This window comes from Rhinatrema bivittatum, chromosome 5, assembly GCF_901001135.1.
Source record: "Rhinatrema bivittatum chromosome 5, aRhiBiv1.1, whole genome shotgun sequence".
Classification (NCBI taxonomy): Eukaryota; Metazoa; Chordata; class Amphibia; order Gymnophiona; family Rhinatrematidae; genus Rhinatrema; species Rhinatrema bivittatum.
Genome location: NC_042619.1, coordinates 343,623,103 through 343,767,281, shown reverse-complemented (window position 1 = coordinate 343,767,281; position 144,179 = coordinate 343,623,103). Strand labels below are relative to the sequence as shown.

At 42.9% G+C, this 144,179-nt stretch overlaps 2 protein-coding genes across 6 annotated transcripts in view; both read left to right on the top strand.

The window, feature by feature from the left end:
- The window catches only part of DOCK9 (dedicator of cytokinesis 9), a 491,864-nt gene extending 485,942 nt beyond the window's left edge, over positions 1–5,922 (top strand). For all 5 annotated transcript variants that reach the window (XM_029604490.1, XM_029604488.1, XM_029604486.1 and 2 more), the window contains one exon: positions 4,645–5,922. In XM_029604490.1, the coding sequence (XP_029460350.1) occupies positions 4,645–4,767 (123 nt within the window). In that variant the 3' untranslated portion in view covers positions 4,768–5,922. The remainder of the gene's footprint in view (positions 1–4,644) is intronic.
- Positions 5,923–62,361: 56,439 nt separating this feature from the next.
- Positions 62,362–142,753, top strand: SLC15A1 (solute carrier family 15 member 1). The gene is made up of 22 exons (XM_029604484.1): positions 62,362–62,566; positions 68,810–68,894; positions 68,984–69,125; positions 71,267–71,386; positions 79,484–79,583; positions 80,499–80,589; positions 82,921–83,004; positions 86,081–86,163; positions 88,271–88,357; positions 93,408–93,497; positions 102,980–103,024; positions 103,117–103,149; positions 103,242–103,330; positions 110,142–110,223; positions 118,978–119,100; positions 119,841–119,981; positions 122,804–122,850; positions 123,612–123,719; positions 123,935–124,031; positions 132,098–132,244; positions 137,139–137,246; positions 141,886–142,753. Exons 2-22 carry the CDS (start codon positions 68,888–68,890, stop codon positions 142,084–142,086), a joined length of 2,025 nt encoding a protein of 674 aa, XP_029460344.1. The 5' UTR covers positions 62,362–62,566; positions 68,810–68,887; the 3' UTR covers positions 142,087–142,753.
- The last annotated feature ends 1,426 nt before the right edge of the window (positions 142,754–144,179 follow it).

Genomic DNA, 144,179 nt, shown 5'->3' with positions numbered 1-144,179 from the left:
CTTTCTAAGTAATTTGCAACAGCCATTGTGCATCATGTATGAAACTTTAAAACATTTTACCTCAATTATTTCAAGCACTTACCAGCATTAAAAATGCCTTATTAATCTGAATTAATTTATATTTATTACAGTTTATAAATGCACAAGTATATCATATAAAAAACAGATCCAATCAATCATGTAACAAAACAAAAATCAATGTATTCTTTCATGTATCCTCTTTGCAGAAAGCCAAAAATCATCATAACTACAATAAAATAGCATCATCAGAATAGGTGCAGAGCAGAGCTAGGACAATTCACATTACAACCAACATGAAGAAAAATATTCAAATTCTGGTGCCACCTCAGCAAAAAATATCCCTCCATTGCTAAACATTTTGGGGCGGATTTTCAGAGCCCTGCTCGCGTAAATCCGCCCAAAACCGGGCGGATTTACGCGAGCAGGGCCCTGCGCGCCGGGAAGCCTATTTTACATAGGCCTCCCGGCGCGCGCAGAGCCCCGGGACTCGCGTAAGTCCCGGGGTTCTCGGAGGGGGGCGTGTCGGGGGGCGGGCCCGGTCGTCGCGGCGTTCGGGGGCGTGTCGGCAGCGTTTTGGGGGCGGGTACGGGGGCGTGGCCGCGCCCTCCGTACCCGCCCCCAGGTCGCGGCCCGGTGCGCAGCAGGCCCGCTGGCGCGCGGGGATTTACGTCTCCCTCCGGGAGGCGTAAATCCCCCGACAAAGGTAAGGGGGGGGTGTAGACAGGGCCGGGTGGGTGGGTTAGGTAGGGGAAGGGAGGGTAAGGTGAGGGGAGGGCAAAGGAAAGTTCCCTCCGAGGCCGCTCCGATTTCGGAGCGGCCTTGGAGGGAACGGGGGGAGGCAGCGCGGCTCGGCGCGCGCAGGCTATACAAAATCGATAGCCTTGCGCGCGCCGATCCAGGATTTTAGTGGATACGCGCGGCTCCGCGCGTATCCACTAAAATCCAGCGTACTTTTGCTTGAGTCTGATGCGCAAGCAAAAGTAGGCTGATCGCGCTTCTTTTAAAATCTACCCCTTTGTGAAGTAACACAAACTCTTGCAAAAAAAAGAGGCATCTAGAACCTTTCTGTACCATACGGTCACAGCACTGACTCTCAGGACTCGAATAAGATCAACTTTATGGAAAATCAGCAATGCAAATAGTGCACCAGGCCCTAGAACATTAATACATCACCTACTGGAGTGAGAGAACAAGCTGGACTACTACTACAGAGAAACTACACACTAGCAGAAATATACTGCACGTCAGTCACACACACACACACACACACACACACACAGGCAAAACTGAGACCGACCCTTAACACGCAGACAAAACTAAAATAGGAAGCCTGGGAAACTAAAGTCTCTGAACAGTGGAATACTGAAGAAAGAGCAAAGTACAAAAATATAAGAAATGCACATTCCCAAAGATGGCGTATTCCAATTGTTAAATCTCAAAATAATTTACCTTTGTTGTCTAATCTTTGTATTCTTCTAATTAGTTGTCCTAGTCTTTTTCCCACTTTTCCCTTGTCTGTCATTTCCTAATTCCTTTTTTAGGGTCTATTCTCATTCTCCTACTGTCTTCTTCCCTTCCACCCCCCCCCTCTCTCTCTCTCTCTTTCTCTCTCTCTCTCTCTCACTCACTCATTCTTTCAGTCACAGACTCGCTCACACACACACTCATGCTTTCAGTCACAGACTCGCTCACACACACACACTCATGCTTTCAGTCACAGACTCCCTCTCAAACACACGCTCTCTCATATGCTCTCCTCCCAAGCTCACATTTTCTACACACACACACACACACACACACACTCTCACTCGCACATGCTCTACCACAAACATAAGCTCTGACTCTCAAACCCCAGCTCCATTCTCACAAACACAGATGCACACCAAGGTTCCCATTCTTCTACACACACAGATGCACATCCAGGCTCCCTTTCACACAAACGCACACTCAGGCTCACAGTCTCACTCACATACACACACACACCCAGGCTCCCATTCTCATCCCTCCATATACCCACACACATACATCTCCAGGCTCCCATTCTCACCCACGCACACATCCAGGCTCTCATTCTCACACACACACACACACACACACACATCCAGGCTCTCATTCTCACCCACACACACACACACATCCAGGCTCTCATTCTCACCCACACACACACACACCTCTAGGCTCTCATTCTCACCCACACACACCTCCAGGCTCTCATTCTCACCCACACACACACCCCCTCCAGGCTCTCATTCTCACCCCCCCCCCCACACACACCTTCAGGCTTCCATTGTAACCCCCCACCCACACACCTTCAGGCTTCCGTTCTCACCCCACCTACATGCACCTTCAGGCTTCCATTGTAACCCCCCACCCACATACTTTCAGGCTTCCATTGTAACCCCCCACCCACACACCTTCAGGCTCTCATTCTCACTCCCCCACACACACCTTCAGGCTTCCATTGTAACCCCCCACCCACACACCTTCAGGCTTCCATTGTAACCCCCCACCCACACACCTTCAGGCTCTCATTCTCACTCCCCCACACACACCTTCAGGCTTCCATTGTAACCCCCCACCCACACACCTTCAGGCTCTCATTCTCACCCCCCCCCCCCCACACACCTTCAGGCTTCCATTGTAACCCCCCACCCAAACACCTTCAGGCTTCCGTTCTCACCCCACCTACACACACCTTCAGGCTTCCGTTCTCACCCCCCCCCCCACACACACACACACACACACACACACATCTTCAGGCTTCCATTCTTACCCCACACACACACACACCTTCAGGCTTCCATTCTTACCCCCCACACACACACACCTTCAGGCTTCCATTCTCACACACCCCCCACACACACACCTTCAGGCTTCCATTCTCACACACACACACCCCCACACACACACACCTTCAGGCTTCCATTCTTACCCCCCACACACACACACGCACACATCTTCAGGCTTCCATTCTTACCCCCCCCCCACACACCCACCCACACACACCTTCAGGCTTCCATTCTCACCCCCCCCCCCACACACACACACACACATCTTCAGTCTTCCAGTCTCATTCACACACACACAGGGCCTTTTCATTAGGCATAGCCAAACTCCTACGTCCGCTGTTGCAAAGATGGGACCCCGCAACAGCCTTGCTGCTCTGACCCGCCTCTTCCCCATCACAGGGATCAGATCCCACAATGGCCTTGCAGCTCTTGAGTCAGACAGCCCTGGTTGGGTGGGCCTGAGCCTAAAATGGGAAGGCCATGGCCATGCCACTGATATTTTTAACAATAAAAAAAGAAAAAACATGATTAAAAAGTGTACTCCATGAAATATCTAGAATTTCCAAAGGCGTTCTTTACCTCCATCATGTACTTATCTGGGATTAAATGTACTCACTATGTATACCTGCACTGCAGCACCTTTCCCAAATAATGGTGTGGCAGAAGTACAGTGAGTGCATTTCTTGCCTGGGAAGTGCACGCTGTTCACCTAATCCCATGGAGCTTTCTCAGTCTTCTCCATTTCCTACCCTGGTGCAGTCCTCTCTCACCTTCCTCCACACAGGTGCAATCCTATCCTATCCTTCATCTGCTCGTGTCCTCACTCTGCCCCATCTACCCATTCATACCTCTTTCTGCCCCATTTCTTTTCCCTTTTCCCCTTCCACTCACTCCTGCTCTCCCCCCTTCTATTTTCCACCCCTCTCCTCGCTTCCTTACCCTTTCCACTTAACCCCTCTGCCCTGTCTACCCTTTTTCTACTCACCCTCTATTTTCTGCTCCACCCACTCATCCTGGCTTTCTCCTTTTCTTCTGTTAGTGGAGTCCTGGGGACCCTATCAGCCCCACTGATCTGGCCCCAGATCCATTGTTGATCTCCTGGTTCGTTGTGCCTGTGCGATCTCTAAGGTCCTTGCAGCAGGATTGCTACAGATCCCACAATTTGTGAGCAAGCATAAGTCTACTTGTTCAATTTCTGAGTATTTTTCCCCTAGTATGAGGCATGCCCTTCCTCTAGATATCCATTCAGTGCTTCAATCGAAAAAAGTTAAAGGCCTAGCTATTCGTGCAGAACTTTCCTGGGTAAATAATTTGTTTGTTCTGTATACTGGATTAAGTTGCTGCTTTTTACATTTTTATTATACTGTGTTTATATTATGGTATTTCTTTCTTGCATTATATTTGTATCATTGATATTTGTTGTTGAAAGAAAGTATAGCGTTTAGGGACAACTATCGGCTGTTATCCTAGAAGTCCACAAATTATGTGGCCATCCGCTATAATACATTAATGTGTGTATAACCTAAATTTATTTAGAAACGAAACTGAAGAATCTGTGTTAATGTGACAAAGCCCTAACGTATTTCTCTTTCCCTCCATATGCAAACAAAATCAGATGGGATGGTAATAATTGATTTGTTATACGTTTTAAACTGAAATGTAAGTTTTGTGCAACCAAGAAGATAATGTTAATGTTTTCATAAAGAATATTGTGTGTGTTTGTAAATGGTTTATATTTTTCTTTACGTATTAATTCTTTCACTATTGCATTGTTTCTCTTGCGTTCGTGGAGTCATGTTTTTGGCTAAAAATGTATTCCTGTTTTTATTTTAAGATTGCCTTTGGTGAAGAGAAAATCAGTGTTATGCCTAATTCTCTTCACATTTTCAACGCCATAAGTGGAACTCCGACAAGCACAACCGTCCATGGCATCCCCAGCTCCTCTTCAGTGGCGTGACTGCTCTCCAGAGGGGACAGCCCTTCCTGTTACATGTCTTTTTGGCTTTATCATTTTTTGATCTCAGGAGAATTTCCAATGCTAATTACTGGGCTTGTGCAAACTGCGCAAATTAAGGACACCATAGACTTGGAAACCTAGCAGGATATGAAAGGCAAACAAACCAACGGGGTGTTGTATGCTAGATTTTATAGAATTAACATGAAGATGCACACAAACCTTTTTTTTTTTTTTTTTGGGTAAATTCGGTGGCAATATTGAAAGTTTCCTTTGTCTTGGCAAAGATGCACATAAGATATTTTTATGCTAACTATGAATGTCCTTTGTAAAATAGTATGGAAAGTGAGTGGCACACTACAAATAGGAAACTGACATGGGAATGTATGCGGCAGCATGGGGCACTGACATGAGAGCAGGATTAACCCTGTGTCTGTGACTGGCGTGCAGGGCTTTGAGGTGTTCAGGGTGCTCTGTTCTGCTGAGGCACATTCAGCCCAATGCAAAGTCGAAGAGCTGATTGAATTGTTTGTATTGTACCTGTGATAAGAGGTCTAGTACTCTGTTTTGTATTTCTCTGCTGGCATTTTAAATATATGTGAGCTTACAGATGTTTAACGGTCTGTACTAAAGAAACACAGTTATAACCAAACTTTTAAAAAGTAGCAAACTGAAATGTACATATTTATTGGTGGCACATACATTCTGTACATAACTGCGTTTACATTTCTATACTTGTTTTTAATATCCATACCAGCCTTCAGGCTTCCGCTTCAAATTTTAATTGTGACAAACGTGTGCTTATTCCTGGTGACTGCTGTACGTTGGACTTATAACAGTTTATTCCTGTATATAAGTGAGTGCAATACAAAGATGTATACAGTCTTTGCTATGTTAGGTTTATACACTGTTTCAAAACAATTCATTCTTATTTTTTTGCCAAAGCAAGAGAGTTATGTTAGTGATCTTAATGACTGTGGTTAATTGTGGTGTAATTTAAAACTTTCACCATGTTATTGTTCTTTTAAAACATTAATTTAGTAATTTTATATTTGGGAGGGGGAAATAAGAGTTTTTAATTTTATTTAACTGGAAACACTGTCCTGCTGTAATTAAACATTCTGTATTACATCTGTATTAAAGAAATTGTTAATTTCATTGCAGTGTATTGTGTCAGATTCTTCCTGAAATTTGTCAAATCCTAGTCTGGAAAGCTGAAATCTTTCAAACACACCATAGTCTTGTTGAAAATTATAGATATTACACAATGGAATTTGTTGAAACATCCTCTCCAGATGTTGAGCTGCTTGCTTGTTCAGGATGTCTATAACTTAATCACATGCTTTTTGGGGTTTCTTAACATAAGAAATTGCCATGCTGGGTCAGGCCAAGGGTCCATCAAGCCCAGCATCCTGTTTCCAACAGTGGCCAATCCAGGCCACAAGAACCTGGCAATTAGCCAAACACCAAGAAGATCCCTTGCTACTGATGCAATTAATAGTAGTGGCTATTCCTAAGTAAACTTGATTAATAGCCGTTAATGGACTTCTCCTCCAAGAACTTATCCAAACCTTTTTTGAACCCAGCTACACTAACTGCACTAACCACATCCTCTGGCAACAAATTCCAGAGCTTTATTGTGCGTTGAGTGAAAAAGAATTTTCTCCGATTAGTCTTAAATGTGCTACTTGTTAACTTCATGGAGTGCCCCCTAGTCCTTCTATTATTCAAAAGTGAAAATAACCGAGTCACATTTACTCATTCAAGACCTCTCATGATCTTAAAGACCTCTATCATATCCCCTCTCAGCCGTCTCTTCTCCAAGCTGAACAGCCCTAACCTCTTCAGCCTTTCCTCATAGGGGAGCTGTTCCAACCCCAGAATGATCTAGTCTCTTCATTTTTGAGTCATCATAAACATGCAGCTCATTTACTGATAACATATCCTAGAAACCAATGGCTTAGAAAAAAAATGTAAAGCTTTTTTTAGTTACCTGTGGTAGGGCTTCCAACTCTCTAAAAGCTCGATACAGTAAAGTGGGGCCGCGGTTACCCCGCTCCTCACCCGCTTTCTACTCACTTTCCGGCCGCGTTAGCCCTTCCTGCGATACACAATCCCCTTTAACCCATCCTTACCGCCTCTCTAAATCCCCGGGTAACCCCTTCCGCCCGCGGCATGTATATCAGATGTAAACGAGCGAATTAGCTATTCCCTCCCATACAGTAACGCGCGCCCCGACTATCGCTTTTTTACCCTGCCATTTTGCCCCATGTTTAACCTGCTAACTTACCGCCTACCCTTACCCCTGCATTAGAGGCAAGGGTAAGGGTAGACGGCAAACTTTCCCCCAAAAGGAAATCTCTAAAAACCTAAAATCCCCTCCTCCCCTCCTCCTGAAGCGACTCGACATTACTTTCTGTTGTTTTCTTACCTTTTGTTGCTTTTCAGCCCCTTCCCTTCTCTGCCGCCCTCCGGAGGGGGCAGCCGGCAGCGAAAGCGGCTCGCAGCGGTCCCCTCCCCCCGCGCAGGTCCCGGTTCTCCTGGCTCGGCGTGAAGTGCCCTCTCCGGCACGAGCGAAGCCTTCTTTCATTGGCCGGAGCGCCCGTCGATTTGGGCGCTCCGGCCAATGAAAGCACATAGAGGGGCGCGCGTGACGTCACAGCGTGAATCACGCGTGCCTGTCTTTGCTTTCATTGGCCGGAGCGCCCAAATCGACGGGCGCTCCGGCCAATGAAAGAAGGCTTCGCTCGTGCCGGAGAGGGCACTTCACGCCGAGCCAGGAGAACCGGGACCTGCGCGGGGGAGGGGGGGGGAGGAACGCTGCAAGCCGGATGGAGCCCTAGCTGTTGTACTGCTGTTGCCGAGCCAGGAGAACCGGGACCTGCGCGGGGGGGACCGCTGCGAGCCGCTTTCGCCGCCGGCTGCCCCCTCCGGAGGGTGGCAGAGAAGGGAAGGGGCTGAAAAGCAACAAAAGGTAAGTTGGCACATGTCGAGCCGCTTCGGGAGGAGGGGATTTTCGGTTTTTAGGTTTTCCTGGGTTAAAGTTGGGATCCACTTCCTGGTGCCTGTCATTTGAAATGACAGGCACCAGCGCACCCAGGATACTGTATAGGCGCTGTATTAAGCGCCTATACAGTAAAATGGGTTGCGCGGGCCTAACGCTTCGCCTAAAGCTTTGCAGACGCAGCTTGCATTTGCAAGCAATTTAAATAGAGTATCGAGCGGTGTGTGATCAGAACAGTGCGTGGGGCAAACAAGGGTGCGCCCGGCACTGCCGCACTCTTTCTAACGCGGCCTTACTGTATCCACCCGTAAGATTGACCTGGAGTTTCCAAGGATTATTAGACTGACCTTAAGGACACTACTGCGGGCGATCCTGGAGAAAACGTGTAGGAAATTTTCAAAAGGAATACAGCATGGTGAATTTATTTTATTGGTAGCTTTTCAAATAGCCTGTGTAATTACAAACTGTGCGGGTGCTTTTAACACATGTATGGTTTATTTTTCTTTGAATAATGTTTCTCTTTCAAAATTTGTGTATAATGTGTGTGCTAATAGCACCTGCATAGTTTGCACCTGCTTTTTAGTGTGAACATAGCATGTGTACTTCTGAAAATGTTATATACGAATATTCTCTTCCCTCGACCATCGGGAATGCCTCTTCTCAGACCGGCTAAAAAGTATGTACACTATGTAAGATTGTGCATACTTTTAGCCGGCCAGAGGGCAATATTTAGGCAAAATAGCCCAAGGCTTTGAAAATTGTTGAGTAATTTCATAAATTCCTGGAGACTATAGTACAGCCATGAGACACCTTTTAAGTTTCCAAAACCAGTACTCTTGCTGCATAGGTACAGGAGTGTCACTTAACATGAGAATCAGATGGCGCTCTGCCTCAAAAATAGAAAACTTAATGCATGAGCTTCTGAAACCACTTCTGTAGCAGAAAAAGGATATGCATTTTTCATCCTGAATGTCCTCATCCTGGAGGCCAGTCTTCACTGTCATGCAAAATGCTTATTTTACATACAGTACTTTTCACTGACTATTCTTTCTCAATTTTTTCAAATATATGCTACAAATGTATTTCAATGATACAGATGCTTTAGTGGTACAGGGTAATGGAGAATTCAACATTCAGATGCCTGATAATTTATACTTTACATCATTAAACTGCCCTAAAGAACTTTTTGGGTTAGTCAATGGTATATTGCATAAACTTCCATCCACAGTGTTCCAAATACTGATTGTGATATGTTTGCTAAGTATTTCTTTGCTAAGATGTCATCACACCATAATTTAAATTGGTAAATCCTATCCTCAGTTGGCGTCATTCCCAATGTAAATACTGAATAATGCAAATTTAGATTCCTTTCATGAAGTTGGTTACCATGATTAGTCATTAAGTGAGAATTTGGAGTTTTGAAAATGTGTTTCTGCTGCTTGGATCATTCTGGCGGAGTGCTACAAATACACAAGAGAGCGGTCAAAATGAATTGAATTTAATATGTTGTGTGTTATGAGTTGTATTTATGTTACACATATTGTATTTTATTCTATTTGAAAACTGCTTTGGGCATTCCCACTGGATTCAATACAAGTCCAAAAATAAATGATATTTAAAAAAAAAAAAAACTAGATCCACTCCATGTCCATTCTGGCTGATTAAATCAGCGATACAAGATCTGATGGGATTATGCATTCTGCAGTGACAGAAACAGTAGTTAAGCCACTGTTAAGAAAAATTCATTTGGAAAATTACAGACTAGTCTCAAATATTCCCCGTTGGTTAGCAGTGGCCTTACAACTACAAGAATTTCTTGATGAATCTGATTTCCTGGGCACGCTTCTGTCTGATTTTAGACCGGGACATGGCTCTGATAGATATTTCACTTATAGAACCGGATTGTTGTTTCTTTTAGATGTAACAGCAGCATTTGATACCGAGGTTCCCCAGTCTGTGGCCCGTGATCTCATCATCAGGCTGAAATCTTTATAGAGTGGAAGCAGCAGGAGCCATGGGAACGGAACGAGCTGCAGCTTTTTCAGCCTGAAGCAGGAGTAACCCGTGAGGCCCATGAACAGTGCAGCAGAAACACGTGAGGGGGAGGGTGGGGAGAGACTAATGATGGTGGTGGGATGGGAGAAGAGGAGAGGAGAGGGGTGAAGAGAGAGGGTTTGGGCTGGGGAGGGAGGCACTGGTAGATGAGGTTGATGAGGACTTGCTGGGGGTTGAAGAGAAGACGACAGGTGAGGACGGGCTTGGTCGTGTAGAACGAATGGTGGGGATGGACTGGGTGATCGTGAACATTTTGGAAGTTGATATGGGGGTCAATACAGCCAAAAAGTGTGGAACCCCTGCTGTAGAGCATTTTGATTAGAAGGCTTTGTGAATTAGGTATAGGAGGCCAGCCTTAAAATGGTTTAGATCAATTCTCAATGACACATGAGAGGAGGTTTCTGGGAGACTTTATTATTATTATTATTTTATACCTTGTGCAGCATCCATCTAATCTTTCCCTAATGTTATTTAATCCAACGCTGCCCTCCATTCCCACACTCCACAAAGAAACATGCGCTCAGCAAGCAATGGCACTTTATCTATACCCTCTCCCAAATTAGCACACCTAAATACTGTAAGAGAGCGAGCTCTATCCCTAGCAGGACCTTTACCACAGGACCTAAGATTAGAAGCAAACCCCCCGAATTTTCAAGAAGAAAATAAAGACCTGGCTAATCCAGCAAGCTTATGCCTAATAAAACAAGGAAGCTCTATCCCGACTCCTAGCCATATTGGATCCTATGTTATCCTCAGAAATCAGAGCGCATCTGTTACGTATGATACCTTTTCACCTAGATAGTTTTATCTATTTTGTGCTTGCTTTCTTAAGATGTTTCTTTTAAAAAAAAGTTTTCTTTATTTTATCCTAATGTTTCTTTTAATTAACTTATGTGACCCATTGTACATCGTTTCAATTGTTTTTATATATTATTATATTGTAAACCGATGTGATGTTTTCTACAAACTTCGGTTTATAAAAACAAACAAATACATCCCCTTTGTGGCAGATTATTCAGATTTTGGGGTGTATTTTTAGATTGATGATGTGCAACTTTTATTCCTGTAGGTTCTAACTATGCAAAGACCATGAAAAAGCTTCGGGGCGTGCGCCGAGCCTATTTTGCACAGGCCCGGCAACGCACGTGTGCCCCGGGGCTTGAAAAAAAGGGGGCGGGACAGAGGCCTCCGGCACAGCGACCATGCTGGGGGATCGCGCGCCAGCACTCGGTCGGCGCGTGCAACCTACGCCTACCCAGAGGCAGGCGTAAATAATAAATAAATAAATAAAGGTGAGGGGGATTTAGGTAGGGCTGGGGGGGGCGGCTTAGATAGGGGAAGGGAGGGGAAGGTGGGAGGGCAGAAGGAAAGTTCCCTCCGAGGCCGCTCTGATTTCAGAGCGGCCTCGGAGGGAAGGGGAAAGCCATCGGGGCTTGGCGCGTGCACAAGTGCGCACCCCCTTGTGCGTGCCGACCCCAGATTTTATAACATGCGCGCGGCAACGCACACGCATGTTATAAAATCAGGCATGGATATGAAAAAGTGGCCCTTTACTTGTGCCTTGAAGCTATTATGAGGATGATGGTTTGAAAATAATGTTAACGCCCCCCCCCTCGAAAACAGAATTGTTATGGGTGCATAAAATCAAAATCTGAGATTTTCCAGTGCTAGATGGGAGAGTCCTTATTCTGAAATCCATAGGTCATGCTTTAATTACTCCTGCATTAATTATTGTAATACGCATTATATATGTTTTCCTGGGAAGAGTACAAAGAGACTAAAACAAATACAGAATGCCGCGGGTCATTTGCTCGCCAGTTTCAGGTTATCCTGGTCCTGAAGGAATTAAATTGGCTACCTATTGCGTTTTTAGTATGAGTTATCCCCAATCTAACAGGGAGATTTTATTAAGCGGTGATAGTTTATCGTGGGAGAGGCCACAGAGTGCATCCCCGCAGTATTTGGCCCTTCCCCAGCAAACTATCACAACTGTATGACAAAAATTGTACAGCACTACTTCCCTTTCCCGCGCAATGGTGGCCAACCTCATCCGGAATTGCCATCAGTTAAAGGTCCAATGGCCTGAAAAATCTCCCCTGGGGTCAATAGTGACCCCACCTGCTCGTCCCACCGCCACCTTCCGAGGAATCCCTGGCCCCATAAAATCTAAATAATAACCACATGGCAATAGCCTGCCCCCTTCCCCCACCCCTCCTGCTTATTAAAACAAAGTTGCCTCTTTGTCTGCAAATCCCCATCAAAATGTACTTAAATCCCTGATGTCTAGGGTACCCCCTGAACACCCCAAAAAAATCGACTCTAGTGGTCTGGGGCGGCAGAAGGATCCCCACCAGTACCTCAAATGTTGATCTTCGATGCTCAGCAGTGGCCCGGGGCAACCCCAAGTCCCAGCCTCGGTTGATACCGTTCTTCAGAATGGCGTTAACCAGGCCTTGCCCCCATCACGTGCCCATACCCTACCCCTTTTCTGCCCACCCCCCCTTTTTTTTTTTTTTGGCACGTGCATATGCCCACATTAGCGGCTTTTAAAATCCGCATTGCTCACACACAGCCCACATAGTGCATATTTGGGCATTTTAGCGCTAATGCCGCCTTTAAAATTGACCCGAAAATACTTAGGGGATAATTTTCAAAAAGATGTACAAGCTTAAAGCTGGGCTCCACATGTACAAAAGCACTTTACACGTGTGAGTGGGCCTTTGAAAATTGATATAGTATATGCCATTGAATTGTCAATAGGTTTTACACACGTAATTACACTTTAAGAATGTAAATGGGCTTTTAAAAATTGCTATGATAGTATGTTGTTTTTACATGTGTAACTCCTGTGAAAATTACCTGCCCTGCGTGAGCATTTAAAATGGACAGCATGAGCATGCTAAAAATAGCAAGCTTGCACGTGTAAAAGAAGGATCAACATATACAAATAACTCCACACCTAGGGGTAGATTTTAAAAAGCATTTACTCGAGCAAAACTGGTTTTTGCTCGAGTAAATACACTTTACTCAAGTAAGTGGGCTTTTCAAAATTGCTACAATATATGCCATTGAATTGTCCATAGGATTTACTCAAGTAAGTGCACTTTACTCGAGTAAATAGCTTTTGAAAATTGCTACGATAGTATGTCACATTTACATGCGTAACTCCTTTGAAAATGACCCCCCTAGAGAACACCTAAGATGGTGTGTACCCTGTTGGAAGCTAATATTGTTCTCATACACAAAAAAGGTAGAGAGTAAACAGTATCAACAATAGATCAAGAGCCAAAAATATATCAAATAATATGAAATATCAATGTCGAGAGATATCATAGCAAAAATTGCACAAGTCAGCAAGCCAGGAAAGGTTTTAAATCTTACACTCCCCTAAGCATTTATGGTTGGAAAAGGCGTAGGTAGAGGCAACCCGGTCCTCTCTATCATCTCACTGGTGGTGATTTTGCAGACACTTTTTTGCTGTGATATCTCTTGACATTGATATTAGAGAGAAAACAGTAGCTGGATCATACCGGCCTAAATATTTGTTAAATGCTGATGCAAAAATTCTAGCCAAAATACTCCAAATGCGTTTGGAGTCAATGTTGTCTTGTCTGATTAAATCAGGTCAAACGGACTTTGTAAAGGGCAAATTGTCTACAGTTAATCCAGGCTATTTGATATCATGGCCTTGGCTAAGAGGGACAGAGTGGCAGGATGGTTATTGCCTTGGATACAGAGAAGGCCTTTGACAGAGTGTGGTGGCCTTTTCTGTTTGCAGAAAATCGGGATTCCCCCTCAGTTTTGAGCTTGGGTACCGGCTTTATATTATCATCCCATAGCTAGGGTGATCACTAATGAATATAGATCTCATCCATTCCTGATCTCCAGTGGTACTAGACAGGTGCCCATTGCCTCTCTATTATTTGACCTAGTAATAGAGATTTTTAGCACAAGTGGTCTGCTCCTGTCCCAGAGTGGCTTTAAGGTAGAAGGCTCAGAAAATGTTATTTCATTGTACGCAGGTGATGTATTGTTGTCCAAACCCCAAAAATACCACAATGTCACCCAGTATATATAAATTTTTATCATCCAACTTCTAGTTACTCTGTTGCTCAGGCATCAGCTCCAAGGATTGCGTTTCCTTTTAGAAGCGAATAGTGATGATGTCAACAGGGAGCGCCCACAGGAAATCTTGTACACAAGGCCTGTCAAACTACTCATTTGAATAGGGCCCTAGACAGAGCTGCAGGATACATGAGATGATCAGGACACCAGGGGCCATGGTGGACTCAGGACCTTGAGGTATGAAATACCAACCACTGTGCAGCTATTTAGCTTCCCCTTGTTAAGCAAAATCATCATGCTATTCATCCAATGCATTTTCGGGTTTCCATACATAACAACATGATTATGCTATCGCATACAATATTTTTATTGCAACCACACTACATCCTATTGCATCACTCATTAAGTGGGATTTTTAATGTGTGCACATTTAAAGGCTTTGTGAGCTCAAACTATACGTTCTTTTAGCATGAATTTTATTTCATAGTCAATGTTTTTTAAACGGTTTTCAAATCTGTTTTACATATATCCAAAGAAGGCTTATAAAACAGGTCATTTTTTTCAATTTTAAGCAAGTTTGGATTTGCTGGTTTTCAAATTCATGGTAAAGAAAATTAAATGGACAATATATAACATCTTATCTTGTGGAAAAAGAATTCAAAAATCTTTTTTAATTGGTGTTAAACACAAGAACAAACAAGGATGTTTATTTAGTCACCCAGCAATAAAAACTATAATTTGGTCTGTCTTTATGAAAACGCAAAGATAGATGATGTGGTTCTTAGCTTCCAGTTCACCTATTAGCTTCCTCCCTTTAATTTTATTTTTTTCAAGGAGTGAATGAGAATCTTATAGCTATTTCTGTTTCTTTATCACTTGTTTATAACTACTGTTAGCATTTAAATGTAATCAGCATTACAGTCAGATTATGCTGAAGCACCTGCATTTTATGTCAACCTTCTACCCCCCATGAAAGCTTCCTGAGCTTGGGAGGGCTGTCCCCTGAACTCTGCCCGGTGGGCAGGCGAGGAACAATATGCACAGGCAGAGAAAGGAGGAGCAAAAACGAGCCATACAGCTTTCCTCCCAGGTAACTAAGACTTGAATGAACGCCAAGTCTGCCCAACTTTAAAGAAAAGCATCCACCGTCAGATTCTCCCCAGTTCTCAAAGGATACTTTCCCAGTCAGGAGTCAGAAGGGGCGCACCATGGGTACGTTGCATGCCATTTTATTACATGAACCAGTACTGCTGGTGCAGATTCACCTGGCAGCTGATGTTCACTTGTTTAACTTATCTACGTGCTTTTTCTTTGATAGCTGGTTAATACTTGGGGTGGTTGTGTCTCATTGTCACGAGCGCCGGGGTCTCTCTGCCATGTTCGGTGCAGATCTGGACTCTATCAGCTGCTACAAGAAACAAGAACCTGCTTTTCTTACACAGCTAGCAGGCTGTCCATACGGTTTCTCCTAATCTCTTTCTCAGCTGCAGTAGGAGTTAGTCTTTTGAATTATTTCAGATTCTTGGATAAATGGCCTGATGCCACCACAATTCTTTGGGTTGATGCTGCAGTAGAAAAACCGAATTCAATGCTTTTAGCAAAGAGAAACTGATCTGATGGAGGTAGCAAAGCCTCAAACACAAAGCTGTGAAATACTCAGAGCTGACAGGAACCTAGGCACCTAGTGATTTTGCAGAAACAAATCACTGAATGGGAATTTACCATTGACTGAAACTACAATGTCATAATTCTTTGTCCTGCTGATCTAAATAAAATGTGTATGTGATTTATTGCTTCACAAACGGCATTTGTCAACAACATGATCCAATACAGGCTGGACTGATTAAACATGATCATTAGGTCAATAAATAAATGTGATCAAACAGTGCAGTTACTGCATCAAGTGCTTGCTGTTAATATAAAAATATTGGACCCCTCTTGCAGCTTATTTGTTAGAGAGGACAGGAATCTAAATTAAAGGCTTTAAGAATGAAAAGATTCAGTCTCAGGATGTTGTCTTGCGCTGAAGTTAATAACTGGAACAGTGCTGACTGGAAGAATGGCAAGCAACGCTGCACAGGTCTAATGGTGATCAAAGGGGAATGAAAAACAACGTGTACAAAAATCCTGATTCTTGAGAAAAGCCCCAAGAAATATAGAATGGCATTCTGCAGGTTTATTGATTAGTATTGCTATCTGTAAAAGACCCAAGGCCTCTGGTGGAGGTGGAGCTGGGCAAAAATGTATGTAAAAGACAAATTATGTAGAGCACAGAGTTCAACATCCCTGAGCCAGCTTCAATACAGCATAAGATTGTGTTTGTACTGTTAGCAACCAAGATTTGTAGATTGATGGCGTATAAATCATTTGAAATAAATAAATAAAATACTGCAGGCTTAATATCCATATTTAGGGATTTTGCAACATTGAAGACAGTGAAAATTTTCTAGCTCTCCACTAATAGGTCCAATTGTACCCAAACAAATCCCATACTATTAATGCTGGTAATAAGCAGTAGCTAAGTCAACCTCTTTAATAGCAGTTTATAGACTTCTCCTCAAGGAGCTTATACAAGCCTTTTTTAAACCCAGCTACACTAACTGCCTTAACCATACCCTATGGCAATGAATTCCAGAGCTTAATTGCGCGTTAAGTGAAGAAAAAAAAAGGTCTTTGATTTGTTTTAAATGTGCTACTTGCTAACTTCATGGAATGCCCCCTAGTCCTTCTATTATCTGAAAGAATAAATAAGCAATTCACATTCACTCGTACTAGTCCTCTCATGATTTTAAAGACCTGAATCATATCCCCCCTCAGCCAATTCTTCTCCAACCTGACAGCCCTAACCTCTTTAGTCTTTCCTCATAGGGGAGTTGTTCCATCCCCTTTATCATTTTGGTTGCCCTTCTCTATACCTTTTCCAGTGCAACTATATATATTTTTTTTGAGATGCAGCGACCAGAATTGCGCACAGTACTTAAGGTGCAGTCTCATCATGGAGCAATACGATGGTATTATGACATTCTCTGTTTTATTCAGCATTTATTTCTAATAATTCCTAACATTCTGTTTGCTTTTTTGACTGCTGCAGCACACTGAGATGATGATTTCAATGTAATGTCCACTATGACGCCTAAATATTTTTCCTGGTGCTAATTCCTAATATGGAACCTAACATTGTGTAACTACAGCAAGGGTTATTTTTCCCTACATGTATCACCTTGCATGTGTCCACATTAAATTTCATCTGCTATTTGGATGCCAAATCTTCCACAGGATCTTCCATGCAATTTATCACAATCCGCTTGTGATTTAATTACTCTGAATAATTTTGTCTTTTGCAAATTTGATCACTTCACTAGTTCCCCTTTCCAGATCATTTATAAATATATTAAAAAGCACCTGTCTCTGAACAAATCCCTGAGGCACTCCACTGTTTACCCTTTTCCACTGTGAAAACTGACCATTTAATCCTTCTCTACAAACAATCCACAATAGAACATTGCCTCCTATCCCATGACTTTTTATTTATCAAAAGAAGCATATTTTATCCAAGGAATTTTTAGGGACATTGCTCTTTCTGCGTTGTAAAAAGAACAATAGTGTATAGTTTAATGTACTGAGGAATATATACAGTAACAATTCCTGTGTGCTGTTAAGCATGACAACATGTGAAATTGTATTTACTTTGGAGTAACAATTTCTTTCCATAGTAATGTGGAACAAGTTATACATTTGAATATACAATGACCATATTTTAAATCACTGTGATGGCATATATTGCAGATTTATTGTTTGTCCTCTGTGTGCATGAACCATGCTGCATCAGGGGTCCTGCAAAAAACTGGTATAGCATGGTTCGAAACTTTGTAGTCAGGACAACTCGGAGGCAAGATATTCCTTGAGGCTTTGACATAGCTTGGTAGCAAGAGAAATCCATGAGGTGATAGCTAAAATATGTATATATATATGTATATATATATATATATATACATATTTTAGCTAAGTACTGTGTTTGCAATATGACATAATATGGACTAACTTTGAAGTATTTTTAGAACAGTCTAAATGAGAATTGTTGACTCTTCTATATGCAAAAACAAAATTAACAAAAATGAATGTGCAGTAGTCTTTGAGAACTGTGAGGCAAATGATGGTCAGGACATAGAGCTAAGAAAGTTTTACATCTTAGCTGCTCATTTGATGCCTCTTTTATAAATTAAGTTCAGGGTGACTGTGGAATACTGATACACTAGTTGAAAGTGAATATATATCTACTATTGTTTTGCATTTTCATGATTTTGTAGATTATTGGTATCCCCTTTTGATTCATTTTATTTTAAGGAAGACCAACTTTTCTACCAACTCTGGTGCCAGCCATGAATGATGTGGGCTTAGAACATCCCTTGCCATTGAGAATACACTTTCACTAGCACATTAGTTGGTAGGCAGTAGACAAAATGCTGGGCCACCTTGGCCAGGTCTGGCCAGACTATGCCTTGTGTGTCCAATATTCCAATAGATATGTGGCCATTTCCTTGATGGGCTCTGCAACATAGCATGTGGATGAAATGTGTGCTGGGGTCTCTTTTTTGCTGGAGGGATAATGTCTTCTACTATCAACTACTATTTGGTGTTTACAAGGGAGGTGGGGGATAGCACATTATAGTTGATAAGGTCTTGCTCATGCTGCCAGTACTTTGTAGGGTGCCTATACTTTCCTGTGCAGCATCCCCACTATCCCTCTTGCCTCTGCTCCCATTCCAAAATCTGAGCCAACAGCATCTCCTTCCTGTGGGACTGGAGAGTGTTTGTCCTTTATACAAGAGTGTCACATAGCTAACATATACGTATTCCGTTGGGTGAGGGGGTTTGAGCTTAACTTGCACCTACTGCTGCGAACAGCAATACCTCTTTTGCCAGTCGTTGTTTCAGATGGAAATCCTTTAATATGCTGACTAAGGGCATGGCCTCAGATTCTCTGTGGCAGCCTAAGGGTTTCAGAACTTCTACATGAATGACAGATAATTCATGATGTCCCAGGGGGTGATTCACATCTATCTCAATTTCCAGAGACAAATCATGAAAGGCTGTGTCCGTTGCTTCATTAACTTCTACGATGCTAGGTGGAATTCCACTTTTTGCCTACATCTTGAATGATCTAGGGCAGAGGTGTTCTCACTGCTTCCTGCTTTTCACACACTTTCTGCCTAAATTCACGCTCTGATGAAAATGCCCCACTATTTTCCTGCACCTTTCTATCAATTCAGAACAAAGCTGCTGTATTTCTCCCTGACTCCCACAGCATCCTTTACTGCTGGGTGCAGCAAGTGTGCAAAGCAATGAATCCCATCTCAGCCCCATCTTTCATTGTTTGTGACAAAAATAAACCACAGGAATAACAGTCCTGTTTCTCCGTCATCTTCCTTATTGCTCCTAAGATACTGAGGTATGGCTGCTATCCATCACCTGGCTGTGCAACACAGCCTACCTGTACCCTGCTGATCCTCCCTTGCTAGTGCTGCTGCTTGTCCTGCCTCAGCCAGCTGCCACCACTGTGCTATCGGGGAAAGATTGGCGTGTGTAGCATTCTGGTTAGTTCATATGTCACTGGTGAAATGGGTGCTTCCCCTTACCACCAGGGCCAGTTTTGCCTGTATTCAAACATGGTACTGAGTGATTTCAAAGTAAATGTGGATAAAGGTATCTCTTCGGTGTTGATTCTGCTTTATTTTAACAGCAATTTTCAATATATAGGTGGGGGTGCCCATTTTCTGCCCCTAGAAAGATATCCCTGCCTCTGAATATTGGAGTTAGCCAGATCACCTATTCAGCTAATTCAACTCCTCATAACACCCATTCCACATCCCACCACTTACCACGGCCAAATATTTAAAAGGTTCCACTTAGCAGGATAAGTTGGATCTGAATATTGGCCTCACACTTACCAAGTATCTATTTTAGGTCAGATAAAAGAAATATGTATCTGTGGTCATCTGTTCATCCTTTGGGCAAAGAAGGCAGCTGTAGAGAGGCAAAACAGGGAATACTTAGGACTAGGCCCAAGGGGAGTTAGTGTTTTCCAACCTTTTAAAGCCCAATGCACACCTACATAACAGAAATATTGTGTGGCACACTAGCTACCATGGGCGATGTGGACATAGGCGATGTGGACATGGAGACAGGCCCAGCGTGACCAGGTGTGCACATTGTGCATTTGCATGCACCGGTACATCTGGGAGGGCGGAAGCAGCAGGAGAGCTCACAGAGTGGTGAAGAAGACCTACTGAAGCAAGGCCGCCACAGGAGCCTATTCCCATGGTGGCGAGACCACCTGCTGAAGCAGGGCCACCACGGGAAGCTTGCAGCAAAACCAGGGGTTTGTCTGTGAGCCCCTGTGTGTGTGTGTGTGTGTGAGTGAGTGTGAGAGCCTGGGTGTGAGTGAGAGAATGGGAACCTGGATGAGAGTATGTGAGAATGGGAACCTGGATGTGAGTGAGAGAATGAGAGCCCTGAGTGTGTGAGTGAGAGAATGGGAGCATGGGTGTGTGAGTGAGAATGGGAACCTGGGTATGAGTGGGAGCCTGGGTGTGTGAGTGAGAATGGGAACCTGGGTGTGAGTGAGAGAAGAGCCTGGGTGTGTGAGTGAGAACTTGTGTGTGAAAGGGAATATTTGAGAGCAAGCATGAGCCTTTGTGTGTGTATGAGATAAAGGAAGGGAAGAAGAAATGAGAGAACAAGCAGAAAAATAAGTGACCCTGGTGCGTACCAGGATGATTGAACATCGTTCTAATATTTGGACTGGATGAGAGTCTGCACCTTTAGTTCCCCATTGGGTCAGTTATGCACACACTGTGATGCATTTAAAATTTCTGGTAATTGATACTGTACCTCCTCCTGCACGAGGGGGCAATTTTTCTGAAATATTAACACGGAGCAAAAACTGATTTACAAACTGGACTGTTTAGTTCCTGGAGGCCTTAACAACGAAAAAGAATGTCATTATTTCATTTAACGGGATTTCAGTGCATGCTTTGTTGCTATTTGATTTTGATTGGTGGATGCGTTTTGTGCTGGTGGTGTCTGATTGATGCAGCCTTTTCGTGCCAAAACTTTCCCTTTAAATTCCTGTTCTAGTCGGTACTGTCCGTTCTCCCTCGTTTCAGATATGGATGATTAACTAAGGTCATAAAGAGTTCTGCCCCCATTTACAAGTCTGTATGTATATATTGATGAAATTCATTTCTGTTTTAATTCTAGTGGTTGAAATCACACACTCCCTCCCAACGCAGCTTTGGGCAAAACACGGGTCCATGTCGGGGGACCTTGTTGAGGACTGTCTCATATTGTAATGAGCTTTGGAAGAGCCGCTTTGAATTCACAGAAAAATAAAAAGGAAAAATTACTTTATCCATTAACTAAGTCATGGACTGCATATTTTCCCTGCATCTCCCTTCTCTTTTGTGTGGATAATTTTTGGAGTGCTGCTTTTAGGGGTGTGCATTCGTTTTGAACTTAAATGGAAAACGCAACTTTTTTTTTTTTTTAACTTAAAAAAGTGATGAGGCGTAAACGATCGGATTTCCAACTTATTCAACATAGCTATGTTGAATACGTTGGAAATCGCAATTGTTGATCTAAATAAAAATTTAAACCCCTCACCCGCCTTAATCCCCCCCCCCCCAAGACTTACCAAAACTCCCTGGTGGTCCAGCGGGGTCAGGACGCCATTTCTGAACTCCTTTGCAAGGAGCACGTGAGGTCGGCGTCATGTCGGAGTGACGCCGACGTCACGTGGTCCATCGCGGTTCCGCTCCCGGACCCCTCGTTGGGCCCAAAAGGCACTTTTGGCCAGCTTGGGGGGGCCTCCTGACCCCCCCAAGCTGGCCAAAAGTGCCTTTTGGGCCCAACGAGGGTTCCGGGAGCGGACCCGCGGGGAATCACGTGACGCCGCGTCACTCCGACATGACGCCGACCTCACGTGCTCCTTGCAAAGGAGTTCAGAAATGGCGTCCTGACCCCGCTGGACCACCAGGGAGTTTTGGTAAGTCTTGGGGGGGCGGGGATTAAGGCGGGTGAGGGGTTTAAATTTTTATTTGCACATATGGACATAGACTCAACTTATGGAATTCTCCATATGTCCATATTGACCGCAAATGACCCCCCCTTTCAACTTATGGACTTATGAACTTAAACTTTTGGTCTGCACATCCCTAGCTGCTTTTGTCTCCTGCACGTTTGTTGGATTAAACAATATAATAAAATGATTAAAGAAAATATAAATTAAAACAATACAGTAAAACTAATTAAAAGGAAATACTAAAAAAATAGAGGGTAAAATTATATAAGAAACAATGAAGTAAAACTAAAAAATCACAGAAAGATAACAATGATAAAATTAAATACCTTACAGCCTCTTAATATTCACGTATTAACTACTTAGAAATATTATCCGCTCACCGTAACCTCTTTGAATGTCTTCTCATACAACCAAGTTTTTAATTGTTTTTTGGAAAATTAATAAATCACCTTGCATTCTCAATTCAGCAGGGATGGTATTCCACAATTTTGGGCCTGCAATGGATATGGCTCTAAGTTGACTGAGATGTGCTGTACGTATAGAGGGCACTAGGAGCAATACTTGATTTGATGATCTCAAACTTCTTTGGGGTGTGTAAAGATGAATTATGGCATTGCCACTCTATTTTTTCATCATTTAAAGACTTATATAAAAAGAATAAGCTGTTAAGTTCTATCCTTTGTTTAATGGGTAGCCAATGTAAAGAATTCAGAATTGGCATTTATATGGTAGAATTTCTTTGTTCCAGTTAATAACCTTGCAGTAGCATTTTGTAAAAGTTGCAGAGGTCTAAGGGTATTCATTGGGAGGCCGAGTAGCAATGCGTTACCATACTCGAGACTTGAAGGACTGTCCAAAAATGATCTTTATGAAGCAATGGTTTTAAAAGTTTTAACATGAGGAGTTTGTTATATCCCTCTTTGATTTTATTACTGATGTGTTTTTTCATATTTAGTTCATTATCTAATATGATTCCTAAGACCCTTGCATGTGTTGAAGGTTCAATTTTATCCTGTGTTATATTTAATGATAACTTTATAGGCTTGGACTTTCTGTTTAGCAGAATAATTTGTTTTATCTAGATTGAGAAAAAGTTTCATGTGAACTAGTAGGGTTTTTATTGTAGAAATAGATACTTCATCTAGTTTTATTGATATGTCTAGGGAGACTTTTATTGGGACCAGGAATTGAATATCATCTGCATAAAAGTAATGTGTAATGCCTAAACCTGCTAAGAGATGACACAATGGTAACACATAAATGTTAAAAAGAGTGGCAGATGATGAAGACCCCTGTGGTACACCTGAATTAAGAGTAATGTTTTTCTGAGGTGACATTGCCTACTTTCACTTGAAATGTTCGATCTTCGAGAGAAGATTTAAAGCATTGTAGGGTAGTGTTATCTAAGCCTATCTTTAAATCGCGGTAAAAGGATCTGGTGATTGACTGTATCAAAGGCTGCTGATAAATCCGGTAAAACAAGGAAATAGGATTGGCCAGAGTCAAATCCTCTAAATACCATGCACGCCCCTTTCTTTAGGCCCTGCACTTCTGTGCATATCTGTGGTTACGCGAGTGGCCGGGCCCTTTAGAAAATGTTCGGGTGTATGTGAGAGCAAAGGCAGGTATACAAGAGATGGAGTGTGTGAGAGAGTGAATAGGGGGGGGTGTGTGTGTGTGTGAAGATAGTGGGGCAGATTTTAAAAGGTATGCGCGCGGTGTACATTTGTGCACACAACCTGGCACCCATAAATGTACGCCCGATTTTATAACATGGGTGCGCAGCCACGCGCATGTCATAAAAGCAGGGGTCTGCGTGCGCAAGAGGGTGCACACTAGTGTAACTTGCACACGCCGAGCCCTCGGGGAAACCAGCTGGCTTTCCCCGTCCCCCCCCCCCTGACCTTACCCTCCCTTCCCCAGCCCAAACCGGCCCCCCCCCCGTACCTTTATCTCACAAGTTACGCCTGCTGGCCCACTGCCAGCACGCAACCCCCTGGCCCAGCGGCCTTGCAGAGGCCTCTGGCCACACCCCCCCCCCGCCCTGCCCGCGGACCACCCATTTTTTTCAAGCCCCGGGACTTACACGCGCCGCTGGACCTTTTGAAAATAGGCCCGGCATGCGTAAATCCTCCGAAAATCTGCCCTAGTTTCTGTAGCCCTACCTCCCCAATCCATAGCAATCTCAAGGTGACTGGAAATCAAAAGATCCCAGTATGGAAAGCAGGAGATTTTTTAATCCTTATTAGTTTTAATTATTGGGTGTAATGTGATGTTTCTACTGTTTTGAATATTTTGTTGTTCTTTGGGGAAATATTAGAACATATTTTAATTATTAGATTTTTTTATTCATCAGACATTTTGAAATATTTTATTGATGTTTGGGAAATTTTGGATATTCTATTTAACTGGTTTGAAATATTTATTCTTTTTCTGACTATGATTTTACTATTATGAGTGATGTTTTATATTTCTTGATTTTATTATTTAATGTTTTATGAAGGATGGTAATGTTTCTGTTTTTCCATTGTTGCTCTGCATATAGTGAGGCTGGCTTGTTGTGCGTTGCAGTTCAGCTCTTCTCAGCTCGTTTCTATTTATACTTTCTGGTCTCTTTATTCTGTATTTGGTCAGGGTCTGTCTACGTTCGCCATATGTGACCGAGGTGAGGTATACTGCTACTATATAATTTATCTGTAGTAATCTATATCAGTCTGATTTGTTCTGTTTCTCTAATAGGAAGCATACTGGTGTTCTAGGGCCTGGTGTAATATATGCAGTGATGCCTTTTCATAGATAAGATTGTTCCTGTTTGAGTGCTGGCACTTAAGGTTGTTTTGGTGTGAGAGGTATACTGTATTGTAATAGTAATTCCGTTTATTCATGGCTTTCTGAGGGCCAGGCCCACACCCAGCACTCATTACAAAAAGTCTAATTCCATAGGAGCTGCAAGTGTCTTTTTTTGCCGGATTTTCTGGCTGGCACCACCGCTGTGCATGTGAATATAATATGCATGATGTAAGTGATATTGTTGCCTTAGAAGACGATACTTTTGAATGTTCTTTGTCATCTAAAATGTGTTATAAATGCATAATTGAATTGTGTGTGTGCAAGGCTGTAAGGTTTGCTTCGGGTCCCTAATACCCTTCCCTTGACCATGGGTTCCATTTGGTGTGTGTGTGTGTCAGTTTTTGAAAATATAGATTGCAGGAGGGAGCTGTGTTTTTTTTTGATGGGCGCGGGACAGAGACTGGGGAGGGGAGGGTAGCACAGTAATTGTTCGCACAGGGCAGCAAAAAAGCCAGAACCGGCCCTGCATGGGGAGGACTCATGTGGTGAAAAGAAGTGCTAAAGAAGCTCAGGAAGCCCCACCAGACTCTCTTCTAAATTTTAAAACAGAGGGGGCAGAGATGCCCATGAATCTGTCACAATGGGCCAGTTCTCTCTCTATATGAATGCGGGAGAAGGAAGAAGTCACTGGCTCGGTCAGTTACCTGCACTGCTGCTGCTGCTCTCAGCACTGAGAATGAATCGGATCCAGTGCTCCGTGCACGCTTTCTCCTGACTCAGATGAGGAAGCTCAGGCAGGGGGAGATGAACAGGTATTGTATGGGGCTTAGCTGCCTGTGCCCTGCTGTTACCCATTAATCACCGCAACCCAGTGCTGGTGCTGTAGCTAGGAAGAAGAGGCATGCATGAATGCACGTGCTCAGAAAGGCACGACCCAGTGCTGCTGTAGTAGCTAGGAAGAAGAGGCATGCATGAATGCACGTGCTCAGAAAGGCACGACCCAGTGCTGGTGCTGTAGCTAGGAAGAAGAGGCATGCATGAATGCACATGCTCAGAAAGGCACGACCCAGTGCTGGTGCTGTAGCTAGGAAGAAGAGGCATGCATGAATACACATGCTCAGAAAGGCACGACCCAGTGCTGGTGCTGTAGCTAGGAAGAAGAGGCATGCATGACTACACATGCTCAGAAAGGCACGACCCAGTGCTGGTGCTGTAGCTAGGAAGAAGAGGCATGCATGAATGCACATGCTCAGAAAGGCACGACCCAGTGCTGGTGCTGAAGCTAGGAAGAAGAGGCATGCATGACTACACATGCTCAGAAAGGCACGACCCAGTGCTGGTGCTGTAGCTAGGAAGAAGAGGCATGCATGACTACACATGCTCAGAAAGGCACGACCCAGTGCTGGTGCTGTAGCTAGGAAGAAGAGGCATGCATGAATGCACATGCTCAGAAAGGCACGACCCAGTGCTGGTGCTGTAGCTAGGAAGAAGAGGCATGCATGAATGCACACGCTCAGAAAGGCACGACCCAGTGCTGGTGCTGTAGCTAGGAAGAAGAGGCATGCATGACTACACACGCTCAGAAAGGCACGACCCAGTGCTGGTGCTAGGAAGAAGAGGCATGCATGAATGCACATGCTCAGAAAGGCACGACCCAGTGCTGGTGCTGTAGCTAGGAAGAAGAGGCATGCATGAATGCACATGCTCAGAAAGGCACGACCCAGTGCTGGTGCTGGTGCTAGGAAGAAGAGGCATGCATGAATACACATGCTCAGAAAGGCACAACGCATGCTTAAGAGCCACCGCTGGGGACTGACAGCAAAGCCCAGATGCTGGCTTGGATCTGAGTGTAACCCTTGCTTTAGGGGCTTTTAGTCCCAAGGGAATAACAAACATTTATTTTTCTTCGGGGCTGCTCCGGCTAGCAGTTGACCTCCCATGCTTAACTCTTTATCCTGGGGGGATTCTTTTTATAGGGGGAAGCTCTCGCTTATGGCCCAGATGTTAGTGTCTTGCTTTCAGTGTGTGGAGATGGTAGGTGCATCCCATGGGGTGAGATGCTGGGACAAATCAAACATGGGCAGGTTCTGGGTGTTAAGATAAGGTTTACTGATTGGTACTCATTCATTAAAGGTCCATTTGTCCATAATGCTGAAGCTGTATCTGACTGCTGGTACATATGCATTTCTCTGCAGGTAGATGTCCTTTCTTGCAGGCATCTGGGTAGAGCGGTGATTTTAATTGCACAAATTAAAGGTATAGGTCACCCAGCGGCTAACCGGGAATCCTATTTGGGGAGGGGTGGATCAGAAAAAGCCCTCCCCACACTATTCATGTCCAAAAATACTTCCAAAAGGCAAAACTGGATACATCCTCAGCCATTTCCGTCTCTCTCAGCAGGATCTGGCAGTGGTGCTTGTCTCACCTGGGGTTTCGAGTGGGCTCCCAGGTCTGGTCGACAGCACTTTCGCCCCAACAGGAAATCATCTTAAAATCTCTCTCTCTCTCTCTGTAATTAATGTGAGAAGTACTCTCTGGCAGGGAGAGCATGATGAGGTATCAATTTGAACTGAAGGTACAGGGTGAGACTGGGAGGCTTCACCAAAGAGTAAAACCAAACCATCCTTCCTGTTGCAAGGCTTTCTAAAACGGATCTCAAGGAGTTAAAAAATGGCTGTGCTAAATAGAGTTGAGGCATCCAAGCACAGCCCTCTAGATAGGAGGGACTGATGGGGGATATTAAAGTTCTGTACAGGGAACTAGTGACATCTGGTGGCCAATCCATAAGGGTGCCACATACGTATCAGGCAATGGTACTTTCTGTGGCAGGACCTCATCAGGTCTGCAGGCACACCAGTAAGCAATAGCTGGGAAACACTCAGCTAGAGTGTGCAGAAGGATGCACTGGGACCAGTTATTGCCATCTCTACTTCATGCCATACACGTGCTTGCTTAGCCTAAGATGATTTTAATTCACTTGAGTGGCAATAACCTGATTACAATTAAAAAAGAAAAAGCATGTAGCAAATCACAATCAAAGGTTATGTGTTACAATTGATATCCTTATTAAAGGGATAAGATTGTTTGGTCCAGTATCATCCCTTGAAAAGATAGAGAGTGACTGCACACAGAGCCATAGAAAAGAGTAGGAAATGGTCTAAATTGGAAGCTCTGATATTCATCAGAATCAGAAGGAAGGATTTCTCTATTGAAGATGAGCTAATTTCACTGACTTGAGCAGTCCTCTGTTGTCCAGATAGAAGACATCATGTGATAGTGGCAAAGGCCAGGCCTGGCCATCCACCATTTTGAAAAATGTCCATCGTCAAGCCTGCAGCCTAGGGGCTGCAGGCTTGACGATGCATATCGCAGGGAACTTATATATGGCCTTACACCCTCGTCCATGGTCCATCTTTCACCCTCCAGTACGATCTGGAGGGTGAAAGATTCGGGGGCCGCCATCAAGCTTTTTATGGAATTCCCTTTACTATTGAGGTATTTTTCTCAGCAGTACTTTTCCAACAGGGAAAATACCACAGGATTCACAAATCAGCAGTCCCACAGAATGTTTCCCTCTGGGAAAATACCTCATCTTAGTTAATGAGTCCTCATTTTGTACCCGAGGCAATGGAGGGTGAAGTGGCTTGCCCAAGGTCACTATAACGAGCTCATATTGACTGGAAGTGTGATATAGTGAATTCTCACATATCCATCATTTTGATCTGGGGCTGGACTAAGATATGTACTTATATTGTAAAACAGCATATACCATCATATCTTTATTTTTTAACAAATAATGAACTTGCACACACATCAGAAGTTAGCTGGCTAAATTAATATCTGCACACTTATCCAGCTAATAAGATAACCTGACTAGAATTTAGCCGGCTAAGTTAGGGACATTCCAGGGGTGTAACTGGGAGGAGTTAAGCCAGTTAAGTTAGCCCGCTAACTCAAATATTCAGTTAGCCGCATGACTTAGCTGGATAAGTCTGGTCAGGTCAAAGAGCTATCCTAAAGTTAGGCAGCTATAGATAGCTGGCTATATTAAATAGTGCAGTTCACTATTGAATATACCTCCAAAGTAGGCCGGACAAGTTTATCTGGTTCTTTGCTAGCCGGACTGTCTGAATATGGACCTCTACTTATCTGGCTAAGTCAGATAAGTCTAAAAGCTTGTGTGGACTTGTGCGTTTTAGTACTTGAAGATGGGTTTTCCTGAACTCTACCATCCAAGTCTGGATTATTCGAATATTCCATTTCAGAGGGATACTTACTCTATCCAGTGAAGAAATACACCTTGGGCCAAGTCCATTACAACATCTGCTTGACCACTTAACTGTAGTTTCCCTAGAAACAGAGAGGTTTGGAATCCACTCGCCAAATATAAGGTTACATTATCTTGAATATCACCGGTCAACAAAATTATCCAGGAACATGTCCCCAGATAACTTGGCAACCTTATCAGCGATATTCATCTCTAGCAGTTTAGGTTGGAAGTTATCTGGGTAGGGTTTGTCAGATAACTTTATTTGGGGATATTTAGCGGGATCTTTGTCCTGCTGAATATCCAGGTTAACTTATCCAACTAACTTTAGGAAGGGAGGATAACTTTCAAACAACTCTGCTCGGGCCCCTATATGCACATACTGTATATGGGTCCGTATAGATTTGATATAAATTTTTATAATCTACACAGATCCATCTGCTTAGGTTCTAAAACGTGTGTCTATGCCCCTTAAAGTACATGCATACTTTTTAGTACGTATGATCTTATGTACGTTACTTGGGAACTTTAGCATGCACTTACTTTTTCACGCATACGCGCACACTTCTGGTTTTGCTGGGGCATGCTCATTCCAGAAATGACCAATCCAGCATGATAACCCAATTTCACCATCAGAGAGATGGCTAGGCTGGTCTTCCTGGTGGAGAGAGTGGAGGGGAGCAGCTGTTCCCCATCCAGGAAGCAAGAAGAGATGCGCGAGCCATTTGGGAGGCCTGGCAAGGCTTCCAAAGAAAGTCCAAATGTGGAGCATCCTACCGCTGTTGAGTAAGTACCTCCTGGGAAATAGGTGGGTAGGGGTTGGAGGGAGGGTGTGATGGGGAGGAAGCTTGGAGTTGGAAGTAGGAGAAAGGTGAAGGCTGGACAAAAGACGAACAGCATATATTGATGTGAGAAGGGACATTGAAAAGCCACTGTGTCAAGGGTTAACTGGAAAAAAAGGAAACATACCACTGAGGAGGTCACAGAACCAGCAGTAATGAACTGAGAACATTTTGGGGTAGATTTAAAAAAACTACGCCCCCGCATACGTTTGTTTGCGCGACCGGCGCAAACAAACGTACGCCGGATTTTAATAGATATGCGCGTAGCCACGCATATCTTTTAAAATTCGGGGTTGGTGTGCGCAAGGCTGCGCAAAATTGGCAGGCTGTGCGCGCCAAGCCAGCCTGCCTCCGTTCCCTCGGAGTGGCCTTGGAAGGAACTTTCCTTCCACCCCCCGCACCTTCCCCTCCCTTCCCCTACCTAACCCACCCCCCAGCCCTATCTAAACCCCCCTACCTTTGTTCGAAAAGTTACGCCTGCCCGAGGCAGGCGTAACCTGCACGCGCCGGGCAGGCTGCCGGCGCGCCATGTTCCAGTCCGGGGGCTGGTCCAGAGGCTGTGGCCACGCCCCTGGGCCGGAACCACGCCTGCATCCCCACCCCCGGAACGCCCCCGATGACGCGCCGGCAGCGACATGCCCCCGACACGCCCCCCCCCAGGAAAGCCCCGGGACTTACGCGTGTCCCGGGTCTTTGTTTGCGCCGGCAGCCTATGCAACATGGGCTCGGTGCGCGCAGGGGGAGCTTGGGGCAGGTTTTTGGGGGGTACGTGTGTATCTTACGCGCGTACCCCTTTGAAAATCTGCCCCTGTATTTCTACTTCTCCTCTGTATAGCTTGAGGACATCAAGAAGAAGGTCAGGACATGCCCCAGAAAGAGGGGGGCGTGGCTGGATCAGCTGTGTGCCAGGCAGGAGAAGTCTGGATTTAAGTTTCCTAAATTCCCATCAGGGAGATGTCAACACATTCTGTTTATTTCCTGCTTTCATCACAGGCCCCCACTATTGCCCTGCGATTCAACAATATGTCTGCCAATAGCTGTAAGAATCCCTCATGCACATTAACGTCTTCCTTAGAGGCACAACTTTTAATGCACTCACAGGCAAGCAAGCAGGGTGTTAAAACCTAAACATAATGCCCTTACTAAGAAATGTCTATGCCTCCCTTCCTTTGTGTCAGCATGATGGCCGTTGATAGCTTGGAATATAAAGTACACTGCAACATATACTACCCTGCCACCGGGGCTACCTCAGAGCCTTATGACTAGATAGGCAGGCACCATGCTGTAAAGGGCCACTATACAGAGGCCAGCATATCGCAGGGAACTTATATATGGCCTTACAACCTCCTTTAAAAGCTGTTAGTGTACCTGGGTTTAAAAAAAGGTTTGGATAAGTTCCTGGAAGAAAAGTCAATTAACCATTATTAAGGTGGACTTGGAGAAATCCACATGGAATCTACTGACTTTTTGGGATCCTCCCAGGTACTTATGACCTGGATTCAGCACTGTTGGAAACAGGACACTAGGCTAAATTGATCTTTGGTCTTACCCAGTATGCCAAATATTATGTTCTTCTGTTATAGCAGATGGGTGTCCCACAGATAGGATCACTTCCCTTTGCCTCCACGTTTCTCATAAATGGATGCCACTCTTTTGTAATTCACACCCCTGCTGCATATCCAGCAGCCGCCACCACCACCACCACCACACCATGCAGCAGCCTGAACAGGCAGACCTTCATCTCACTTCCCTATAGTGCCTCCCTCCCCGTTTTGTTCTAGGATCTCTGGATGCAGGTCCTGAGGGTGCCCAGCCCTTACTGGGTGAGGGAGGCGGGCAGCTTTCCCCAGATTCTGGCCTATGCCCCATGACTGCAAACGTGGAAATTACGGTTGGAGTTCCAGCTCCAAGTCCAGTGGCCCACTCTCTATCGGCTAAGGGATAAGCAGTTCAGAGCATTGGGGGAGTATATTCACAAGCTGAGCAGTGACTTCAGCAGCATAGTGGATGTGCTTAAGCATCTTGCCTGGGCTCAAGATGGCTTTACTACTGCTTTTGATTTGGTGGACATGAGTTGACCACCACAGCCCCCAGCTCCCTAAGCCAAGACCTGTCCTGAACCCTTAAATTTATGAAATAGTTTTCTCCCTAGCTTTTTACATCTCATCCCCTTTTTTGTTTTTTTATATTTTGTAAATAGTTTTAAAATTTGACACTGTATTTTTGTAAAAGTTCATTAAAAATAAAACTTTTGTGTGTGTCGTCTTATGCATGTTAAGGTCAATGCCCTTCCAAAGTCTGGCCCCTTTCAGGACAGCCTACCACACTCACTCTCCCACCCATACACTGGCCTGCATGCAGCCCTTTCCTCTTATCTCTACTCTCCAATCATCTCCTCTTACAGCTGGTTCAGTTTTGCTCCTGTTTAATTGGGTCACCATTCTATACCTAGCAGCTCCGTAACGTAGGCGCCACTACCAAAAGACACAAATGAGAAACATAGAAATGACGGCAGAAGAAGACTGAACGGCCCATCCAGACTGCCCAGCAAGCCACGCACTTTTTTATTTTTTTTTTTTTATTTTTTATTTTTTTATCTTTTTCCCTCACCCACCTGTCACTATTGGCTTCCAGTACCCTCCAGCCCTAATTCCCTTCCACCCCACCACCAATTTAGAGAGCAGCGCCGGATCTGCATCCAAGTGAACATCCAGCTCAATTAGGGGTAGCAACCGCTGTAACAAGCAGGCCACACCCTTACCCCATACTCTTACCCACCCCTGTTTTTATTTTTTGGAGATGGCAGCCCTCCATCCTTCCGCTCCGTGAAGGTGGAACACCAACCACTGGCCACTGGCATCCTGCTCCGTAAATGCCTCTGTGGCTACTGCCGCTCCGTGCAGTGTTTTGCTGCCTCCTCTTTATTCACGCCCTCTAGACTTGATGGACCCACAGTGTTTATCCCACGCCCCTTTGAAGTCCTTCACAGTTTTAGACTTCACCACTTCCTCCGGAAGGGCATTCCAGGCATCCACCACCCTTTCCGTGAAGAAATACTTCCTGACATTGGTTCTTAGTCTTCCTCCCTGGAGCCTCAGCTTGTGACCTCTGGTTCTGCTGATTTTTTTCTGATGGAAAAGGTTTGTCGTAGTCTTTGGATCAGCGAGTAACCTGCTGAGGAGGAGGAGGAGAGAGCAGTGCGGCCAGCTGCTGGCGGGTCCTCAGCAAAAGAAAAGCAGTGCTGCCCTGTCGAAATGAACGGTGTGGACAGCAAGGCCTGAGTAAGTGGGAAAGCAATGCTGATGATTCTGCTAGGGCTGCACTGCTTCTCCACTTACTAAGGCAGCACTTACTACACCGACAATTTTGGCAGGGCCGCACTGCTGAGGAGGAGGAGCACACCCTGCTGGAAGTAGTACAATGCCCCATGGCCGGAAATTATTTCCTTGACCACGGGGGCTGAAGAAGGAGATTGTTGCCTGCTATGTCAAGGAGGAAGTGAGTGAGACAGCATGTGTGCTTGTGTGTGGGAGAGTGAGAGAGAGCATGTAAGTGGGAGGGAGCACGTGTGTGGGAGAGAGAGAGCATGTATGAGAGTGAGAGAATGTGTGCCTGTGTGTGGGAAAGTGAGAGAGAGCATGTGTGTGGGAGGGAGCAGGTGTGCGTGTGTGGGAGCGAGAGCATGTGTGTGGGAGAGAGAGAGTGTGTATGAGAAAGTGAGAGAGAGTGTGTGTGTGTGTGTGTGTGAAAGTAAGAGAGAGCATGTGTGTGGGAGGGAGCATGTATGTGAGAGAGCGTGTGTGGGAAAGTGAGAGAGTATGTGTGTGTGGGAGGGAGCAGGTGTGCATGTGTGTGTGGGAGAGAGAGAGCATGTGTGTAAATGTAGGGGAGGAGTGATAGAGGGTATGTGTGTGCACAGCTACGCCAGTTACTTGCTGCCTTCTAATCCATAACAATTTCAGGGCATCTGGAAATCAAAAGTTCCAAGGTATGGATAATAGGGAATTTTTTTAAAAAATCCATTTTTTAAATTATTGGGTGTTGTTTGATGTCTGTTTTTAAATATTTTATTGATGTTTGGAAGATTTATATATGAGTTTTTAATTATTGAATGTTATGCTATTCATTAAGGGGCGGATTTTCAGAGCCCTGCTCGCCTAAATCCGCCCAAAACCGGGCGGATTTAGGCGAGCAGGGCCCTGCGCGCCGGGAAGCCTATTTTACATAGGCCTACCGGCGCGCGCAGAGCCCCGGGACTCGCGTAAGTCCTGGGGTTCTCCAAGGGGGGCGTGTCGGGGGTGGGCCCGGTCGTCGTGGCGTTTCGGGGGCGGGTACGGGGGCGTGGCTACGGCCCGGGGCGGTCCGGGGGCGTGGCCGCGCCCTCCGTACCCGCCCCCAGGTTGCGGCCCGGCGCGCGGGGATTTACGCCTCCCTCTGGGAGGCGTAAATCCCCCGACAAAGGTAAGGGGGGGGGTTTAGACAGGGCCGGGCGGGTGGGTTAGGTAGGGGAAGGGAGGGGAAGGTGATGGGAGGGCAAAGAAAGTTCCCTCCGAGGCTGCTCCGATTTCGGAGCGGCCTTGGAGGGAACGGGGGTAGGCTGCGCGGCTCGGCGCGCGCCGGCTATACAAAATCCATAGCCTTGCGCGCGGCGATCCAGGTTTTTAGCAGATACGCGCGGCTCCGCGCGTATCTACTAAAATCCAGCGTACTTTTGTTTGCGCCTGGAGCGCAAACAAAAGTAGGCTATTCGCGCTCCTTTTAAAATCCGCCCCTAATTGTTTTGAATTATTCTTTTTATTGGTATGGTTTTACTAATTTTGTTTTATGAGGAATGGTAATGTTTCTTGTTTTTATATTGTTGCAGTGCGTACAGAATTTGGCTTGTTGCAGTTTCCAGTTCAGTTTTTGTCTGTACATTTCTATTTATACTGTATGGTCTCTTTATTCTGTATTTGAGGATGTAACTGTGGTTTGCATGTGTGACTGAAGTGAGTTATTCCACTAGTGTGCAGTTTCTATGTAGGGATCTATAGCAGCTTGGCTTATTCTGTTTGCCTAATAGGGGGGTGTATTACTATTTTGGGCCTGGTGTAATACTGTACTATTAACTTTCATAGGTAGGGTTGTTGCTGTTTGAGTGCTGGCAGTTAGTGCCGTTTTTATATAGAAATTATTTTCTCTCGAGGCTCTCTGCGGGTCATGCCCATGTACAAGATGCATTACCATAGGCCTAATACCATATACATTCCAAGTGTCTCTTGCTTTTTTGCAGGGTTTTCTGGTTGGCACCTCAGAAGTGCATGTAAATATAATGTACATATTGTAAGTGATATTTTTACCCCAGAAGACTGTGCTTTGAATGTTCTTTTTCATGTAAAATTATAAATGCTTAATGTTTAATTGTGTGTGAGGAGGGTGGGGGATGCACGGCTGTAAGGGTTTCCTAGGGCCTCTAATAACCTTTCACTGGCCATGGGCATTGCTGTACAAACATTTAACAGAATCTCCCAACTCCTGCTGTCATGTGTTGTGTAAAGGGGGAGGGTGCAGATTTTCACTTGGCCATAGGCGCCAAATTGCCTGGCACCAGCTCTGATACCCAGCTCCCCTGAATGTCCATGCATATCAGAGCTGTAAATCTGGGTTAGGTAGGGGAAGGTGTGTGTGTGTGGGGGGGCGGGGGTTGGAAGGAAAGTTCCCTCTGAGGCTGCTCTGATTTCGGAGCGGCCTTGGAGGGAACGGGCAGCGCATGCAGAGCTCGGCGCGTGCAAGGTGTACAAATGTGCACCCCCTTGCGCGCGCCGGCCCTGGATTTTATAAGGTACGCGCGGCTACGCGCGTACCTTATAAAATCCAGCGTACTTTTGTTTGCGCCTGGTGCGCGTACAAAAGTACGCGCGTGCGCTGTTTTTTAAAATGTCCCTCTAAGTAGATGTAATGTATACCTCAGTCATCATTTGTTTAGGTGCCCAGCTACTTATGTTTGCCCTGGAAGGACTCTGACAACTCATTAGGGCTTCATGTAAAGCCTTTTTGCCACAAACACAGAATGGGATGTGGCATCGGCCCCTTAGTGAGAAGTAGGCCACAGAGCTCAATGTAGTTTGATGGCAATCATTTAATGAACCAACTCATTGCACGTGTGTAGGTGCTGGAAGGGCAGCCGGTCGTACATACTCCAAACCTAAGTGTCTGTCACTGCTGTGTTTGCCTTGGTCAGTCGCTCTGCGTGTGGGGGCTGCAGAATTCGGAGGTCCCTCCCTTGCCACGGTTATCCAGCGCCCTGAGCAGGCAGTGTGTGCACATTCATAAAGCTCACGCTGTTCTTTGACAGCACTGATAGAGTGGTTGCCATGTTGAATCAGGAGCCTCTGAAATGCCAGCATATGGGCAGTGGTTGCAATGGTCTGACCCCTTGTACAGTAACATTGCCCCAAGTCACAGAGTTAATATGTTGCTGCTCATAGAGGGGCCAAGGTTGTGCCGGTTGGCATTGTGCCGTGTCAAAAACGCTGTATAACTTGACTGTGAGTAGCTGACATTTGACTGTTGTGTGCACTGTAGCTCCACCACCCAATGATGCTTTACCGTGTACTAGTTGGAGTTGGCAGAATAGCTCAGTTAGTAGGTGGTGTGGAGCCTATCAGGAACTTAGGTTGACACAAAGCCTCGCAACTTAATGGAGGGAGGTTGTGCTGGTTCTTAAAAGTGCTGTCAATGTGGGGATGCTGTGCTGGATGGAACATGGATTGGTAATGCTATAACTGTTGGGCTGAATCTGATGAGGGGTTAGCATCATGCAGCTTTTCACACAGCATGGACCGATATACTAGGTGCAGGGGTATGCGTGTGTGTGTGTGTGTGTGTGTGGGGTGGGGGGGGTTGGTTAGCTTGCCTGGTGGCTGAGGCCTAATGGAAGTCCTATTACAGAATCCATTTTTGCCGTCACTGGTCTGCTTTGCCTCCTCTCCGTGGATCATATCATGCACACTTCACATAGAGGTAGGTAACCCCAGCCTGCATCTTTTGCCACTCACTCTGTCTGTGTAAACACTGGCGCAGCGTAGGCTAACCTTTTTTGTGCCATTTGAAGGGCAACATCTTTCCTGTGCAGACATAGAAGTGGTACGGCCATATCTGCAGTGAAACGTCTGGGACAGGCCATGCTAGCCACTGTAGGCGCTTCGCTTGTACAGTATCTTAACAAGCCATGCCACAGCGCTGTGCACTTGCTGAGTGTTGGAACAGAGTGACAAGTAGGGAGGAGAAATGAGGTAGTACTGTGTGGTCCTCAATGATCACAGGAGAATAGCACAGGGTGTATGGGGCTGCTGCAGGGGAGCAGGCACACTTCCACAGACTCACTGCCATCCCAGTAGTGCGCTGCCTTCGGGATCTGGATGCTACCTGTAAGGTCATCCTTACCATACACATAATATACCAACCCCCATGTCATGCCATTACAGGGGTGGCAAGCAGTCTGTGGAAGTGTGCCTGGTCTCTAGCACCAGCACCAGCCCTCTACACTCTCTGTTATTCACCTGTGGACATTGTGGACCACACAGTACTACCTTACTCCTCCTCACACAACAGCTGATACTGTGTCAGTACACTCAGCACGTATATGTCCTATCAAGTTTACAGTGCAAGCTAAAAATGGGGGCATTCACACACACTTTTATTTCTGACACCAAAAAAGGGACAGGAAATCTCATCTTGTCAGAGGATGACTAATTTCCAATTACCGCCACACGTGATGTACATGTACACAAGATTCAGCGTTGCCCATAAAGCCACTCTGCATGTCACATACAGGGCCATGTAATCAGGAGTTAGCTAACAGTATGGTGTGTGAAGGCAACAAGAGCCAATGTTGAAGGTCCCCAGATATGAGCTTCCTCGTAACCTCTGGCTGTCTTCCTTACCAGCATACCCTGAGGTTTCTGTGGTATGGCCTAGGCCAGATGGTCTTGCCTGCTACATAAGTGCAAAGCAGGAATGTGCCATCTCAACACAAAAAGCACACAATGAAAGGAGACCAGGAAGATTGTTTTGGAAAACAGTGACCACTTTATTAACAAACACATAAAGTGCACTGTTCGAAATAAAGTAAATGTCTTAGATAATCACATTATGCAAGGACAAGATAAGAAATAGCAAAAACCATTGTACATTTCATGACCTGCACTATTCTGTGTACACCTGTACAAACATACTTTGAAATGGCATCATTACATATACAGGCTTAGCATCTTATCCTTAATGCACAATCATGATTACAATTAACAAAGAGGAACCCCAATAACTACAGTACTGCTGTAATATTACAGGTTACAACAGCACTACTAAGTGCTGTAAAGTAAAGGTCCCAGACAGTCCATGTTGAAAGAGTGCACTCAAGGGGACAGCCTAAGGGGGCAAGGCAGCAATGTTCAGCATGAAGGCAGCAGGAGCCAAGAGCAAACAGTTCAGAATGAAGGCAGCAGAACCAGGAATGGAGATTGCAGCATGGGCAGAAGAAGAACCAGCAGCATGAACGCAGCAGGAGGCCCAGCAGCATGGACGCAGCAGTTGCAGGAGCTAAGATAAGATGAGACACCAGCAAGATTGAGTAGGAGATGAGCCATGATAACAAGAGTCAGCAGATGCACACAAAGTGGAAGGGAGTTAAAGGAGGCTGGAATATGTGTTGAGCATTGAGGAGGCCACCTTAGTTAGTGTGCTGAATGAAAATGAGAGTACACCATCCATTCTGCATACTGGCATAGCAACTCTGTTGTGAGGCCTGGCCCAGATGTCTTCCATCTAGATGGCAAGCAAACTCTGTTGTGAGGCCAGCTGTCTTCTTCCATCTAGACAGCGCAGCAACTGTTGTGAGGCTAGTTCCAGGCTTCTCACAAACATTTTCTTGTTGGGGCTTGTAGGGCAGTGGTTTCTATTTATCATGGACCCTGACCATGTCGTGGCTTGCAACTTGGGGGGGGGGGGGGGGGGGGCATGGCTTTGGAGGATCTACCCTCGGGCATGTCCCCTGACATGGACTGTTGCAGGGTGTTGACTCCACAGAGGCAGCGGAGGACTCTGATGGCTGCTCTGGCATCCTTTGGAGAATTTGTGTGAGCACATTGGTATATTTTGAGTGTTTGCTGCTGTATCCTGTTGGAGGATCTGGTTCTGGCCGGTTTACAGACCTCCTCAAGGCCTGTAGCTCTGCATGTATGTGCCTCATCTTAGCAACATGTATCAGTGCTGCAGGTTCTTGTGTCGGTGCTGCAGGTATTGGTGTCGGTGGTTTTGGTTCCGGTGTCGGTAAATGTCTTTGCAAAATGGGCATTAGCGGGCTTGTAGGCTCCTCCTGCTGAGAGCATGGTGGAGGTGCTTGGTGTAGTGGTGTGCTAGCTCATGGATATGTGTTTGTAGGCTCCCATTCCTGGCTCCCTTCCTGCATTAAATCCTCAAGGTTCAGGGCACATCTAATGTGCTTGATGAGCCCAGGTGGTCCAGCATGGCTGCTGCTGCTGTTCCTCCTCCTCCTCTTCCTCTTCCTTCACATTGACCTAGGTCTCCATGTCTATAAGGAAGGACTTGTAGAATGGTGGTAACTCATGGTTGGGCTCTGGGGCTTCCCAGCTGGGCCCTGGGGCTTCCTGGCTGGGGCTGGCAGCTTGGAGGACAAGAGCTGTGGAAACAAAAGAGAAGACATTAGTACATGTGCCAGCAAGTATCCTTTTTGGATTTGGCATGAGAGATGCCCTTTGCTTCTTTGCAAAGTGAGCATCTTAAGCCAAACGATGTGTGCACCTGTTGCTGCCTGCCCATTTAATGGTGGTGTGAATTTACCAGCTGTAGCTCATGAGGTGTCTAGATCCTCAGCCATGCCCTCAAAAATATCCAGTCCCAGCCTTTTAATGAGTCAGGGACAACAATTGGACATGGGGCCCCTCCTCCGGTCATCTGTCGCTACTTTGCTCGAGACGCCACCTTTGCCTTGAGCTGAGCCTTGATGTTGTGGTATCGATATGCGACCTACTCCTCGCTTCTTGCCACTCTTCTGTGCCAGCTAATGGACTGGGCAATGTTGCACCATATTTGTCCCTTGGCTGTCTTGGAAGTCTTTGCTGCCCGCTTGCCAAACATCTGATAATTTTGCAGGACCCCTGCGATGACTCAACTTAATGGTCCTGAGATGCTACCATGGTTCTGCCCGGCTGCCTGAAGGGGGTGCCACTTCCTCTTACAGAGAGGTGTCCTCCCTTTCCTTACTCTCCATCCTGCTCTCCACTCCCTTCCTCTCTCCCTCTCCTCCTAACCCTGGCCTTCAAACTCCCTTCCCTCTGCCCTCTCTGTCTATCCATATGCTGCCCTACTCCTCCCTCCAAACTGGCCTGCCTAACCCCTTCCCTCTCCCGCACCCTCCTACCCCTTCCCTGCTGCCTCTCTCTACTCCTGCCCCTGACCCTACTCCTACCTCTACTCCTCCTTCCCCTGCCACTCCTGCCCTCATCCTCCCACTCCTTCTCCCACCTCCTCTCCCTCCTATCCTGAACCTCTTCTCTCCTCTCTCTCCATTCCTGTTGCACTCCATCCTCTCCTCAGCACACAGACACACACACACACCTCCACTCCTCACCACCTCCACACAAAAAACCAGACAAACTGGACTAACAAATAAACATTTCCACTCAAACAAAGATTACAAAAGATAAAGGGGAAACAGATGAAAAACAAGCCACAGGACACCCTCACTCAGAACTCACTAAATACCTCCAACCAACCACCACCAAATCACCTACTCTCCTCTCTCCAAACATCTGACACACCCTCAAAGAGGCACGTGCAGGAAGCCTGTATTTCTACAGGGAAAAATGAATATATACCGTGATGACACAATGCAGCGTGCATTAAAATACCTATGTGATGCGGCAAAATATCACGCGTTGTGCTACCTTGAAAATTTGCCTAACCACGCTCTCTTTTTTTATTGTGGGCGGTATTCCTGTGAAATGAATAGCAAAATGATAAACCTAGGTCTTAGTTATGTAACAGAGATTAGACAGGCTACTAAAATTGGAAACATTTATGTAACCCCTATGATGGTTGAACTCGAATATTAGTTCCAGAGGCCATATCTCAAATTTCTATTTACAGATGGAATACTTTTATTATGCCAAAAGATGAAATTACAGGGTTTCTTGGTTGGGGGGAAGTTCTCACTGAAGGCTCTTCTAATTGCTATTGGATATTTCCATATTAATGTCTTTGCACACAGCATAAAGAAATTTGTTGTAATTATTTCTCAAAGAAACACATGAAGGTTTTGGTGGTTTCCAACATTACTTTTAAGTAACAAGGTGCAAAGTGATGAGTTAGTCTTTATGGCTGATGTATTCTCTTGTAAGATGGTGCAAGTGCTTTTGAGTACATTTGTGACTTCTTAACAGTCTTTCATAAAGCATATGATGTTAAAGCCAATTGATGCAACTCTTTACATTACTGATTTCTTCCCTCCCATTGGATACTGGGCAAGTTGATAGCTTCCCTCTCAATGTAGGTGAAGTAATTCATATTATACAGTCATTTATCTCTTATCTCCTCCATGTTGTCTCCTCTTACTCCTTAATCTCCTCATAGTACCTGAATGGCACAAGTTCTCCTCCTCTTCTGCTCCCTTGCAATATCTTGGCGATACCTTTATCTCCTCTTTTCCAAATCTCTAGTTATATGTATATGGGCTCTGGATGGGGTCCAAGTCCTCTTCTCTTTCCTCTTTCTCCTTCTTTCTCCCAAGATGGCTGAAAGTCATCCTTTCCTTGGATCTTGATTGTCACAGATTCCTCTTGCATGAAGAGAACCTCTCCTATTTGATTGAAGAGCAAATTTAATTGTCCCAAGTTACTGGGTACTCCAAAGTTAAATAAATTCATTTGAGAATACAAAATGGACTAAGAGGGTGGAGATAAACTCCCATCCAAGTAAATGGCTCTATGGTGGCATCAACTCAATAAATAGAAAAATCAGAGAACAGCCAAGACATGCTGAATCTGTAAAACCTAAGGGGAATCCACAAGGTAAAATGGTGATCTGGCTTTATGAGCCAGAGGGACACATCCGTTGCTAGCTTCCACATGGGAGGAGCTGCAAACCCACAATATTAACATCATTTCTCTCCCCCTCACAAATGCTATTTCCTGACTAGTAGGGGACTAACAGGTTCCCTACACTTATTTATTTAGTTAAATTATCATTTAACTTTAAAAAGGGAGAGTATGCTAAAATGAGGAAATTAGTTAGAAGGAAACAATATAGAATAGTCAGTTGTATGGACAGAAAGTCTGCATGAGGTATGAAGATTATTTAAAGACACATTTGGAAGCCCAGATAAAATGTATTCCATATGCTATAAAGAGGTCCATATCAAATAAGTTAATGAGCAGGAAAATTATCTGAGTAAATTTAGTCGGATAACTTTAGCCATATATTTAGCGGAACTTACCTGGATAAGTGTTCCGCTGAATATTCTGTACCTGCCTAAAGTTATCTGGATAATTTTAGGACATGTATTTTTCCAACCAGACTTACCTGTGTCCAGGCAACACTGAATATCAGCGCTACCTAGACAAAATGATATCATGCCTCAGTGTCACCTCTTTTATCCAAAATTTAGCCAGAGCAGGAGGGGAAGTATTCAAGTTTCGCTTTTGTTCAGCTAACTACAATAAGCCAAACAAACCCTTTGAATATTGATCTTTCTTTGTATTCCACAAGTTTTAAAATGTAGAAAGAAGACCAGAATAACTAACTGGTGTTATGAAAGATGTATTGAATCCAAAAGTATATTCTTTAAAAATTGGGGATGGAGGGAAAAAACCATAGATCTAGTATAACGTATAATAGCGCTGTAAGTAGGCACAAATGGGAAGAATGAGTGGACCAGGCAGTTCTTATTTGTCAACATCTTCTGTGTTCCTTAGGTATTGATTCTTTTATTACATGTATTACCATTGAACTATGGACCAAGGGTCCCTGAATAAGCAGAAATGTTAAAAATTCTTACACGGTGGAAATTTGTCATGAATTTGTTTATCATGCAAAGTTGAATCTCAAAGTGCACATATTTTACAGTACCTGCTCTTTACCTCTTTTATCATTTAGATAATGTATTGTACTTACAGTCTGTTTTGTGCAGTGCTAGATGAATTTACAGCAATGATTATGAGCTTCCAGTTATATTTAGACATTGATCCAGTGAACAGCAACTTTCTAAATAGTTGCCTACAGAAACAATTCACTGATAAACAGATATAGTCAGATGGTTTCAAAAGTTAAGTAAGTAATCTACGTTGAGTTTTCAGCTCAATGTTTTAGATACCAAGGTTAGCTTTGTTTGAACAGTAGCACTTGAAGTTATGGCTGACCTTTCCTCTTTGTCACCTTCATGCAGAATTTAGATTATTGGTTTACAGACTGTGCATGAGCACCGACTAACTTTCAGATGGGTCATGATAGAAACACCCCCCCCCCCCCTAGCAACCTAGAGTCACTGGCGATATAAAAGCAGCGTATCAAGAAAACAATCGATTTAAAACACACAGCATCACATTTCCATCATTAAAGCTTCTTGAAACACATTCTGATTAGAATGATTTCAATCCTTTTAATATTCTACGCTTCACCTAAAGCTCTTGAGTGTGTCCTAAGTGCAGCAGTTTGGGAGCCGCTGCTATAGCCGGAGTAGAATGGTGCAGTGATCTCCTCTTTCTGAGGTACCCAGCAGCGGCCGACTCACGATGTCGGACAGGCCCGGGTATTCACCGCCCAGGCTGGCCCAGGACATGTCACGTGGTCTGCCGAGCGTGGCTCTGTCAGGCCACACACGGCAGACCACGTGACTGGAGCGATCGGCCCACCGGGGGATGCCCGATCCCCCGATAGGCCAATCCGCCCCTGGTACCCAGGAATTATAAGAGAATTGTTTCATATTAAAAATGTGTAAATGGTTCAGATTCTGAATGACAGGCACAATGTATATCTTCTGTTCACCAGTCTTTCTCCAAAAAAATTTTACATAAATATGATAAGAACATAAGAAATTGCCATGCTGGGTCAGACCAAGGGTCCATCAAGCCCAGCATCCTGTTTCCAACAGTGGCCAATCCAGGCCATAAGAACCTGGCAATTACCCAAACACTAAGAAGATCCCATGCTACTGATGCAATTAATGTTCATCAACCAACCTCTTCCCTTCAATAATAATTCTATAACATATACCAATACAAGGGATGCTTGTGTCCTGGTATTACTTATGTACGGTAGCTATTGTTCAAGGACAGCCAATTTTATGGGTGTCCTTCTTTTTAGCCCCGTCTATTAATCTTTATTATCCAAAATTCAATGTAGATTTTCTATTTTGTCTTTTACTTTTTTATCTAAAAAGATCCCCTTATCTCCCCGTTTTATGAGGCGACCCGCTACTTGTTTGTCAATACTTATCAGGACATCCGTCTCAATTGCTTCTCGTGGGGATCGCGTCTGCCTGCCCGACATGGGCCATGTTTCGGCACTCTTGTGCCTGCTTCAGGGGCTACGGGGGGGGGGTTGTGCTGTGTCCTAAACAGGTACTCGATATCTGTTAGTTCTCCAGTGTCATGTTGATAATGTTCCTACTCGTGGACGGCGCCTACCTTCTGTGTCTGAGACACTGGAGAACTAACAGATATCGAGTACCTGTTTAGGACACAGCACAACCCCCCCCCGTAGCCCCTGAAGCAGGCACAAGAGTGCCGAAACATGGCCCATGTCGGGCAGGCAGACGCGATCCCCGCGAGAAGCAATTGAGACGGATGTCCTGATAAGTATTGACAAACAAGTAGCGGGTCGCCTCATAAAACGGGGAGATAAGGGGATCTTTTTAGATAAAAAAGTAAAAGACAAAATAGAAAATCTACATTGAATTTTGGATAATAAAGATTAATAGACGGGGCTAAAAAGAAGGACACCCATAAAATTGGCTGTCCTTGAACAATAGCCACCGTACATAAGTAATACCAGGACACAAGCATCCCTTGTATTGGTATATGTTATAGACTGATGCAATTAATAGCAGTGGCTATTCCCTAAGTAAAATTGATTAATAGCCGTTAATGGACTTCTCCTCCAAGAACTTATCCAAACCTTTTTTAACCCAGCTACACTAACTGCACTAACCACATCCTCTGGCAACAAATTCCAAAGCTTTATTGTGCGTTGAGTGAAAAAGAATTTTCTCCGATTAGTCTTAAATGTGTTACTTGTTAACTTCATGGAATGCCCCCTAGTCCTTCTATTATTCAAAAGTGTAAATAACCGAGTCACATCTACTCATTCAAGACCTCTTATGATCTTAAAGACCTCTATCATATCCCCCCCTCAGCCGTCTCTTCTCCAAGTGAACAGCCCTAATCTCTTCAGCCTTTCCTCATAGGGGAGCTGTTCCATCCCCTTTATCATTTTGGTTGCCCTTCTCTGTACCTTCACCATAGCAACTATATCTTTTTTGAGATGCGACGACCTGAATTGTACACAGTATTCAAGGTGTGGTCTCACCATGGAGCGATAAAGAGGCAGCATGACATTTTCCGTTCTGTTAACCATTCCCTTCCTAATAATTCCTAACATTCTGTTTGCTTTTTTGACTGCTGCAGCACACTGAGCCGACGATTTTAAAGTATTATCCACTATGATGCCTAGATCTCTTTCTTGGGTGGTAGCTCCTAATATGGAACCTAACATCGTGTAACTACAGCAAGGGTTATTTTTCCCTGTATGCAACACCTTGCACTTGTCCACATTAAATTTCATCTGCCATTTGGATGCCCAATCTTAAAGTCTTGCAAGGTCCTCCTGTAATGTATCACAGTCTGCTTGATGGCAGATAAAGACCACCAGACCCATCTAAATTGCCTTTATCCTTTCTGTTATCTCTGGCCTTACCTTCATTCTCTCGCTCTCTCTCTGTGTGCTTATCTCATGTCTTCTTGAATTCTGTTACTGTTTTTAACTCCATCACCGCCACTGGAAAGCTAGTTTATATATTCACTATCCTTTCCATATTTCCTTTGGTTAATCTTGAGTCTATCCTTCCTTATTCTAAAATTTTCTTTCCACTGAGATATTTGAATGACGCAGCCTTTGAGACATTAGAAAGTCTCTGCCATATTCCCCTCTTATCTTCTGCTTTAGAACAGGGGTTCTCAACCAGGGATCGAGGACCTGGGGGAGGGTTTCAGGGGGTCCTCAAAATCAAACAAAAACTAGTAAAAAAAAATAAAAAATAGAATAAAATAAAACAGAAATGAACATGTTTAATTGTTCAGCGAACTTTTACTCAAAAAAACAATACTTGTGCTACAGAGGGGACCCTTTGAAGTAAAAAAAAGTTCAGAACCTCTGCTTTAGTGTAAATATATTTGTGTCTCATTTCATAGGGCTTATGATGCAAACTCTGCAACATTTTGGTAACTCTTCTTTTATTCTATCTATATCCTTTTCGAGATATGGCCTCCAGAACTGGACATAATACTCCAGATGACTGCACACAAAGAATCGTGCCACTTTGTCATACTGTTTTGAAATTCTGATAACTTCCAATATGGTTGATCCAGTATTTTGACTCTGATTGTTATTTACCCTCTAATGTGAATGGGTCTCTTAAGTTACACTATCTTTATATGGCACTACGCTTTATTTTGAATTAAATCTTACCTGAGAAACAAATTGGAGAAAATTGTTTCATGCAATAAACAATTAAGCTTTGAATTCATTGCCGGAGGATTTGGTAAATGCAGTTAGTGTAGCTGGGTTTAAAAAAAGGTTTGGAGAAGTCCATAATCTGTTATTAACCAGATAGACTTATCCCTGGGCGTTAGCAGCATGGGATCTATCTACTGTTTGGGATCCTGCCAGGTTCTTGTGACTGGGATTGGCCACTGTTGGAGACAGGATACTGGGCTTGATGGATCCTCAGTTTGATCCAGTATTGACATTTCTAATCTTCTTATGACAAGCTTTTGATCATTTCAAAAGTTTCTTTAGCTTCCACATTTCATATTATTTCATTGGAAGAATCCAGTTCTTACCATCACTTACAAAAAGACAAAACTTTCTTTCCAACCACTCCATAGCATTGTTTATGAAAATACTGAGCAGAACTAGACCCCAGGTGTGTGTGTGTGTGTGTCTGATGCACCCCCTTTATAACCTGCTTTGCTATGCAGTAAACTCCATTTACCACTACCCTCTCTTGTATATTGATCAACCTTTTTCTAATCTAATTTAGGACTCGCTCCTATACTGCTTAGTTTGTATATGAACCCCCTATGACAATGTCAAAGATCTTGCTGAAATCTAAATATACCACTTGCCTAAATCTAAATTGTTGGTCACCCACTCAAAGAAATTGATCAGATATGTGTGAAATTATCTCCCTTACATACAACTATGTTACCTTGCTTTCTGTAATCTGCTGGATTCAAGATACTTTGCTATTTTTTTCTTTGAGAAGTGGCTCCATTAATTTATCCACTACTGAGGTCCCTCGCCTTCAGTTTTTAGATCCTCAAGGCAATCTGCTGCCTGAGGCAAGGGGTGAAATGGCGCCGCCCTCACCAAGGTGCAATGTAGGTGAAGTCACCAAAAGGGATAAGGTGGGTGGGGGATCCTCCCTTCTGGTGATTTGTAATGCTGGAGAAGGGGGAAGGCAGGGGTCAGGCTTCCCAGAAGAGTAGCAGATAAAGTGTCAATGACAATCCTGCCACACTCCACCTGCCTCCTACCCTTCTCCTGAGGTGAATGGTGAGAGTCTGTGACACACTCTCTCCCGGCTGGTGAACCCCATCGCTTCCCCCTCCCCACACACAATGAAAAATTATGCATTTATGTTTTCATTAAAAAAAATATGGTTGATCCAGTATTTTGACTCTGATTGTTATTTACCCTCTAATGTGAATGGGTCTCTTAAGTTACACTATCTTTATATGGCACTACGCTTTATTTTGAATTAAATCTTACCTGAGAAACAAATTGGAGAAAATTGTTTCATGCAATAAACAATTAAGCTTTGAATTCATTGCCGGAGGATTTGGTAAATGCAGTTAGTGTAGCTGGGTTTAAAAAAAGGTTTGGAGAAGTCCATAATCTGTTATTAACCAGATAGACTTATCCCTGGGCGTTAGCAGCATGGGATCTATCTACTGTTTGGGATCCTGCCAGGTTCTTGTGACTGGGATTGGCCACTGTTGGAGACAGGATACTGGGCTTGATGGATCCTCAGTTTGATCCAGTATTGACATTTCTAATCTTCTTATGACAAGCTTTTGATCATTTCAAAAGTTTCTTTAGCTTCCACATTTCATATTATTTCATTGGAAGAATCCAGTTCTTACCATCACTTACAAAAAGACAAAACTTTCTTTCCAACCACTCCATAGCATTGTTTATGAAAATACTGAGCAGAACTAGACCCCAGGTGTGTGTGTGTGTGTGTCTGATGCACCCCCTTTATAACCTGCTTTGCTATGCAGTAAACTCCATTTACCACTACCCTCTCTTGTATATTGATCAACCTTTTTCTAATCTAATTTAGGATTCGCTCCTATACTGCTTAGTTTGTATATGAACCCCCTATGACAATGTCAAAGATCTTGCTGAAATCTAAATATACCACTTGCCTAAATCTAAATTGTTGGTAACCCACTCAAAGAAATTGATCAGATATGTGTGAAATTATCTCCCTTACATACAACTATGTTACCTTGCTTTCTGTAATCTGCTGGATTCAAGATACTTTGCTATTTTTTTCTTTGAGAAGTGGCTCCATTAATTTATCCACTACTGAGGTCCCTCGCCTTCAGTTTTTAGATCCTCAAGGCAATCTGCTGCCTGAGGCAAGGGGTGAAATGGCGCCGCCCTCACCAAGGTGCAATGTAGGTGAAGTCACCAAAAGGGATAAGGTGGGTGGGGGATCCTCCCTTCTGGTGATTTGTAATGCTGGAGAAGGGGGAAGGCAGGGGTCAGGCTTCCCAGAAGAGTAGCAGATAAAGTGTCAATGACAATCCTGCCACACTCCACCTGCCTCCTACCCTTCTCCTGAGGTGAATGGTGAGAGTCTGTGACACACTCTCTCCCGGCTGGTGAACCCCATCGCTTCCCCCTCCCCACACACAATGAAAAATTATGCATTTATGTTTTCATTAAAAAAAAAAAAATGTCTTATTAACCTCTTCCTCAACCCATAAAGGGAGATTTTACATGGAAAAGGGGCATTTTAAGTGTGTTAGGTGTGAGCTTGGCCCACAGAAAGCCATGAACAAACGGAACATAAATAAAAACATGCAGAAAAAAATGAACTGAAAACCACAACAAGCCAAACTCTGAATGCATTGTGAGAATGCAGAAGGAAACCTCACCATTCCTCATAAATCATTAAACAGTACAAGATAAATAAAACACTAACAAAAAGAATATTTCAAACCTGCTTACAAACAGCATCCAATTAATAAACATAAAGATTTAAAACATTTCCCAAAAAAACAATAAAATGTCAAAATAGCACACATCAAATAAGGTAAAAAATATTATGTGCTTGCCATACCTGGGAACATTTGATTTCCTGAGAGTGTTGTGAATTATTGCATGGGGAAGGGGAAGGGGCAGGAGAGGGATGCACACACATTTTGTACTCTCTCATAGATACACATTTTCTAACACACACACATGTTCATGCTCTCTCACACACTTTCTCACTCACTCTTCTCCTCCCCCTCCGGAACACACACACACACACACACACGTTCATGCTCTCTCTCACACTTTCACACTCACTCTTCTCCTCCCCCTCCGGAACACACACACACACACACACACGTTCATGCTCTCTCACACACTTTCACACCCACTCTTCTCCTCCCCCTCCGGAACACACACACACACACACACACACACGTTCATTCTGATTTAAGACATATGTCTACATGTGTTTCACCATTTACCTATTTCCAAGTGGACAATAGTAACGTAGCAGATGATGGCATAAAAAGATCATTGGTCTATCCAATCTGCCTAGTTATTCCTGCCCATTCTGCTAAGGATTCATTGCAGCTGTTTCCCATGGCCATTTGTAGGATATTGCTCCTTATCCAAGGCAGTTTTTATTGCCTTCTTTCATCGTGTTACACCATAATGAAATAAATTGCTGAGTAGGTGAGCATTCGTGAGCCTGCAACAGCTCTTTTCAGTTCATATTCAACACCCGTCCCTTCCCTTGTCCAGCTAGAAAGTCCTGCAATAATCCAAATCGCCATCTACACCAGTGCAGATATTACCCAAACATCCAGTCTCCTTGACCACAATGGCCTTTCTGTACGGCACCTTGCTATCACCTACACTATCACCAACATACCGCTTGCTTATATATCTATTTATTTATTAAAAACATTCATTTTCCACCACGGATCATGGTGGATTACAACAAAACATACGCAGTTATGAGATCACATTACACAAATACGCCCAGATTTTAAAAGGCCTGCTCACTGGGCAAATTTTCAAAGGGGCCCGGCCACGCTCGTAAACCCCGGTGCGTGCTCAAGGGCCGGGCCTCTTCAAAGGGGCGGGCCAGGGGGGGGGGGTCTTCTGGGCGGGGCGGGACGGAGGCCAGCTAGGACAGTGGCCATTAGCCGCTGACCCGGGGAAGCGCACACCGGCTGGCTGCTGGCGTGTGTACATTACTTCTGCTCCCAAGTAGCAGCGAGTAATAAAATTAAAAAATTAAGGCCCGGTAGGTAAGCTTTAGGGGGTGGGGCGGAGAGGGGAAGAGGAAGGAAGGTTAGGCAGGGGATAGTCCACACCTTAATTGAAGCGACCTGGGAGGGAAATGGGGAAGGCCCGAATGCATTGCTTGCATGGAGTTTGCATAAATTCACCCCCCCCCCCCCCCCAGCGCGCAGGTGCGTTGCCCACAGAATTTATAACATGCGTGCACCGGCTCGTGCATGTTATAAAATCGGCGTGTCCATGTGTATGCACGCGCATGTTATAAAATCTTCCACATACTATCTTACAAATCTAAAAATTATAATCTTAAAAACAGCAATTTATTCTCCCCTCCAATAATTCAACCTGTCACATATACCATAATCACACTCTTTACATGTAAAAACTTCCTCCTCTGCCCAGATAAGTCATTCTTCTAAATCAATAGAAAAGGCCTTTATTTATTTATTTAGAGTTTTTCTATACCGGCATTCGTGATTAGAAACCACATCATGCCGGTTTACATACAACAAGGGATGAGAACAAAAAAACGGAACATAAACAAGTGCAAGGAGATCAAAAGTTACATTACAACAAGGGTCTTAAAACTGAGAAGAGAGTTAGAATAAGAAAGCCGAGCAAATAGGATTAAATTATTTACATTATATTGTGAAGTCTCTTATACAAGTCTCTTTCAAATTTTCCTAAAGCAAAGGAAGCCCTTCTGAGCCCTGATTTCATAGGGGAGATCATTCCACAAAGTTGGACCTGCTACCCTACCCTAAACATTCAATTGCAAGATTCTGATAATCAACGTTTTCTAGGAAATGGAATATCTAATAAAAACTGGGCTGAGGAGCGCAATAGGGGGGGTCAAATTTAAGACTTGGGCACATGGACGCGGCCATGTTATAACGCGCGCGCCATAAAATATGCTGCCTACCCGCATGTGCGGACGGGTGGCGTCCTCCGCGTACAGAGGCGGGAAATTTTAAAAGGCAACGTGTGGCGATGGGAGTAGGCCTTCCCCAAATCCCTCCCAGTCCGCTCCAATTAAGGAAAGGACTGGGAGGGAACTTCCCTATACCCCTACCTAACCTTCCTACCCTTTCCCATCTCCTTCCCGACCCCTAACCCCTTCCTAGCTTCTCATGTTTTTTTTGTTCGATTACTTACTGCTCCTCAGGAGCAGAAGTAATCTCCGCGTGCTGGCAGCCGGCCGACATGCACTTCCCCGGGACAGTGGCTAATGGCGCTGTCCCGGCTGCCCCTTTCTCCAGGGCCTGGCTCTTCTGCGCATAACAGGGGTTACGCGTGTGGCTGGGCCTGTTCTAAATTGTGCGCAGCATGCGCAAGGCCAGGTTGCGCACATAACCCCTGTTTTTTATGCATGTGGGCCTTTTAAAATTGGGCCGAAAATGTTTAGGTTGATAATGGTGTATTATAGATGATATATACAATGGCGTTAGTTGTCTCTGAGTCTTAAAAATCATCACCCATTCCGTAAATTTTACTCTCCAAAAAATTGGGAGCCAATACAGCGAGGTCAATACTGGTATAATATGCCCCCTCGGGCCTATTCTGGCCACCAATAAGCAGCTGAATTCTACACTAACTGAAGACTTCAAATAAGATTTTAGGAGGCCTAAAAACAGCACATTACAATAATCAAGCTTCGACAGAATTAAAATTTGAACAACCATTCTAAAATCTGATTAAAGTCTGATTAAGAACAGACTTGAGATTACATAAAAGGCACAACCTGTAATAACAAGACTGGACCAAGACAGAAAAGTGAGGTCTATGGGATAATGAGGCATCAAGATGAACTCATAAATTTCTGACCTGCGTTTTCACTCTCAAAGATGCATCTTCAAACCAGAAAGACAATTCAGGCTAACCACCTCTGATCAAGACAATATCATAATCTTTGTCTTCTTGATATTTAGAGATAACTTATTTTCAGGAGCCAAGTTTTTAGCTGACCCAGTTTGCTATTTTTATCTGTGCTAAATCAATAGAAGATATAATTGGAAAGAAAAATTGAATGTTATCAGCATAACATTTAAATGACACCTGCAACCATGAAAGCAGCAGACAAAGTGAAGCCAAATAGATGTTAAACAAAACTGGCAACAGGGAGGATCCTTGTGGTACCCCTGTACTAAGTGGATACAAATTTGACCTTGCAAAAACGAGACAAACCAAGAGTAAACAGTACCTCTAATCCCCAAAGTTTTCAGGCACTCCAGCAAGATATCGATTTATTGTATCAAAAGTGGAGGAGAGGTCCAAAAGGACCAACATATACTTTGTCCCTAAGTCGAAACTTAGCTGGATAGTATCAAAGGAATCCAATAAGAGAGTTTATGCACTGTGCAATGGACAAAATCCAAACTGGGATTAATGTAAACAATTATCCTTTACGTATTCCTGCAATTGAGTAAAAACAATACTCTCCAGCAACTTTGTCACCAATGGCAGAGTTGAAACTGGCCGATAATTTGACAAATACTAAGGGCCAATACTTACATTTTTCTGAGATAGGAAATAATGTTGCCATTTTCAAATCCAATAAAAGTATCCATTAGATAAAGAAAAAATAGTCAATTTAGTTAAAAAGAGGTTACCTCTTCGGCCATCATTTTTATCAAAGCTGTAGGACAAGAATTACATTTGCAGAAATTATTTTTGTTTGTGCAATGAAACTGAGAATTCTGATTGGGAAATTGATTCAAAACTTTCCCAGGCTTATACAGGATGACTCCAGCTTTACTGGAGAATCATCTGTTAAAGATGAAGTGATAGTTGCTATCTTCTTTATTTATTTATTTAAAATATTTCTATATCGTCTTTAACAATATATATATAATTGATCAAAATAGTTTATAATACAAATTAAAATAAGATAATATCATATGCTATAAAATAAAATAAAAATACCATACAATAGACTGGAAAACCAGAATATTTCTAGAAAGTAGTTTACTAACAAAAGTTGACACAGGGTCATTGAAAAACAGGTCAAAAAATACAAATTCCAAATTATCATCAGGAGTCAATATAATCTTAGATAACAATAATATATGTAAAACATAAAGTACATTAAATTACTTGGTTACCATATTCCCAGAGTAAAAGCACAAGCTCCTAACACTCATTTGTGCACAAAGGAGAACACGAAGGAACATGCTCTTTATTCGTGCTCTTCATGTGCACAACTGAGGTGCATGCTCTCCAGCACACGGCGCCTCTGGCATCACTGCAGGAAAGATATCTGGGATGAAGACGGATGTCCCTGAAGGAGTGGGGTCATTGTTGACATCATCCAGGGGAAGTTAAAAACACCAAGCCCAACCAACCTGAGAACAAAAGAGAGAGGCACATCCAGTCACTTAGGAGCAGCAGGTACAGCAAATAACATTATCGAACTTCTGGCTTCGCTGTGACTGCACAATTATGTTCGTGGCATTTTGGGGCTATCGGAAGTAAAGCCCGCATTTTATATGAGGTTTCTCTGGTCTCGTACATGAGGCTACATGGTATTAGCTATTGATATTTTGATAAATATGATGCTGTTTTGAATCCAAGTTACGAGTGTACATCATATATATATATATACAGTTTTGTTGTATTAGACTGGAAGATTGGACATCCAAATAGCAGATGAAATTTAATGTGGACAAGTGCAAGGTGTTGCATATAGGGAAAAAAATAATCCATGCTGTAGTTACACAATGTTAGGTTCCATATTAGGGGCAACCACCCAGGAAAAAGATCTAAGCATCATAGTGGATAATACTTTTAAATCGGCTCAGTGTGCTGCAGCAGTCAAAAAAGCAAACAGAATGTTAGGAATTATTAGGAAGGGAATGGTTAATAAAACGGAAAATGTCATAATGCCTCTGTATCGCTCCATGGTGAGACCACACCTTGAATACTGTGTACAATTCTGGTTGCCGCATCTCAAAAAAGATATAATTGCGATGGAGAAGGTACAGAGAAGGGCTACCAAAATGATAAAGGAGATGAAACAGCTCCCCTATGAGGAAAGACTAAAGAGGATAGGGCTGTTCAGCTCGGAGAAGAGACGGCTGAGGTGGGATATGATAAAAGTCTTTAAAATCATGAGAGGTCTAGAACGGGTAGATGTGAATCGGTTATTTACTCTTTTGGATAGTAGAAGGACTAGGGGGCATTCCATGAAGTTAGCATGGGGCACATTTAAAACTAATCGGAGACAATTCTTTTTCACTCAACGCACAATTAAACTCTGGAATTTGTTGCCAGAGGATGTGGTTAGTGGCGTTAGTGTAGCTGGGTTTAAACAAGGTTTGGATAAGTTCTTGGAGGAGAAGTCCATTAACGGCTATTAATCAAGTTTACTTAGGGAATAGCCACTGCTATTAATTGCATCAGTAGCATGGGATCTTCTTGGTGTTTGGGTACTTGCCAGGTTCTTGTGGCCTGGATTGGCCACTGTTGGAAACAGGATGCTGGGCTTGATGGACCCTTGGTCTGACCAGTATGGCATGTTCTTATGTTCTTAGTATTGATAGCTGTGTAGATTATTAGAAAATCTGGTAACAAACCATGGAAGAGGCCCTGGGTATTGGATTTAGTCTTGGTTTTTTTTTTTCCCCAATATAATTGTTTATTCTATAACAGCACATGTCACAAGTTTAAAAATTCCAGAACAGACACAGCATATTGTAAACTGCACATAATGAGATTTTATTTGATTTGTATTCTGCTTTTCAGCACTTCAAAGCTTAACAGTAGCAGATATAAAACTCAGTGAACACCATGCACTATTAAACGTTCATTCGCATATTACAGTCATTTAAGAATCGTATGGGAAAATGACAAGGTGGTGAAGTCCAGTACTTTAATCTAGTCTGGACATGCTTGGGACCGATATGGGAAGCACTGATAGAAAAGAGCTTTAAAGTGCAGGTAGAAGACATGGGGAAAGGATCTAGGATTGAGCATGGGAATTTATATTACTCATCTAGCCAAAGTGGATTTGCCAATTAGACATTTAATATGTTACACTTCTCTGGGCTGCCTGCATTCTCTATAACTTTCCCCGAAGTACAACCATAGGTCAGGTGAGATTTCACCAGCGACATGTACAATAGGATAATCACTTCTTTCTTTCCTCCAGCATTTACCTTCTGTTACCTTTAAAATAATTGGATAGAAACATTCTGCGGTCTCTTCCTGGACTACAGCAACCATTTTTATACTGTCTCACAGCGGAGGCTCATTAATAAACTGTATACCCTAAGGGGTAGATTTTAAAAGATTGCGCGCGGGTGATCATGTGCGTGCGCTACATGTACACCTGATTTTATAACTTGCACGCGCAAGTGATAAAATCTGGGGTCGGCGTGCGCAGCCTTCCCCCGTTCCCCCTAACCTGACCTTCCCACCACTTCCCCTAACCTTCCCCCCCCCCCCGAGCTCTAACTCCCCCCAAACCTTCTGTTGTCCCTTTTACGCTGACTCTGCCCCCGCCCCTCCGTGCCCATTTTTGCGAGCTCCGGGACTCGCGCGCTGCCGGGCCTTTTGAAAACAGGCTCGGCGCACATAAGGCCAGTTACGCGTTTCCGGATTTACGCGCGTAACCTTTTGAAAATCCGGCTCTAAATGTGGATCCCAAGGCGGTGAACTGAATGAGAAACTGGTTGGCTGATAGACAACAGAGAGTAATAGTAAATAAAATTCACTCAAAGGAAAAAAGGAGATTGATCCTTGGGCTGGCTGTATTCAATATTGCAGAGAGGTTAGAAGGAAAAGTTTGCCTCTTTGTCAATGACCTAAATATCTACAATAGAATGTGCATCCAAGAGGGAGTAGAGAGAATAAAAAGCCAGTTGAGTTTTCAGTATATCTCTAATGAATATGCTTGAGAAATATTTGCATACATAGGAGAATAGTGCATGCAAATAAATCTCATGCATATTCATGACAGAGACATAAGAACATAAGAAAATGCCATACTGGGTCAGACCAAGGGTCCATCAAGCCCAGCATCCTGTTTCCAACAGTGGCCAATCCAGGCCATAAGAACCTGGCAAGTGCATTAATGCACAAGAAGCAAAGCCTTTTCAATGGAAAAGAAGTTGTGGAATTAGGGTCCTGATATGACATTCCAAGTAGATCGGCACAGGGAACAATGTCCGGAAATACCTCTCGAAATATATATTAACAAAGCCATCAGTATAATCATATGGTATCTGACTGTGTGAACAAATTGATTAGCATTCTTGAACTGATGGTAAGGGTGCAAAGGATTCACCAACCCTAGGCCTACAGGTTAATCTATCTCAACCACAGGCTGCAATATGGTCAAGCTTCCATTAAAAGGGTTATGTTTCTTTAAATCATTACAGTTGCCACTGCTTCCATTATTAAATATCAATTATAAATCACTTTCTCAGCTATCACTCAGATATAGCAACAGTTCTATGAAATTTATGCTCATTTTTGTGTTTCATGTATGAAGACTACTCAAATTGTTTTTAATGTTTAACCATAAAGCCCAGGAAATTATTCTTTTATTTTTATTTACGAAGCGGAGAAATATTATAGGAACACTAATCTCAAATTATAGAGGATCTACATGAAACTGACTATATTATACTGCTTTAGGCAGTGCAGAGGTTTATTTCCATAAATAAAATAAATGACTTTTTCATGAAATGTATAGCGAGGCCCATGTTATATGGATAAAATGTGCAGAACTGGAGACTACAAGCAGCTAAAGTCTTCTTCTGCAGTAGACTATGCATTTCAATATCTGGAATAAATGAAAACAATTTATAAACTGCCATGGGAAAAGTCATTAGGTTTTCTTCTTAAGAAGCAGAAAGTTTTCCTGTGTTACAAGAGAATGAATGGCGAGACTCGCACCAAGCTCTCTTTGATTTTGCAATCGTCTGCTATCTACAATATTTCCAGTTCTTTACCCACGTTTTTTCACTTCTTAAATGAATTTAATAAACTCAGCTCCAACATGACAGAATGCAATAATACATTTTCTCTTACCTTAAATAAATGTCCTGAAGAATATTCCTAATTAGAAAACCTTGTGACCTTATCACTGCAGTCTGACGAGTTTAGATCTTGCATTGATTTTCGAGGTGGGCCCTCTAGATCTGTGTCACCGGTTTACTGATGGACATTAAATGTAGGAATATCTTATAACATCATGTCCTTCCTGCTTTGTCATAGTTTCAGTTATATATGTATCTCAATGTTAATCTCACCCTCCTGTGCCTAACAATATTTTATGTATCAATTTTTATTTAATTTTAATTATTATTTTTTAATTAAAAATGAAATAAAAATTGATACATAAAATATTGTTAGGCACAGGAGGGTGAGATTAACATTGAGATACATATATATTAGTTGGGTCTCACTTTTAGCGGAGATTGGGATAGTTTCAGTTATGCCATACGTGTTCCTGCCTCTCCTACCACTTATTGCTTCTTTAGTGCCTCTCGCACCGATTGCTCTGGCAGGGGTGGTTATAGTCTAATGGCCAGGCCCCTAGTTCTGCTGCCCCCACAATGGTACAGAAACTGTGTCCTGATGCAGGAGCTAACACATGATCGGGTCTTTCCTGTCCATGAGGGGACCTGATGACGAAATGAAAGCTCATGCTTCTTCAACAGTGCAAGTGCCAACAGTCATTGTTTTCTTTCCATTCTTTAATTTGTTTAAACGTCCTTTTGAGGGTGGGTGTTTCAGTAGCTCGTGTGGCTGCCGGGTCTGCAGGTACTTTTCTACGCACGCACCTCGCAGCACATTTTCCAAGGGAACCTACCCAGGAAAATGACCTGCAAGATACTTCAGTGCCAGATATCTGCATCCTTTCCACCTGCTTTATCTTTGGACCGAAAAATAGGGGTAAAATGAACGAGTGCTCGCTTGGAAGTGTTAATTTTCTCTTCCTTCTTAGCCGGTGCCAAAGACGACCTCTTTAATGTGGATAAAAGTCCGTGGGTACTCCTGGTCATACTAAGGGGAACAGTTTTCCAAGGCAATCTGAGTAAATACCCATTTATTCAACTAGGGCCTTTGGAAATTGTCCTTGCTAATATATGCAAGAAGCACTGCGGTGCCACGTTGACAGGTTCATGTTTGATTTCACGTCAGTTAATCAATCGTACTGCAATTGTTATCTGAAAATGTTTTATTTTCTCAGCTTATATGAATTATCATTTGTTTTTACAGAGAAAGAAAAGAAATCAAAATTGCCTGTAAGTATTTATTTTTCCATTATGGATGCTGGAGGTTCTTTCATTAAAGTAAAAAAGATGAATGAAGCCAGGTACTTGTACATGGCCGTGCCTCTGTTCCACGCTGATGTATGTTGTGCATTCTTACAGGCACAGTTTATACTGAGTGAAACGCTTTTTACCAACAGAAACTGGGCCACGAAGAATATGTAGGGATAACAAAGAAAGCTGCATATCACTGAACACTTTAAAAACACAAAGGTTGCCCAGGCTTGCTGCTTCTAAAAGCCTCTCCAGGAAAACTGACAAATGTTTCCTGCACAAGGTTTAATTCACAGGCCGCTCAGCTCAGATGATTGTCTGCAGCAAAGTCGTCCCTAGCAGGTCCGAGTTACTTCCACTGATGTCATTCTCCTCCTGCTGCACAGACACAGAATAGTGTTCAGCAATCTTCCCATGCAAGGTACACTATTTACACAGAGACATTGTCAGAAATCTCCTGCCAGAAGACAAATGTTCAACAGGTCAATAATATAAACAGGGGGGTGGAAAATGCACTACTCAAACGTAAAGTGAAAAGAGATTCATTCTAAGAATCTAAAGAAACGAAGGCTGTTCCTTGCTGGTAAGATGAATAAAAAATAAGCAGCTGCACAGAACAGAAAACGTGTAAATACAATGCAGCACAGCAACAGCTCATCATCTTCCACTGCACATTAATCCGAAATTCTCTTTACATGTCTTTATTATATTAATCCTATAATTATTACATATCACAAAGAAAAATAACAGACTAGAGACTCTTTGATCAACTGTATACAAATGTTGCGGTCTCTTTCTATAGAAATATTTTTGGTTTTTATTCCTGGCACTGTTGGGACTGATTTTCACTCGCTTCATAAACACCCATTGAAGGTTTCGTTTGAGCCATTCTATGGTTCAGACGAAATGGTTCAAAAGCATCAGATTCAGTAAAAGGTAATAGGGATGTGTGCACACAAAATTTTTGTTTTGTTTGTTTGTTTTAGTTCAAAATGATATTAGTTTGCTTTGTTCATTTGTTGCTGCTTTTTATGTGCCACGTTTTCAGTTTGTTTCATGCGTTTTGGTAGTTTATGCAGGTAAATGCTGTTTTACATGCACACAATTTGAGCCAGATTTTAGTAGGTACGCATGGACGTAGATTTGTGTGCGCTCAACCCAGCGCACACAAATCTACGTCCAACTTTATAACATGCGCGCAGCTGAGCGCATGTTATAAAATCCGGGGCTGGCGCGTGCAAGGCGCACGCCGAGCCCTAGGGAAGCCCCGATGGCTTTCCCCGTTCCCTCCGCCCCCCACCTTCCCCTCCCTAATCCACCCCCCAGCCCTATCTAAACCCCCCCCCCTGACCTTTGTTGAATAAATTGCGCCTGCTGGTTGAGTGCCAGTACACAATCCCCGGCCCCAGACCTCCCCACCCACTCCCCGGCCCATTTTTCAAGCTCCGGGACATACGCGCGTCCCCGGGGCTTGCGCGCCATCACCGAGCCTATTCAAAATAGGCTCAGCGCACGCAGGAGTGGGTTTTCGGGGTTACGCGCATAATATACGCCCCTTTATTTGCAGAAAGTACCAAACTGAATGAAAACGAATGCACTTTCTTATAAGCTAACATTTTCAAAGGAATAAGAGCTGCAACTCTTTTTTTTCTTTAATTCATGTGAATTCAGTTTCTTAAAAAGAGGAAGAGAGTCCCAAATGTAGCAGGTGATAGCATTCGGAACAAAGGGAACGCAGAAATTTCAAAAGGCACTTCTGGAGTAACGTAGTGCTTCACCCACCGAAATAGCTCTTTAGAAAATTGCACGATAGATACGGGTATAAAATTTCCTGTATACACACTGCATGTACATATTTTTATGTGCATGGGGACAGTCATGGAGTCTGCCTGGGGCTGGGCCTTATGCACATACTTTATGTAAAAGTAGGAGCGAAGTTTCTGCCAGAGAAACTACCCACGGGCATTAGCAGGCGTAAATGTGTGCGGGCAGTTTTCCCAAGACAATTTTCAAAGCAAAAATACGTGCATGCTTTTGCTTTGAAAATTAATGTAAAGTCTGCAAATAAAAAATACCACAAAATTAACCCCAAAATGGATCATTTTAACACAGTCTGCGTAAGTGTAAGCGCCAGGGGTCATTTTTCCCTGTGCAGACTTTGCATTAAGTTTCAAAGTAAAAATCTGGTCATAGTTTCATTTTGAAATGTATTGAAGGGAAGCTGCCTGTACCGGTGCAGTTAGTTTGCTGGAGAAAACTTCTGAAAATGCAAAAGTCTGAGCATAGTTCCAAGCCCTTCCCCATCCTGCCTGTGGGAACGGCTTTTGCCACTGCAAGTAAAAGAAAACACAGTGAGGCTTGATGCGCGCATAAGAGCAATTTTCATAAAGCCCATTTCCAGCACAGGCTTTTAAAATTTCTCTCTTAATGCTTGGATACCCCTGGCGGGATATTACAGGACGTTTGAAACAAATTTCATTCGCATATTTTGAAGCATTGTGTGTAAGTTAGCTGCAAATATGCACGCAAGTTACCCACATTTTCAAAATCAGGCCTATTCTTTAAAAACTATCCCAGAAACACTAGGCACAGAAACTGACGCCTGTTATTTGATGCACATAGCTTTGCCGGGAGAATCTATGCGCATATACTTTTTAAAATGAAAAAGTATATGCGCGATTCCCCAGTCTTTCCAGCCCCCATGCCCTGGAGTGCCTCCTCCCTGTGCGTGTAAAAAGCACAGACGGTATATTATTATTATTATTATTATGCCTGGCCTCAGGGCCGGTGCAAGGGGATTTGGTGCTCTAGGTGCCTTCTGCCGCCCGCTCCCCCCAGTCCCTCTTACATCTCTGCCGCTTGCTTCCTCTAATGGTCAGCGCCATAGGGCCAGGCCTAGCTCGCCTGGTGCTCCCTCCAGCCCTGCTTAGCCCCCTCTTCTGGTTGTTTATCCAGGAAGGCAGAGGTACATTCAGTCCTGGGGCTGGGTCACAGTTCCAAAAGTGTCCCCCAGGTGCAGATTCTCTGCTATGGGCAGGGCCGGTGGAATCACTAGGCGGGGGTCTAGGGCGCCAGCGTCCCGGGGGCGGCAGCAGCCAGAGCCAGCGACCCGTCCGTCCTCACCCGACCCAGCGCTTCTCTCGGCCGTGCGGTAACCTGGCTCCCCCCTCTCCCCCGCGGCAGCTGCCTCCTGCCTTCTTGCTCCATCTTCCTCCACGTGGAGGAAGTGGGAGAGAGTGCGGGAGCCCGGGGGGGGGGGGGTGCGGGCACGAGGCAGAAGACGCCTACGGCACCTACTCCCCTTGCACCGGCCCTGGATATGGGGGAGGATAACCTCCCAGGCCCGCGGGCGGGGAAAGCTCTCTGCATGTCCTGACAGTTTCACTGGGCGGCCTTTGCTCCTGTATCAACGATTGGGCGGTTCCAGAAATGCAGTCTTTAATGTTTATCATCCGGCACCAAACGCATTTCCTCGCTGTTGGATCCGGGGTCGGTAACTTTCAGAGCGGCCCGCGCCCAGGGACGCGACGCGTACGCGTGCGGGCGTTATAAACCAGTCTGAGCGCGTGCAGTTTTAAGTGGACGCCTGCCTGTACACGGAAATGCCGCTCCTATCGCGTGAGTGACGGGGGGGGGGAGGGGATGCCTTGCCAGTTTTCCCAGTTCATTCCTAGTTCGCCCCGGTAAGGAATAGGACTCCCCCCCCCCCCCCCCAGTTTAATGCCCTTCCTTCCCCGCTGTTAGACCCGACCCTTAAAACACCGGGGGTCTGTCTAGATGTCTTTTGTTTTACAAGTGCCAGTGCACATAAGTGTTTATGGGAAATTTCATGTTTAAGTGCAGGAATCCCCATGGCCCCTCCAGACCCCGCCCCCTTTTTGAACTTTTCCTTTGTGGTCATAGCGACAAGTATGTGCCTATCCAGGCAGCTTTTAAAATCCGCCTGGCATGCGCTGGCCTGACACATTCATGCATCCCCTAATATTGGCTCGCTTCGGGCTTTTAAAATTCACCGTATAATTTGTTCAGAGTCCTAATCCTGCTTTCTCTGGGTAGGTGTCCCTCAGGGCATCTGGCGATAGGATAACCTCCCCTCCTAGAATGGCAGGGATCCCTAGCTGGAGTTGGATTTCTCTTCCCAAGATAAAAAAAACCCAAAAACCTGAGGCCACAGATGTTCTCACAAACTCCCATCTTCACGGTCCGCTCTGTTCCTGGAGCTGTTAAACTGGATCCCAAGAATCAGCACAACAGGGAAAATCCTCTCTCCCCTCTCCTGGGCAAGAAACTTCCTGCCAAAACCAAAAAGGACAGAAATCTTCTGAATTACTAAACCCAAATCACTACGGTCCCCACCATGTGTTCTGAGATGGGAGCAGCAGGTCCTCTCTACCCCTGTCCTTCCCAAGGAATTCCAATAAGAAAAACTCCAAAAATGAATTTCCAGAAGACTAAATCACTGGCTCCACCTCCCGGACAGGTGTGTGCCTCTCCCTATTTACCAGGTCTGGCTGTGGGGCCTAGGCAGAGCCAGCAGCCTCCCAGGAGGTGCGGATTGGAAGGTTATAGGCCAGTGATGGCCAACCTTTTGAGCTCAGTGTGTCAAAATTCATAAAAAAGCCGAGCATAACTCGGGTGGTGTGTCACTTCTAGAAAAATCCATAATTGTGATATTTGTAGCTCAAAATTATAACTTGTTATTAATTAAATATATGTACTGTATTTATTAATAAAGCAAAAACAAATAATTCTTTACCTTGCCTGCTTAGTGACTTTTTTGTTGCTGAATTTCGTCAGCTAAATCTTCAATTACAACACTCTCTCCCCCTCCACCCCCCCTCCCACACAAACTCTTACTCCCCTGGATTTTCTCATACACACTTCATGCTCTCACACTCACTGGCTCCCTCACATACACACACACCCAGGCAGGCTCCCATTCATTTTCACACCACTCCCGCTCCATCCTCCAGGCAGGCACCAATTCATTCTCACACACATACACCCCCAGGCAGAGTCCCATTCATTCACATGCACACACTAAAGGCAGACCCCCCTCTCTTTTGCCAGCAACCTCGGAACCTCTCTCATTCCTCTGCTGCCACTGTCACTGCTGCCACATGACTATTGGGGATGTTACTATTCTTGCCCATTCCCAAAGATTACATGTGCCAATCACTAAAAATATATATATATTTTTTAACCTTTCCTGTCTGATCTTAGTTTTCTAATTGATTGGTCACAGGCTTTTTTTTTTCCACCTTCCCTTTCTTATTTTTTCCACCTTCCCTTTCTTATTTTTTATTTTTTTTTGCCAATTCCTTTTATATTGTCTTTTTTTCTGTTTCTTTTCTCTCCATCTTCTTCCCTCAAACACACAGTCAGGTTCTCATTCTCACATGCATTTCTCTCTCTCTCACACACACACACAGGCTCTCACTGGCACATGCTAACTCTCACACACACAGGCTCTCTCTCACTCCCACATGCTGCCTTGCTCAAGCACAGGCTCTCACTGTCACATGCTCTCTCTCACACACACACAGGCTCTCACTGGCACATGCTGTCTAACTCTCACACACACAGGCTCTCTCTCACTCCCACATGCTGTCTTGCTCAAGCACATGCAGTCTCTGCAAACATTCAGGTCCTCACTCTCACACACAATCTCTCAACTCATGTCATACACGCGCGCACGCACACAGACCCTCAGCCTCTCTCTCACCTCTGGGCCTCCTCTTCGCGGGTCGCGCAGGACGGGCTCTGCAGCGGCCCTGCTACCGGGCTTCTTCCTCTTCTCGGGCCGCTGCGATTTGAGATTCGCAGCGGCCCGTAAGTGCAAGCGATGCTCCTCTTCTGCATGCACTGATGCTTCTCCTCCTTCCTGCCCACGCGGCTCCGGCAACGTTTACTTCCGGGGCCGCACAGGCAGGAAGGAGGAGGAGCATCAGCGCGTTCAACACTATCTTTTTCTTTGGGCTGTGGTGAAGTGAGCCTCACCACGGCCCTGCCTGTCGCTGCGCCTCCCTGCGCCCAGGGGCATTGGGGGGGGGGGGGGCTGGAGGGATACTAAAAAACTAATTTTAAAGGGTTGGCGCAGCTGAAAAAAAAAAAAAAGGCTCGGCACAGCCAATAAAAAAAAAAAAAAATCGATAGTCCCGAAACGCTAGGCGTGTCAGCAAAAACGGCTCGGCGTGTCAGAGGTGACACGCGTGTCAGAGGTTAGCCATCACTGTTATAGGCCCTCCTCTCCCCTAGTGAGCGCCACCTAGTGGAGACCCAAAGAGCGGGACATTTCTGCGGGGAAAGCACGACTTCACCCACAGAGGTATCTTTGAACATTACTCTCTAATGGGAAATCATGAAAGCCTTTTGCTCAAGTAAAATAGCATTTTACCTGTGGAAACTGAGGCTTCCATTACTGTCCAAGTTGTTGAATAGTCTGAGTCCTTTTACCTGCAGGCTGAAGAGGTGTTGCTAGGGATGGAGAATGGGCAAAGGTTGGAGAAATGCGCACAATCTTTTTATTCCAAAACACATGGTGTTTTGCCCAGAAAAAGTACCCACAGAGAAAGCATTCAATATAAGATTGTAGACGGAGTGGGAGAGGGTTGAGTTGCTTTAACTTGGGTTTGGAGAGGTTCCTGGTAGTCTGCTGGTTTATCCCGGCTACCATGGAAGCTACTACACAATTACTGGGCTACTAGGCACTGCCCAGAGGTGCCCAGCAGGACCCATGGACCACAACTACCCTGAGGAGGTTCTAAGGACCTATCTGAGGAAGCCTTCTGAGAAGGGAAGTGAGTACTGAGATTGTGTATGAAGAATGGCTACGTCAAACAGGGATGTTTGAGATCTAGATTAAGATCTGAATGCTATGCTAATTGACAAGGAAATTAGAAAGGTGTTTATTTCATTCTGCTGCTTATCTCTGTTGTGAATCCCGTGACCCATCCGTGCAGAGATGTTTATTGTACTTTGCACTACAATTCAGTGAGTGAGACTCTGCTTACTTAATCTTAGAGTTGCGAGTTCAAGGTGAGAGCCTGCCCATTTAGTCATGAGAAGATTGACGACTTTTGCTTTAGCAGTGCCTTCAGCTGGTTACAAAAGGAGCAGGGGGGGGGGGGGGGTGTATTTTAGCATTTTTTCCTGTCAGGCCTGAGAGAATTTTATCCTTCCCTCTGGGTCAGGTCCAGTCCACCGTCTGCCTGAGCAAATTTGTCACTTTGATCCCATGAAGGCTGGTGCCAATATCCTAAAATTCCCAGCATCAGACACTTTTCTATTTTATATGCCGATTTTGGGGGTTCCACTGGGGATGGATTTAGGTTAGAGAAGGAAAACAACATGCAGACATTTCATTTTCAAATGTATAGGCAGTATTTTGACCCAATTAGGCACCCACCAAATAGCAAGCGTGAAGTATGTTCATCTTTATATTAGCTCATTTAAAAAGAGAAACTATTGAGCTAGTTTGCCTCGGTTCAGGTCCCTGCCCTGCTAATGCCAGCTTTGAATGCCTCTCCTGTATTTTCCCTTTGCTTCAAAACAAGATGGAGAGGAATAGGCAGCAGTGGCAGATGCTCTCCAAATTTCAATTTCTTTTGCCTTGAGCTGACTTTCACTCTTGCCATTCCCCAGCTAAAAATAATCCCTTTTCAGTTTTGGGGCAGGACTTCCTTTTTTCCCTCTTTGCTACTTCTATTAGACTGGGCTGGCTCTGCAGCAAGTCCTCTTCTCCTGCCATTTCCTGCTCTTCTCTTTCTTCAGTGACATGGCGGAATTAAGTGTCTACTTAAGGTTTTGATTTCATGAAGAAATGAAATTTATTGATACTCATACTACTACTCTAATATGTGCAAAAATGCCTGTCATATCTATATATATCTATATTATCTATATTTATATCTATTTATCTATCTATCTATCTATATCTATATATATATATATATATACACACACACTCACACAGATGCAGATACATGTGTGCACTTCTCTGCTAACCTCGCTTACTACACTGTGCTTTGAAAGACATTTAGAGAGAGACTAAACAATCACTATCAGGGATTCTGTGGTTTGTGGAACCCTCCCAGAGAGCAGCATGAGACTGCAAGGGCTGGTCTTCTGCCTAGCCAGTCCCCTCCCCTGCACGTTGCGCTCTTGGGATCTGGGAGCCAGTAGGTCTCTGTGGCAGCAGTAAATTATGGTGAGTACATAGGGCAGGAACCAATCTAGACAAGACAAGGCTGGATAGGCAAGGTTTGGATGAGGCAAGGCTTGGATGGCAGGACTTGGCAGGCAGGACTGGATATTAGGCAGGACCAGGAAGTAGACAAAATACAGGCTGAGGCAAGGACAGGACTCTGGTACAGGCAGGACTGGACAGATACTAGAACAAACAAGACTAATCAAGGACAAGACCAAACAAGGTAGACTAGGGCAGGACTTAAACAAGGCAGACAAGGATAACATGGAATATATATGCCCAAAGACAAGGCAGGAGGCTTGTATGGCAGTAGAAGGCCTGGATAGGCCATAAAGCAACAGTACAGACAGAGTAGGCCTGAAAGCCTCAAGGAAAGATACAAGATAGAATAGGCTGAGGCCTCAAGGCAGGAAACAAGCAGGGTAGGCCCGAGGGCCTCAAGGCAAGGAACTAGAAGACTCAAGGCCACAAGGCAAGGCACAGAGCAAGAAGGCCCAAAGTCCACAAGGGAAGGCAGGAAGACCTGAAGGCCACAAGGCAAGGATAGGCTTTGGAAATCCTCAAGACAATAGTGGCTAGGGCAAGGAGCCATGGGCAATGCGATGTGAATATGAGGAGAGTTTGGCAAGTGGATTATGTAGGTCTGTGGCTTGGGTATGGTGCAGACAAGAAGGAGGAGCTTGGCAAGGCTGGAGACATGATTCACTGAGGACTTCTGGTGGCTAAGAGGCTGCATCATAGGCTGGGTTCAATGAGCTGTGAAGAGCTCATGGGGATAGCATGGAATGGAGCTCTGAGGAGACCTCTGCTGGTGGGGAGACACCATTGTCAGAGTACGATGAGGCTGCATAGCAAGTGAAATCATAACAATCACTAGCACTGCTTCAATCTCTGCTCCACTCCTACCCTTCCCCAGTGAACAGAGAAAGCAAGCAATGTCATTTCCTTTGTCTTTCTGTCACTGTAGGAGAAGATCTGAAACAGAACTTTACTAATGCCAAAGTCAACTTTTTTATAGCTTGTTTTGAATTCTCAGAGAGCTTCTTTACCAGCTGCTGGAAAGGAAATAGTGAGTTTCTTTCAGTGAGAGGATGTCAGTGTCACTTAATCCAGCTGGCAGCTATAGGTTGGTTTAAAAAGATGCTTCACTATGAATTTTCCTCTGTCTAGTCTCCTTGTCAACTTGTCCTTCCTCGGTTCCCAAGAGGCTGTGATGTCACATAAGCAAGAGCTGGTTGCTATAGTTACCAGTTGTTTGACCTGAAGTGCATAGCCATAGACTTGAATGTGCCAAAGACTTGAATGGAAAACATAAACAAATTAAACAAAAATTTGTATTCAAATTCGTGGGAACCATTTGTTTCAGGGATCCATAAATGAAACAAAAATGGACTCATTTGTTGCATTTTACCCATTTGTTTCAAACAAATGTATATCCCTAGTCTCCATAGTAAGCACTGCCTGTTCACCCACCTTGCACTGCTTACTGCTACCACTGTTCTGGGACACTGTCGATAGATCCAAGAAGGAGGAATGTCGGATCTGGATGATTTGGGCCTATCTATCTGATGTAGAATTATTTTCACAGAAACTAAAAATATATTTCATATTCTGTAGGGTGTTCACATTCTGCATCTTTGTATTCTTTTCAGCCAACTTGTTTTGGTTATCCCATAAGTATCTTCTTCATTGTCATCAATGAGTTCTGCGAAAGGTTCTCCTACTATGGAATGCGAGGTAATTTCTCCTCTTAACTTGTATTTTTTATTCAGTTGACAGATGCTATGCCTCTGATTTTCTAACCAGGAATGTATTTCTCCATTCAGCGGTGCTGGTTCTGTACTTCACATATTTCCTGCGGTGGGATGAAACTCTCTCCACAGTCATCTACCACACTTTTGTTGCTTTGTGCTATTTGACTCCAATCCTCGGAGCCATGATTGCTGACTCCTGGCTGGGAAAATTCAAGTAAGTGCTTTCCATTTCTCCTTCCCCTCTTCTGCAATCTTCACATTACAGAGAGCTTTATCCGAAATCTCAGCTCAGGCTGCTTTAGTGCCCTTCCTCGCTATTTTTTCAGGATGTGCCAGCAGAAAAATAGATTATAACAGGTTGGTTTTTTTTTTAAAGAACAGGTTTTTGAAGAAAGTCATATGCACCTTTATTTCCAGGTGGCCTTTACACATTTTGGGGAGCTATAACACTTCTAAGCTGAAGATTTGATTTATTTACTTATCCATGGTAATGCTCTTTATGCCTTATCAGGTCGATACAGTAAAGTGTGCTCCGTCGGAGCGCACTGTCACCCTGCTCTGGACGCGTGTTTTCCCTTACCCCTTATTCAGTAAGGGGAGGAAAACACGCGGCCCACCCGCGGCACCTAATAGCGCCCTCAACATGCAAATGCATGTTGATGGCCCTATTAGGTATGCGCGCGGAATCCAGTAAGTAAAATGTGCAGCCAAGCCGCACATTTTACTCTAAGAAATTAGCGCCGCCCAAAGGTCAGCGCTAATTTCTTCCGGCGCCAGGGAAGTGCACAGAAAAGCAGTAAAAACTGCTTTTCTGTGCACCCTCCGACTTAATATCATAGCGATATTAAGTTGGAGGTCCCCAAAAATAAAAAAAAAAAAAAAAAAATTTTTGAATTCGGCCCGCGGCTGTCGGGCCGAAAACCGGACGCTCAATTTTGCCGGCGTCCGGTTTCCGAGCCCGTGGCTGTCAGCGGGCTCGAGAACCGACGCCAGCAAAATTGAGCGTCGGCTGTCAAACCCGCTGACAGCCGCCGCTCCAGGCCAAAAGGAGGCGCTAGGGACGCGCTAGTGTCCCTAGCGCCTCCTTTTCCTCGTTTGCACCGCGTCACCTCATTTAAATACTGGATCGCTCGCACCGGCGAGGGGCCGGTGCGCGCGCCGGGAGAGCGGGCGTTCGTCCGCTCTCCCACGGACTTTACTGGATCGGGCTGTATGTATGTATAGGTACAGGACGTTTCTTTGCAGGGACATCCATTTGCCACGTGACCAGTCAAATAAGCAAAGTTTCACTTAACATCGGAAAGAAATGTTTTGCTTTGCGTGACTTGTAACAAGGCGCACCATCCCCATGCCATCCGACCTGTAGGCAATGAGCAGCAGCAGCAATACCAGCCACCTCCTTGTGAGGCCTCCACCACATCCCAGCCCCACACCCACGAGACTGCATCCAATCAACACTGAAGCCACACAGGGTTCTCCTAAGTCGACCGTTCAGCTTGTCTGGCCGATTGATCAGTATCACCCTGCTCCAACCTAGCTCCGGTATTCTGCCCTCACCTTCCAACTACGACAACCCTAAACCCAAGACCCATACCAAGATAAAACACCTAGAGGGTGGATGGGAAATTACAGCCATGAAAACGGATGTAGAAAAGGCGAGATGCGCATTCACCTCCCTCACTATCCCCTTTCCCTTGCTCCTCCTATGGGTCACCAACAATCACAAAGCCGAAACAGCCCTTGCTTGTTTTGAATGCCTCAGAGGTGCAAGGGAACCCTACCCAGTGGGCCTCAATTCCCTCCTCCTTAAAACCTGAACAAAAGTATGAGGCCAAGCCACACATCTGGCTCTGTCTGCCCTATTCAATACAAAGGTATCACCTCCAACTAGTTTGTTGACCCTTAATTCCACGTATCATTTCAAATAAATTTCACATAAAATTTCATTCTAGGACATAATATTTTTCCCATATTTTAAAAATATATCTAACATTTTGACTGTCACTGATTATTTATTTTTATTTATTATTTAAGTTTTTTTATATACCAACATTCAAGACGGTAGTCCCATCATGCTGGTTCACAAGAAACAGGGGTGCAATAAACTTTACAATTTGAACAATGGTGCAGAAAAGCAGTTACATGTAACAGGGAATCAATAACTAGGAGTAAGAAGGAAAATGAAGATCAGATAATTATATATATATATATAATAACATTATAAGAGGTGGCTATTAATGCTATATAATTGATTATATTTGTAAATAGAAGATAAACTCTGATGTATACTCAAAAATGTTGACTGAGGTATGTGAACAGCTATAAAAGATTAATAATGTTTCTCTTTCCCAACAGAACTATCATCTATCTGTCCATTGTTTATGTGCTTGGTCAGGCAATCATGGCAGTCAGTTCTATCCATGACATCACAGATGGCAACAGGGATGGTACTCCAGATTCAATCGATGTACATATGTAAGTTTTAGCAAAAAAATGTTTTCTCATTTTTTTTTTCCTGAGAAGGGAATGGGAAAAGGCTTCTATAGAACTTTGACTGTACTTATCCATCTCTCTTCTAATCTGGCTCTACTTTTCCACCATTCTTCATTGGTTTTCTTAAAATAAACAACTCTTGGTTTGTATCGTATATCATAATTCCTTAACCATATTAAGAATTTCTCTTCTCACTCTTTGTTGACATCAGCTGATAGATGATGTGTTTATATTTTACCAGAAATGTTCAGAAGAGAATGTTTTTCTTAAAATCTTCAAAACACAATGCCTCGTGTTTCTTGACTGTAAAATTATTTTAAATATATATAGGGCTTCTGATTTTAGGTTTCAATCGATAACCCAGGATAAAACACCCCCGAAGAAAACAAAAAACCCCCAAACATATAGGAGTTAATTATAGAAAAGAGAAAAGCCATCACTTCCTCTAGTGCTCTCTCACTCCTCCTTTCCATGCGCTGGGTCCTCCACTTTGTTTTTGTGCCTTTTCCACCCTAAGGACTTAGCTGTATGATTCATAATAATAATAATTCCTAGGCTCTGAAGACACCAATAAACAACGATTTTTGGTACCTTTAAAGAGCCCCTAATTAGCTGGAAAATAAATACCTAAGGGGTAGATTTTTAAAGGTGCGCGCGTCCATGTGCACGCGTTTCCCGGCGTGCGCACAAGGACGCATCGATTGTTTAACATGTGCTCGCCAGCGCGCACGTGTTATAAAATCGGTGGGCTGTGTGCGCACATGCGTGCCAGATTTTGTAATCTGCGCGGTTATGTGCGGGTGGCACGCGCATGGGGGACTTCCGTAATTTTCGTGCGGCGAAGCATCCCGGACTGGGAGGGAGCTTCCCTACCCCCCTACCTAACCTCCCTCCCACTTTCCTCCCCAACCACTAAACCCTACCTTTTTTCTTTATCTTCCTGTTTTGCTCCCGAGCTGAAGTAAGTTGTGCACTGGCAGCCGGGACAGCGAATGGCGCAGTCCCGCCCCTCCCCACCCAGAACACGCCCCCCGGCCCGCCCCTTGCAGGAAGGCTGGCACTTGTGGAAAATTGGCTCGGCGCGCACAAAGGCTGGATTTTACGCGCACGGCCCATTTAAAATCTACCCGTAAATTTATAATTTATAAACACCTAACTAGAGTAACAACCTGAGATATTTATGTATTTGATCTTATATTCCATTAAATTACAATACAGTTCCTCATTGTGGATCACAATAAAACATTCACAATAATAAAATCAGTACCACATGTATACTACTTACATTCATGCATGTGCACGGGTATCTTTTATTTGAAAATTAAATTGTTCTGTGTGGAGATTAACAGTACAGGGGTACTTTTACTGCTAGGCACCCTCTTGGAAAGGTACCCTAAATAGTAAAGAGAAACCAGGTAGGCTGGGTTAAAAATAATTTCCTGTATGTAAAATAAACTTGCCTGCTCTGACCGCTGCTCACACACACTCCTACCTTCCCCACAGAAATCATCTTCTCGGGCCAACACACCCGTCTGTAATTCCATCAATTCCCGTTTTCATAAGGCAGCACACTCAGAAACACTGCTTCAGTGGCAGCAAATCAGTAATTTCTAGTACTGGACTGCCACTTTCACACCTAACAAGAACTAGATTAAACAGCCTCAATTGCTAGGGCCTTGTGGGATGAGCTTCACATGGCTGTGGTGAGCAGTGGGCAAGGCAGACTAAACTGCTGATCAGCATGGCCCTTTGTTAATCACAATTATATGGGAACTGCAACTTCCGCAATACTTGGCTTCTAGTGCAATTTAAGTGGGATCCGAATAACAGCCTATACTCTACAGGCAAGATAAATGCAATATTCTAAAAACAAGTCAGGGCCAGTATAAGCTTCCACCATCCACTTCAGCTACAATAGAGAGAAGAAAGCAAGTTCAAAGCGTTCCAGGTCGCTGTCCTGGAAGATAATCACCACTGGGTAGGTAGCAGCAGAATTAGCAAAGTACAAATAACATGTCAAGCTTTGGAAGTGGAATTTTGTAGCACGAAGCATTTTTTCATTACTGTCGATCAAATATTTTCAACTGATTAGAGCTAGGAATTAAATTCTATAACAGGTGCATTTTAAAAGCCCTGGGTGGGCCAAAGCCAGGAGATACGCACAGAAGTCAGGCCGGTGTGCGCTGCGTGGATTTTTAAAAGTGCATGAGTACACACGTATCTGCCGGTGCACGCACAGCGGCCGGTCGTGAGGATGGTCTGAGCCGGGCACGGGCGTTCCAGGACATCTGAATGAAAACAGCACATAAGTATCTATATGCACCAGCGTGCACCGAGGTCCCTATCCGCATTACTTTACGTTTCCTATGGATGGTGTTATGATTCCTCCCACAGCTGGAGCTACGGGAGGCCTCTCACCTTTCACTGGAGGCCGCTCCAAAGCCGGGGCCTCGCCTGATCTGGTTGCCCAGGTCTTGCACCTTGGCCTGGGAGGCCTTCGACGTCCTCGGGCCCTGCCTGAGGCCTGCTTCAGTCTCCACCTGGACTTCCTGGTTCGGGCCCCTCCCTTCTCCCTAGGAGCTGGCCCACAGCTCTTCTCTCCAGTTATAGGGCCAGCCAGGTGTGGCCCATCTGAACTCCTCCCAGGAAGTTGCTTGTTCCTGTCCTATAATAGGACTTCCTCTTCACTCAGTCCTTGCTTTGGCAATGGCGCTAGTCTACCTAGGCTGTGTCTCCCTTGGACTTCCTGATGTTCCTGCTTGCTCCTGATGTTCCTGATGTTCCAGTCCTGATGTTCCTGCTTGCTCCTGATGTTCCTGATGTTCCAGTCCTGATGTTCCTGATGTTCTAGTCCTGATGCTCCAGGATGTGGGACCCATGCCTCCGAGAGTTCCTGCTTCTGTTCTGAGTTCCTAGACTCCTGCTTCTGATTCCTGGTTCCAACTCTGGAGGACCCAAGGGGTTTCCACTACCCTGAGCTGAGTGACTTCCCGAGCTTCTCCCGCTCTTCTCGTGGTCTGCGACCAGCCTCTGGGCTGTGTAGGGCACGAAGGAGACAGTGTGGTCCGCGACCGTCCATTGGGGCCGCCCGTTGGCAATGGAATGGTAGGGCGCCCGAGGGTCCTACTCATTCTTCTTGTTCCTGTCTTCGTCCTGACTTTCTCTGTGCTTTGCTCCAAGTTCCAAGGCCTTGCCGTATCCGCTTCAGTCCTGTGCCAACCTGACCTCTGTCCAGCCTGCCGCCTCTGCTGCTCCCTGCAGCAGGTCCGAAAGGGCTGGGAACGGTTGGAGAACTGTTCAGAGACCACCATAATAGTGTGGCCTCCCGACCTATACCACACTATTATGGTATAGGTCGGTGGAGTGGCCGGGACTTGGACCATCTTCACCACTGCAAGGGCACACCTCTTCCACCTAGAGAGCCTTGGTATGCCAAGCCTTGAGTGCTTGTTCGAGACTGACGATAGCCATAACAGATGGTGTGTAACTAATAAAACAATAAAAACGAGGCTAGTTAGCAAGGTATAAGGGTTGGGGGTAAAAGGGAGTTTTATTAACTAGGGGGGTTAGAAAGTCCTATCCTTTAATTGGGTGAACTGGGAGCAAACTTGGGAAGCTGGTAATGGCGTTAGCGCACGTATCTACCCCCCTCCTGCATAGAGGCAGCATTTGCGAGCACGTGCGCGTATCATATATATAATTGAACACACACGTACACACGTATAGCCTGTTTTATATCATGGGCGCATAAATGCATGTTTTAAAATGGCCGCACCCATTGGCGTGAGCTGGCATTTGTGCATATATGTGCGCCTGCGCGGCTAACAGTTACTGTACCTGGCTTTTGCAGAATTTAAGAAACATCTTTGAGCTACCTGATTTCCGGACTTTAGTGCAGACCTTGATCTTTCCAACAATTGATTATTGAAGCTCCTTCCATTTGGGACTACCTGCCTGTTCAATCAATGCATTACAGCTTGATTTCTGGGTGTAGCATCAGAGATCATATCTTCATGTACTTGTTGACATGCATTGGCTGCCTATACAATCCAGGATTAAGTTTGTTTGCCCTGCTAGTCCATAAATTATTGTCACTGAAGTCTTTTCCGTGGGCCAATGCAATGCTTTGGGTTTATAACTCAACCAGGGCGCTGTGGTCCTCACAACTAGGCCTGCTTGACATTCTGTCACTTCGCCAAGCACATTTGGTTCACACGAGAGAATGTGTTTTCTCGGTGGCAACCCCGTGACTCTGGAACTCTCTTTCCCAGCAGGGCTATGGTTTACTGAGTAATTGAGGAGTATATTAAAAACATTCGGCAGGCCTGTTTTTGAATTGACTAAGTGATTTTCTTATCTATGATAGACAAAAGTTTTTTTCTTGTTTGTTTTGCATTTGTTTTATGTTGTTATGTAGTTAAAATATTATGAATGTTCAATCTGTACACTGCTTAGGGCTTCTTGTGCGAGCAAGATACAAATAAATAAATAACGTATATAGGAAAATTAAAAAATAATTTGTTAGCTGTCAGATTGTCTTCTTTCAAATGGTTTCAAGAGGCCTATGTATTAAAATAATCCTGACAACCCACCCACCCAGTCCCCTTGAGTGATTGAGCAAGGGGCTCAGATGCTCTGGTGGCAAGCCCCTGTCCCACCCGAGTGACTGATCAAGAGGCCTGGATGCCTGCTCTACTTCCAAACTCCTTCACTCTCCCCACCAGGTATCCCCCACATTTACCCTTTCTGCAGTTGAAACAATGATGTTAGGGGCTGGCGAGAGCACGACCCAACTGCTCCACTGATGCCAGTTTTCAAAATGGCACTTGAAGAAACCAGGTCTTTTGATTGGAGACTCAGGAGATGGAGAATCAGAATCTGTATCAGTGCTAGTATTAACTGCCTTAGACTAATGCTCACATTTAACTGCACTTCCCTGAGACATAGTTAAAAGTTTTAGCATTATCAGCAGGTTAATTCATGATTTGCACATCTTCTTTTCCTTTGGCCTAGTAGTTCCTTATTTCTTCTGCTCAGGCCTGGCGCCACCAGGTGTGCAAACCGTGCAATTGCAGAGGGCGGCACATCCAGTGGGGCGGTGTCAGAAGTAGGGGAGAGGCTGGCACACCCGATGGGGCGGCAGGAGCAGGGAGAGGCCCGTAGACTCTATTTCACCGGTGGCCCAGAAGAGGAATTGGCCTGTGAGACTGCTGGTGGACCCCATCTCACCGGCAGCTGAAGGATCCCATTCTCCTTCTCCTCAGTGCTGGCATTTGCTTTCCAAAACACGTGAAGCTAGCATGTTTTCTATGCTGATCTCGCGATGAAGAAGATCAGCATAGAGGAAGTGCTAGGCTCTTTTGGTTTGATTAGTGCACAGGGCTGGCACACGAGTAGGAGAAGCAGAACGGCTCCCGGTGGTATGTGTGCGAGTATGAATGAATGAATGAGAGTCTTATTGGGGTGTGGGGATGTGGTGTGTGTGTGAATGGGAGCCTGACTGGAGGGGAGGGGGTATATGTAATAGGAACCTGTCTGGGGGTTTGTGTGTGTGAATAGTAACCTGTCTTGGTGTGTGTGTGTAAAGAAAATTTGTGCTACCTCACTAATCCATGCCTGAATGACTGGAAATAAAATGTTTTCAGGTATGGAGAGCGATGAATTTTCCAACCTTAGTAGTTTAACTTATTGAATGTCTGTGTCTGTCATTTTGAAATAATTTGTTTGGGAAATTTTTAAAATTTTGTATGAGCGATAAATTATTGGATATTTATTCTATTCTGTAGATCATTATAAAAATAATATTTCCAATATGATTTATATTCCTTGATTTTATCGTTTGATGAATGATTTATGAGGACTGGTGATGCTTCTGTTTCTCCATTGCTGCAGTGCATACAGAGTCTGGCTTGTTGCGGTTTCCGGTTCAGTTTCTGTTTATAGTTTATTCTGAATTTTGTGAGAGTGAGTCGTGTTCTGCATGTTTAATTGAGGTGGGATATTCTCTGTTAAAAAAAAACAAAACAAAAAACAAGGAGGGGGCAGCACAGTAATTGTTCACACAGGGCAGCAAAAATGCTAGCACCGGCCCTGCTTCTACTACACTCTAGGTGAGGACATCAAATAAGAGCAAAGAGTTCCAGGAGAGCATAAATGTGACATAATTGTATATTTAGAACCATGTGTCTTATGTGTCAGTAAGGATCTTCAAAAATGGAGTGAAAGGATATGGTTGGAGACAAAACAGAGCATGCAAGGTGGAGACCAAGTGAGGAACTGGCTGCCCTTTCTCAGAAGAGCATTAGCATCTAACCAGTCCTCCCTCTCTGAACACCCTGCACTGGTGGCACCACAGTGACTGCACCCCACAGTCTGCTGCTTCCTCAAAGCCCACAGGAATAAGCTCTGCATTAAAACCAAAACAATCTGACTTTGGCCACAGTAACAATATCAATTTCAGCAAATACCTCTGCTCTTTGTTAATCTATTGCCTGGAAATACACTTGCCTTGTGTAGAGAAATCAGATTTACTTTTGAAGTGCTATCTGTATCCACTGTCACCTCCTCCTCCTCCATGTCTCCCCCGTCTTGCTGGTACCATGTGAAGACTCTCTTTTCATACTGGAGAAAAGAGTGGGATAAGAACTGGGGGTCCACTGGCTAATCTTATGCCCCTGGGGGAGCCCCCAGTATGGGAGGCTCCTTAATTTTGTGACTAGACAGGCAGTAATGCTGAGCCTGGTCCCCCACTGCTGCTTACGATGAAGTCTCTGAACGCCTGCAGTGCTAAGTGGTCACATTAGCCATGGCAATGAGCCTGAGGATCACGCCAGTATCTTGGAACCTGTCTGTTTCCACATCCGTATGCAACTTCCATACCTAGTAATTGTGAGGGATGGAGCAAGCTTGACGAGTCTCTGTGATGTGTCACTGAGAAGAAAGATTTGTAGTAGTTATATGTGTAAGAAATTCCTCAAAAAGTGTGTATTTGCTGTTTTATTTTGGCAAAGAAAAGTGTAATCAAATGTATTTATCCCAGAGGCCTACGAATACGGTTGTAGTGTATCATTTCCTGTCCAAGGCCTTCATTTTTCAGATCCTCTCTTTCTAGTTAGCTAAGCCCTCTTACAAGAATGCTCAGTTTAATGTGCTCAAACTATTTATTTAGGGTTTTTATATACCGACATTCTTGATATAAATATCAAATCAGGTCGCGGGTAAGGCGTTACATTAAACAGAGTTTTGAACAAAAGAACGTAAATCATTAAATATTAAATATAAAATAGACAACAATAATTCGTCAAATAACATGAATAAATGATAAGATTAGCTACAAATAATTGGTAGGTAAGGTTGGAATGTACTGGTTGGGGTATACAGGTGACAGTGAGCACTGTTGAAGGGCATAAACATGGGAAGAGCATGAGCTAGTGAGCTAATGCATCAACAAAGGGGTCTTTCATAACAAGTGGACTGTCCAGATAAGGCGTGTTCGGGCCCTGTTAGGGGGAATGTTACTGAGGGAAACCTAATAGGGGGATGTTACTGAGGGAAACCTATTAGGTTTCCCTCAGTAACATTCCCCCTATTAGGTTTCCCTCAGTAACATCCTCACATTAGTAAGTTAAGATCAGGTCCTAGCAGGTACTAAAAACTGTCCAGTTAGCGAGGATTTGCTAAATAGCATGATTTATTTATCATTTTATTTATTTATTTAAATCTTTTTTATACCGACATTCATGAAGCATATCATATTGGTTCACATAGAACAGGCGTATTATAAGAAAGAAGGTTAAGTGTACCACAATATTTAGTGTTAGTTCGGTAACCAGTTATTTACAGATTATGTGCCTTTATTTGCATGCTCAGACACGCAGAGTTTTGCAGTTTTTTTGGACCCCTTTAATGTGCCTTTCCTCTGCTCATTATTTTTAGTGTGCACACAAGAGCCTAATAAATATTATTACATTAGCCCTTTATATCAAATGTGAAAATCTTAAGAGCATATGTCCCTTAGAATGTTTTTATTCTGTTTCTATAATGCTTTAGTATTGTTTCTGAAACATTATCTTTTCACAGAGCCATGTCCATGATTGGCCTAATACTCATCGCTATTGGTACAGGTGGAATTAAGCCCTGTGTAGCTGCTTTTGGGGGAGATCAATTTGAAGAACACCAGGTGAGGCAAAGTGTTAAAGAAAGAGAGGATATAGGGTAATGATTAGAGCATGGTACTATGAGTTAGGGGAACCATGGGATATGGGTTTGAGCCTCTTTTCTCCTACTGATGACTTTTGATCTCTCCATGTACCCATAGGGGGAAATTTACAAATTGTCCACATATGTACAAAGCCTACAGATACATTTCACCCATGGACTTTGCACCAAGTTTCAAAGAGAATGTATGCATGTACTTTCACTTTAAAACTTGGCATGGGTACAAAGTACTTTTTTGTGTGGATAATTTTTCCATTGAAAATAGCATGCATAGAGCTGAAAAAGCAATCTTCTTCCCCTGACTTTACCACACCCCTGTGGAATGGCTCTTCACAATGTGGCTAACATAGGTGCATTGTAGAACAACAAATGTACTTTTAGTCTCATTGAAGAAAGGTAAAATTCCATACAAGCTATTATTTTCCATAGATTGGATACAAAGATTCTCTGACCCACAAAGCCCACTTGATTGTCCAACATCACATCAGGGGCTACCAAGCTTGACCTGTTGGCCATGATCTTTACTAAAGAGTTTAAGATCGAAGTTTAATAATTAAAGTGGCTTTTCAGGAGCCTTGACCCCTTGGCGAATCAACGTGATTAAAGTCTTGTTTGTATCAAAGGCCAACTTCTCTTACTCAGTTGCCACCTGAAACGTTGCCCCCAAATCCCCCCCTAAATCCATGAAAGGCTTGTTTATCTGGAGATCTGTGTGTTCTTAGAAGCTCATTGCAATGACGTTTCTGCCCCTTGCTGGTCCAACAAACAGTAGTAAAATCTACAAAGATTTGATATTTGTGTACGTTATATACTTCACAACTATTGCACTAAATAATTACTTTTAGGTTTGCTTTTTTACATCTACTCTTTCTTTCAGGATAAACAAAGAAGTAGATTCTTTGCCATTTTCTATCTCTCTATCAATGCTGGCAGTCTCATCTCCACTATAGTCACTCCTATTCTGAAAGGTAAATTTGTACTTAATGGTTCAGATTTTTTTTTTTAACTATCTTTTTATTTCATTTTAATAACTTTACAAGTATAACTTGCAATAGAAATACACAATTGAAAAGGAAAATGGAAAAAAAAAAGATATATCCATAAGCAAAACATAGGGGACCCAAAATTCAAAGGGCATTTACTGCTATTTAGCCAGATAAGTGGAAATGCATCTATAATCAGTGGCCACCACTTAGCCATATAAGTCCCTTATACGTTTAAAAGGTACATACACAAAAAAGTCAGCGTGTACTGGGCGGATTGGAGGTGGAGTGAGTTATTCATATAACTTACACAGCTAACTACTGATATTTGAAGTTAGCCGCATAAGTTTACATGTAAGTATAGATGCCCCATAGAGCAGGTTTAAACTTATCTGGCTACGTGTATATTCAGCGGCTTTCCATGCTGCTGAATATACATCATAACTTTGCCGGATTAGTCACATCCAGCTAACCGGCCAGCATTGAATATTGGGCCCACAATACTTTCATTTGTGTTTTGAGCTCCAGAAAATAAATGGGGCCTAGCAAAATAGGGAGATAATTAATGAAATAAAGTAATGAGAATCTAACCCTAGTGGACTAAATCTTTCCAAAATAGATTGGAACCTAGATCAAGCCAACATTATCCCTAAACTCATCCAGTACTATCAGTCTTTTAGTTAATAAATGAGCAAAGATGTGCAAAGTCAAAATATACGAATGTTTCACTACAGAATTTTACCAAACATTGCAAAGGAAGTATAAAAACAAAATGAGCGCCTAAAGCAGAAACTTCCTGATGCCTACTTAAAAATGGCTTCCTTTGCAACTGTTTGCAAAAATCATGAAATATAGACATTTTGCACCCCTTAAATGAAGCATGCGTAGAGCGGAAATCTTGCAGAATTTAATCCCAATCATGACAGGAAACAAAAGTCAAAGAAGAGTAGCTCTATCAGATTTGTCAACAACGGATGATTCCAAGATAGCAGAGACATACAAATATCTACAGTACCTGAATGTAAACCGATGTGATATCTCAGGTCGAATGTTGGTATATAAAATTAATAAATACATAAATAAAAATTCCAAACATAAGAGTGCATCACCAGAGTCAAGACCTTCAGAATGAATAGGCCTAGGCAAATAAAAGGGCTTATGAATCAAGGATAAAGCAGGCTAAGACAATCCCCAAAGGTCCTGCATGTAGGTCTTACATAATTCGGGAGGAGAAATCATAGAAATCACTGGGAAATTGAGATTAATAGATTTCACAGAATTTTCTAAATTTTCAAGTCTGCGATGAATAGTAGTTTGATCTTGTATCACAGTATTGTGAATATCTGTTAATTTTTCAATGCTTGATTCCATCTTTTCAAGTTTACCTGAGTGTATAGACATTACTGTCCCTTGTGCTTGCATCCTAGGTAAAAGAAAGTATTGATGGTGATGGTGAGAGAAAATAAAGATTGCTCTACAGAAGTTAACTTTTCTAGTAGAAATTATTGAGAGAAACTACCAGAGTCCACTTAACTTTATACAAAACACATATTGTAGCAACATTTACCATGTATCTTAAATTTATACAAATGAATTTATAACCCTACTATTCAATTGCATCAAATGATGTCACATATAATATTCCAAGCAATTGTTTATTAGACTATTCCAAACAATTTTTCACATATATTAAATGCAGTAAATATTACACATTGATCTCTATCAGAAATGTTATACATATCAATGTACATATCGTTATCATTATGGACATAAATCACTATCCCTTCACCCCCACCATCATACACACATCCTCACCAAACATACCACATTGACTTAACATACATTTATTTATTTATTTAATTTCTTTTACTATACCGATGCTCAAGACTAGGTCTTATCGTCACCATAAAAAAATAGGATGGGTTTAGGGGTCAGGGTGGAGAGGGGAAAAGGTAGGAAGGTCAGTTAGAGGGCTAGGGAAGTTCCCTCTCAGTCGCTCCTTTATTGGAGGGAACTAGGCAAAGGCCGGTTTTTACAAAATCTTTCCCTTTGCACACGCGAGTCGGCACCCATGCACGCGCTGGAAGATGATTTCATGTGTGTGCGCCAGGAACGCTCGCCACATATTTAATAGTTATATTTTTTGTAATTTTATTGAGATGTAATTAAAGTGGACTTATTCATGGAGGAGAAATCTATTTACCATTCAGTCACACTAATTAAGTGAAATTTCTGTAAAGTGAAATTGTTTTATTCTGCAGTGTACTGAGCTCAGAATAGAAGATCACTGGGTAACATTGATTTGATTCCTTTCAGCCCAAGAATGTGGTATTCACAGCAAGCAGCAGTGTTACCCTTTGGCCTTTGGAGTTCCTGCAGCACTCATGGTTGTTGCGCTGGGTAAGTTGTTCTCAGTCCATGCCAATCCCCCCACATGTTCAATCAATAGGCCTTTCTTTTCAGGGCCCAGCAGTTTCTTCTCGCTCATTCGCGCTTCCAGGTCAGTCGGAACCAGGGCTGGAGTTTGACGTCATGAGCTTTCATTCAGAACAAACCGGGGATTAGTTTCGCCTATTTTATATCCTCTTCCAACTCACTTAGCCCAGTCATCGCAGTGACAGTCCCTGACCAGGAGTTGTGCACCAGGGCTCCTTCTGCAACTTGGCAATCATGAGCCCTAAATCTGCCCATTACACGACTGTAAATAAGTGTATGTTAGACCTTTCTTAAATGTTTAGGACCGGGCATTTAGCCTGGTCCACCTTAAGACAGCCCACAAGGTTATCCTGGTTGCAGGGTGTTTTCCCTGGGGAGAGGGATAAGAAGGCAGCCCCTCAGAGAGGAGAGCGGCCTCCAGATGAGATTAGAAGAAACCAGTAGATTTGCTAAAATTACTTATTTGTAAACAGCTGCATTTGTAAACAGCTGCATTTGTAAACAGCTGCATTTCTGTTTCCAGCACTGCTGAGGTAAGCAGCTTTCGGTTGTTTAATTTGCCTATAAATAAATAATAAAAGTCTGTAGAACAGTAACCGGAGTCCAGCTTACTCTGTCCTCCGGCTAAAGACCGCTCATGCTGTGTTAGTGTCGCCGCTGCATAATGCCTGGGACAGATTGCCTCCCCCCCCATGTGACCATGCATGCTGCCACCGCGGCATCTCAGCCGTGGCTACCCCTGGGAACAGAAGATCTGATCTTGGAACTGAGCTCACAGCACAGCCACTGAACCACTAGGTTGGCACAAATAGTCAATCCTTGCTTGATTTAAATGGCAAAAGGAAGGAAAGCAACACAGCTTAAAGATATGAGATCCTACACTTTCACTCATGTTTTTGAACCTAATTGTCTGAATCATTAGATGCTGAGTGATGTTCAGCATTATCACAAAATGACATGATTATAGCATCATTCTAACTTCAAGTTGCATTACGTTTTAGGCTTGGAACTACACAGCTTTAAAGATGTAACCACCACAATCCACCTATCACCAGTCAATAAATATCGCATGAAACCATAGTACAATCACTAATCAAGTCTTACTGCTCACGAGAGATTGCAAAATGTATACATTAGAAAAGTTCTAAACAAAAAAAATCAGAAATTTTATAAAATGTGCATGCGAAAGTGCATTGCCCGGGTACAGTAGTCAACAAGTGTAGAAATAGATTTAATGATTTTGCCTTTGCAAACCTCAGTGCAAGATTTATATTTCAGGTGCAGGAGGGTATTTTGCAGTCCCAGAGGGCTCACAATCTGAGGGCCTCGTTTGCGAAGCAGTTTTCCCATAAGCACAGAATGGGAGAGAAGCCTCAGTAAATCAGGGCCTTCGTTTGTATCTGAGGAAATGGAGAGTAACACGGGAGAAGCAGGATTTAATCCTGAGCTTCCCTGGTTCAATCATTCGCTGAGGAATATCTAACCCTCAGGCTACTCCTCCACTCTAAACAGGAGGTTGTGAAGACAAACAGCTCGGTTATATGGCTCCCCCGGCCTCCAGGATGAAACCTGATGGCAGACCCCCTCCGGTCTACCCAACATATTTCTTTCTTTCTTACAAGGCCGTAGACCCCAGTTGCTCTTTGGCTTTCCGGGATCTTCTGTGTTTATCCCATGCTTTCTCAAATTTCATTACTGTGATGGCTTTCACCACCTCCAGTGGGAAGCCATTCCAGGTATCCACTACCCTTTCAGTGTACAAATTATTTTTTACTATAATTCCTGAGTCTACCCCCTTATTATCTAGCTTTATTGTTTCAATGCAGATATTTAAAAATAGTGAAATAAAGAACTCTTATTTGGTCATACGTAAACAATAAAAATCAACACATAGATTCAGCCCTGCTAATAAACTTTTACCTTATCTTATAGTCTTCAACTTCATATGATAACGCTTTAGGTGGATAACAGCCATACGTATTCCTGTGAGCAAAACATAAACAAAATAAAAATAAACAATTTAATTATTAGACAGAAATGGTGTTTGGTGCTATGAAAGTATTCACACCTCACAAGAGGTAACTGAGAACAGTGGTCCCTTGACTTATGAACTCAATTGGTTCCAGAGGGCTGGTTGTAACCCAAGTTGGTTGAAAGTCAAGACTATTTTTTCCATGGGAAATAATGGAAATATCCATAATGCGTTCCAAACCTCCCAAAAGCACCCCTTACCTAACCATTTCTATAATAAAAAATGATTGTATAATGTCTGTAATTACCAGAAACACCAATAATTTCCTAGTGTACTCAACAGTTATAAAATGTGCCGAGCCTACCAGAAACAACAATTTCACCTCCTCCACCAGTTCCTTTACGATATCTGCATATGGACTCTCTACCTGGGTAACATCAAGCTAGCTTGAGAGAACATTGCACAAATCTCATCTTTGGGTGAGTTTCCTCACTCCAAAGGTCATCAAATCCTGTTTGTACACCACACTCTGAATGTCAAAGTGGCCCCTAACCCCTACACTAATACCTAAACCTCACCTCGAATTACTAGGTGGGCCTCCCATAGAGATATAAATACCTATCTAGTGTGAGGGCATTATTTCTCTTTCTCTCCTGAATGGAAATATTTTGGTTGTAACTCGAGATCTGTTCATAACTGAAAACCAGAATTTTGTTCGTAACTCGAAATTTGGTCGTAACTCAAGACCAGGAACGTTGGTCGTAACCCGAGTGGTCGTAACTCAAGGGCCCACTGTATATTCCCTCAGTTTATGCACTATACTTTCACTGCCATACTTGTATAATTGGGATGTTATGAGACAGCACATGCTCACGTGATCCACAAATGTCCAGCTGTGCTCCTGAGGTGGAATATAACGCATTCTGGAAATATTGTGCTAACTGACACTATAAAGAGCTAATTTATTCCAATAATGCGAGTGGAAAACATATGTATTTGTTGTTGTAATCCTTGTATGCATCATGTATCCCTCCCGATCTCCCATATATCCCTCTCTGATTCTTGCAGTCGTGTTTGTCATTGGAAGCTCCATGTATAAGAAAGTGGCTCCTCAAGGCAACATAATGGTTACATTTTTCAATTGCATTGGTGTAAGTAACATTATAATATTAATACTTTGGGCATTTTTTTAACACTTCCCTACACAATAAAACAAAGCTAGTGTTTTGGTATTCTCTGATTTGATCCTTTACGTCCCAATAAATTGTTTAAAACTTCTAGAAGCAGTTTTTCCATTTTAACCTTTTAAAATACTCCAGAAGCAGAATCTAGTGAACACGTCAATTGAACTTAGATAAAAATCTGCTAATAATGCCAACCAGTTACAGCATTCACAAACTGGCACATGAGCTCAAGATGTGTTTTGGATAAGTTTGTCCAGCTGCACTGCAGCCTGCAGAAAATCCCATGTTTCCGTGGAAATCTGCAGAAAGCGCCATCTAAGTCAATAAGGCCTGTGCCCTGTGCAAAGCCCGTGGAGACCTGGTATCTTTTTGGGGCTTACATTATAATCTACTGTTTTGTGGTCACTCAGAGATTTCAGGAGGCTTGGAGCAGAATTTATTTATTTATTTATTTTTGGTTTTTATATACCGGAAGTTCCTGTATAATATACATATCACTCCGGTTCACAGATAACAGAGATAACTATCGCCGAGATGGCGGTTTACATGGAACATATAGAACAGTTAATCTATTATAAAGTAGAATACAAACTAAGATCTACTAAGAACACATAAATAAAGCAAATAAGCATTACAAAATTGCTGTGGGATGGGAGGGTTGTTATCACATGGGCTCCTTCATATTCATTAGACGTCACTTGATGAAAAAGGTCTGTTTCAGGCCTCTTCTGTGTGCAATCTTGGGTGAAATTCCACCTTTGCACTACTCCCCTCTCAAATTAGGAAACATTGTCAAATTCCTACACCCCATATCAATATGAACATAGCCACAATTATATTACTATCTGTCTATCTATAGAACACTGAACCCTCAGAAGAAAAAAAGTAGGCAATAAAAATAGTACATTATTATTAGATCCTAGGCCTTGTAGAGACATTAACTTAGAGGTAGATATTCAGCACCACTTAGCCAGAACTACATACATCGGCCCATGCCCAGGGATGTGGCCATTTTATAACATATGCACATGTTATAAAATAGTCTTGCCATGTGCACATGTGCTGAATTTTAAGTGGACGCACATATGTACATGCATATCCCACTCCTACCACGTTAATTGGGGGATTCTTAAAGGGGCACGCACCAATGCCTTTCCCAGTTTTACCAGTTCGTCCCAATTTTGCCCAGTCAAGAGAGAGATCTTCCAAACTCCCTAGTTTAAAAGCCTTCACTACCCTCAGCCCGAGCCCTTCTAACCCCACAGATCTACCTAGTTTTCTTTGTTTTAACTTACACATCATCTATAGATGTAAGATACAGAGGCCTCACTCTTGTTTATTCTCTTGACTGGTTGGCTGTTTTCAGTTGCTCTATAATGAAAGGTGAATTTGTAAGAGGCTACAAAATGTGTAGTGTAATTATAAAAATTCAAAATTTCTAAGAATCACTTAAATATCTATAGTCGTACAAAAAATCATGGGAAAATGTTTATGTATTGTTTTCATCACATCATTATGATTTTGAAAGTATATTCTAAAGCAAAGAAAAGAGAGGCAAATTACTGCAAAATTATGTGAAAAGATAAACATAGCAGTAAAAGAAATAAATAGTAAACAATAAAAAACAGTACATAATAAATGTAAATAAAAAATAAAGATAATATAAAAACTTTTTAATATACAAGTTTAATTAAAAACAGTGTAATACATAACAGAATATATAATTAAAGCACACTACCTATATATCATTGAAATGCACAAGTTGACATGCCCGTTTTTTGGCAACTGATGCATGCATTGTTGCTGAAACAGTCTATTACACTTTTTTTTTAACTTTAACTTGTGTAGTAAAAGGCTTTTATACTGTTATTGTCATTATTTTTTTAATTTATATTTAAATTGATTATTGTTTATTATTTATCATTTACTTTGTATGGTATATTCCAACAAATAATCCAGTATTCTCTTTTTATGAGAAAAGGACTAATAAAAGTTTCAAACATACTGATCATATTTAAATTGTTTAAAATGTGCACCAGCGTGACATAACAAGGTATGAATGATCTTTTCACAGTTTGCCATTAAAAACAGATACCGGAATCGTAGCAAGGCGATTCCCAAGAGAGAACACTGGTTAGATTGGGCTCAGGAAAAGTATAATGTAAGTATTTTGTATGCTTCACTGCATTATTATATGCTTCACTGCATTATTATATGCTTATATAATATACACAAATATAAATGTGTGTGTGGGAGAGGGGAGGGATTTTAAACAGCTCAGGCAATTTGCAGGTCCTTGAGTTCTTTATATCTGCAGTCCTGCAAGCTAATTTTCAAAGAGAAACTCCGCAGGTGCAAAGTCCGTGTGGTAAAGTATGGATGGGGATTTCAAAATGAAATCTCTTCATGTGCTTTCCTTCCCCCACCCTCGCCCTGACCCTGCCCACCTCTTTTCCCCAACCATAAAATCTTGCCTCCTTGTAGGATGTGGGGAAATTTACCCAGATAATTGCATCTTTACTCGGGCATATTCCTTTGAAAAGGGACCAGTTCAGATTTAATTGGGTTTCATTCCCTTTTGGTTAATAAGGCTTTAATTCAGCATGAAACAATGTACCTTTCTAGACTGGGAATCACATAACTAATAGCACTTATTTGTTATCACATGTAGGGGCAGATGTTTAAAAAATACACGATCGCGTACTTTTGTTCGCGCACCAGGCGCGAACAAAAGTACGCTGGATTTTATAAAATCCGGGGTCGGCGCGCGCAAGGGGGTGCACATTTGTGCAACCTGCGCGCGCCGAGCCCAGCGCGCGCTGCCTGTTCCCTCTGAGGCCACTCCGATTTCGGAGCGGCCTCGGAGGGAACTTTCCTTCGCCCTCCCCCCACCCCCCCGGCCCTATCTAAACGCCCCCCCACCTTTGTCGGCAAAGTTACGCCGGCGCGCGCAGGTTGCACATTTGTGCAACCTGCGCGTGCCGAGCCCAGCGCGCGCTGCCTGTTCCCTCCGAGGCCGCTCGGATTTCAGAGCGGCCTCAGAGGGAACTTTCCTTCACCCTCACCCCACCTTCCCCCCCCTAACTTTGCGTGCGCCAGCCAGCAGCCCCGCTCCGTCCTCCGGTCCCAGGGGCTGGTCCGGAGGCCTCGACCACGCCCCCGGGCTGGCGCCATGCCCCCGAAACGCCCCCGAAATGCCGCGGCATGCCCCCTCCCGCCCCTTTTCGAAAGCCCCGGGACTTACGTGCGTGCCGGCAGCCTATGCAAAATAGGCTGCCGGCACGCGTAAATCCTTCCGGATTTACGCGCGCAGGCCTTTTAAAATCTGCCCCTTAGGGCACTTTTTATCATATATAGATATTTACTTTACATACACAGTCTTATAATAACATCATATCAGACAGTATAAACAAGTGCTATTAGTTATGTGATTCCCTGTAGTGTTGGGTATTGTGGTTATTGGGGGATCTGTGAGTTCTCTCAGAGTTGTTCTGCCTTTCTAGACTGGCTCATTTGGCTCCATCCATACACCCTCTTTGTATTTTCAAAATCATCTCCAAACATGAAACCACCAAATACATTATTGAATTACTTATCAAAACTCAATTTTTATCTACCTGAATACTATTTTTCTTTTTTTACATTTTGAATAATAGTTACATAGAATTTAAAAGATGGTCAGAGTTCCAGTAAATCCAGCTTTCTTTCTGATTGCTTACTAGTTCCCTTTAAATGATAATCTATGGGAAGATAAGAAAACTCTGCATCTGTATCCAATTTTGCAACAGTGGAAAAAACAAATTCTGGCCTCAATCAACAGAAGTGACCTACAATTCCTTGATTATCACATTTCCCCAAGATGTAACTATATTTACTCATATCTAGTAACTTCTCCAACCTACTTTTGAATTGATTTAGTACTGTGGTTGGTGGCAGCTGGAGTTAAGCTATAATAACACCATCAAAATATCTTTCCCTCTTAAAGAAAGGACTCACTGTCTGCAACACAGTCTGAGATCTCTCTCTCTTTTCCTTGTTGGAAAGCTATTGCTGAGTGCTCCATGAATCACTGAAGGGCTGATATTTGTCGGCTTTGAGGAAATAAAGTTAATTGGTTAACTTTATCATGGGCAGCTTTATCATGAGGTAAGATGAGGCAGCCACCTCAGCTGGCAAAAGTTTGAGATCGGCAAAATGTGCCCCCCAAAACACGCCTGTGGCGACCTCACCTTGCTGAAGATTGAAACCTGTATATGCTGTAGAGATCAGTAACCCAGGTATAACTCAACTACTCACAAATTTTTACCTGGTCCGTATTCCTTTTAAACAAATACTACTGCCATACTTGACAATTCAACAGTGTATTGCCTACTTAAATTTGTTATGAGGATGGGTGGTAGTTTCATATGTTTTATTGGGCACTTTCCATGTTGCCTCTCTCATTCTACCCTCCAGCCTCCATTTTTTAATTGAATATGTCTTTAAAAACTCAAGTTTGGCAACAAACTTATATTTTTTGCTTTTTCCTTTTTTGTGTGTGTATATTTTATTATTTATTTATTTGTGTGTGCACACTACATAATCTTTATCACCGTCAATGTAGCATAAACAATTGCTTTTACTGCTTAGCTGTTAAATAGTTACTTAACTTGCATTTAGAAAATCCCCAATGGTAAATGGTTACAATGTCCTCTGGTTACAATGTCCTCCAACCTGGCAGGGCTACAGCCGATCCATCCCAACATGGCCGAATGAGCAAGGCCTATTTGAGCCGCAGTGTACTCCATCTTACCGCAGCTGGAAGAGCACAGCCCAGCAGGGCTACATTCGACCCCATCCCATCGCATTTCAAAAAGAGAAGGGGGAGGCTCTGAAAGAATGTGTGTGTGTGAGTGTGTATAAAAGAGAGAGTAAGAGCCTAAAATCATGGGTTAAATATGTGTGTGTGAGAGAGCATGTGTATGTTGTGAGAGAGCCTGTATGCATGTATGTGTCTGAGAGGGTATGAGAGCCTGTGTGCATGTGAGTGTATTTGAGAAGGAGATGTGAGTTCCAGTGTTCATTAAGGTCTGTTTCCAGCAGGACCTTAATCCTACTTGACTCTGTGCCATCTTTAACATACGACGTCATCCCAGCACTAGTTTGATTTCTGTTATTTAGATGTATTTTGTTCCCTGGTATCAAAATGTCCCATTGGTTGTCTGTTTTCCTCCGGGTCTCTGAAATGCCTATTGAGATCAATATTTTCAAAGCATTTAAAGTGCAGGAATGGGGGTCTTTGAAAGCTGCCTACCCTTTCTGTGTGTAAGACTACACGCACAGTGCCAATATACGTGCTCTTTCATGCACGGAGAGTAAGGATATTCCTGGCAGTGAAGTCTTGGTGGGGTTAGCATTTATGTGTGAATACAAACACGGGTGTAGACACAAAACTTTGCTGACACAAGGGCCTCACAAATAGCAGGTGAGAAATCTGTACACACACGTTTTTTCACTCAATTCTCAAAAGGAACTTTTTCCCGTTAAAACAGATGCAAAGTGTGAAGACCAGGTAAAAAGCAGCCCTGGACTTCCCACTTCAGTGCAGACTTTGAAAGTTCCCCTCATCATGTCTCTATCTACATTTGGTGCATTACACATAAACCCATCTCCAGTCTTGCTTTTAAAGTTCTAGTCTGGCATTGCACATAGAAACCTGAGTGTTTATATTTTATTTGTATTTACAACCTGCTTATTTTTAGCAGTCGAGACAGTTAATTTGGAATCAGTCATATGTTTTGCATTTATGTTTTGTCTTTCTGACTGGGAGTTTGCATAATTGTGCTGTGAAGAATTTGTTTCTGTTTGAGAGTTTGATTGTGTTTAGAAGTCCATTTTGTTCTGAGTGGGAGCTTGATTTTGCTTTCACAGAAAATAATTTACTTCAGAGTTTGTAAAAGTTTTCAAAGCATGCTATTTGACTGTTTGAGAATATGACAGAGCTGGTTCCTTGTTAATTAAAATTACATATTTAGTGATATGGTCATATAATAATGTGATATAAATATAAATGTGCTTATATATCATATACACATTATCAGTCCAAATAAAATTCATAAAAGATTGTTGTGCATGTACTATGTAAAAATCCAACAATGCATTTCTTTAGATTCATAGCATCACAAAAGTTTTCATTGTGCTTCATTTAAATATCTCTGTCACAGACCAAGTTGTTGTATAGAATTTGGGTTTGATTCCTGGCCATGGCGCCTGCTCCTAAGTCAGCCAGGAAGAGGAAAGGGGTGGAGGTAGCATTCTTGAGGGGAAAAGTCCCAGTCACTGTACAATGTCACCTACTGGACAAAACTCATGGTTATCACATACAGGGCTGTAGAGGGTACTACATAAGGTCATGGATTGCCACAGCAATGGCTGAGCTAGACAGGAAAGAGTTTAAAAAGAGAAAAACTGTAAAGTTGCTAATGAAGGCTCGTGGTAGTATAACCAGAGCAGAATTGAGCCAACACTTCCAACTGAGCTAAAAGTCCAAAAGAGCAAGAGAAAATTATACATTTTGTGCAACTTCAGGATTTATTTTGTGCAAGGCTTAAATTTCCTGCAGGTGTTAAAACCATTGCTTCTGCAATTACACACAATTTAGCACATTTTTTTGTGTGCAAATGCAGCCCAGACTATAACATGTGGGAACATAATTCATATCAGATTACAAGCATCTACAGAAAGTGAGAGCATGACGGCAGCACGGAGATAATTCTTCCACTTGAAAGGCACTGGAAAAATAAAGGATCTACATAATTAAAGCTGCTGACTGTAACTATGTCCATTCAGAAATAGAATTACAATGAAGCTCCTAGTTTGACCTTCTACTCTAGAAACTTTAAAAATGCGTGTTTTTAACATGAATGTTTTGAAAACTTTGATGATATTTTAGGGATAAATTGTCAAAATGCAGTCTTCCACCACAAAACTATTAGAAGAGGTTGGAGTTAGATGAAATCCTTGCTGAAGTGAGAGATGTCTTTTAGCAGCCAGATAAAGCCGGGTGTAGGAAGAAAGGGAGGGCTTTGCCTGTGATTACATGGAGAGTCCCTGGGAGAGCAGCTTTACAAGGCTTTGAATATAAAACCTGTTGTTTTTGCTTCTTTTTTTTTTAGCTGTTTTTCTCCTTATAACTTTTTTATCAATGCTGTGCAACTATTTTTACATTGTAGGAGCGGCTTATTACTCAGATTAAGATGGTTCTGAGAGTTCTTCAGCTGTACATCCCACTCCCCATGTTCTGGGCTCTCTTTGACCAGCAGGTAAGAAAAATAAACCATGATAGAAGTTTATTTTACATTATTATTGCAGGGAACTATCAATGCTAACCTCCCTGTATGGTTCCTTATTTCTGGTTGGAAAATCAGTAAATCAACAGTCTACACGTGCAATGATCTGCAAAAGGTAAATGCTTTGTGCACCCAAATAGGTTTCACAACATTTGTAGTATACTGTGCCTACTTTCAGAAGGATCATGTTCAACTTTCCATGAAAGAATGACATCTATTTCAACTGATGCTTTCTGTAAACTTAGCCAGTGATAGTTAAAGGGGATTTTACCAGTAAAGGTGCTGTTTTCTAGAAATACAGAAAGCATAGATAACAAAACTTTCACTGCTAGAGACACCCTCCCTGAATTGTGGCCTCTGTCAGCCTTATCAAAGCAACTGCATTAACCAAGAAACTCTCCTTCTCAAATGAAATAGCCAGAGCATCCTCGAGCTTTATCAAAGCAACTGCATTAACCAAAAAACTCTCCTTCTCAAATGAAATAGCCAGAGCATCCTCGAGCCTTATCAAAGCAACTGCATTAACCAAGAAAGTCTCCTTCTCAAGTGAAATCGCCAGAGCATCCTCGAGCCTTATCAAAGCAACTGCATTAAGCAAGAAACTCTCCTCAAATGAAATCACCAGAGCATCCTCGCTAACCACGGGCAGAACTAGTGGGCTAGGACCTCGCCAGCATGTCAAAGGTTTACTTTTCCCGTTAACTTTCTCATTAAATGCCTAAAAGAAAACTAAATTGGATTCTCTAGAAAATATCCATGACATAAAGTGAATTAACAGCGCCACCCAGTGCTCTCTCCTCGCTGACCTGATCTGGTAACTGGATAAACTGAATTGCCTGCTGGGTTAGACAAGTTGAATGCACAGAAATAAAAGTTAACAAAAACAAAATTATATATATACATAAGGTGATGCCTTTCTAATGGAGTAAATACATTTCTTGAGGTTTCCAGACTAATGCTTCTTCTTCAGGTCAGAATGCAAATGAGCAAAAGCGATATTACTATGAGATGGAAAGTACTGTAGAGTCTGCCATAAATGAAAGATGAAAGGCATTCCGATGACTGGGGGAGGGGGAGTGGTAAGAGGGGGTGATATAGTTTTATGGTTCATAATGTGCTAGAAAATCTGGGTTTTTTCTTTACCGAGTTCTTTTTTTGTCAGTTCCAAAGCGTGGGATCATTTTGACTTCCTGGATTGTTTTACATTTTCCTTCTGCTTCCAAAAAGTTCACAGCCTGCTGCTCTCGCCCTCGGGCTACCCCTTCCACTCCTCCCCATCTCTCTCCCTTTTCCAAACTGCTAGTCAAGGAAACATTATTCTTTCTTGCATGCAAGGCAGTGCTGGGACCATATAAGGGATCACAAATTAGAGATATACAGGCAAATAGAGCTTCAAGCCTACAAACAGAGCTCAGGTCAAGGCGCACATGAAGTATTCTACCCAGAACTTCCAGAACATTCTGAGACAATTAGACAAAATTATGATAAGAACATAAGAACATGCCATGCTGGGTCAGACCAAGGGTCCATCAAGCCCAGCATCCTGTTTCCAACAGAGGTCAAACCAGGCCACAAGAACCTGGCAACGGTAATGTCTAGCAAAGGTGTGGAGCGACTTCCACATATTTCAATCTACATATTTTCTCTGATGATACCTGATGACTTTCCGCCCAGAAAGCAGCTTGAGATCGAGTAGAGTGAGCCCGAAGGCCCATTGGCAATGGCTGCCCGTTTAACAAATAAGCCCCTTTAACCAACAAGCTATCGTGATTTTAGAAGCCATATTACCCCAACGAGATCCACTCCAGAGCACAAAGAAATGATCTGACACCCTGAACTCATTGGTAAGTTCCAGGTAGCGGAGCAAAGCTCGGCGAACATCCAACTTCCTCAATTCCTTATAATCGGGGTCTGACCGGTCTTGATCAGAGAAAGCTGAAAACTCCACTGACTGATTCAAATGGAAAGAAGATCCCCACCTTGGGAAGAAAGGATGGAACTGTACGCAGGGAAACGCCCGAATCAGAAATCCTCAAAAAGGGTCCCCTACATGACAACGCTTGAAGCTCAGACAGTCAGCGAGCTGAGGCAATCGCCACCAAAAAGACTACCTTCAAGGTGAGATCTTTCAAAGTCGCCCTAAGCAAAGCTTCAAAGGGTGCTGAATACAAGGCTTTAAGAACCAAATTCAAATTCCAAGATGGACATGGTTCCTGTACAGGTGGTCTCAAATGCTTCACATGTCGTAAAACTGGGAGACATCTGGATGTGCCGCTAGGCTCAGCCCATGTATGTTACTGCGCAAGGAACCGATTGCGGCCACCTGTACTCGTAAGGAACTCCAGGACAAGCCCTTTGATAAATAATCCTGAAGGAAACTCAAGACGTCCAAGACTCCCGCCTGGGTAAACAACACCCCTGGCGAGACACCAAGCATAAAAAACCTTCCAGACCCTGACATAAGACAAGGAAGTGGAAACCATACAGGACTACAACATTGTAGATACCACCGCATCCGAAAACCCCTGGGACTTCAGACATTTCCTCTCAAAATCCATGCTGCTAGACAAAAGCATTCGACCTGATCGAAATAAACCGGACCCTGATGGAGAAGGTCTGGCAGATCCGGAAATCTCAGGAGACAGTCGATGGCTAGATGGATCAGATCCGTGAACCGTGGACACCTCGGCCACTCGGGAGCAATGAGAATTACCTCCGACGGATGCACTTCTATTCTGCGAAGAGTTCGGCAGATGAGTGGCCAAGGAGGAAACACATACAGTAGGACATCCACCGGCCAGGGGAGAGCCAGAGCATCCACGCCCTCCGCACACTGTTCCGTATAGCGGGCAAAGAAGCGTGGCGCCTTGGTGTTCCTGAACGTCGCTATCAGATCCACACAGGGTGTTCCCCAACGAGCACAAATGCGATGAAAGGCTTCGTCCGCGAGCTCCCATTCTCCATTGATCCAGCCCGTTAGAAAAGACTTAGACTGACCCAAGACATTTATTAGACTAATTGCTGGATCCATTATCTTTTCTGTCCTGGGGATCCCTCTTTGGTGCATCCATGTCGATTGCAAATGCAGTTTTAGTAAAGAACTTGCAGGACACTGTCAAAGAGTTGCAGGATGATATGGAAAATATCTCTAAACAGATTCGACACCAACAAGCACAGTTAATGTCTCAAGGCAAAACATTAAGTAACACTGTCACCATGGTTAACCTACATCCTTAAGCGATTGAACATAACCAAGAGGACATTATCACCATTAAAGCAATGTTAAAAGAAAACTGTACTTTTATCCAGCCCATTCATGCTCTTATCCAATTTTCTAAACAAGTCATTGGTGAGTGCTTGAGTAACTTAATGAAAGGACAGATTCCAACCTATTTAGTCTCCCCCTGTTGTCTATGTCAATGTGGACATTGAAAATATGGAGGTTGTGTATGTTTTAAATTTGCCTTTCATTTTACCTGGGACAGTTGTTTGTTTTTTTTTTGTCAAAATCATTTTTATTAAAGAATAATGACAATACAACTATCAAACATCAGAAGGGTTGCCCAAATACCTGCAACAGATCAACAACATTAATATCAAACCCCCTTCTTTTTCAATAGCCATTAAATTTACCCATCCATACAACCCATTCGCACCAGTCACCCACTCATCTACTCCCAATCCCTTCTTCCCCAAAACCTTAGGAGATTATATTTTATATGAAAATATGGACTATTTTTGAAAGAAAATATATAATGTACTACATTAACATCCAAAAATGGATTTGAATTCTAATACTTTAAACAGGTACTACTCAATCACTTCCATGAAGAATGATATCCCAGCACAAGTAAGTTATTTTGGATTTCCAGCGGCAATAATGTGAAACAGGTGGCCCAACATTGCCTGTATTCCGAATCCGATGATCTCACGCCCTGCAAAGAAGCCAATCTCTCCATTTGCATAGTGGAGGCCAATCGATAATACCAGGCCTTAGTGGTAGGAAGTATATTCGGTTGTATCCAGTCAGCCAAGATCATACGGCAAGCCAGTAATATAGCAGTATGACCATACCTATCCAAAGAGACCTTATAGTCTGGCACTACTCCCTGCAACCCTGACAGAAGAAGCTTACCACTTCTGCCAATGGTTGAATGTGTACTTTGAGCAATAACAGTCAATACTTCATTCCAAAACTCGTCCAAAAGTGGACACGTAAACAAACGATGGATCAAAGTTCCTCTAGCTTGATTACATTTAATGCACATGGGCGATGTAAGTCTCCCAATTTGATAACGTCGTACATCATCACATATAATATGATGTATCCCTTTAGGAACTACAATTTAAAATATTACATCTGGTATACGTTTTTGCATAGTTTTAAAACATGAAAGTAAATAGGAGGAGGACACATCATTCACCCCCATCTCAGTCCAATATTGCGCTAAATAAGAGAGACGCCGAGGTGAACTAAAACGTTTCCCCACCTCATACCATCCCTTAATTGAATTTTGCTTTAAGACCACATTAAAAAAAACACTGGGCGAATTGACGTTCCTGTCTAAACTGGCCATTTGTCCATTTAAAGCTTTGTAAATAATGACGCGTTTGCATTGGATAAGCAATGCATGAAGATACATCTGCTTTTCTGGCATATCAGACCAACAGCCCACAGCAATATTTAGTTCCTAATTTAGGGGGTTATTTTCTAAACATTTATCGTGTTCGTTATTCTGCGAAGAATGATGTATCCAGCCCTCAGGCTTATGCCAACAAACAAAGGACATACATTGGTGGTGTCCCGGGAAGCCTTTCCTAAAGGATACTACAGAAGCTCTGTGTAGTTTGTCCTCAGACAATGTCTGAGAGAAATGTAAGATTACCATGACACAGTATGATGAGGTTGCTGTTGAAAATAATGTTTGGTTAGTTAGCACCTCTCTGAAAGAGATTACCAGTAAAGTTCCCTTACCCAGTAATGTTTCTTTAGTCACTGTACCCAATAACTCGATAGTTACTGTAGGTGGGGGTGTCCTTATACTACCCAGAACCAGACCCAGTTCCCACAAAGGTAGAGATCCTGGATGTGTTTCGGGGCCATGGAATCAACTTTGATGAAAACCTGGTATATCTTTTAGGCTATAAAGACTCTCACAGTGTTGAACTGTTTGTGGACCAAAACACAGCAGAAATCGCCAACTACAATTATGATTCCAGAGATGAAGATATTTTACAAACTGACTGTTCTGTCTTATGCCTTACCTGCCCTGGCCACGATCTCAATGGGGAGAAACAAAGGAATAGATGCCCAAAAAGTGTTTTCCAAAAATCTTTAGTGGATGGAGACGTATGAGACAATTCATAAAATTCACTTGACTCAGGCAGAGTAGGAGTGGAGACTACAGACGCTGATTTGCAGCCTACACATATGCAGGGCCATTGGGTGAATGGAACCGTCAGCGATTTAAGTGTAATACTGCGGATGGCTTTTGAATACACACTTCATATGTGATTGTTTTCACAATTAAGAAGTCATTTTGAGCCCCTGAGGCAGCCACTGGAGGGTGGTGAAACTCGGCTTGAGTTGGGCAGATTTTATCAATTGTCTCATATGTCTCCACCCATTAAAGATTTTTGGAAAAGACTTTTTGGGCATCTATACCTTTGTTTCACTTCACGGCTTTTTTAGATTGCCTACCTTGTTTTCTGGCCCCTTCAATCTCCATGGTCTACATGATATTTTCAATCACCCTTTTTAGAAGAGTGATGGCTCTAGTAAGACACACACACACGGGAAAAGTCTTACCGTAGAGACATGCGACTGCGAGACCTCCCACAGCCCCATCTCTGGAACAGTATGAGGTACTGAGTTAATCAATGTTTACACTTTATCACCTTTCAGACTAGGAAAAGGAGGTTTTACATGTTATGGTTATGAGTGTTGGAGTGGATTCTTGGGTACTGCGGTGATGGCCATTCCCATGGGGAGGAGCCCCGTGAGGGACTGAAGTACTAGGCTAGACTCTATACACGCAGACACAGAGAAGTTGTATTTATTGTACAGCTCGATGGTACTGCCTGGGGAGCGGGCAGCAGTGAAGGTAACCCAGTGAAGTAGTCCAGGGGTCCTCAGCAGAGGAGACCAGTCTCACACTTGAGTAGGTGATAGGCAGCGTGGTGTAGCAGGGACAGGTCCCGGATGAAGACTCCGAGCGCTGCAGCTGAAGGTGAGACAGATTGATAGGGTTAGTACTCACTGAAGCAGAAGCTGTATAGTTGGTCCTGGCAGGCAGAAGTTGTTCAGTGGCAGGCACCAGATTAGGGAAAAAAAGGATTGGATAAGTTCTGGGAGGAGAAGTCCATTACCTGCTATTAAGTTCACTTAGGGGCGGATTTTAAAAGGCGCGCAAATAGCCTACTTTTGTTTGCGCTCCAGGCGCAAACAAAAGTACGCTGGAATTTAGTAGATACGCGTGGAGCCGCGCGTATCCACTAAAATCCTGGATCGGCGCGCGCAAGGCTATGAATTTTGTATAGCCGGCGCGCGCCGAGCTGCGCAGCCTACCCCGTTCCCTCCAAGGCCGCTCCGAAATCGGAGAGGCCTCGGAGGGAACTTTCCTTTGCCCTCCCCTCACCTTCCCCTCCCTTCCCCTACCTAACCCACCCGCCCGGCCCTGTCTAAACCCCCCCCTTACCTTTGTCGGGGGATTTACGCCTCCCAGAGGGAGGCGTAAATCCCCGCGCGCCAGCGGGCCTCCTGTGCGCCGGGCCGCGACCTGGGGGCGGGTACGGAGGGCGCGGCCACGCCCCCGGGCCATAGCCACGCCCCCGTACGCGCCCCCAAAACGCTGCCGACATGCCCCCGAAACGCCGCGACGACCGGGCCCGCCCCCCGACACGCCCCCTCCGAGAACCCCGGGACTTACGCGAGTCCCGGGGCTCAGCGCGCGCCGGGAGGCCTATGTAAAATAGGCTTCCCGGCGCGCAGGGCCCTGCTCGCGTAAATCCGCCCAAAACCGGGCGGATTTACGCGAGCAGGGCTCTGAAAATCCGCCCCTTAGTGTCCAAACACTGAGCTGAAATGAAGCAACACACTATAAGTAGAGTACCCTGTGCATATTTGAAATTATGAATAAAGAACCTGTTTTAAGAAAGGCTGGGGTCCGTCTAGTTTGTCTCCAGGCTCATTCCCACACTGCTATTCTGCCTCCACCACTTCTATGATGGAACATTAGAGACTTTGTCATCTTCCTCTTTGATTCTTATAAAACTGACACTTAATCCAGTACCAAGGTCCCCTTCCATATCTTTTTACCAAGTTTTGTAAATTAATGAAGATGTTGTCCCAAAACATCCAACATCCCTATGCTCATTTATGTTCTGATTTTAACTATGTACAGGCTACTTCTTCCTTCTTGGAAGTCTGATGTAGCTTTACCACTGTTGTTTAAGGTTGCACCTACCACTCTTTGCAGCTTACCTCAATGTCTTCTTGAAAGCTTGATGCAGTTGTAGCACTGCTGTTTGGATTGTAAACATAACCTACACAGAGTTATCTCAGTATTTCTCTACGAACCTTGTAATATGAGCATACAAGATCCTATTCTTATTTCCATAATCTGTCACCTTCTTCCCATGTCTTACCACCAAGCTTTGCAATAATGAAAATAGCTATCAGAAGAAGCAAGGCTGTTCTCCTAACCTCCAGGTCTGGATTTACTGGACAGTATGTTTCCAATGTCTAGCCACCATCAACCTGCCAGCACCAACCAAATTGATTTCTGGGGAATTGTATACACACAGTGCCAACATGGCTATCCCAGCGTTTGCAGTATCGCTGTATTGAGTGTCCAGTCTCTGTCCATTTGTTTTGTCCTTATCACCTCTTCTTTTACCCCTACTCTTGAGGAAGTGAAGAATGGGCTGTTTGCAGTGTGACAGCAGATAAGGATCATTGGGTACATCTAGTCAGCCTAATTCCACCACCGATGAAATGATCTCAGTTCTATGCCAACTCTGGCTCATGCCAATAGGGGTCCTATGTGCTGATCCCATGCTATTCTGAATTCTAGTATTGTTTCTGTCTCCACCAACTCTACTGAGAGGTCATTTGATATGCAAGGAGTTGACAAGGTCATTTTGGACATTTGTCAGTGTTATGAATTATCTTTTAATTAAGACGCACACCCGTGTCAAAAACAATGACAGAAGGGGAGATGAAATTAAAGGATAGAGATGGGGAAAGGTAGAAACATGTCTTTCTGTACAGCTTCTCCCTCTCTATCTGGAATGATTTCTGATTCATAATTGGCATTAATAGGGATGCATAAATGTTTTAAAAGAGCTTCTCAAAGCCAATGAAAGAATCCAGAAAAGTCTGAAGGTTCGTCTAAGATAATGCCCACAGCAGATCCTTGGGAATTTAATGCAGTGTGGATATATAGGAAATCTACTGTGAGTTTTCCGTATCGTGTTTTGGCAAATCAGTATCAGATATCCCTGAGATCCATGGAAAAAATGTGATGGGGTTTTCCCAGCAGATCTCAGAGAAGGCCATGCTGTAAATTACACTTCAATCAGGTTGAAATCCATCTGTTTGCTTTGCTTTAAATAATATTTGCAAATAGTGTTTTTGATTAAACAAACACACTTTAGAGAAGGCAGTTTTCAAAAGTCTTTTGTGCTTCGTGAATGTTTATTTACCCCTGTAAATTTGATGTCGTACTTCCTGTGGGTGAAAGTTCATGTGTTCTTCCACCACGCGCATACATTTGCCCCAGGCTTTTCCAAGGGTGGGGTTAGAGCAGGCAATGCTACAATGTGCATAGTTTTTCCATTTTCAAAACTACGCACGTTATTTGGAAGGGGAAAAGTTCCTGCAGAAATAGCAGGTGCAGATCTGTGCAGGTATTTTTTCCTAGGCACAGGGAGTGAATAAATGCCCCCATGTTTGGAAAAGCGCCCTCCAATGTCAAAAAGCAATACTGCTACATAAAACATTGGAATTTGATACTGTTTATATTGCGCTGTATAAAATCTATAAATCTAAGTCCCACAGTTTTGCTGGATATCCATTTATTTTGTGAGAGATAATATTTAAATGAATTTTCAGGAAGTGGAACATGTTAGAGATGCCAGCAAAATTCAGAGAGAGAGACTGAAATGCTGGTAGATTCAGCAGAACGACAGACTACCAAAAGGATGATATATATACATCAGGAAAAAGAGATCAGAAAGCAAACTCCATTGCTTTTAATTTAGACATACAAATTAGACATAAACATTAAAATAAGTAGGGTTGCTTCTGTGCTATGCGCTGCCAACTCTTGAATCAAGGATCAAATTAACAGAAAACGAGTTTCCTAGTTATCTTTCCTATGATCAGATTCTGCCATAAAGATTCGAGTGGAAAGGCGTCTAATTTAATTCTTTATTGATTTTGTTTTCTCAAGGGATCAAGATGGACTTTGCAAGCCACCACAATGAATGGAGACTTTGTAGGTTATGACGTCTTTATTTTGCAGTGACCTTATCTGCATTTCTTGCAATCTGTTTTGTCATTTCTAACCAGTGATGCCTCTTCTTTCAGGGAGCTATTCACATTGAGCCCGAGCAGATGCAGGTAATAACGTATTCTTCCTATTGAGCATTTCAAACCCTTCATAACGTATTCCAGGTGATTTAAACTTTATCTTGATTTTATTTTTGCAACAGACTGTAAACGCTATTTTGATTGTCATCATGGTCCCCATTGTAGATGGTATAGTTTATCCTTTGATAAGAAAATGCAAATTAAACTTCACGTGAGTACTATTTATTTTCTTTAGTTTTCTGACAGCTTAGTTCAGATTACAAAAAGCTACTTTACCTATTTCCAGATAGCTGAACTAATATAGACTAATTACATATCGCCCGTCACCCATTTCTACAGTCATAGAGGTCCTGCAATACCTGCCGATGAAAGATTGCACTCAGTATATCATAAAAACATGGAAGCATGATGGCCTAGCTAGTCTGCCCCTCTACACCATCAATTCAACATTCCCGTCCCTTAGAAATCATCTGTGCTTGTTCCATGATTTCTTCAATTCATATAGAGGCCACGGGGAGGCCGTTCCATGCATCCACTATCCCTTTCAGGTGTTATCAATGTCCTACAAGAACATGAGCAGAATTGTCTAGATTAACCTACTTTTCTATAATGGTGTGATCTTCCTGCTTCATTCGGATGGTCAACTTTTAAAAGGTATTTTATGGTAGATGCTTGGTGCAAATAAGGTCACACACAAAAAATACTTTCAATCAAATGCACAAAATATTAACTCAAAATTAGCATCATAACAAACATGTATAGGTGATAAAAAATGTAAACCTTTGTCACACTGCGGGTCATACATAATCATAGGTCTGTAGCAAACACTAAATTATTTTCCTTTTGAAAACTATAATTTTTTTAGAATTGCAAGTAAAAAATCAGTGCAACCCCCGACATGATATCGTCTTTTGTGATACTGCATCAGGGGTTCTCCACATAACGGGGCAGATTTTAAAAGCCCTGCGCGCGTAAATCCAGCTCTGCGCGCATAAGTCCCGGGGCTTTGCTTTGGGGGCGTGTCGGGGGCGTGTCAGGGGCGGTGCGGCATTTGGGGGGTAAAGCTAGCGTGTCCAAAACGCGCGTCCAACCCCCCCCCCGAACCTAATAGGACCATCAACATGCGTTTGCATGTTGCGGGCGCTATTAGGTATTCCCGCGCGATTCAGAAAGCAAAATTTGCAGCCAAGCCGCATTTTGCTTTCAGAAATTAGCGCCTGCCCAAAGGTAGGCGCTAATTTCTCCGGGCACCGGAGAAATTACCCCTTACTGAATAAGGGTTAAGCTAACGCGTCCAAAACGCGTCCAAAACGTGCGTCCAAATGCCGGCTAGCAGTGCGCTCCATCGGAGCGCCCTGTACTGTATCGGCCTGAAAGTAATGTGAAAGTTTTTTCAAGTAACAATAAGTACCTTGCCTGATGAAAATAAGAGAAGGTATTTTTAATCCTGTTATGTGTGGTTTTTGCAGATAACTCTTGCACAAAGTGAACTGAAGCACAGGCAGATTACATGGAGAGCCCCTGATGCAGTGCCACAAAACATGATATCATGTTGTGCATTTCAGTGAAACAAAGTATAGAATAATTTTTCAGAGGTGCTAATATACACCGGAGTAATAAATCTTTTTTAATCTTTTTCGTCTTTAATTTGAATTAATTTAATTGTTGAACCGCATCAGCAAGCCTGACAACGGCAGTGAACCCACTTGCCGTCCGGACTTCTCGTCATGTGCGGCAGATGTTGTGTAAATATTATTGAAGTATTTCTAATAAGAGGCAACTCATTACATATCCTCTGGATCCCGTTGTAAATGAGATACAAGCAACAAGAAAGACTGCACTGTCCCAACTGACACCCGACAACGGCCGGTGTTTCGCGATCAAAATCGCTTCATCAGGAGTAAATATTCACAAATCTCTTCGTTGCGGCAAATGCTGTAAAGAGGTCAAGAGGACACTTTACTGTCAGTTACGATCAATATTTAAAAATACTTAACTTAGTGTTGAATGTAGCACCGCCAACCTTTCCGTAGGACCTGATGGTCTCACAGTATTTTTCCGCCGTACGGGACAGACCGCCCCAGGACGCCTTAGTCCTTTTAAAAGACCGCGCTTTAGCGCCCATAATGACGTCATCACGAAACTGACGTACACAGATGATCATATTGAACCAATTGATCTAAGAGCAACTTAATGCTAATCAGTAGTACAAAGAACAATCAAAGAAACACTTGCAATTCTAATGCTGAGTTCAACCCATCCGGTTCTACGGTCTGAAGTCGATGAATCCATCGCTGTTCTGCGCGTAGGAGGCGATTGTTAAAATTCCCGCCTCTCCAATTAGGAGACAATTGTTCAAGAACACACACTTTTAACTGTTCAAAATTGTGTTGAAAACGCCATACAATGTGCAGTTAATGGAGCAGTTATCCGACCAGTGGAGATACATGAACGGTGTTCAATTAACCTAGTCTTAAGGGCACGTTTCGTTTTGCCTATATACAACTTATTGCAGGGGCACTGTATTACGTAAATTACCCCTATAGACCGGCAGTCCGTGATATTTTTGAGGACAAAAGTGAAATTTGCTCGAGTAAAATGTATCGCAGATGTTGTAATCATTACTGCACATACTGTGCATTTTCCACATGAGGTATGAATTCCAATGGTTGTTTTTGATTGAGGCATCATGGTATCCGAATGTACTATTAAATCTTTTATGTTAGAACCCCTGGTAAATGCAATTCTCGGAAAATCATCAAATTCACGATGAGTCTGTAGAATGTGCCAATTGGCGAACATAATCTGTTTCATTGTCTGGGTCATGGACGAATATGGCAAAACACAAGTTAGTGTTTCTGAAGTGTCTCTGTTGCGTGGCAGAAAAAGCCAATCTCTGTTTGTAAATCTAGCGCGAGTGAAGGCTCGCTTCACACACCGTACGGGATACCCTCTATTGATGAACCGTTCTGTAAGTGATGTAGCTTGATGACGAAATTCATCTGTAGATGTACATAATCTTCGTAATCTAAAAAATTGACTTACCGGCAAATTTTCCTTCAGAGCGCGGGGATGGGCGCTACTAAAATGCAAAAAGGTGTTAGAAGCTATTGGTTTCCTATAAATCGAAGTATCAAAACCCAGATGTTTCTTCTGAATTTTTATATCCAAGAAATGTATCTCAGTGAAACTAATTTCCGAAGTAAAATGCAAATGATTATTGCACCCATTCAGCCACACAGAACGGTTCATCAATAGAGGGTATCCCGTACGGTGTGTGAAGCGAGCCTTCACTCGCGCTAGATTTACAAACAGAGATTGGCTTTTTCTGCCACGCAACAGAGACACTTCAGAAACACTAACTTGTGTTTTGCCATATTCGTCCATGACCCAGACAATGAAACAGATTATGTTCGCCAATTGGCACATTCTACAGACTCATCGTGAATTTGATGATTTTCCGAGAATTGCATTTACCAGGGGTTCTAACATAAAAGATTTAATAGTACATTCGGATACCATGATGCCTCAATCAAAAACAACCATTGGAATTCATACCTCATGTGGAAAATGCACAATATGTGCAGTAATGATTACAACATCTGCGATACATTTTACTCGAGCAAATTTCACTTTTGTCCTCAAAAATATCACGGACTGCCGGTCTATAGGGGTAATTTACGTAATACAGTGCCCCTGCAATAAGTTGTATATAGGCAAAACGAAACGTGCCCTTAAGACTAGGTTAATTGAACACCGTTCATGTATCTCCACTGGTCGGATAACTGCTCCATTAACTGCACATTGTATGGCGTTTCAACACAATTTTGAACAGTTAAAAGTGTGTGTTCTTGAACAATTGTCTCCTAATTGGAGAGGCGGGAATTTTAACAATCGCCTCCTACGCGCAGAACAGCGATGGATTCATCGACTTCAGACCGTAGAACCGGATGGGTTGAACTCAGCATTAGAATTGCAAGTGTTTCTTTGATTGTTCTTTGTACTACTGATTAGCATTAAGTTGCTCTTAGATCAATTGGTTCAATATGATCATCTGTGTACGTCAGTTTCGTGATGACGTCATTATGGGCGCTAAAGCGCGGGCTTTTAAAAGGACTAAGGCGTCCTGGGGCGGTCTGTCCCGTACGGCGGAAAAATACTGTGAGACCATCAGGTCCTACGGAAAGGTTGGCGGTGCTACATTCAACACTAAGTTAAGTATTTTTAAATATTGATCGTAACTGACAGTAAAGTGTCCTCTTGACCTCTTTACAGCATTTGCCGCAACGAAGAGATTTGTGAATATTTACTCCTGATGAAGCGATTTTGATCGCGAAACACCGGCCGTTGTCGGGTGTCAGTTGGGACAGTGCAGTCTTTCTTGTTGCTTGTATCTCATTTACAACGGGATCCAGAGGATATGTAATGAGTTGCCTCTTATTAGAAATACTTCAATAATATTTACACAACATCTGCCGCACATGACGAGAAGTCCGGACGGCAAGTGGGTTCACTGCCGTTGTCAGGCTTGCTGATGCGGTTCAACAATTAAATTAATTCAAATTAAAGACGAAAAAGATTAAAAAAGATTTATTACTCCGGTGTATATTAGCACCTCTGAAAAATTATTCTATACTTTGTTTTTTTGGTTGTTTAAGAGTCTGTTATACAAAACAAGTGCTTCGGTTCTTTGTGTTTTGCTGTGCATTTCAGTGAGCAATAAGGGAGGTATTCTCTTCACTTTTTACTTGCAAATCAAAAGCAAATATCTGGTACATTTTAAAAGGAATGCATGTGCGCTCATGTGCGCTCATAAACATGCTTACTGCAGTGCGAGGAAAAATAAGCCTCATTTTATAAACTACGCACATAGCATATAAAATACTGTTCCATGCATACTTCTACAGCCTTTATACACACGTAGCAAGAGAGAGAGCGCCTCTGTATAGAGTCAAGGACACTCCCTCTCTATATATAGGCACCACTCTAGAGGGCCACTTTGAATTTGGGTGGATTTTTGGGAGGTGGGTGGGGTGGGAGGTTACAGACACATTCAGAGGTAGTCATAGTAAAATTGACATCACTTATAAGGGCTACAATTCTTTACTGATGTCAACTTTACTATGACTACCTCTGAATGTGTCTGTAACACGACCCCCCCCAACCCACCTCCTGAAAATTCACCCCAAATCAAAGTGCCCCTCTAGAAGGGCACATATATATATATAGAGAGAGTGTCAGAGGGACTGTGCACAGAGGGCCGGATTTTAAAAGGGTTACACGCATAAGGTATGTGCGTAACCCTTCTAAAACTGCCTTGCGAGCGCCTATATTGCATAGGCTTCCGACGCGCGCATGTCCCAGGGCTTTCTTAGGGTGGGCGTGTCGGGGGCGTGACACGGTCGGCGCGTCATCGGGGGGCGTGTCAGGGGCGTAACGCGGTCGGCACATCATCCGGGGGCGGTGCCACGGGTGTGGTTTCAGCTCGGGGGCGTTCTGAGGGTGTGGCCGCGGCCTCCAGACCAGCCCCCGGACCGGAACATGGTGCGTGGCAGCCGGCCCGGCGCGCGCAAAGTTACGCCTGCTTCGAGCAGGCGTAACTTCTGCGACAAAGGTAGGGGGGGTTTAGATAGGGCCGGGGGGGGGGGCTGTTAGGGAGGGGAAGGGGAGGGGAAGGTGGGGGGAGGCGGAAGGAAAGTTCCCTCCGAGGCCCCTTGCGCGCGCTGACCCCGGATTTTATAAGATACGTGCGGCTACGCATGTATCTTATAAAATCCGGCGTACTTTTGTTTGCGCCTGGTGCGCCAACAAAAGTAAGCGCGCGCGCTATGTTTTAAAACGTACCCCAGAGTCTCTCTCTCTCTCTCTCCCCCTCCTGAGCTCACGAGAAGCGGTAGCAAAGTTACACAGGCTGTCTGCGTAAAATCTGTCATTATGTGCACCAGTCTTGGATCCTCCCCCAGAACGCCCATGATCTGCCCCTTTTCCACCTTCGTTTTTTAGGTGTGCATACTCGCATCTACACTCGCCCTTCCCGGCTTCTTAAGTCACTTTGCCCGCGCATGACCTACACACGCGAGTATGTGACCGTTTTTGTACCTGCAACACTTTTAAAATCTAAATCTATACATTCTCAAAAGGAAAATAATTTAGCGTTTGCTACGGGCCTATGATTATTTATTTTAACCCACAGTGCAGCAAAGGTTTACATTTTTTATGACCTATGCATGGGTGTTATGTAGGATTCTGTAGGAATCCAGAATAATTTCTAAGTAATTACTGCTGTGTTGCTCTGGTAAGGACATTCAGTTGCAGAAAAGAGAAATTAGATTATCAGATGCTACTTTTATTTTTTTGATGCAAATAAGGAACCTGTCATAATGGCCAACTGATATGTATTGGGCTTGGAGAATTATTCCTTTTGCAATTCAGAACACAAAAAACTGACATTTTTAACCAAAGGCATGGGGCTGTCCATTTAATTACAGAGCACGTTCTATAAAATTACAGATCATATGAAGTTCTATAAAATAGGCCCCTGATGATAAAAGTCATTGCAGGATGAAGTGAATAATGCAGGAGGCTCCTTTCAAGAGCGGATGTCATCCATGATATTCGTTCAAGAAAAAACAATGCATATCTTGAACAATGTCTTTTTAGAAGTATTGTTCGTCATTTATAAAAACGGATGCCAATGCCGTATCTTTCAAGTCTAGCCCTACAGAAGAATTGAGAGTTACCTGACATTTGCCTTTAATATTCAAGGCCCTGTTAAAAGGCAAACAGATAAGGATTTGTAATGTTTTCTGTAACCATGTCAGATTCCCAAGGGTTGGGCGATGTTTTATAGCAGGATCTTCTTTCCCCTTAAAACACGACAGAAAGATAATTTTAGAGGTTACTCTCTGCAGGGAACATGTATTACTGATTATAATTAATTGTGATTGATGAATAATTTGGATTCAAGTGAAACAAATGGCAAAAATAGAAACACAACGTGTGCATTTCTGCTGTACTATTAGGCCTTTGAAGAGAATGACGGTTGGCATGTTTCTTGCGGCCATGGCGTTTGTCGCTGCTGCACTGGTGCAAATCGAAATTGATGTAAGTAAAGTGAACTCCAACACGACTGTATTAATAGCAGAAAATAATTTAACATTCCCACTAAGCTTCAGGACATTGATGTACAGGCTTTAATTGACAAATACTCTTCCATAAAGTTCAGTGAGCTAATATATTCAATGCTAGATTTACGCACCCTTAAATAAAGACATATTGAGCTGAGTTTCAAAACCTATTTGCAAATTACCCCGGTAAAAGTCCACGTGGAGGTGATTTCACGTGTACTTTTATGCGTACTTGAAAGAGGCATTCCTGGGGGTAGGATTGCAGCTAGGAAACCATTTGCATGCATGGATTCCATTTTTGAATGTATGTGCGCAAATATACACACATGCATGTGTACCTGCTCCCAAGCAGGCAGAAATCTGTCTGTGTGTGTGTGTGTGTGCATGAGTCACACAGTGGTACGCGCACATCCAATAATTTTCAACATGGATATACGTGTGGAAGTCCGCTTTGAAAATTAGGACTGAAGTCCGTATGTGTTTTCTAGACATGGACTTCAGCCCTACACTAGCTGTTATAGAATTTGCCTCATTAAGTATTAGTTCAAATTAGTTCGAAAAATGAAGGGAAATATTTTGACTGCCATTTAAGGATCAATAACATTTTTTTTAAATCAGTTTTCCTTGGAATTAATGCTAATGTGCATTTTTGTGTTTAAAATGGAAAAAAAATGGTGGAAAAAGAATTCTTTGATTGTATGGATTAGATTATGAGAAATAACGAGTTTATATTGATTTATTTCCGTGCATTAATTCAGAATTCTTAAATGTGGTACATGAGTTGGAGTTAAAAAAAAAATCTCATTGGGGAAGAGTCAGCAATTTTGAGACCAGAATGTAGGCCAAGATGAATAGCTATTTGCAAGATTTGGTGGAAAAATTTTTGCAATTCATTCCTGTAAGGGAACATGTTCAGGTGCTTGAATAGAAGCAAACTGCATGCAAATGAGCCGATAATGCCTTGTTCTAAATGGAATTTATTAAATTGCCTCATTTCCCTGTGCATTATGCCTTCTTTGATATGCAAAGTCGCTTTGTGCTGGCAGCAATATCTGGAGCTAGGTGAGAAATTGCACGAAGCATGCACAGGCAGGAAGTCAACACAACATAAGGACAAACAGTGAAAAATGACTGCCCACATTTCAGTTCCCACATAACTGAGAAACCTCTCCGTTCTAACTCTGCACAGTTCTGCAGGCGGTGGCATCCTGGGGGATTTCAGCCCCACACCTCACTCCTGGGTCTGGCCTCCATCTAGTCCCTAGGGATTAGGCTGCGTTTTTCAGTGAAATCTCCTCTTTCCAGGAGCCACTGTTGGTACCTCGCTTATGTGCTCATTTTCAATCCTATTAGGGTTCCTGTGCAACCTCTGCTCCAGCTTAGAATAGCAAATAATTATATTTGCTGGCCTGCTTCAATAGCTTTTTGCTTCTGCCTCATTTCTGGCCTCAAAGTGGTTGAATCAGCCATTTAATGATTACATGAGTATTCAACACAGAGAGTCTATTAAATATGTACTCGTATCCATTTTGGGATAAATATTCAAAACTCTCTCAGAACTAAACATGTAAAATAAGGAGTTATGCATATAATTTGTGTTATGTTTCTCGGTTTGCGGGATGCTCCATGAGCTGGTTCACTCATCCCAAACGCCGGGCTTGATAAGATGCCACAGTATGCCGCTGATATGGGACAGGTTGCCACTGCTACCACTTCCTCCAAGGTGTCTCTAGGCGTGCGCATGCCAAATCCGGGCACATTTAAAGGGCCCTTGGTGGGAAAGGACCTACAGTGCCCTCGGATGATGTCATGGTCCCAGCCCTATAAAACGTCTTCTGTGCCTCGTCCTTACTGCTTCAGCAGTAGGTTGACTACCTTTCGTAAGTGTATGTTGCCGCAGCCTTACCGTCAGCTTCAGCCATAGCTATAATCTTGTCTTCAGCCTCCACCATAGCCGCAACCTTGTCTTCAGCCTCCACCATACCTGCAACCTTGTCTTCAGCCTCAGCCATAGCCATAGCCTTGTCTTCAGACTTATCCATAGCCGCAGCCTTGGCCAAGCCATAACCTCACTTCACCTCCAACCAGACCACTGTTCTCTTCCTCTTCACCACAGACTCTCTCCTATGACCTGTTGGCCCCAGAACCCAAAGGCTCAACCCACGGGGAAAGGGGCTGGTAAAGTCAAAGCTCCAGTCTGTCTCTGTACTGTGTGACACCAGTTGGTAGTTAGGACCTACTAGGCCCCCTCAGCGTAGGCCATGGACCCCAGTGACTTCACTTCAAGCAATTCCTGGTCTGACACAATGGCTGCAAGAGCAAGAGGAGGTCCTCAATCAGGTTACTGAGACCCTCAAAAAGTTGGCCATCACTGTGGATGCCTTAAGACAGACACCAAGACCTACTTCTTTGCTTCCCCATGTGGCTCTTGCCCTTGCTAGACTTGTATCTCAGCTTTCACCACCCTCACATTTTACTGGGGATCCCAAACAGTGCCATGGTTTTATAAACCGTCCAGATTTACTTCAGGCTACAGGCTGCTACATTTCCAGATGATCAGACAAAAATGATGTATACCCTTTCTCTCTTGGGAGGCACCATGTTGTCTTAGGGTCCTCTCAATTCCAAAGAGAGGATGCCTATCTTGCAAGATTTGGCAACCTTCTTCCATGAGTTTCATCTTGTCTTCGATGAGCTAGGAAGAGATACCACCAGAACTTTCGATATGCTCCAGATTCAGCAAGGCACCCGCACCCTCGCGGAATACTCCATCCAGTTTAAGACACTCGCCTCCAGGTTGAATTGGGATGAGCCTAGTCTAAGATCCATTTTTCTACAGGGCTTTGCTGGCCGCATTAACGATGAGCTCACAGCTCGGGAGCTACCCACATCTCTGGAAGGTCTCATCGCCCTGGCTGGGCACATCGACTGGAAATGTCAGAAGACCTGGGAGTACAGAACTCGATGCACTACCTCATTGGTGCCCCAGTTTCAAAGACCTCTCTCTTTATTAGCACTCTGGCCCTCTGAACCCAAGACCCAGGAGGAGCCCATGCAGTTGAGCCACAGCTGACTGCAGCTCAAGAGAAAGCTCACCATAGATTACACCATTTGTGTCTGTATTGTGCTGGTCCAGGGCACCTGGTGGCCCATTGCCCAGACAGGCTGGGAAACTCTCCTGCCTAGGATTAACTGGGAAGATAATTCTAAGTTATAAATCCTCTGCTCCCCAGCTCTTACTCCCTGTAGATATCACCCAAGATGATACTTGCTTCACCACCCAAGTCTTCCTGGACTCTGGCACCGGAGGAAGGTTTATAGACCAAGCCTTAGTGAAATGCTACCAGATACCTACACTCCCCTTGGAACACCCACTTGTCTCCTCAGACTACAGCAAACTCTTTTCGAGGAGTATTTCACACCAGATAGACTCAGAATGAAGTACTCCGGTAGGGAGGAAGATCTGCTCTATTACACTTTACGTTCTACCTCGAGCAGTCAACCCCATTGTCCTGGGCCTTCCGCGGCTGCAAAAGCACCAACCCACACTCAATTGATCTACACTCAAGTTGGCCCACTGGGGACCATCCTGCTTCACCTCTCGTATCATGGCACCTGGTCCTTCAGGCTCTATTACTGTGGCCGCTGCTCAGACTCTTACTGCCTCAATATGCAGAATACTTAGATGTTTTCTCCAAACAACAGGCCGAGACCTTACCTCTGCACTGTACCTATGACTGTGGAAATGAGTTCCTTCCGGGCAAGGACCCTCCATGAGGCAGGGTGTAGCCGCTCTAGGGACCAGAGACTAAGGCTATGAGCAACTATATCCAAGAGAACCTTGCCCGAGGCTTCATTCGTCCATCCTTGCCAGCTGGTGCAGAGTTCTTCTACGTAACAAAGAAAGATGGAAAATTAGCACCCTATATTGATTACAGAGGTTTGAAAGTGATTACTAAGAATGATCGCTACCCTTTGTCATTAATTTCTGAACTATTTGATCGCCTACAGGGAGCTCATATTTTCACTAAGTTGGATCTCAGGGGTGCATTCAACCTCATACAAATCAAGGATGGAGACAAATGGAAGATTGCCTTTAATACATGGTATGGTCATTACAAAAATCTGTTCATGCCCTTTGGGCTGTGCAACTCCCCAGCCATCTTCCAAAAAATGGTGAATGAAATTTTCTTTGTATTCATCTGTCGTGGTATATCTTAATGACAACCTCATCTTCTCTTGCCTCATCTTCTACCCATAGGACTCAAGTGGAATAGGTGCTCCAGTGTTTACGTAAAACCAACTTGTATGGTGTATCCCAAGAAAGCCTGCTCTTCTTGGGATACACCAACTCCAGTATTGGGCTCAACATGGATCTTGCAAAACAGAAGGCGATCTTGGACTAGCCCCATCCAGTCAGTATGCGAGCACAGATTTCTCAGATTCACTAATTATCTATGAATAAATTAATGGTAATATCAACTTTGGCCACTCCACTCATAGCCCTAACACGAAAAGGGGCAAATACTAGAGATCGGGCTCCAAAAGCATGTGAGGCTTTTCAGAAGCTTAAACTGGCCATGCATTAAACTGGACGAAAAGAATTACAAGATCTTGTCCAACCTCTGCAAAGAACAAGATGGATCATGCCTGACTCTGGGTCCTCTTACAGCCATTACCAGCCCCCAGAGAACCCTGGACTCATATAGACACCAACATTGTGGTGGATTTTCCTCCTTCACGTGGCTCCACAGTGATATGGCTCATTGTGGACAGGTTCTCCAAAATGGCTCATTTTGTACCCCTCGCTGTCCTTTTAGCCCTTGAACTGGCCCATCTTTGTACAGATATTTTTTGCCTACACAGATTGCCAGAAAGGATATGCAATGGCAGAGGAGTTCAATTTATGGACCAGTATTGGAAGGCTCTCTGCCATAAGCTTGGCATCACATTGGATTTCACCACTGCCTATCATCCCCAAGGCAACGGGCAGACCGAAAGGACCAATCACAGTTTAAAAACTTTTCTCTGATCTTATGTCAATGAAAGGCAGGATGATTGGGCATCCTTGCTACCTTGGGCTGAATTCTCCCACAATAATCACATAAATAGCGCCATCAGCTCTTTACCTTTTCAGATTGTACATGGGAAGTTCTCTGCGGGCTCTATTCCCACTACTTTTCACTGTCGATTGTCCAGCAGCATCGCTCACTGCTCAAGAACTACAAGTTCTCTGGATTCAAACTACTCAACTAATATCCTGGATGGCTGTTCGACCACAGAAATACATGGATACCAAACGCTGACCAGTGCCTCAAATCAAGGAGGGTGACTTGGTCTGGCTAAACACATGACACCTACATCTCAGACTTCCTCCCTACACCTGGCACCGCATTTCATTGGACCCGATTCCATTCACCGAGAGATGGGTCCTGTCACCTTTCAGTTGAATCTTCCCAAAAACAGAATTCACAATGTGTTCCATGTGTCCTTGTTAAAGCCAGTAATCCTCTCCTGGCCATCCAGAAAGCCTCCTATCATCACGGATATAACTGTGGAAGAAGACACACAGTTTGTGGAAGAAATTCTGGATGCTCTTAGGCAGCAGGGCAAACTTTAATAAGTTATTACCTGGAAACATTTTGGCCCAAAAGAGAACTTGTGGGAACTGGCTACCAACCTTCAGGCAATGCATTGATAAGGGACTTTCCTAAACAATTTCCCTTGAAACCAAAGCCTTGGACTAAGAGGAAGGGGCTTAAGATAGGGGGTATTGTTTTCTGACTCTCAGGCTGCCCTGCAAGCTGGTTCACTCACCCCAAACACTGGGCTTGATAAGACATGGCAGCATGCCACTGACATGTGGCAGGCCTCCACCAGTAATAGTTCCTCCAAGGCACCTCTAGGCGTGCATACACTGAATCCAGGTACATTTAAAAGGCCCACAGTGGGAAAGAACCTGACATTTAAAAGGCCCGCAGTGGGAAAGAACCTGCAGCACCCTCTATTGACATCATGATCCCAGCCCTAAAAAGAGTCTTCTCTGCCTTGTCCTGACTGCCTCAGCAACAGGTTGACTACCCTTCGGTAGTATATGTTTCCACTGCCATATCTTCAGCTTCAGCCAAATTGCAGCCTTATCTTCAGCCTCATCCATAGCCGCAGCCTTGTCTTCAGCTTTGGCCAAGCCGTAACCTCATTTCATCTCCAACCAGACCACTGTCAACCCTTCCTCTTCATCAGAGACGCTCTCCTAAGACTTGCCGGCCCCCAGAACCCAAAGGCTCAACCGGCAGGGAATGGGGCTGGTAAAGGCAAAGCTCCAGTCCATCTCTGTACCATGTGTTGCCTGTTGGCAGTGAGGACCTACTGGGCCCCTTCAGTAGGTAGCGTCAACCTCACTCCAGCACAAGGGCCCACAATGGGGCTGTGTGTGCACTGTGTAGATTATCAGTAGCTTAAAAATATGCATAGAATTTGATTACAGTCATAACTTTCCATATACAAAAAAAAGAGGCATTCATGCAGGTGTTTCAGGATAGTGTTTGTGACTTACAAATGTAACAAAATATTTCAAAAGGTTACATACAGAAATAGCATGTCATCATGCACATAACTTTGCATCATAATTTGAAATGAGCAAAGTTATGTGTGTAAAACCATCATGATACCTCTACCGTTGAAGTTGCATTGGTTACTTATCACAATTAATGTAAATGTAAGATGCTTGTGTTGCCATGTCAGGTGTTACAAAGAAAATATGTCATCCCCATCTAAAGAATGGACTGTTATGGTGTTAGGGCAACAAAGTGGATTAGACACCGTGTAGTCCAAAAATAACCTTTTTATTGAGTGGAGACAATATATTCAAACAAACGCCAGACTCCGGCCGAGTTTCACCCCACCAGGGGCTGCCTCAGGGAAGAACCCACAACGAGTTGCGGAACGATGAGCAAACACACTAACATGAACACAATCCTACAGGTGTGTTGCAAAATCAATTGCAAAGGTCCATGTAAAACAAACCAGTAAAAACAATTTAAACAGGAAAAGTTCAATAATTCCAAAATGGGGGACTGACATTTCAATAAAGATCTGGCATTTTGGAATTATTGAACTTTTCCTGTTTAAATTGTTTTTACTGGTTTGTTTTACATGGACCTTTGCAATTGATTTTGCAACACACCTGTTGGATTGTGTTATTATCCAGGGAAGGCCAACTCCGGTCTGGTTTTCAGGAAAGCCACAATGAATAAAACATAGATGTGCATGGACTCATCCATTGTATGCAAATCAATCTCATGCATACCTGTTTATAGCTCATGCAGACCTGTTTATAGCTCTTGAGGACCAGAGTTGGTATAATCCAACTAGAAATTTGGGATCAAGTCAAGCTAACTTGCTATGCATCCCCTCAATTAGGTCAGAATCTAGTTTTTTGGCAATTAGACCCTGGCTGTTCTTGACAATTCTGTAAAAATTAGGATAATGGAGTGGTTGACAATACTTGTGACTATGGGAACTAATGGTTTTGTAGTAGAAGATGGCTGATATTATTAGCTTATATTTTGGTTTGCTATTTTATTTCTGGTATTTCGTTTTAGCATGACACTTTATTTTACTGTATTTTATGTTAAGGTGATGTTTTGTGAATTGATGTACACCATTCTGAGTGAACTTTGGACCTGGGAGGCGTTATGTATATCAATTATATTCATTTATTTATATAACCCAATTTTTAAAGCACTCATGCATTTATCTTGTGTTTGAAAACTGAAAGATTTTATGCATGCTTATAAATATATATTGCGACAAGACACTACTTGTGCCTCGTGCAAACAAATGCTAGCATGCCCAAAAACTCTAGTCAGATCAAACACTTTTGGGGAAACCAGCATCTTTATTTCCTGAATAGCCAATCTACTTTGCAGTAGGATTCTCTGGTTCAAATTAACCAGGCACTTTGGTTAGATAGAAGTGAGTTTAAATTACAAGTTCAAAGCAGGAAAACTGCTTTCACTTCTATATTAACTCACCTCCCAGCAGCTAGCTACCCTAGTTCATCATAAAGACAGGATTTCCTACCGGTACCTTTAGTGCAGGCTACTGAAACCATATCAGAAATTTTGATGCAGATTAATTCCCAAAAAGTATAGACTTACAGTGAGAGCACTCCAGATCCTACTTCTGCAAGCACAGCCTTTTTAGTTGTTAGCTCTGTGTCCCAATTGCCTGATTGTGAGTGAATAACCTCTTAGAACTACATCTCCCAGACATCTTTGCTTCAGAATGACCTCACTTGCGTTCTGGTTTCCAGTACCCTCTCTTTATCCCCCTCTACTTGACAGACTACTGAAATTCACGTGATGATCTGTCCAGTTTGTTACATACATGTAACCTTGCAGTTGTGCACATTATTGAAAATGTAGGTCTGTATGTCTAAAGCAAGATTGTAAAATAAATAGAACTTTCAATAATATATCCTACGCAATGTTTTATGCTGCTATTCTTCTTTTTCTTGTTATTGGGAGTTTATTGCCTAGAAAGTCTGAATTAGTTAATCTGATTTGCTGATCACTTGTCCCTGGAAAATATATTCCTGATAATTAGCTGATATGCAATACAAATAAAACTGTTTCCCTTAAACCCATGAAACTCTTGTTAGGGATCTTGTATAATAAATGTTGGACTGATTAATTTCCTACCTCATTTTTTCACGTTTTTCTCCTAGAAAACACTTCCAAAATTCCCACATTCAAGCCAGACTCAACTTAAAGTTGTAAATTTATATTCAAGCAACCTAACTGTAACTTTTCCACAAAACGTACCTGATGTAACATTACCAGCTGGGAAGGTAAGCAGTGCATGCATGCAATGTTAATTCCATGCCAGCAGCAATGGACGGTTTGACCTGACCATTACCTTTTACCTTGAGGAGGAGAGCTAAAAATATCATCAGTAAAATGTCTCATTATGCTAAGGACAGGGCTTGTCCCCCTACAGCTGTACGGGACAGCAAGATGAATCAACCCCCCAGCCTGAGATTGAAGAATAGGGGAAGCCTGTTCAGACCATTTACTACCGTACCTCCTGGTAACTAATGGCCCTACTGCCACGTGGGCTGCTCCAACTATTAGCTGACTAGGAAGGGATGTTGGATATTGGGTGGGACCCCCTAAAGCACCAGACCCAAGGAATTTGTCCCAAGGATGGTCCTGGTTAAGGAGATTTAATGCAGGAATGCCACCTGCTCAGTTCCTGAGACAGATTTTCCATGTTACCTGACAATTAATATCTTAAATATCTTAGCCACATTTCTTTGACTGTCTCAATCCTCATCTGTTCTCACCCGACATGTAGACGTGGTAACACCTCAAAGTGAATCTGCCAGGACTGGTTGGCACTGAGCTGGGAAAGGCTTTCCGGGATACCTGGAAAAATATATACAGGAAAGGTTGTTGGCTATATGAAAAGCAAAGCATCAGATATAGCTCAATTCAGAAAGCCCTCTCTCTCTCTCAAACAGCAGTATCATAATGCTTATAAAGGCAGGGTCATAAGTGCATGGATAAAAACTGCTCTTCTCTTTGGCAGGCAGATGACTACAAAACGTTTGATACTGCTGACTTACAGAACATAACCATTACAAAAAATTCAACTCAAACGGTGATATTCATAAAGCCCATTGCAGGAGAACGACAGACCCTTCTACTAAACGACAATGGGAACAGTTTGGTAAGTACATTACATTGCATTTCAGAGAATACAAAACACTTGTGTGCCCCTCACTAAGTCCATGACATCATCTTAATTCATTCTATTCAATATAATTAAATGTATTTGTAATCCCCCTCCTGTGCACTCACTACAAATTAGAGCTTCCTAGGGTCCTGAGACCTGCACCTGACCAATGAGTCATTGAACAGTGAGGGGGAGAGGAAGAAAGATTTGGCTTACAGGACCTTTAGGGAATAGGGTTACCATCACTTAAAAAACACTCATCATGCTGTTTGGGTATGGAAGGTTTACTTTATTGTAATTGCAATATTTATTTATTTAAGACTTTTTTTTATACCGATATTAGTAGCTACATTATATCGGTTTACAGCAGAACTAAAATTGGAAATAACATTAAACAGGAATCGGGGATTGGATTACATAGGAACAGAAGTGTAGCAAGGAAAAAAAGGTAAAAAACAAACGCAACGGGCTTCTTGAAATAACACGGAAGCCGGTAAACAAATGTTACAGAGAAGGAAAGAACATAACTTTATACATGGGTTCAGGATAAGTGCTGAACGCAGCAGGGTGTAAGCGTGCAGAGGAGTTATTGAGGGTAAGCTTGTTTGAAGAGCCAGGTCTTTAAGTTAGCTCTGAATTGAATAGTGCATGGCTCAAGCTGTAGGGTCGTGGGTAGTGAGTTTCAGTGTGTAGGCCCAGCAATGGAAAGGCCTCGGTCCCTCGTAGAGGTGAGGTGGGCCTTCTTGAGGGAAGGCACATGGAGAGTACCTTTATAGGAAGCTCTAGTGGGTCGGTTGGAGCATATGAGGCCGAATGGCTCAAGCCAGTTGGAATTGTGGGTGTAGATGGATTTGTGGATCATAGTAAGAGTTTTATAGAGGATGCGAGAGGGGATCAGGAGCCAGTGAAGGTCTTTAAGGGTGGGAGTGATGTGGTCATATTTATGGATATTGGATATGGTTCTGGCTACCACATTCTGCAGCATTTGGAGGGGTTTTATGGTGGAATAGGGGAAACCTAGGAGTAGGGAGTTACAGTAGTCAATTTTAGATGAGAGGGTGGCCTGGATGATGGCGCCGGCCATCCAGTGCTCCTACCATGTGACAGGGGCCGGCCAATGGCACGGATACCCTGTCACATGGTAAGGACAAAGGGGCATCGGCGCCATTTTTTTTTTTAGAACAGCTGATGCCTGGGAACGGGAAATCTCTCCCCGAGGCCCCCCTGGATCTCTCCTCTCCCCGAGGCCCCCCTGGATCTCTCCTCTCCCCGAGGCCCCCCCTGGATCTCTCCTCTCCCTGAGGCCCCCCTGGACCACCAGGTAATTTTAAAAGGTTTTGGGGGGGTCGGGAGGGTGGGGTCGATTTAAAGGGTCAGGTGGGTTGTTTATTTTTAGTGGCGCGGGCCTCCCTAAAAAAAAAATTAGCGATTTGAATTGGAATCGTTTCCGATTCCAGTTCAAATCGCTAATCAGCCGAATCTGATCGTTAAGATGATCTGGCACACGATTCACATCTCTACTGTTAATTAGCACTGTGGAGGATCCATGATGAGGATCCATCTTGCAGTGGCCTGAGAAGATCAGGGCTGCTGCAGAGTCCATACTGGCGGCCCGAGAAGAGGAGGCCCAAAGGCAAAGGGGAGTCTGAGGCCCTGTAGTGTATGTGTGTGAGAGAGAGAGCATGTGAGAGCGAGTTGAGAGCGTGTATGTGTGTGTGTGAGAGAGAGAGAAAGAGAGAGCAGGTGAGAGTGAGAGCCTGTGTGTGTGTGTGTGTGTGTGTGTGTGAGAGAGAATGAGAGCTTGTGTGTATGAGGGAGAGACAGCATGTGAGAGGTAGAGCCATTGTGTATAAGAGAGAGAGAGAGAATCAGGCGAGAATGACAAATTGAATGTATGTGTTTGAGGAAGGAAGGGAAGAAGACAGGTGGAGAGAGAAGAAACAGAAAGAAAAGATTTAGTGCTGTTATGATATGACAAGGTTATAGATGTCTTTTTTTGCAGGGGTTTGTTTTACTTCATAAACGTGGCAGTGAAGTGTGTTTGGTTTGCTGTTACTGACATGAGTGTTTGTATGAAAGAGGAGGAGGCTTGAGTGAGTGTGCATGTGCGTGAGAGTCTGGGGAATGAATGAGGCATGTGAGTGTGCATGTGCGTGAGAGTCTGGGGAATGAATGAGAGGCATGAGTGAGTATGTATGTGTGTGTGTGTGAAAGAGTATGAGAGTGAACATACGAGTGTGTTAGTATGTGTATGTGATAAAGTTTGTGAGCACGTGCATAATTCTTCCCCCCCCCCCCCACCGATCTTCAACAATCTCAGGGTGATTGGAAATCAAAAAATTCCCAGGTATGCTTGCATGTGTACTGGTTTCCTTTCATGGACGTGGTACTAATGCTAATGCCTATGCAAATACTGTGCATTGTACATGGGCACTAGCTAAAGCCCTTTAGTACATAGGCCTCTTAGGATCGTTGATGCTTTGAGTTGGTGGGAAAAGTGTTGAACTGCTCTATTCAGCCCATCAAAAATAAGTTAAAAAAAAAGAACAAAAAAAACAACAGACTTCTCAATAAATTTGCCATGCTAAGATAATCCTCCACCATGCAGTAACCTCAAGTGAGCCTCGTTCCTTCCAAACATCCTCATGTGCAGAGGCAGAAATCACTATTGTGGGAACAGCGTATGTTATACCACCACCCTGAAGCTTCACAATTTACTTCTCGGGTGCTCTGAGCCACTTCTGCTAGCTGATATTTCTTAATATTTGATATATGAATATAATTAATAATAATGATATTAATATCTCTCTGACTAGGTCACAGACAGGAATAAAAAACCAGAAAAAGGAAAAAATGCGATCAGGTGCGTTTAGCAATAAGTCATTTTGTATAAATGCATGCTAGGCAGCTCATGAATAATTAATCTGGGTTACTGTAAATTGTGTGAAGTCATGTGAGCTAGGCAAGGTGTGGGGATAGGAAGGAGTCAAGGAAGGGTGCACTAGGGCTCAATGGCCTCCTTGATTGAGATATGGAGGGGTGGAAGGGTATAGGGTGGCAAACAAGCCCCTTGATTTGGGTATTGGTGGTGGGGATCCAGAGCTCAATATGTGTTAAGCAGTCACCAGTGGTGGTAAAACTCACTGATACACAAAAGGCTTTATGCCATTGAATACGTTCAGCATTAAACTCGCAACTGCATTAAAATTTGCATATTAACCTGTGTTAATGGCCATTCTTAATGTGGGTTAGTAGGTAGGCCTGTAATCAAAGTGATAACGCACTCCTCTCACCCCCAGAGTTTTCTTCCCAAAGTTAAGCCTGGCTTTCAGGTCTTTAAAATGTTTGTTAAAGAACTAATTTGTACCTGTATGGCCTTGGTTGTACTTTATCCGATGCTTTTGGTCAGGATTGTCAGCATGCTTTGATTCATGCTAGCATATCTAGTTTGGGGGTGAGGAAATGCTCGTCATACACTGGCACAGGCATTGCCTGGTTTTACTCAAGTCAAAAGCTTTACACCCCCAAGGAATAAAACAAAAGTGTAGCTTTTAGACAGAGCTATATGTAGAAATGTGTGACAATAAAACCGTGTAACCAGAAAGTCCAACTATATCATTTTAGATTTGTGAACAATCTGGTGGAAACTGTCAGCATTGCCATGGGCGGCAGTCCACTGGTTCAGCTTCAGACATTGGAAACCTCCAATTACACCATGATTCAACGTGGAAAGTAAGTGGTTCACAGTGAAATATTATAGTTACTTCTGCTCTCGTGTTTGGGAAAGCACATTGGATTTGTTCTGCTACTTTTATCGGTGTGTTTCACAGTTAGAAATTGTTCTTGTTGCCACATTAATCTTTGCTCCGGAGTTATTTTGATGAAGCCTCTCAACCTCAAGCATAGAATAATTATTCTTATTCTGGTTTGGTTTTTTTTTCCCCTAGAGTGAATATTGAAGTCGTGGCTGGAAACATAACTTCATGCAGTGCTGAATCAATATCATTTGGATATGGAAGCTCTTACACGATCATAATTAACCAGGTTAGTAATCAATGACTGCCAGGTTTTGCAGATTTTCCATGTGCCCAGGTTGGTGTGTTAGTCATTAATTTAATGTTTATTTGTAGCGTAGAGGTAAATTCTCAAAGGATTTAGTTGCATGATTTGGGGAATTAGGCTCTTAAATTGGCTCTTTTGAAAATTTGCTTGGGCTGAGTGCCAAAATTTAGGCTTCTAGTTCTACTAGGATTCTAAATTTAGGACCCCCAAATAGTGGGTGGATACAGGGGCAGAGTTAGGGTGTGGAAAAAAAGTTAGATGCTTATCACTGATTTTCAGCTTTGGGCAACTAACTTGGGACCCTGAATCTCAGCAAATGAGTAGCAGGCTTACATTTAGGCTCCTTAATGTAGCTGAATTTTCAGCCAAAAATATAGGCCCCCCCAAGTTTGACTGAAAATACGCATCTAAATTTAGGGGCTGTGCTGTGTCGGCCACCTACCGTAGTAAATGATGGTAAAGACCAAAATGCTCCATCCAATCTGCCCAGCAAGGTGTTTAGGGTTGAATCTACCCCTCTGTGCAGGTTATTCTCATGTTTTCCATCTAGGGTTGTAACTGCTGATCCATGTAGGTTGCTCCCATACCTTCTTACAATGCATCCCTTTCACTGCTGGTTTTGACCGAACTGCAGATTACTGTAGTGCTTCATTAATAACCCCTTGACAGTAGAATTTCCTCAGAGTTCATCCCATGCATTTTTTAATTCCATTACCATTTTTTTTTTTTTTTTTTGTATATCACTGAGACAAAAGAGTAAAGCCAAGTGGAACCTTGTGCAAAGGAAAAAAGGGTTTTGTACAAATGCAATATTATTTTGCAAGAGATTTGTCTCATGGAACAATAAAACATGAGGTTGAGAGGAGATTCCTCCAGGAGTGCTTCAGGAATCTGATACTACTTATTTAATGAATGTAAAAGAACAAGTATATTGACATAGGATTAACGCAGAGAAGATGTATACCTTTATAGAGAAAGACGTGCACATCTAAAACTGGTAACTATAAATCATGAAGGGGCCTATAACAATAAATGTGCTAAAAATCAAATCCAGTCAGGTTTTTTTTTAACCTGCCTTTCCCAAAAGGCTCAAGGCAGGAATTATCAAAAAAACACAACAAAAAGTAAAAAATAATAAAACCATAATAAACCAGTCAATATAGTAAAACATTCATATAAATTATAAGCCAATAAAAATAGAAAATATGATTTAAAAAATAATTCAAATATATACAACTAGAGAGTGCCATCTGGGAGCCCACGCAAGATGGACACCTCCAGCGGGATCTCCAATTTTTTAAAATCTAAAACCTCCTCACGACTATCAAAAATGGTCAAAACTTGTGAGCTTAGCTTCTTACAATGCCCGGGAAAGAAATAAGGGCAAAATTGCACAAACAAGATCCGCCTACAGCCAAGAAAGTCAAATCAGTAACAGAGCCAGTACTGACGAGTTGCAAGGGATTAAAGAGCTAATAGATCCGTGATATAGAGATTGACCTTGAGCATCTGGCAAATCAATTCAGTGATCTACAGAGAGCAGTCGGAAAATGTGAGGTTCAGCTTGCCGGATAAATCGAGCTACCATACTGCTGAGCTTGTGATACTGTGTACAACTGTCGAGGACCTTTTTAAATGGAACCGCAGAAATAATATCCGTCTTCTGGGTATCTCACAAGGTGGAGAAAGTACGAATATTGTGCGATTTACAGAGAAAATAAGAACATAAGTATTGCAGTTGAATTTTGAAAGTCCGTTTGAAATACAGCATGCCCATCGTGCCCCCTCACGGCTCTTATCAGGATCAAAATACCCGAGACCAATTGTGTTTACAGCATTAAGATACCCACAGGCACTGGAAATATTAGCATCTGCTCGTGTAAAAATGCCGATTATGTATGAAGGCAGGAAGATTTTCTTTGTTCCTGATCGTGCCAAAACAGCAGCAGTTTGACACTGACAGCTCCTAAAATTAAGACCACTGCTGAAGCAAATAGGAGCAAGATGCGGCTTAATTTATCCCGATCACATGAGGGATAAATCATTAAATACCGGTAATTCTAAATTTTAGGATGATCCGGCTGTACTGAATGTTTTCCTGGAAGAGGAGTAGAATAGATCAGACCTAACACAGCCAATCAAGACTTGGTTTTATACTCAAATAGCACTATGAATATAGTTATTTGAATATTAGTCAGCGTTTAGCACTAGTAAGTGGTGTTGGAACTGCCGAGATACTAACTGCAATATGTTTCCAAGGTAATGCATCTGGTTCATAGAGACTACCCAGAAATGAGGGATTTTGTCTCAGAATATGGATGAATATGGTAACTCCTCGTGCCTATTCATTGACATAGCTTCAGGGTTTGAAAAGAGGAGAAGAGAGAGAGCCAGTATGGCATGTTCTTAATACTACTCTACAACCTTTAGCTTATTAAGGAAGAGGGAAAGGAACGAGATATAAGCCTTGGAAGAAAATTGATAGTTCCTAATGTTAAGATTCTTAAAAAGATGTTTGGTATATGCTAGTACTACTTTTTTGTTCTGATATAGTTATCACTGTGTTTTTCTCTATTATATAAGTGTTGCTGTGCATTAGAAAAAACAAAAAAAAAACCAAATACACACACACACATATATATATATATATATATACACACACACACACACACACACACACACACACAAAGTATATAAAAGGCAATGATAAATAATCAAATAACTAGCCCACAATAAGAACCAAATATTCAGAAGCAAATCAGTTAAAAGCTAGAGAAAATAACCAGGATTTGATCAGTTTATGGAATTGTACATAATTATTATGTTTATATGATTATTATGAATGTACTTTGTACGCTGTCTAGAAAGTTTTGATAGGCAAAATATAAGTTTTATAAATAAATAATCCTCTGCTGTGTGAGTGATGCTTGAGCTTCAGTTCTAAAACAAGAAGAAAAGCTGAACTCCTTGGGGGTTTGCAGAGCAAGTCCAAGCCATCCTTTCCCCACTACAGTTGCCCTTGTGAATAGCATTACTGCACTGCTCCCGAAAACCTTGCAGCCTCTCGGGCACCACAGACACAGCTATCCAGCCTCCAACTCCAGACCCCTGTCACCTACATGTGTGGCTACTGCGGTGCTGTGGTGACCCATGGCTGAATAGTGTCTCCTGGGTCACCACAGTGCCCCCATGAGGTTCAGCTCCTGGGCTGTGAAAGCACGTCAGTCCTGGCTGCATGACATGTCCTCTTCCACCGCAGTGCCCCCATGAGGTTCAGCTCCTGGGCTGTGAAAGCACGTCAGTCCTGGCTGCATAACATGTCCTCTTCCACCGCACTGCCTCCATGAGGTTCAGCTCCTGGGCTGTGAAAGCACGTCTGTCCTGGCTGCATGACATGTCCTCTTCCACCGCAGTGCCTCCATGAGGTTCAGCTCCTGGGCTGTGAAAGCACGTCGGTCCTGGCTGCATGACATGTCCTCTTCCACCGCACTGCCCCCATGAGGTTCAGCTCCTGGGCTGTGAAAGCACGTCGGTCCTGGCTGCATGACATGTCCTCTTCCATTGCACTGCCTCCATGCAACCCACACCGGAGACCAGAGGCTTACAGAAAGACAGAAGACAGGCAGACCATAAGCTGTTCTTTTCCTCTCAGACAAGAAAGAATGCCTCAAAATGGAATTGAACACGGTAAATTAACACAGAGGGTCACAATTTATAAATACTCCCTTATTTGCTCATAGATATATCTCACAACAACAGAGAGATAACACATTCACAATGTGTATGACATTTATTGAACAAATAACACACTCACCTGAATAGACACTCTAAAACCTAAGACCTATGCTGACAGGACCCATGTTGAGAGGTAGCTCAACATGGACTTATGTTGAGAAATAGTTAAACATCTGGATTTAGGATCCATTTTCAGAATTTATTAAATATATTCAGATCTATGTAAAGAAATTCATGATCTGGACCCATTTTTTAGTATTGGGAATTTGCAATTCAATTTTGGCAATAAATGATTTGTGAATTATTGTAATTTATGCATATTGTTAATTTAAGTGTAAGTTGTTTTTAAACAAATAATGGGTATGAATGGTTGTATGTGTGTTAGTTTAGGTTTTAGAGTGTCTGGTGTGTGTTATTTGTTCAATACATGTCATACACATTATGAATGTGTTAGCTCTCTGTTGTTGTGCGATATATCAAAATGGAATTGGACAGGAAAGGGTATTTCCCTGCTCTCCACTAATATGGCCACTAAGGATGATGCAATTACTAAAAGTGCCTCTCTTGTAGAGCATAAAATGCACCCAGGCGTGACCCTGCTTTTTAAATATAAGGCACCCAAGTTGTGCAAGGCCAATGAGAATACACTGAATTTTACATGTGTAATTCTTGTATGAAACATACCCCCAACTCTTTATTGAGAGGCAAGCAGACCCATTATACACTAATTGTAATTTGCACAGGAGGTTTTGGGGAAGGCCATGTATAGTGCATTACAGTAGTTGGTCTTTCGCATCAGTGGAAAACGTTTCTAGCCCTCCTCACTAGAAAAAGTTGCCCTTCACCATCACAACAATTTGTCTTTCCATTTTCACTGGGAAGCAAGTTATATACCAGGGCTAGGAACCTGTCCAGTGAAAGGCAATGAATCACTGCTGAGAGTTATGCAGGTATTTGGCTGCTGCATAAACAAGAGAATTTTCACAGGCCTGCGCGCGTAAAAACCGGGGTTTACGAGTGTGGCTGGGCCTTGCGTGCGTGCGCAGTGTGCATTTTACCACGGGCCCGGCCACGCACGTGAAAAACATCACAATGGGCGATACAGCCGCAACGCAAGCTCTCGCATGGCTTACACTCCTGATCAAGTTGTATCTAAAATCGGCATTAAAGCCATGCGATAGGGCTTTGCAAAACAGTAATCCGGCCCCAACTCCTCCTCAGATTTCATCGCACCGTACAATATGGCGCGATCGCATGCGTTAACAGTGCTTTTCGTATGCGATAAGCCCTTAACACATGCAAAAACGCCTTAGTGCATTCTGATAAATGAGGGGGTTAGGTTGCACGTTATCCAAAGGTCCTGATAATACAGATACATCTGGCACACAGGGCCGGCGGAAGCACTAGTGAACTAGGTGGGGGCCTAGGGTCCTAGGGGCAGCAGCTGCCTCTTCTCCCTTGCTGCTGACCGACGAGTAACTCCACCCTCCTCACCCAGTCCCAGTACCAGCTCGAGTCAGACTGCTTTGCCTCGAGCCGGTAGGGGGCCAGTGTGACTCGGGGGTGGCGCGCGAGCAGAAGGTTTGCCTAGGGCGCCTAATACCCTTGCACCGTCCCTGCTGGTACAATTCTATTCTGCAAAAACCCCTCTAGTTGCTCTGACTAAAAAAACAAACATATCTGGCTGTACCCAATCTAATCAAACGCAAGGAAATTGAAGAATAAAAGAAGCCCCCATGGGCAAAGCTTTTGCTTTTACAAGTAATAAAGCTTTTCGTCTCGGCTGAATGGCCCTGGGTGCATCCGGTCAAAGAGCAATCCTTTCTCCAAGGAAAATATATTTTAATTAAAAAAACATTTGCATAGTCCAGCTCCTATCTGGTTCAAGAGCATAAGTCACTAATAAAGTTATCCCTGGAGTCTAACAGATCAGTTAAGCTGGGGATCTCTGCCAGCAAACAGGGGGTACTCATAACATCACCATCAACCGCTTGAACAACTGGAGGGGCATAGTTTCCGGAGAGATCTTCAGGACATCAATATAAAGCTTCCTCAGCATTTCTACTAGAGGTAACATAACAGAATTAGGAATATGTAATATTCTTAAATTTGATTTTCTGGTATAATTTTTGAAATTCTCCATTCTTTAGTCTAACTGACTAATAATGTTTTATGGCCTTTCTCTCCAGGGATTTTTAAACCCCCACTATGCTAGCCACATCCTCTGGCACATTTTCACTCTGTTTGTGCACCGAGTGAAAACGTATGTCCCACACGTTCGTAGAGAAAAAGGCCATAAAACATAAGTAGTCAAGAAGACCTTAGAAAGTCCCCATATCTTTAATCATAGCAGCATAATTATCGTGCATCAACCCAAGTTATTTTACTATTGTACTCATTAATTTGTTTTGTTTTTTTTTTATTAGAGTTGACCTGTACTTGTAGCTCCCAAGCTGAGAAAGAGAAAGTTATCAGTTTTGTCTGTTAAAGATTTTCCAAGTCCTTTAATGGCAACAAATAACAACTCCATTATAACAGAAGATGACCTCTGCAGACTCCAACCAACAGAGTTAATTATACTCCTGTCATCCCCTGCACTGGCAGAATCTCAAAGGGCTAGGTCTGACTTGGCGCAGAAAGACCTGAATGTAAATTCTACATAAAGGCCTCAATTAACGATTGGTCATAAAAGGCAACCTCACGGTCCAGTTGAGGAGGACCTAGGGTAGCCTTTTTCCCTATATCTGATTGGAAGGTGATTGTTTTCTTGGCCTTCTCTATCTTCCCCTGTTCCTATACTGGAGAACATTGAAATCCCTCTGAGCAGTGCGCAGTGCACTGGTTGCTGTAGGCAGGCTGGCGCCTGGTTGTGATGTCAGACACCGCCTCCTTCATCCTTGCAGGGATCTCCCAAGCAGGCCAGCGATGTTCCACGGAAGGGAAAGGACCTTCCTTCCTGCAGTGGCCCCCAGAATAAGTTTATTTTTAATTTAACTTTCTTCCTATATGCCTTCTGTTTTATTATGAGACTGGATCTTTGTATATTAGTTTTACGACATAGGAAGTTATTTTCTAAAGCTTTATTGCGTGTGTTAGGGCAAATTAGGGGGAGGGGCGGAGTCAGGGTGGGGAGGGGCGGAGTTGGCAGTATCTTCACTGCCGGTGATAATGTTACTAACATTATCGTCGGCAATAGCGCATCCAATAGCACCACCTTTCATGGTGGCACTATTCGGTGCGAAAGCCGGAAGCCTGCAGCCGGCGCAACGCCATGGTGCAAACTCTGTAGGCTTTTGCGGACCTGCCCCCCCCTTCACCCCCCGCCCCCATTTTCGCAGGAATCATCATTCTGCGATGAATGATGAATTCAGGCCTTACTTATTTATACTTTGTTTATCATGAGATGAAATGTGAAGTCTGAGAGTTTTGTCCAATTTCATTCTTAAAATATTCTTTGCAAGTGCTGTTCCAAATTAATTCTTAGTCTTTCCAATTTTTCAATAAATATGAAATCCCTCTGAGACGATAGGTTACCCATTGTTTTTCAAGACGTGTGTATATGCCCAGTGTATGTTTTGGAGACTGCCATTGGAAGCAAAAAAAAAAAAATGCATTGCCAATCACACACACAGGGCCAGATTTTAAAACATACGCGCGCGGCCTACATGTGCGCGCGCTATCCGGCGCGCGCACATGTAGGCCCGGTTTTATAACATGTGCGCGCAGGCACTCCCATGTTATAAAATCCAGGGTCGGCGCGCGCACGGGGCACAATTGTGCACCGTGCACGCGCCAAGCCCTATCCGAGCCACGCTATCTTCCCCCGTTCCCTCCCAGGCCGCTCTGAAATCGGAGCGGCCTCGGAGGGAACTTCCTTACCCCTCCCACCCCACCTTCCTTTCCCCTACCTCTCCCACCCTTTCCCCCTACCTTTGATGCTTTCTTTTTTTTTGTTTTAAAACTTGCTTCATCCTTCGGGCTGAAGTAAGTTGCACGTGTCGGCCGACTGCTGGTGCGCGATCCCGGCCCAGCGGCCATGCAGAGGCCTCTGAGCACTCCCACGCCCCGCCCCCGGACTGCCCCGGGACTTACACGCGTCCGGGGCTTTATGCGCGCCGCTGGACCTTTTGAAAATAGGCCCAGCGTGCACAACCCCCCCCCCCCCTATGCGCGTAAATCCTTTGAAAATCTGCCCCATATCTTCCAAGGAACCTTGTCCGAGCATGTGTGTAACATTTTTCAAAAATGAAACAGGAAGTGTTATCTCTGTTTTAGTGATACTATTCTGATAGTGCTTTACTGTCGTATTTCAGTGCACAGCGCCCTCACTGAATCTTGAATACATTGAGGATATTCAACCCAATACAGTTCACATGGGCCTGCAAATCCCCCAGTACTTCATTCTGACCTGCGGTGAAGTTGTCTTTTCTGTCACCGGCCTGGAGTTTTCATATTCTCAGGTGAGTCAAAAGAGAAATAAAAATGTCAGCAGGGGAGAGAAAATTAATAATTATGGAAAAGCCAGGAAGAAAGAATGGCAGCTACAGAAAGGAAAGCTGAGAAACAAAGCAGAGAAAAATATTGGTTGCGACATGACAATTTAATAATTTGATTACACAGCAGAGGCTTGGATTTTGCCTTCCTTATACATCCCATAGGAACCGATTATCAAAATGAGTGCTTGAAAGCCAACTTTCAGCCACAAAACAGCAGGTGGAATTTCATTTAAATCTAGGTGTAAGCCAGCTATCCTCATGCCTAGGGTAGACGCCTAACTTAGCTGCTAGCACTGAAAATGAGCTTCCCTGACCTAATCACGCCCCTGGGACCATCCAGAATTTGAGCAGCTAAATTTGGCTGCTCAGTAAAACTAAGTGGCTAGATATAGTTGCTCAGCCGAGATGGATTTTCAAAGGGGCTAATCTAGGTGCTTAGCTACGGAGTTAGGCAGCTAGATCTCTTTGAAAATCTTCACCATAGTTGAGGTTTACATATCTAGCATGAAATAAACAATAATTGTTGCTTTGAAGGTCATGGATGCGTTCTAAATTAGCAAACTTTCTAGCTTAGAAGACTTTCAGATTGTTGTTCATGGGTTTAGGCGTGATCTAGTACTTAAAATAATGAGAGATTTTGAGATTAGCATACGCAAATCCTACTGCCCCACTTTACCATTAATAAAAATTCATGTTCTTGGATTATGCGCCCAGTGGATAATTAATAAAGGGACACTGCAAGAAATGAGAGCATTTTCTGTAACTTCTACAGTGGCGCAATAGTATTTGGTGAATTTTAGTTGTACTGAGCCCGATACTCAAAGGTCACTTATCTGGCTAAGTCAGGGACAGGCAATGGATACAATGGGGCAAAGCTACTTATCCAGTTAACTTAGCCAGATAAGTGCTGATATTCATGCTGCTGAATATACCATGTAAGTTAGTCGGATAAGTCTTATCCGGCTAACTTACATAGGTGGATATTTTTTAATATTGAGGCCCAAGTGCTGAAGATCTAGGAACATAAGAACTGCCATACTGGCTCAGACCAATGGTCAAGCCCAGTATCCTATTTCCAACAGTGGTAAATCCAGATCACAAATACATGGTAGAATTCCAAATAGTATATAGATCCCATGCGTTCTTATGCTCATGGATAAGCGGTGATTTACCTCAGGTCTACCTAATTAATAACTCTTATTGGACTTTTCCTCCAGGAATTTGTCAAAGCCTCTTTTAAAGCCAGTTATATTATCACATCTTCCAGCAATGAATTCCAGAGCTTATCTGTGCATTGAGTGAAAAAATATAAGAACATAAGAAGTGCCATTCTAGTTCAGACCAAGGTCCACTGAGTCCAGCATCCTGTCTCAAACAGTGGCCAATCGGGGGTCACAAGTACCTTGCAGATCCCAAATTATTGATCTATTTTACTCCCAGGGATAAATAATGAATTTCCAAAGTCTACCTAATAATTATTTATGGATTTTTCCTTCAGGAATTTGTCCAATCTCCTTTGAACTCCATTATGTTGGTTGTCTTATGTCCTCTGACAACAGATTCCATAATTTGTGTAACCTCTGGGCTAGCATCCCTTCCAGGACCCCAAAGACCACATCCCAAGTGTGTAACTTTCCTCTCCTGATGTTACGACACTCTAAAAGTCCAAGATTTTCTCTCAGGAGGAACATTACTTCCTAGGCCTCAAGTTTTGTTCAATAGTCAATTCAGCATTTCAGTGTTTTTTACTGCTATTTACCAATCACACTGGAAGCAATTGATGGTTTTCAACTTACCTATTACCGACTAAAGATGGAAAGATGATAAAAATGTTCAGTTACTAGCTCTTATTTTCTGCAATAAATGTATTGGTTTAATTCTTTTAATAAATCTGTGACTTTATACTTCCAATTGAAGTCAATTGATTTCTCCTACTCCAGATCCTGTCCAATTAATGATGTAGTTTTGAAGCTTCTTCCCAGATTTTGATGGATAGGATGGTTACCAATTTAGATATAAAGTTAAGTCCCATATTTCATACCTTTAGTCCAGTTGTTCAGAATAGATATTCTTATGCTTTCTCTTTTCTTCTTACTTCCCTGTTAGTACCTGGAGGGTTCTTCCATATTTATTTCTTTACTATCCTGTTATTGTGGTCATGGTTAACTCAGGATGGGTGCTATAAGTCTCCTCCGTAATCCTCATTTCTCCTTTTCCCCCAGGAATGAATGAAGATTCATTCCCCTGCAGGACTTCCAGTAGTCCACTGGATCCCTCTTGGTGAGAGACTCCGATGCCTTACAGATGTTACTGCTCTGAGTTCCTGGTTCCAGTGAACTCAGACAGATGAGAAAAATAAGGTTCTTGAAAACAGGCAACAAAAAGGGAGGAAGGAAAGGTGAAAAAACCTCCCATCAACCTATCTCAAAAGGGCTAAAACTACTTCTCTCAAAAGGGAAAAATGGGCACCCTTTCCTCTATTCCAAACCCAGATTTTAAGTCTAGAAGTCCAAGGGTCCTTTCCCCAAGAAAACAACCAAATATTTTGGTTTTAAAGATATGTGCTACTATTTTGGCCTGCACTGTCGTCAGGCTCACCAGTCTATAGTTTCCCAAATCACCATGGAGCCTTTTTAAAAAAATTATGTTATATTGGCTACCCTCTATTCTTCAATTAAATTAGACAATTTTAATAATAGGTTACAAATAAGTAATGTCTGCAATTTCATTTTTGAGTCAGACTCTGGCTTGTACCATCTGGTCCAAGTGATTTACTACTCTTTATTTTGTCTTTGCCCTTTTACATCTTCCAGATTCATTATGATTTGTTTCAGTTCCTCTGAATCATCACCATTAAATACCAATTCCAGCATGGTTATCTCCCCAATATCCTCCTCAATATACTAAAGCAAAGAATTTATTTAGTCTTTCCACTATGGCATTATCTTCTCTAAGTGTCCATTTTACCTTTCAGTCATCTAATAGTCCAACTGACTTCTTCACAGGCTTCCTATCTTGGATGTATTTGAAATGTTTTATGAGTTTTTGCCTCTATGGCAAGGTTCTTTTCCAATTCTCTTTTTGCCTGCTTGTCAGTGTTTTGCATCTAACTTGCCAGTGCTTAGGCTTTTTTCCTATTTTCTTCATCTGGATCGTTCCATTTTTTGAAAGATGTTATTTTAGCTAGAAGAAGTAATTTCCATAATTAATAACTAAGTGTAAAATAATTTAGAAAATAAATTTATTTTATTCATATGTTCTTCTGTCATAAATATTCTAAGATGTATAACAGAAACATAGAAACATGACAGCAGAAAAGACCATATGGCCCATCTAATCGGGTCATCTGTCCAATTTTTCTTACCCTTACAATTCTCATCACTCCCTCAGAGATCCCCTGTATTTATCCCTTGTTTTCTTAAATTCAGATACCATCTTTGCCTCCACCACCTCCAATGGGAGATTATTCCATGCATCCACTACCCTCTCTCTCTAAAAAAATATTTCCTAAGATTACTCCCAAGACTACCCCCTTTCATTCATGACCTCTAGTTCTAGAGCCTCCTTTCCGCTGAAAGAGGCTAGCCTCATTACATGGAAACCTTTGATTTATTTAAATGTCTCTACCATATTTCCCTTATCTTGCCTTTCCTTCCACAACTCCACCTCCTGAAACACTATTTAGTTTGTGAGAAATTGTGTCCGGCGCATGCTTTTATGTACAGATTCACTGGGGCTATTTTTAAAGAGCCCCGTACACACATAACAGGGTTTTATGTGCATAAGTGCCTTTAAAAATGACCTCCACAATCTAGAATAAAGTTGCACTTAAAAATACCTCAAATATCCATTTATATATCTTTTTAATCATCTTACTATTTTTTATCTTTCTTAGCTTTCCGTTGACTCCTTTTTCTGGGTCTCCGATACATTTTGTTCTACTTATAATTGCTTTTCCTCTTTTCTCCATTTCTTTCTCCCCTCTTTCATCTTCTTTCCAGCTCTCTCTCATCTGCCTCCTCTTTTCCTTCTATCACTATCTTGCCTCTCTTCTCCATCTCTCTCCCTCCATTTTTCATTTCTGCACTCTTTTCTTTTCTTTTTTAATTTTTGTTATACTGCCTTTCTCTTACTTCCCCGTCTCCCTCCCATGCCTGTCTCGTCCTTGACTTTATCTAATCTCTCATATTTCCATTGACCCTTTCTACCTCTCTATTTTCCCCTCACCTTGTTCACTTGCACTTCATAATATCTCACTTCTCTATTGCCTCACCTACCTTTCTCTGTTTCTCACCCCTTCATGCCCCTTCTCTTGAAATACATCTCTTTCTGAAGTACTGTAATTTTTTTTTTTTTACAAAGAACTATTGGAACCTCACTATCTGAGTTATAACAAATATAAATAATTTGCATTCCTTTTTCATCCAAAGTAGCTGGCAAATATATCTGTATTAAACAGACCTAGCTGTATCACCTGTATTTATTTAAAAGTTCTTATATACTGTGTCCTCTGAAGTTCGGAGTGGTTTACAAAGAAAATGTACATAAAATTCTGAAAAACAATAAAAAAGAATAAACCAATAAAAACATATAAAATAGAGCTAAAATAAAAATACAAAAAACTAGAAACAATACTGGCTAAATAGCAATGGTCAGGGAGTCGACAGAGAAAATGAGGAAGTGAAAAAATCCAAAGGAAGCACGTTAGGTAGGTTAAGGGCTAGAACGGTCAGAGAAAGCGGGTTTGAAAAGGTGTGTTTTGACTGCTTTTTTGAATTCTTTGGTATCAGTACTACTAATATGAACAGCTGAGGTGAAATTCTTTAAACAAACATCTTATTTTCTCTCTATTCTGCAGGCACCTCCCAATATGAAATCGGTTCTTCAAGCAGGCTGGTTGCTGACTGTAGCAGTTGGTAACATTATTGTCCTGATTGTGGCTGGAGCGGCCCAGCTCAGTGAACAGGTACAGTACATAATCATTAACACAATGGAAAAGCATCATGCTAGTACCGTAGTAATATAGCAAACAGTCAGCAAATACGAAGCGTGGTCGGAGAGGGAACAGGCACATGGAAGAAATGCTGAATGCTTTTTTAGCCTCTTCCAAATCTCTGCTGCATTTTGCCCACTCACCAGGATCTCCTCTCACCATTATAACTCCCATGCAGTCGGTGATGGATCATGAAGGGGTTAGACACTCCCAGACCACTTACTAGCTTAAAGGCTTTCAACTGAGAATCAATCATGGGTCATCACATTAATGCAGATTTATGCACGGTTTATTGCATGGGGCTATCAGTGCGCCTATCTGCGCAGATATTTGTTTTGTGCAGATTTTCTGCGCATATCTCATTTGCATGCCATCCCCGTATTACATCCCATCAAGGGGGCCTGCTTTTGCCGTGTATGCCACCAAATAAAAGTGCTGAAAAAAATAGCACCGATTTCATCGCAGGACTTATTACATCGGCCCCATTGTTAGTACTGGGTAACAGCTACACACTAATAACTTACAAAAGAACCTTTGTGCTACTGTATCTATCAGAAAAGGCACTTATGTTTAAGATCCCTTTTAAGCAAATTTTCAACAACGTTTTTGTCTGTTTGAGCAATTCTCCTTCTCCCGGCTTTCACTGACTGCAAACCCATTCCAGCAACCTCTCTCTTTGGATATAGTGCTTTCAATGACAGAGATCTAGTACAAGAAATACAGGGACTAAGAACATAAGAAGTTGCCATACTGGTTCAGACCAAGGGTCCATGAAGCCCAGCATCCTGTTTCCAATAGATACAAGTACCTGACAAATACCCAAATAGTAAATAAATCCTATGCTTATTAATGCCCGTAATAAGCAGTGTCTATTCCCAAAGTCAATTTGATTAATAGATATTTATGGACTTTTCTTCCTGGAATTTATCCAAACCTTTTTTAAACCCAGCTATGTTAACTGCCTTAACCACATCCTCTGGCAATGAATTTCAGAGCTTAATTGTGCATTGAATGAAAAATAATTTTCTCTGATTTGTTTTGAATGCGCTACTTGCTAATATCATGGAGTGCCCCATGGCCTTCTATTATCTGAAGGAGTAAATAACCCCTTCACATTTATTTATTTATCCATTTATTTATTTAAAAAGTTTTTATATACTGCCTTCTCCAGAATTCACCGTAGTGGTTTGCATCATTACATACATAATAAGCAAATAAGTTAAGACAAACATTAAAATAAAGTAAAATCATATAATACAGAATAGTACAGCAAAAATGAATGCTACTATATAAAAAATAAAAAAATGTACTTTCTATAAAAACATATTAAAATTTGGGAGAGAAGTGCTTTCAGGAAATAAAAGTTTAGCATAGTACATGCTTGCACAGCCTATGACAATTCAATATCAATACCCATTCTAGTCCTAATGATTTTGTAGACCTCTATCATATCCCACCTCAACCATCTCAAGAAGAATAGCCCTAACCTCTTTAGCCTTTCCTCATAGGGGAGCTGTTCCATCCCCTTTATTATTTTGGTTGCCCTTCTCTGAACTTTTTGCAGTGCAACTATATCTTTTTTGAGATACGGCCACCAAAATTACACATAGCACTCAAGATGTGGTCTCACCATGGAGCGATACAAAAGTGTTGTCATTCTCTGTTTTATTCACTATTCCTTTCCTAATAATTCTGAACTTTCTATTTGCTTTTTTGACCATTGCAGCACACTGAGCCAATGATTTCAATGTATTTTCTACTATGATGCCAGATCTTTTTCCTGGGTAGTAACTCCTAATATGGAATCTAACATTGTGCAACTACAATGTGGGTTACTTTTCCCTATGTGCGTTTACACTTATCCATCTGCTATTTGGATGCCAAATCTTTCAGTCTTGCAAGATCCTCCTGCAAGTTCTCAAAATCCTCTTTGATTTAACAATTTCTAAATAATTTTGTGTCATCTGCAAATTTTATCACCTCATTCATCGTGCCTCTTTCCAGATCATTTATAAATATATTAAAAAGCACTGATCCAAGTACATATCCCCGAGGCACTCCACTGTTTACCTTTTTCAACTCTTTCCTATCTTTCAACCTCCATGAAAGGACATTGCCTCCTATCCCATGACTTTTTAGTTTCCTTAAAAGCCTCATGAGGGACTTTGTCAAACATCTTTTGAAAATCCAAATACACTACATCTACCGGTTCACCTTTATCCACATGTTTATTAACCCCTTCAAAAAAATGAAGCAGATTTGTGAGTAAGATTTCCCTTGGGTAAATCCATACTGACTGTTTCACCTTAAAGCATGGCCATCTATATATTTATTTGTTTATTTATTTACATATTTTTACATATATATGATATATATATATATGAGAGAGAGATGTATGTGATTTTCTTCTTTAGAATAGTTAGTACGATTTTTCTTGGCACTGACGTCAGGCTCACCAGTCTATAGTTTCCCAGATCAGCCTTGGAGCCCTTTTTAAATATGTCATAATTCAGAGCAGCTCTTAAACTGGTCAAACTACTGCTAGACAGCTCCACTCACAATGCCCTGATGGGATAAATTTGGGACTATTGGCAAAGCATGAAAAGAAGCATGTAAAACACATTGTAGCTGAAAAAAACCGAACACCATTTTAAAAAGGGAGTAACTTTTCAAGAGAGTTACATGTGTAAAATTAGCATATACATGCATAAGTATCTCGTAATCACATGCATGCTATTTTCTAAACATCAAAAGTATGCATGTATTTTTGGATTTGTGAGCACATTTACCTGTGCAAAGAGGGGTCAGTCTAGGGACACTCAAAGGTAGGGTCAGGAGGTGCACATGTAAGTTGCTATTTTATAAGATATTTATGTGACTACATCAGGCAATTTATTGGCACAATCTTACACCTGCTAAATCTAGCACAATTGATATCTACTGTCTGTTCTATGTTGAGTGGGAGGTCTGGGTGAACTGGGGGGAGTTCAGGGTGAACAACTAGGAAGGTCTCGATGACTGCAGAAGGAATGGGTGAACTGGCGATTTCAATCACACACACTTATTTATTTAGAGAGATTTCTATGCCATATATCCACTGCTCTATACAGCTTACAATAAAACACTCATAATAAATAATTCACATAAAACAACAAATAATGATACATTATGAGACATAACAAAAATAATAATAACATTAAATATCCATCCAATTAAATCCAGAAACAATATCTTAGCAGCCTATTCATCTCTTGTCAACAGCATTAAAAATCAGGTGAAACTTGTTGAAATAAAAAAGTCTTTGCTGGAATGGAACATTCAGTCAGTCTGAGCTGTCTTGGTAGAGTTCCACAGGCCAGAACCCACAACAGAGAATATCTTCTCTCGGGACTCGACCAATTTATGAAAGAAAAATGCTACCTTATGAAGAGAGAATCAAATATATCAAGTGTAGATCCTTTAAAACTGGAGAAATATGCTCTCTTCTTCCCACACTAGAAATCAGTCAGGCAGCAGAATTTTGTAAAACTTGGAGTGTACGTAGTGAGGTCTTAGACAGTACAATAAATAACACTTTACAATAATCCAGTCTGAACAACAGACTTGAAAACAAATGGTTCCAACAAAGCTTCAAAGGTCCAGCTAAATGAAGCTTAAAGTAGCCTGATCTCACCATCGTTTTAATCTGTGGCAGCATAGATAAATTAGTATCAACTAAAACCCCTGAGATCTTACACAGAAACCTAGAAATGATGGCAGAAGAAGACCAAATGGCCCATCCAGTCTGCCCAGCAAGCTTTCATACTTATTTTTCTTATACTTATCTGTTATTTTGACTGCTGAGTTCAGGGCCCTTATTGGTAACTTTTTGGTTCTAATTTCCTTCCACCCCCACCATTGATTTAGAGAGCAGTGCTGGAGTTGCATCAATGTGAAGTATCAAGCCTAAATGGTTAGGGGTAGTAACCGCCGCAATAAGCAAGCTACTCCCATGCCTATTTATTTACCCAGCCTGTGCAATTTAGTCCTTGGTGGTTGTTGTCTGAATATAAATCCTCGTTTCTTCATCACCCCCTGCCATTGAAGCAGTGAGCTGCACTGTATATGTATTCAAAGTGAAGTAACAGGCTTGATTGGTTCAGGGTAATAACTGCCACAACAAGCAAGCTACTCCCATGCTTATTTGTTTTTCCAGCCTGTGCAATTTAGTCCTTGTTGGTTGTTTGAATATAAATCATTTTTTCTTTATTCCTCCTGCCATTGAAGCAGAGAGCTGCTTGGATATGCAATGAAAGTGAAGCATCAGGCTCATTTCGGAGTGGCCTGGGAGGGAATGGGGAAGGCTGTGGGCGTTGGCGTGCGCAAGTTGCACTAATGTGCACCCCCTTGTGCATGCCGATCCCCGATTTTATAACATGGCACATGCATGTTATAAAATTGCATGTAGCTATCAGAATTAAATAAGGATATCTGTTTTGTTTATAACCTAAATCATACTTTCTGTGCTGAAAGTAAGAGCAGATTTGCAGCTCTGTTAATTGAGCTGGTCTACAACATGAATTCTGCAAGCAGTTCATAAGGTACTAATGTAGATATTGTTATTTACTTACAGTGGGCAGAGTACATACTCTTTGCATCTTTGCTGGTGGTGGTTTGCATCATATTTTCCTTCATGGCCTATTATTACACCTATGTGGATCCTGCCGAGATTGAAGCCCAGTTTGATGAGAAGGAGAAGAAGGAAAAAGAAATGGAAATGAAGCCTAATATATATGAAAATGGAGATGGACCTTTTTCACAGACTAAAATGTAAATTCAGATATTCCCAAGCTCAAAAAGTGTAAATATAACGTCCAGTACTGCAGACACTTTGCAAATAAATGCAACCACATGTCTCATGAGAATAACCGCTGCAGACCTTAAAGAGAAGAATGAACAGGAGATGATCTACTCTAACAGGAATTTCTTTCAGTCCATATTATTCCTTCCAGACCTAAAAATTCAAGAAATTACAGCCTTCAGGTTGTGATACTGTTCTGCTATGAAGATATTTAGCAAGTTGTAATTTTCTTTATGGTATGTTGCACTGATTTCCGTTAGGAGCAATGATTTCAAAATATATTGGGAATTTTATGAATGACAATTTTGTGCATGCTGGGACATGATTTGTATTTCTAAATTGTAAACATGGTTTCACAATTAGAAAATCTGCTTATGTCCCATCCCTCAGATCATGATCCAAAACAATTGGCCCATCTCTCATTTTTTTTATTGTTTTCCAAGTAACAAATTGGTATAGAAAGAACTCAGTTCAGTGATCCTGTACATATTTTTCCACATAAGTTGTACATATGATATTGGTTGATAATAATATTTGTTAGAGCTCCTCTGAACTGCTGGCAGGGTTGACATAAAGAAGTCATGAAGATACATTGAAGACAAAGAAATGGTGCATTAAATAAAACGCACATAAAAATACATTTAATTTGAAATTCCAAGCTTGATTTATTTAAAATGTGAGAAGTCAAGGATCATACTAGGTTTTGAAAAGTCAAGGATCATACTAGGTTTTGAAAATGGGAAACGTCTATATTAAAAGCACTTTTTTTCATAAGCAGCTAAAAATATGTTCTATTACTGTTTCTTAATCCATATGAAGTCATCAGATAATGGGAGTCGGTAGTTTACCTCTATTATCAGCAAAGAGTGTCAGATACTCCTTCAGCATTCCACTTCTTTACAGTGTGAATGATACATAACCTAAATACATAAATTAACAGAAGCAAAACTATACAGAAGTAATACTAAATGATTTCCTCCAATGTAGTGTACACTGTATCTTATGTTGATTTTGTATAACACACTGATGGAAGTCAACCTAATAGTTATGCACCAACATGCAGAGACCCCCATGCTTGATTTATAAGCCCAGTTTCTGCTTCTGTGACTGTTTGGCAACTGCATGTCAATTTAGTGAAACAATGAAAAACCCAGCAACATTTATTGCTCAGTTTTGGGGAAACTGAGCTGGATTTGGGGCTTCAGGCAAAAGAGCCAAATACAGACAAAATCTTATCAGTGTTCACAAAACAAATTCAGCTTTTGAAAACCACACGTGCCGAAGGAGCGCGCCAAAGGAGCAGGCCCCTTTGCTCGCCCCTTCGTGCGGCCCAATCAGCGCGCCCAACATCTCCATCTACCCGACTCCTCTCCCCTAACTTTCTCAAAGCGGACACCCCTACCTCTCATTATATACAACATTTATTAACCTCCACCAACTCTTCTTATATACACTTGCAACTACCATACAAACAAAAGGACTCTCAAACTGAATACTGGAATATGACAAACGAACTCCCAACTATCAACAAAAAGCCCACGCCCTCAATAAACCAATCAGCTCAAATGAAGCACACATCCTCTAAACCTCACAAAAAACAGAAACAACCTACAATCAGAAAAAAACAACACATATATCCAATACTCAAATTACATGCTACTCTCATTCATACTTGTCAATGCTCGTTTGGTAGTAGGTTCGACTTACTACCAAACCAGATTTCATCGCAATAACAGAAACCTGGCTCAAAAACACGGATCAAGTACTAATTAACCAACTATGCAACCAGGAATACAATACCTTCTCAATTCCCAGAAAAAGAAAAAAAGGAGGTGGTTTAATGCTAATCGCAAACAAAAAACCTTCAACTTACACCTCGTCCAGCAAACATTTCTGCACCTTTCGGAATTGCCCTATTTGATTCACCAAACCTACAGATCGGCCTCACTTACTGTCCCCCAGGAACATTTGAAAAAAACTGCTCCCCACTAATTGACTATATCATGAAGAACATATCACTCAACAAACCTATCCTCGTCCTAGGTTTACAACATACACTTTGAATC

What these genes read in the sequence shown, in the direction of transcription:
- SLC15A1 (XM_029604484.1), top strand. An exon ending in AGTCACTCCTATTCTGAAAG is followed by an intron (nt 80,590 to 82,920) that starts GTAAATTTGTAC and finishes GATTCCTTTCAG; the next exon opens with CCCAAGAATGTGGTATTCAC. An exon ending in AAATGCAAATTAAACTTCAC is followed by an intron (nt 103,331 to 110,141) that starts GTGAGTACTATT and finishes CTGTACTATTAG; the next exon opens with GCCTTTGAAGAGAATGACGG.